Source organism: Nomascus leucogenys, chromosome 9 (assembly GCF_006542625.1).
Source record: "Nomascus leucogenys isolate Asia chromosome 9, Asia_NLE_v1, whole genome shotgun sequence".
In the NCBI taxonomy this organism is placed as follows: domain Eukaryota; kingdom Metazoa; phylum Chordata; class Mammalia; order Primates; family Hylobatidae; genus Nomascus; species Nomascus leucogenys.
Genome location: NC_044389.1, coordinates 12,743,659 through 12,865,554, shown reverse-complemented (window position 1 = coordinate 12,865,554; position 121,896 = coordinate 12,743,659). Strand labels below are relative to the sequence as shown.

Sequence of the window (121,896 nt, the reverse complement as noted above, 5' to 3'; positions counted from 1 at the left end):
GTAGGATAGGTAAACTGAGGCCAGGAGAGGAAAAGCGGCCTGCTTGAGGTCACACAGCCAGTGGTGGCAGAGTAGAGCCTAGAATCCAGCTTCCAGCTCTTCTGACTCTTCTGTCAGTCAAGTGCTCTTTTCACCACACCCTGCTGCCCAGGAGATCTCAGCACCGACCCTCCTACCTCCGTGTCAAGCCAGAGGACTGAGGAGACAGTGTGCTTCCCCCCAAGGCAGCTTTCTGGAATAGACCCTGCCTTGGCCAGTTCTGTTGTCAAATAGGCTGGTCTAATCCCTGAGGCCTGGGAACAGGCAGGAGTGGAAGGATGGAGAAGATAAGGGAAGAAGATTTTGGCTTATTTTGCCCAGAACTGAGAAACAAATTACCTACAGGTATTATGCAAATGCACCCACTACATGTCAGCAACCTGTGGTGAGACGAATTGGAGGTGGGAGTGTATGTGTGTGGGAGGTGGTGGTGGGTGCTCAGGTGCCCTCCAGAGCTGAAGATGCTGTCAATAGTTAGACAGGGTGACCCCACTCACCCATCCCCGTCCGCAAGCTGAGCCCATCTGGGTCTTCACAGTCTCTTCTGACATCTAGATGAGTGACCACTGGGAAGCTGAGTGTAAACTGAGAGAGAAAGCCTTGAGCCAAAAATGGCTTGAGCCAAGGAAAGGGTGGAGAGGCAGGGGATGGTCGCAAAGGCCTGCATGTCTGGGTGGCAGGGGGAGTAGGCAGGATGTCAGGTACTGTTGGGCGTATTGACAAAGTCAGCAGGGGAAGTGAAAGGGGATGAGGAGGAAGGAGAGTTTACACTTCCTAATTTCTCCAACTAGCTTCTAGGGAAGGAATGTAATTTTACTGTCTGAGGCACTGATTCCTTGCTCCCCCTAAAGGCAGAAATGGAAGTTATCTTTACCCACAGAGGGCTTCCCCCTCCTCCTCAGAAGACTCAACTGCCCTTCCTCCCTGCCTCCCAGCTACCCAGGTTCCCCGGTCCCACATCATTCCTCACTGTGATTCAGTGCAGCCCCCAACGGAAGCAATGTGCCCACCCTCTTCTGGGCAGAACCCTTTTCCTTGCATTCTGAGATCCAGTGAGGGGGGCAGTGCCCCCAGAGGCCGGGTTGGGTTGTGGCTGACATTGGGGTCCCCAGCCTGACTCTCTTTGCCCTCCTAGGACCCTTGCCCAATACCCACAAACAAGGATTCCTCAGGTTGGGATCTCTGCGAGGCGTCCATTCATTTCCAGGGTCTGGTCATTAGTTAATATCAGTGGACTGCCTAAACTGAAACTGGCAGAAGGTGGCCAGGGGAGGGGTCTGGACACAGTGGAGAGACTCAGGAGCCTTGGATTCTTATTTTGGTCTTGGTAGGATTTGCCCTGTGACCTTCCGGAAGTCCCTTCCTTCCCTGAGCCTGCTTCTTTATCTATAACATGAGGGGATTAGACTGGATGCCTTATGGCTTAGCGCTGTGCTATGAAGAGGAAGAAGGAGGAAGGAAAAGGAGTGCAGAGCCGGTGACACTGACAGGCGATCCTAGGAAGCTAGGTCACTTCTCTGAGCCTCAGCATCCTCATCTGCAAAATGGAAATTGGTAATGGACTAAAAGGCAATTCCGAAAGATGGATGAGAAAGGAATATAATGACTCAGGGTAGGGCCTACAAAACAATGTGCGATGAGAAGATGCAGGGACTGGTTTCACAGAGAGAGCAGGGTTTTAGGATTGGGGGAGGGTGCCAGGGCTACCAACTGACTGCTTTGGGAGATCCCAGAGGGGGCATTCTGAAGTCCTGCAGAAGAGATGCTGTGCCATGAGGGGTGAGGGGTCGCTGGAGGCCAGACCGGGGCTCCCAGGAGTCCTGCATTGAGAAGGGAGAGAGTGGACACAGGAAGGCTGCGCCTCTGTCCGGTCCTGAGGCTGGGCGCATACACCAGGCCCTTGGAAAAGCTCACATTTTTTCCAGCTTTTCTCACCCAGTATCACTTCCTTTGTTAAGAGGAGGGGGTGGAGGAGGAGACGGAGGATGAGGAGGGAGGGGCTCGCGGGTGCCGCCGCCGCCCCCGCCCCCTCCCGGTGTGCGGAGCTCGATTGTCACTCAGCTCCCGCGCCGGGGGCGACAGAGCCGCCGGCGCCCGAGTCGAGTCCCAGCCAGCTACCATCCCTCTGGAGCTTACCGGCCGGCCTTGGCTTCTCCAGGAATCCCTGGAGCAAGCGGCTGCTGAAGGCGTCGAGGTGTGGGGGCACTTGGACAGAACAGTCAGGCAGCCGGGAGCTCTGCCAGCTTTGGTGACCTTGGGTAAGTCTGAGTCTCGGCTCGCCCCTGGGGCTCCCCAATGGGGGTGCAGAAGAGGGTTGAAAGAAGAGACCGGAATGCCCTCTTGGGGCAGGCCATGGGCAAGGGTCCCCAACAGAGCTGGAGCGAGACCAGGGGACTGCTAAGATCCAGGCACCAGACGGGTCTCAAGTGGGTGGGCGCAGGGCAGGTGCGGGCACGCTGGGGAATAGGGATAAACGCCCCAGCCTTGTCCTGGGCTCCGTCCCCAGACCCACGTCTGCCACCCCAGTCCCAGGTGGGGAAACAGGGGCGCTACCTCTTTAAAAGCGTCCGGGGCTGAGTCTCTGCCGCACCATGTGATTGCTTGAAAGGCCGGGCTGGGAGCGCTGCGGCGGGAGCCGGAGGACTATGAGCTGCCGCGCGGTGTCCAGCCCAGCCCAGCCCCACCGCGCGCGGCCCCGAGCTCTGTTCCCTGGAACTTTGGGCACTGCCTCTGGGACCCCTGCCGGCCAGCAGGCAGGATGGTGAGCTCCCTGCATCCTGTTCTGTGCACAGGGGTGGGCAGAGCCAGTCATGGGAGACCCCTGTGTGTGTGTGTGTGTGTGTGTGTGTGCGCGCGCGCGCGCTCTGGGAGCCGCCTCACACCTGATAAAAAAGCCAGTGGAGGAGTGAGCGCTGCTATTTTAAGTTGCTGAATGGAACCTCTGGGAATGATAAATGGAAGGGACAAAGATTAGGCAGAGAAGGGTCCGGGTGCCCCTCCAGCCTGGGTAGGAGCTGCATGTGCCAAGTGGGACACATCTCCACGGGGTACCTGGAGTTCCAGGGCAGCCTGAACTCCCTGTCTCTCCCAGACGGGTTTCCCCATCCCACGCTTCCCTGACCACACAGGTGCTTGCCTTATTCCCCTTGGTGCCCGTCTGCTGATGTGCCCAGCCTGTGCCCGCCATGCCGCCCTCCATCTCAGCCTTCCAGGCCGCCTACATCGGCATCGAGGTGCTCATCGCCCTGGTCTCTGTGCCCGGGAACGTGCTGGTGATCTGGGCGGTGAAGGTGAACCAGGCGCTGCGGGATGCCACCTTCTGCTTCATCGTGTCGCTGGCGGTGGCTGATGTGGCCGTGGGTGCCCTGGTCATCCCCCTCGCCATCCTCATCAATATTGGGCCACAGACCTACTTCCACACCTGCCTCATGGTTGCCTGTCCGGTCCTCATCCTCACCCAGAGCTCCATCCTGGCCCTGCTGGCAATTGCCGTGGACCGCTACCTCCGGGTCAAGATCCCTCTCCGGTGAGTCCACAGCCGCCGAAGGTACTCACAGCACTGCATGATGGCTGGCTTGAGGGCCATCTAGAAAGGAAAAAAGGTAGCGCATAAGACCCCAAGTAAGCCAGATGTTCTTTGGGCCATTGTGCTCCAGTTCTCACTCTGCCTTCCTGTGCTCCGCTCTGCAGTGCCAGAGAAACAGGAGGGGGATGGGTGGCTGGAGGACTAGACTGTGAATTTACCAGTGCCCATGACCTCAGAGCTGAATCTCTTGCAGCCAGGGAACCTGAGGCTGCCTGTCAGGCCTGGGGTGGAAGTGGGAGATTTGGAGGAGCCACTAAGATGGGGTCACAGTGAGTGCTGGGTAGGAATGAGCTGAGCTCTGCCAGTCCCAGGGAAGAGGAAGAGGCAGAGAAGAGAGTTAGGGTGGGGTGGGAACATACTGAAGGTGGCACAACAGGGGCAGGAGTGCTGCTTCTCCAGCCAGACCCCGGCAGGCTTCCTGAAGGCACGCTTTAGCTCTCTCGTTCACCAGGTATCTCTGTGCTAGCCAGCTGTTCCTTCCAGGGCTTTCCAGCTGAACCCAACAATCTGATTACCTTTGCCTCACTCCCACTTATGGGATCTCTGTTATAGACAGGAGGAAGGAAAAATGCTGGTGCCTACTCCTCATATTCCTGTTCTGTTGCAAAACCACGTCTTTGCTGGTCAAGTAGAGGTACTTGTGCTGCTCCCAGGCAGCACTGGGATGGGTGGCCTGCTGGTGCTGTCCTCAGTGTGGGTGTCCAGCCCATGTTGGAGCTCCCTGCCAGGCCACAATCTCATCACCAGGCAGTGCCTTGGGCCACCAAGTGCCAGCGGGTGCCTGGGCATACTGCCAGGGACTGGCCCTGCTGGGACACTCTTGTGAGGCATGCTTGCCCCCTCTTTGAATTCTTGCCCCCAGTAGATTCCTTTTCTCCTGGGGAGCTCTGGCCATCTCCAGCACCTGCCATCCCCGGCATAGCTTCTCTGGGATGTAGGGCCTCTGACCTCACTTGGCCCCTTGCCCGGGCAGGCCTAGGGACCCATGTTTCTCCCTTTGTGTTACATTTGTGCACATTTAACTTTTCAAAGCCTTTCTTACATGCATGATTTTTTCCTGTTATCATCATGCCACTGTAAGGGAGGTGGAGCAGGAGCTTTTAAAGTAGAAACTAAGACTCAGAGGGTCTCCTTGAAGCTCACTCGGAGAGAAGTGTGATCTAATTATCTGCCTTCCTTCCGGATTCCCCCATGCCCAGTGGCTTGATGCCAGTCTCTCTGCCCTGTCTACCTCCCTCCACCCTCCAGGTTTTCCAGGGAAGGTGGGGTGAAGAAGGGAACACAGCCAGAAGCCCCATAGGCTCATCCACTGAGGGGCCCACATGCTGCCATTAGTCCCAGGTTGCTGCTGGGCTGCACATATAAAGCTGGTCTCAGTGCATTAGAAGAGCGGGGCCTCTGAGCCTGGCCATTATAACGAAGTGTTGCCACATTTGGAAACTCATGCAGATGTTCAGCTGTAGGAAGGCTGCTGGAGAAATTCTGTCTGCTGAGTGAGTGTTAAGGTGAGCCAAAGGTCCCGTCTTGCTGTGACAGAATGCACCCTACTTGCCCTGTGGGACTGGGATGGCTGCACTGGTGGGAACAGCAGGCTTATTCCTTCAGGAGGCAGCTGCTGTGGCTTTGGAGCTGGGGTCCTGGGGAGCTGTCCTTTGAGGGTGGAGGCAGGGGCCTGCACAGAGGCTGCCATGGGCCCGAGTTCAAATCCTTGCTGGGAATTTCTAGCTGTGCAAAAGTCACTTATTTAACCGCTTTAAGCTTCAATGTCCTTATGTATAAAAGGGAACATTAATAATATAGTGCCTACTCCCTAGGGTTATTGGAATAATTTAATGAACTCATATATGCAAAGCACTTGTATTAATATTATGCCTCATATATGCAAGCCATAGGGAGGTCTTATTTGTAGTTTTATTGTCACTATTAACATATGGCTCAAGTGTGGCTGGATAGGCAAGCCCTACTCCCGCCACTCACGCTCTTAGGTGTCATTCGGTGTCAACACATACACACGAAGAAACACACACACAAACACATACACAACACGTCTCCAAGGAGGTGTCTAAGTACTGTTAAGTTATATCTATACATGTTTCTACTCCTCTGGTGGAGTGTTGGTGCCTCAAGGCAGCAACCACATCTTATCTGTTTCTGCAAATTCTTCAGAATGCCCAGCTCAGTGTCTGGCACATCACAGACCCTCAGTAAACATTGATTGAATTGGCCAGGTTTCCGGAGCACACACAGTTGAGCCTCAAGCAGATCTTCTAGAAGTCTAACCTCTCACTTTCTTGCTATGGGCTAGACCTGTCCCCACTTCTGATTCAGGGCCATGACCATAGATGCCCCCACCGGCTCAGCATGGCTCCTTGACAGCCACACACCAGCAGTGCCCGGGAGTGTCCTGCCCCATGAAGAGGAGCCTTTCTCCTGAGTTAGGGAAAGGCTGCTGGGGCCTCGCTTCTCAAGCAGGGATCGTGGCTGAGGTGTTGGGCCATTCTGGGGTCCTGCGTGCCACTGCCCAGGTCCCCTCCAGGAGGAACAGCATGCTCTGCTCCCCTCTACGTGGCTGGAGACAGCAGGCTGCTGGGTCTATGAAACTCCTCTTGGCCAGAGGTCCCCAGGCACCAGGCTTGCTGCCCTGACATGCCAGTCAAAGGTAGATGTGGCCCTGGGCACAAAGAGTTGTACTGACCGAGCACTGGTGAGGCGTGTCTGGGGCACCTGGATACAGGTGTCTGCTGGCTATCACCAAGTGGGGCATGGTTTGGTCAGTCAACCACAAATTTTATTTCTTTCTACTTGGCAGAAAACCAAGAGAGAAAAGAGATTCACACCATATAATATGATCCAGTTACAAACTTTTTTCTTTTTAAGATCAAATTGTTGATTCATCAGTAACCTGTGGTCATTTGCATATAATTTGCATGCTATTTGCATGGCACCTCCACATGCTTGGTAATTGAAACACTATTCCCCTCAGCATCTGGTTCTAGGGAATCTCTATCATTTGTCCCCTACTCCCTCACCCAGAGCTTTCTTGGTGGCACTCTGTGGCAAGTTGGTGCCTACTCCTGAGGGCCAGTTGCAGGGAACGGTGTCGACAGAGGGCTCCCTGACCAAACCTCTCTGTGGGAAGGAGACCCTAGCAAGGGGGCTGTCCATGGCCAGCTGGGTTGGAGTAGAGTGAGGGGTGATGGGTGTTTGCGAGTCAGGCAGACCTGAGTTTGAACCTTGCTCTGTTACTAATTAGCTATGCAGCCTTTGATAAGTTATTCATCCTCTCTGAGCCTTTCCCTTTCACCATCTGTTAAATGAAGGGGTTGGAGGCGGGGCATGGTGGCTCATGCCTGTAATCCCAGCACTTTGGGAGGCCGAGATGGGTGGATCCCTTGAGACCAGGAGTTCGAGATCAGCCTGGACAACGTGGTGAAACCCCATCACTACTAAAAATACCAAAAACGAATAGCTGGGCGTGGTGGCACACACCTGTAATCCCAGCTACTTGGGAGGCTGAGGCAGGAGAATCGCTTGGACTTGGGAGGCGTATATTGCAGTGAGCCGAGATTGCACCAGTACACTCCAGCCTGGGCAACAGAGCAAGATTGTCTCAATATAAGTAAATAAAAAAAAAAATAAATGAAGGGGTTGGATTTGAGGTCTCTGAGGTTCCTTTCAGCTCTAATTCTGTGGTTCTTCCTTATCCTGACTCCTGCCAGTGCTGTGTTGGGATCCCGGGAGGGTTTTGTTGTGTTGTGTGTTTTAGCTCCTAGCGAGTGTATGCTAGGAACAATGCTAGGTTTTTAATATACTTTATCTCATTCAATGTTCATAGCTCACTATTTTATAGACAATTCTTTTTTTTTTTTAGATAATTCTTTTTTTTTTTTTTTTGAGATAGAGTCTTGCTGTGTCGCCCAGGCTGGAGTGCAATGGCACGATCTCAGCTCACTGCAACCTCCACCTCCCAGGTTGAAGCGATTCTCCTGCCTCAGCCTCCTGAGCAGCTAGAATTACAGGTGCATGCCACCACACCCACCTCATTTTTTGTATTTTTAGTAGAGACGGGGTTTCACCATGTTGGCCAGGCTGGTCTCGAATTTCTGACCTCAGGTGAGCCACCCGCCTTGGCTTCCCAAAGTGCTGGGATTACAGGTGTGAGCCACCTCGCCTGGCCTCTCTATAGACAATACTTTAGCTAAATTGAGGGCTGAGGCTTGGGGAGTTTCAGTAACTTGCCCAAACAGCTTGTCAGGGGCAGAAGCAAGATTTGACTCTAGGCCTAACAGATGCCTTTAACCAGTAAGCCCATGTGTATCTTGCGTCAGCCCAAGAAGCTGTAGGATTTTTGGAGGAGTTTCTATGAAGTTGTCAGTAGGGTGATTTTTCTCCTCTGATCTTTGCCAATGGCCTCTGCACTCTGCTCAGTCCCTGTCCAGCATCTTCCCCTCCCTCCACCTTCACTCCAGTGGGCAGTTGAGCCCTTGGCAGTTCTGCCTCTGTCCATAGCTGGAAGCCTGCCCCACTGGGCTGCTGACCCAGGGAAGCAGAGCAAGGAGTGGTGGAGGAGCCCGGTGTGCTGAGCCGGAGTGGGGAAAGAAATCTGGTAAATTAGGCCATGTTCACTTTTAGGCATCAATTTAGCTGTCCCCACCCTGGCTAGCCTGGGCTTTTCTTGACAACCCTGAAATGCCTTGTGTGCCGTCATGCCCCCGCAGGTGACGGTCTGTGGCTTCTGGGTCTCAGAACAGTTGCTCTCAGGTCATGCCTTCTGCTTTCAGAGAGGTAGGCCGTCTTCAAATCCTGTGTCTAAGGATGGATTAGTCATAGGCCTGGAGTGTCTGAGAGGGAAGAGGGGTTGGAGGAAGCCCTGAAGCCCAAACTCTCACACTTGTGGACTGAGGAGGAAACTGAGATTGGAGAAGGAGGAGCTTACGCAAGATTACTTGGCTGGGAGCTCTTTCCTCCTCCCATCTGGATGCTTGCTCCCCCGCCTCTGATGTAAAAAGCTTGAGCAGAAGAGCTCTTTGCAGTCACCCGCCCCTCAAGGAACAGAAAAGGAAAATATGCAGCCTCAGTGGGTGAAGTCAGCAGATCAGTGGCAGGCTTAGAGGGGAATGAGATGGAGGGAAATTGCTTTGTGATTGAGAAGATAATTTCTCTGAATTAGGGATAGCCTTCAGGTGGGTTAGGCCAAGCAGCTTACTGGGCCAAGCGAGAACATGGCCTTTAATTGAAGAGGCATCTGGACTCCTTTCAAGTGTGAAAGCTTCCCCCAGCTGGCATCGGGTGGCTTCCCGGAAGTTTCTGAGTGCTTGAGGAGCAACCTGCCGAGGTGTCAGCTTTGCGTGGAAGCCAGAGAATGGCCAGGATGCCTTTTACCCAGAGGCGGAGCTGTAGGGGCCGCACCCTGACATTTGCCATTTATTTCTGAGCATAAAAGCAATCCATGTTGATTGTGAAAAATGGAAGAAAGAATAAAGATGGTAAAATCGCCAGTAATTCTACCACCTACAGAGAACTACCGTTAACATTTCGGTGTTCCAGAAAATTTTTCCACACATACATATATATAGATATATTATTTTTACATATTGAGAACATCTATATATACATGGTTTTATATCCTATTTTATTCACTTAACATTATAAGCATTTCCCTGTGTCAACTAAAATGATTTTGTAAGGATTTTTATGGTGGTATAATATTGGAGTGTATTATTACTCATCTTTTGGGTCTCAGCTAAAATGCGCTGTCCTTAGGAGGGCCTTCCCTGAGCCCCACCCCACCTGGTAGGCACTCGGGTTGGATCTCCTTCTCCTTCCAAGTCCACCACTCATCACCTGGGTAGCTTTCTAGTTAATGTCGCTCTTTCTGGGCTTGGTAAGTTCCCAAAGGCCAGGACCACATCTGCTTACATACATTTCCCTATGCCTGGCACAGAGCAGGCATGCCGGAAACCTTTTTTGAATAAATGAATATTTGAATATCATATTTTATTTATGCATTCTTATATCACTGGCTACTTCAATTGTTTCTGATTATTTATTGTTACGAAAAATGCTTTACTGTGTAACAAACCTGCACATGTACCCCTTAATCTATTAAAATAAAAGTTGAGGCTGGGCGCGGTGGCTCACGCCTGTAATCCCAACACTTTGGGAGCCTGAGGCAGGCAGATCATTTGAGGTCAGGAGTTCAAGACCATCTTGGCCAATATGGTGAAATCCATCTCTACTAAAAATACAAAAATTAGCTGGGCATGGTGGTGCATGACTGTAATCCCAGCTACTTGAGAGGCGGAGGCAGGAGAATTGCATGAATCCAAGAGGCAGAGGTTGCAGTGAGCTAAGATCATGTCACTGCACTCTAGCCTGGGCAACAGAGTGAGACTCTGTCTCAAAAAAAAAAAATTAAAAAGTTGAAATTATAAAATCAAACAAAAAAACACTTTAATGATTCACATTGTTCACAGGGTCAGAGCCAAGTCAGAACCTGGGCTGTGTCACCCAGTAAATAGCGTAGGTGCTATCTGGAAAGATTGCCTTGTGAGGTTAAATATTTCCCAACTCCCTTTACTCCAACTCTCCCTTCTCCCTCCCCAATTTTACCCACACTGCAAATCCCCAGGGGGCATTTGGCATTCTTTAGCCCACTTCCCCTTCTGGGCTGGGTTGGGCAGGACTCTATGGGCCCCAAGTCTAATCCTTATCGCCTGGTCTCTTTCCTGAAGGCCTCGGCATCCTGAAGGTGAGGAAGCAGTGTCCCTGGGAGAGGACTTGGGGTGAGGCACATCTTGGTTGGCCTCATTCGGCAGGTGGGGACAGACACATAGAGCAGAGAGGAAGGAAGTGGAGAGACACGGCTCCTTGGGCTGCATGAATCACTCCTTTAACCTCAGCCTTCTTAATTCAAGCCCAGAGGGAACTATCAGCTGCTACCGTCCAAAGAAAAGTCTGGCAGGTGGCCATGGGGATAAGGAGAAGAAGGAGAGGCAGGTGGGTTGGTCTTGGCATACACATCCTCTTAGAAATACTGGCTTGAAAGTGGGCAGGGAGATGGGAGCAGCTGGCAAGGGACTTCCCTGACCCCAAGGGAGAGGACATGGGGGTACCTTCTCCTGCCTTGCTCCTTACCCTGGAAGTTTATTCCCCAGCAGAACTGCAGAGAGGTGTGGGGCTGAGGGGCTGGCAACATCCATTTATCTATTTTATAAGTGTGCTTTGAGCACCTGCTATATGTCAGGCACTTGGCCAGGCCTGGGAATACAAAGATGGGCAGGCTGATCTGGTCTCTACCTCTGTCTGACAGCTCAGAGTCTCTGCTGAGATGATGGATTCCCACAGACCAAGGTGGCCAAGGAGAAACTCTCACCCCACCTATAGTGGGAGTGGAGATGGCAGGAGACTGGCAGCTGACGCCTTGCAGAGCTGGGCTGGGCAGCTGGATCCCACTCTACACTCACTCCATGCAGCTCAGGTTGTGTAGGAAAGGCTCTTTGAACTTACCTTCTTGCCTCTTGCTTCGCCTTTGAGAGAGGAGGGCAGCTGACTTGTCCCTACACAGGGCCCTGGTACAGATAGACCTACTCATTCATTAATTCATTCATTTGTTCATTTATTCAACAAATACTTATTGAGTACCTCATATGAGCCAGGGTCTGTTGGGATACTTTCATTAATAAAACAGAGATCCTCATGGAGACTGAATTCTAATGAATTGGAAATCAGATGCTAAATAATAAATGCAATACCTAAATCACGTAGAGTGTTAGAAGGTAGAATGTGCTATTGAAAAAAGAAAAAGAAGGCAGGGTAAATGGGATTGGAAATGCCCCAGCCCAGAATGGGGCTGGGAGAAAGGGTTGCAACTTTAAATAGGGTGGTCCGTGAGGCTTTACTGAGAAGGCGCCATTTGACCAAAACCCTGGAGGTGAGGGAACACGCCATGCAGATAGAGGGAGGGCATGCCATGCAGGGGAAAGAACTAGAACAGAGGCCCTAGCATAGGAATGTACCTGAAGGGTTTAGGGACTAGCAAAGAGGCCTGTGGGGCTGAGATGGAGAGATAAAGGGGGAGAGTGGTCAGAGATAATGGGCCACTGGCCCAGGTACAGCATGGAGGCCACTGGAAAGACAATGGCTTTTACTCTGAGGGAAATGGGGAGCCATTGCAGGATTTAGAGCAGAGATGTGACATGAGCTGACTTAGGCTTTAAAGGATCACTCTCGTTGCTGTGTTGAGAATGTGCTTTAGGGACAAGGGTGCAAACAGGGGAGTAGTTAGGCGCTATTGCAGTGATTCAGGTGAGGGAAGACGGAGGTGGCTCTAATCTGAACAACAGCAGAGGAGGTGGTGAGAAGTGGTTAATTCTGGATATGCATTTAAAATTTTTAACTTTTAATTTACTTTGTATCAAAGTAAAAATTTTATCCAGTAAAGTGCATAAATCTCAAGTATTCAGTTCTATAAAATTTTGCATATGTATATACCTATATACCACTACCCTGATCAATATTTAGGACTTTCAGCATTGTACAAGGCTCCCTCCCAGTCAGTACCCTCCAAAAGGCTACCTCTATTTTGACCTTTATCCTTATAGATTGATTTTGGTTGTTCTTGAACTTTTATAAGTGGAGTAAAGCAGTTTGTACCCTTTTGTATCTGGCTTCTGAAGCTCAAAATTCTTGCCAAGATTCATCCCTGTTACTGAGTAGGATTTTTCCCCTCATTGCTGTTAGAATTCAATTGTATGAATGTACCATGATTTGTTTAAATTCATGACGTATTTTGAAAAATAGAGCCAAAGAATTTGCTTATGGGTTGGATGTGGGAATTTTCCTATAGATTGGATGTGAGAAAGAAGAATCAATATGACCAGACTTTTACTTGTAAGCAACTGGGAGGATGGAGTTGGCATCATCTAAGGTGGGAAAGGCTGCAGGTGGTGGAAGCAAGAAAATGAGTTCAGATTTAGACATGCTGACTTTGGCGTGTCTAACAGATATCTGAGTGGAATGTTGAGCAGGTGGTTGGATATACAAGAATGAGAGGCCTGGGCAGGTGGTTGTAAATGTGAGAGCTATGGCATGTAGATGGGTTTAAATCCATGAGGCTGGATGAGATCCCCAAGAGAGACAGTGCAGATACAGAAGAGAGGAAGACCAAGAACCGAGCATTGAGAAAGTGGGAAAAGAGGAGACACCAGCAAAGGAGACTGAAGGAGAACTCCAGACACAGGAAGAAAACTCAGAGCCAGTGTGGTACCTGGAAGCCAAGTGTAGACAGTCTACCAAGGAGGGTGGACGAATGGGTGAAGTGAGATGAGGTCTGAGAATTACCACTGGATTTTGCAAGGCCATTGGTGACCTTGACAAGGGCAATGTCAAAGGAGTGATGGGGGCAAAGCCTGAATGGAGACAGCTCAAGAGAAAAAGAGGACTGGGATTGAAGGCAGCTGGTATGGAGTACTCTTGAGGAATTTTGTTGCAAAGAGAGCAAAGGAATGGGGCAGTAGCTGTCAGGGGAAGTGGAAACGAGCTGTCTTACTGTGGGAATGAATGAATGAATTAATTAATTAATTTATTTATTTTGAGTCAGAGTCTCACTCTGTTACCCAGGCTGGAGTGTAGTGGCATGACCTCAGCTCACTGCAGCCTCCGCCTCCCGGGTTCAAGTGATTCTCCTGCCTCAGCCTTCCAAGTAGCTGGGATCATAGGTGCATGCCACCATGCCCGGCTAATATTTGTATTTTTAGTAGAGACAGGGTTTCACCAAGTTGGCCAGGCTAGTCTCAAACTCCTGACCTCAAGTGATCTGCCCGCCTCGGCCTCCCAAGCTGCTGGGATTACAGGCGTGAGCCACCATGCCTGGCCCACTGTGTTGTTTTTTAAGATAGAAGGGAGGTTAGTGCATTTGTGTGCTGACAGAAATGATCCAGCAGAGAATAAAACACTAGTGATGAAACAAAGGAGAGAATTTCTAAAGTGATGTCCTGGTTTAGGCTAGTGGAACATACGTGGAGTGACTGGCTTTAGACGGGATCCTGGAGGCTCTTCTGTGGCAACATGCGGCATCTGTGGCCGCAGATGCTGGTAGGTGAAGCTCTCTCCTGATTCTTTCCATTTTCGTAGTGAATTGGGAAGCGAGGTCACCAGCTGAGAGTGAGGATGCAGTAGGAGGTGCTGGAGAGAGCAGCAAGTGTGAAATAACCCTCTAGGAAGTGGGAGAGTGACTAGGCTCAGGAAGTCTAGTATAATTGGGGGCAGCATGAAGGGCCCCCCTTAAGTTCACAGTGATGAATTTGAAGTGCAACTCAGCAGCGTGGTTGTGTGTTTCTTACCAGCCACATTCAGCTGCACGGGCACAGGCATGGAGGAGGCAGAGAGTTTATTCCTTCATTAACTCAGAATGCCAGATTGATGATGAGATTAAGGACCTTGCCACGGGCAAGAAGGGGGCCTGGGTCTCTACGCTTATGGAACTTGGACACTAGCAGGCAGCCAGAGCCTGTGGACATGCCAGCAAGCAGGTGGCTTTGACTGCAATTTGTGAACTCAAAGGGAGCCATGCTGGTATTCTCTGGGGCAGGCCCTTCTTGGTTTCTCCAAAACCCCACGTCGATGTCCAGAGAGACACACAAGGGCTTCAGTAAGGCCTTGGAGGCCTTGTGGTTCATGGTCAAGAGTTTGGATTTTTTTCTAAGTGTGCTGTGAAGCCTCTGAGTGGTTTAAGCAGGGAATCACATAATTCAAATTACATTTTAAAAAGGTCAAAAGTCCTTGAGAAAATATTAGCAAATCAAAGCCGGTGATATAAAAAGGATAATATATCACAACCTGAAAGGGTTTATTCCATCTAGGCAAGGGTGGTTTAACATTTGAAAAAAACCAATCAGTGTAATTCATCACACTAACATAAGAGGGTCACTCTGCCTGCTCTGTGGAGGATGGGTTGGAATGGGGTTACAGAGGACGTAGGGAGCCTAGTTAGGATTGGGGGGCAGCAGGCGGGGCTTGAGGCAGGCAGGGAGTGGAGGAGGCTGTGGAGATGGACAGAACTGGAAAGATTTCAGGCATGTTAGAGTTGGAACCAACTGGAAATGGGTTGAGGTGCGACGTGGGAGAAGGAATCCCATGTAACGATCCAGGCTTATGGCTTAAGCCACTGGGTGGATGGTGATGCTGTTTCTGGGGATGGGGAAGGGTGGGGAGGAAGAAGAAATTTGAGGACGATTCAGATCCTATTAGGTATCCAAATGGAAGCACTGTGATGGCAGGGTCGCTGGTGTCTTCTCTCTCACCACTCCCCACCTCTCCTCCCCCGGTGTGTTCAGGAGGAGGGGCTCTCTCTTACCTCACACAGCCTCATGGAAGGGTCTCTTAAACACCCACCAATCCAGACACTCCCAGGTGACTTCAGCCACTCCAGCTGCTCTCTTTCTACCTTACTTCTCAGGAAGCCATTGCTTTCTCAGGCTGGGACCACAGCAGTAGGAATATGAGGCTTCAGGCTCCCTGAAGCTTCCAGAAGGAGACAGCAGAGTTGGGGGACTCTCTGGCTAGGCTCCTTCAGAATGTGGCACAGTGGCTTCTGGGACATTAAGGCCTCCTTTCCCTACCCCAGGCCTCTGCCCCTCCCCAGTAACCCTTAGGAGAATCCTGGCCTCTGTGTGCCTCCAGGGTCTCATTTCTTATCATTGCTGGAACGCAGCCAGTGGTCTGCATTGTGGATTGTGTTAACTCCTGCACAGTGGTTCCCACTCTGACCCGCAACAATCAGGGTCCTCTCATAGCTGCTGTAGAGCACTGAGTGGCCCCATTTCAGCGAATGCAGCAGAGAACCGGGTCAATCAATAAGCAGGCATCACCAAGTGTCAGCTCTAGCCCAGCCCTGATGGCAGAGCAGGTGGGATGGGGGAGCCCCAGGGCTGGCATGGGGGCATGCTGTGTCTCAGTCATCCTGGCCTGCTCGTGGCAACCCCATCAGCTCCTACATGCAGAAATCATCTCCTTTTTCTTCATGTAGCAGAGAACACTTTGCACTGCAGTTGGCAGGATTGGCGTGGGCAGTGAGAGCCAGACCTCTCAGCTCTCACCATGCACCCTGCTCTCAGAGGCTACCGGTTTCCAGTTCTTGCTTCCCCACCACTGGGAGAGCAGGGGCTGAGACTCCAGCATGGCAAGAGCTGGTTCTCAGCTCCTTTTCTCTATCCCAGCAGAACTGAGGGCTCTGATGCACACCCACACTGCTGGAATGGTACCTCACCAGTGATTCTCTTGGGGGCAGGAGAGGGGATGGTCTGTTTGAAAAAAGCTCCTCTAACCTGGATTTTTTTTTTTTTTTTGGAGATAGAGTCTCGCTTTGTTGCCTAGGCTGGAGTGCAGTGGCATGATCTTGGCTCACTGCAACCTCTGCCTCCCGGGTTCAAGTGATTCTCCTGCCTCAGCCTCCTGAGTAGCTGGGATTACAGGCACCTGTCACCATGCCTATAGGCTCATGCCACCACGCCCAGCTAATTCTTTTCTATTTTTAGTAGAGATGGGGTTTCACCATGTTGACCAGATTGGTCTCAAACTCCTGGCCTCAAGTGATCTGTCTGCCTCAGTCTCCCAAAGTGCTGGGATTACGGGCACGAGCCACCACACCTGGCCTAACCTGGATGTTTTTAATGATCCCCCTTTCCAAGAGACATCTTCCTCCTGCTGCTTTACAGAGACACTCTAATGAACTGAAGGGTAAGAGCAGTCTCCCCAGGCAGTCAGACTGGAGTAAAAATCCTAGTTCAGGCACTTAGAGCTGTGTTGTCTTGGATAAGTTGCTTAACCTTTCTGAGCTGCTTCTATTTCCTCTTCTATAAAGCAAGATTCGTAATACCTCCTTCCTAGGATTGCTGTGAGGCTGGGAGATAGTGTACATTCAAGGGCTGGCACATAGTAGGTACTCAGTAAGTGGGGCTGTTACTGTTGTTAAATAATCCAAAGTTTGTTTTTTATTTACCACTTGATGTTATGTGACCACTGTGATCCCTGTGGGTTCAGGTCAGTGGCAAAATGATTTGCATGCACTATGAGGGCAAGGCATGGTACCATCCAACTCTCCTGCCCATGGTAACCAGCACCTAACATGTGTCTGACTGGCACTTAGTAGGTGGCTTAATCAATGTCTGTAGAGTGAAGAAATGAAGGAATGCTCCAATGGAGGAGGGACACCTTAGTGGGGAAGACTGAGTAGCCAGGTTGGGAAGAAGTCATTTGGATATTTTATATTCACCTATAGAAGACAAAGGCAGGAATGGAGAAGGAAAGGTTATTTAATGAAAACATCCCTAAGAGTTCAGAGGGTGGGGTGCAGAGGGTTGAATGGGGTCACCGGAGCTTGTACAGCAAGTTAGGGTGTGAGTATCCTGGTCTCCTGACTCTCACCTTGGCTCCCTGCTGTCCCCATGCTGCCTGTTTGTATGCGGGGAAGAGTGTTGACGTGACTCTGCTTCCAGGGTGTGAATAATTCCTCCTGATCCCCCCTTCTCCTGGAGGCCTTGTCCTGTGCAGCTCCTGGTGGGGAGCTGGCTCTGAGGGAGCTGAAGTGAGGGCTCCCCTGGGGCCTGGCAGCTCTGTAAATTGACTGTAGGGAGAAAACTGTTCAGTGTGTTTGGGGACTCAGCAGGCTGTGCCCAGCACACACACCTGCCACAATGCCCTGTTCTCTGTAAACACAACACCCCCACCCACCATTGGTCCCCTGGGGCCATAACTGGGAGAGCTGATAGAGTGGCCTGGATGACAATGATGCAAACAACATTCAGAGTGGCTGTGTCAGGTCCCAGGGGCTAATAACAACTTAGAATGAGGGGTGTTGCCTTAGTCCGTTTTCTGTTGCTGTAACAGAATACTGCAGACTGAGTGATTTACAAAGAAATAAAGTTTATTTGGCTCATGGTTCTGGAGGCTGGGAAGTCCAAGAGCATGGTGCTGGGGTCTGGTGAGGGCCTCCTTGCTGCATCACAGTGGAGGACATCACATGGTGAGAGGGCAAGAACATGCCAGCTCAGGTCTCTTGTCCTCTTCTTATAAAGCCACCAATTCCATTGGGGGGACCCCTACCTTGATAACCTTATCTAATCCTAATTACCTCCCAAAGACCCCACCTCCAAATGCCATCAACATAAGAATTTGGGGATTAAGTTTTCAACACATGAAATTTGGGTGACACAGTCAGGTGTGAAGGCGTGAAGCAACCCCCCACACCACCACAGTGGCTTCAGGTTCTTAGTGGGGTGCGTGTATTCACATATGCACACCTGTGTGTGTGTGTGTGTGTAGGGGGTTATAGCTTTTTAATCTTTATTTGTAAGTCAAAAAATAATATTCTTGGCTTCCAGATCTTTCATTCAATTCTGCTTGCTCACTTCCATGCAGCCCCTGCCCCCAGTCCCACATTCTCCATGGTCCAGACAAAAGTCTGAGCCAAACTAATCTGTTTCCTGTTTGTGGCCCACCCATTAATCCTTCTTGATGTAGAACGAAGTTCACATGTTCAAGTCAACAAATGTTTTCTGACGGCATAAGTCTGTCCTCAAGGGCATAGATCCACAGTCAGTGTGGAGACAGACACGTTTCCAACTGCCATGGTGGCAGGAGGCCTAAGCAGGCCTGGCCCACACCCAGGCACACAGGGCAAGGCCACCTCCCCATCCTGGAGGCACAGCCCCATACCTCCTTCCACCCGGACTCAACACTCACTTTCCTTGTCTCCCGGTCAGTCTCTTCTTAACCTGTCTAGGAGTTACGGAGAATGATAAAAGAAAGGGATTTGACATCAAGACCACCTCTTACACACACACACACACACACACACACACCCACACACACCCACAGCTGTTCCCTTCTCTTGTCTAATTTCTACTTAGTCTGTAACACTCAGCTCAGATGACACCTCCGCCAGGAAGCCTTCCTTGTTTTGCCTGCATGTTTTCACAGCTCCCTGTGTTCCCCTTTAACATAACCCTTATCAAATTGCCCTGGCCTGTGAGCAATTTGAAAGTGGGGTCCAAGCCTATTCATCTCTATATCCACAGTGGTGGATAGTTTCTGCCGTTTCAGTGTTAACGAATCACTGAATGAATGGTAATAGTAGTGACACTTGCGTGCTTAGGATTGCTAGGCCCCGTGCTAAATACTTTATGTGGATTATCTTGCTGAAATCCTTGCACAATTTTATGAAGAGTTCCTAATAGTATTTTATATTAATAAATTAAATAATATATCCCCATTTTCCACATGAGGGAGCCGAGGCTCAGAGAAATTAAACTACTAGGTAACAGCCACACAGCTAACTATAACCAGACTTGTTGAATGAATAATTGAATGCATGAATGAAAAGATCTGTACTTGAGCCTTGACTCCAGTGCTTGCTGCTGGGTGACCTTGAACAAATCACTTACCTCTGCGGGTCTCAGTTTATAGGATGGGCGCCATTCCAATCCCCACTGTGGAGTTGTCTGTGAGGCAGTGCTCTTGGAACGGGAGAGAGAATGGCTTCATTGTTTCAGGGGTGAGTTGGCTCTGAGTGTGCCTGCGGAGGGGGTGCCCTGACAGGAAGAGTAGGGCCTAGAGAACGTCCGCTCCCTGTCTGTGCAGACTTCAGCTGTGGGAGAGACACCGATTCACACTCACCTCCTGTGCAGAGGCCCCAGAGGCACCTCATCCTCAAGGGGTTCAAGCCCAGTGCCAGCGTGCAATTCAACCGCTGTGGGTTCCCTCCCCGCCATCCCCAAGGCATGGCTCCCTACCTCATGTGCCCAGGAGTTTGAATTCAGTCCACAGTCAAGGCTTGAAGAAAAAATGTTCAAAGGAGGAGAATCAAGGACAGGAGAGCCCCTCACCCCCCACCAGACTTATAAACCAATGTGTATAAGAGGTGGCCTTGATGTCAGATCCCTTTCTTTTATCATTCTCCACAACTCCAAGGCCTAGACAGGTTAAGAAGAGACTGGCCAGGGGACAAGGAAAGTGAGTGTTGAGTCCAGGTGCAGTGAAGTGATTCCCCAATCTGCCTAGTACAAGGGAGTCTTGGGGCTGGGAAACAGGATGCCTGAACTCTGGGCCTGGGCTGCCATATGCCCACTTGGAGGCCACCTTCCCCTCTGACCTGCACCCTCATTAGTAAATGGGAATGGCAGCCCAGCCTGACTTGTCAGGGTTGCTGAGGCAGGTCCGGCCGCCTGTAAGGATCCGGTGAGTGGTGTGTGCAGGGGCTGACAGAAGGGAAGAGGCGCTGAGAGGCACAGAATCCTGAATGCAGCCTGGAGGGACACAACACAGCTTGGGCTTTGGAGTCCGGCTGGCCGAGCCAGTCTTCCAGTCCCGGCTCTGCCACCTGCTTGCTGTGTGCCCGTGGCTGTCCTCTCTGAGCCTTGGCTTCTACATCGGTGAAGTGGAACTAATATTATATGCCTCACAGGATTGTGGAGAGAACCACTGTGTAACCACCATCTCTCTCCAGTTTCAGGGGCTCATTCCTCTTTTCCTGCTGTTTGGTGGGAAGGAGGAGGATGGATGGATAGTGGCGGGTGTGTCTGTCTGTCTCTGTTGCAGTTGGGGTGGACAGTGTGGCCTGAGGAGTTCCTTTACCAGCCTGCCAAGGCCTGAAGTTGGCAAGCCCGGCCTTGGGGAAGTGGCTGTGGCAGGGCTGGGAGGCGTATAAAGCCCTGCACTCAGGTCAGAGTGTGTTCTGCCACTGCTCTGGGTATGGTGCCCGGGCCATCTGCCTCTGAAATGTCAGATGGGCACCTCCCTTCCTCCCTCCAGCTCCTCTGGGAGCCCAGGGGGCTGCCTGGCACTAGAAGTTCTCAAGGAAGGAAGACTTGCAGTCTGGTGGGGGAGGGGTGCCTACATGTTGGGCACCTCCTCAACGTCAGGGGTGGCACTGCGTGACTTCTTTGGTAGCAGATTTAATTTTATTTAGTCTTGCAAGGCTGGTATCCACATCACTTTACTTCCCTTCAGACTGTCTTCAGGGAGTTTCTAGGCTGAGGGCAAGACAGAATATCAGATCTTGGCCAGGCATGGTGGCTCATGCCTGTAATCCCAATACTTTCGGAGGCCAAGGTGGGAGGATCACCTGAACCCAGGAGTTTGAGACCACCTGGGCAACATAGGGAGTCCCTGTCTCTAAAAATAATTTTAAAAATTAGCCAGATGTGGTGGCGTGATCCTGTGGTCCCAGCTACTTGAGAAAGTGAGGCAGGAGGATCGCCTGAGCCTGGGAGGTTGAGGCTACAGTGGGCCATGAGTGCCACTGCGTTCCAGGCTGGGTGACAGAGTGAGAGCCTGTCTCCAAAAAAAAAAAAGAGAGAGAGTACAAGATCTTGCAGATAACAGAGAAATCAGCACTGGCCAAGCTAAGAGGGCTGAGATTTCTGAGATGGAGAGTGCTGTGGGCACGAGCCAGGCCTGGTCTGGCCTGCTGCCTGGGTTTCTGTCGGTCCTGCCGGCTTTCTCTCGGCCCGAGTCTGCTGCCTCAATCACATGTGCAGGCGAGCTACCTCAGGAGGTGTTGCTAGCATCATGGCAGCAGAAGTAATCCCACATGGTCCACAGAGGCGAGAACGGTGGAGATGGGCTGGAGAAGTAGCCCAGTAGGCCCCAGGAGTGAGGCATGATGAAGGGCCCAGGGAGACCCTCTCTGCCACCATTCCACAGGTAGAGTGCTTCACGCAAAGAACACCGGGCCCAGAGGCAGAGGAGACTGGGTTCAGTCTCAGCTTAAACACTAACCATCCAAGTTGTAGCTGTAGGCAGGCACTGAACCTTCCTGGGCCTCGATTTTCCCACCTGTAAAGTGGCAACCACAGAACCTGCTCTTCTTCGCTCATAAGCTGGGGTATGCATTGGGTAGGATCATTGGTTTGGAAGTGCTCTGCCAGGGGTGTTGTGATGGATCGCTATCATTTTGCTGAGGCAGGGAGCCTCTTTCCCCTCTCTTCTCCCATCCTGGTTCCTGGCCTTTTCTTTCCTCGTATCAGGGGAGGTGGCTATCCATTAAGAGAAACTGGTCACACTGGTGAATCTGTGATGGACTCTGCAGGGATTTGCGTTCCTATTTCCTTCATGATCCAAAACAATGCCTTTCTTTTTGTGGGCTTCCTCAATCACCCTCTTCCCCAAACAAGGTTGGAGAGAGCTCCTTTTGTGCCCGATATTGGGCTGAGTGCCACTGGGCCTTGCTACTCAAAGCGTGGTCAGGGACCAGCAGCCTTGGCATCTCCTGGGAGCTTGTTAGAAATGCAGAGTCTCAGTCCCCAGCCCAGATTGTCTGACTCATCATCTGCATTTTAAAAGGACCCCAGACGATTGAAATGCACATTACAGTTTGAGAAGCTCAGACAGTGAAGGATACTGGGGAATATAAAACCACAGTCCCTGTCCTCAATTTCTTCACTGCCTCATGGGAATGGCAGTGCATGAAATACAAAACATTGATTTTAAAATCTACTCTTATAGTAACTTTGAAAGCTGGATTTGCTCACTCCACAATGTATAAATGTTTTGAAACATTACGTTGTACCCCATAAATATATACAATTAATGTTTTTCAGTAAAAAGAAATAAAATTCCATGAAATAAGCAAACAAAAGTCATGGTGGCTCATGCCTATAATCCCAGCACTTTGGGAGGCCGAGGCAGGCGGATCATTTGAGGTCGGGAGTCTGAGACCAGCCTGGCCAACATGACGAAACCCCGTCTCTACTAAAAATACAAAAATTAGCCAGGCATGGTGGTGGGCACCTGTAGTCCCAGCTACTCGGGAGGCTGAGGCAGGAGAATCACTTGAACTGGGGTGGCAGAGGTTGCTGTGAGCCGAGATCCCGCACCACTGCACTCAAGCCTGGGCGACAATGAGACCCTGTCTCAAAAAACAAACAACACAAATACATGCTTTGGAGGCAGCTGGCCTAGGTTGCAATGACGATTCTGGCCATTAGCTGTATGACCTTGGGCAAGTCGCCCAGTCTCACCTGTGGAGATGGATCCCTTCCTCCTAGGACGAAGAGCAGAGGAGGGCTGTATGTGAAAGCTCAATGCTAAATGGTAGCTCCAACATCACAGGTGGAGCAGACATTGGCTCCATCTTACGGATGAGGAGCCTAAGGTTCTGAGAGGTGATGTGATTCGCTGACAGCAGGTCTGAGTCTGATTCCAATCCAGGTCCTCTAATGCTGTCACAGTGTTTTGCCTGTCACAGCGTTTCATCACCCTGAGCCTTGGCCCCCCTAGCCAGCCAGTGTGCTCTGTTGGAGACAGTGGGCACCAGCTGAGGAGGCTGGGAGGGGAGAGAGCAGTGTGGGTGGTCAGGCCTTTGTGGAATTGGAAGTTGGAGGCCCTGGGGTTGGACCTTCCAAATGTCCCAGACTGTCAGTGTTTCTATCAACTGGGTGAAGGAAGCCACTCTATGCCTGTTCCCCCACGTGCCCTCTGTGCCACTGCTCATGTGTCCGCCCCTCTCCTGGCTGCAGTGCATGTCCTACCCGATTCTTGCCTGGTGGAGTTCCCCAAGGCCCATTACTGCTGGCTCTCTTCTTTTTTTTTTTTTTTTTTTTTTTTTTTTAGACCAAGTTTTTGCTCTGTTGCCCCAGCTGGAGTGCAATGGTACGATTTCGGCTCACTGCAACCTCTGCCACCCGGATTCAAGCGATTCTCCTGCCTCAGCCTCCTGAGTAGCTGGGACTACAGGTGCATGCCACCAAGCCTGGCTAATATTTGTATTTTTAGTAGAGACAGGGTTTCACCATGTTACCCAGGCTGGTCGCGAACTCTTGACCTCAGGTGATCCACCCTCAGCCTCCCAAAGTGCTGAGATTACAGGCGTGAGCTACTGCACCCGGCCTGCATTTTCTTTTTCTGGCTCTGAGCACAGCACCTGGAAGTTTCCATGAATGGTGAATGGAAAAAAAAGTCTTTGATTTGATAAGCTTCTTCCTCCCCCACACACATCATGAGTTTCCCCCATCCAGGGTTGTGGCAGATCAGAGTGATTTATAGGACTTTGCAGAAGTGGAAGAAATGGCGGAAATTGAGTTTATTGATCAAACCTCAGAGAAGCTGCCTGGCAGGCTCCTGGCCTGGGATACTGCCAGCAGCTAACATGCTGCTCCGTTTTACCCGTGCAAATGACAGGGGCACAGACCAGCTCCCAGAGGAGGAGGAGGACAGGCTGTTCCCCACCTCCACCCAGGCTGGGAATTGAGGAGACGGGCTGGTCTTGCAGTGGGAGGAAGTGTGTTAGACTCCTGCGAGAACCATCTAATTAAGTGGCTTGAGATATCGGGGCTGAGTGGTTGAGGCGGGACCTTCGAGTGGAGACCCTGAGCATTCTGTAGAAGGCCCCTCAGGGGGAGCAGAGCTCTGCTGCCTGCCAGGAGGGATGTTGTTGTTGAGATGAGCAAGAAGGCTCAGAATGGCTTCTTCTTACCAATTTCTCCTACTTTCTTCACATTTAAGGTGATTATTGCAATAGTTGGCTTAATCTCTACCATGTTTGTAACTGTTTTCTAGTCATTATATTTGTTTTCTTTTTTTTTGCTTCTCTTTTTCTGCCTCTCTGGTTTTAATCGAGCATTTTATATGATTTCATTTCCTTCCCCAAATATTATTGAGTGCTTACTGTGTGCCAGGTACTGTGGTAGGTGCTAGGAAGATGACTTTGAACCAGACTTGGTCTCCGCCCTTCAGGTACTTGCAGTTATGTGCTCTGGGAGAAAAATAAAGAATTTTTCTGATTGTCCCACATGGGGAAGGGAAGGGAGCCAGCCCCCAGATGGTCTAGGAGACCTCACATTCCCACTTCCTGCTGCATGTTGTTCTGGGGAGGGGGATCTCTGGCTCACCTGCACCCACTGGGTGAGCTTGGGTGCCCCCCACCTCCCACTGCATCTGTGTGTCTGGGCCCCTCCTCCACAAAGCCATCCCTGGAGTTGGGGCAGAAGGCCCTGAGCACATGCAGTGGGGCGGGAGGGCTGCAGCTGACGCTAAACTCTTCCATGTGCTCTGCCCTGGCCTGGGTGGCTGCTGGCTGGGGAGGACTGGTTCCTGGATTGGGCCTGGCCTATGGCTTCTGTAGGGACTGTGTACACTGTGGGCTTGGTGAGTGCTTATGTGGAGGGACACAGGGCAAAGAGAGCATCAGGAGATACCATGGAGGGTCAGTGGAAAACTGCTGGGTCCTGGGGTCCTTCCTGCTATTATTTGGGCTCTACACCCCTTTGCCTGGTTGCAAGGTGGGGAGAAAGGCCAGGATCGGGGAGAATATGACTGTACTTCTTCCAGGTCCCAAGAGTGGTGTCTCCTTGAGTTCTGATGCAGCAGGAAGAACTGAAGTTAGACTCTGGGAAGGACTTTCTAATGTGGAAGCACAAGCTATGGAATGCGGAGCTGAGTGTGGGGGTGGACTCTTTCTTTGGAAAGATTTCCGAGGTGGTGAGCTCTTCCTGTCCTCTCTGTCCTCCCCCTACCTGCTGTCTGTTGAATCTTTTCCAGAGCAGGGGGCTAGGTGCTGTGAGCTTTAGGGGTCCCTGACAGCCCAAGCTTAGTGAGAGCAGCCGCCTCCTCAGAGCACAGCATCCCAATCTCCCCGGCTCAAGAGGCACCTCCTCTTGTCACTCCAGGCTGTCAGCAGGCATCCAACCTGCTTTCCAGATCCCAACCCCAGCTGGTAACTTTGGGCTGATCTTGAGTCTGCACGGGATCTCTCCAGTGGGGGTCGGATTTACAGTCCCTTGGTGGAGACAGGCCTTCAGGCAGATGCCCTGTACCCTGCAAGGGTTCAGGGTTCCAGGCAAGCCAAGAGATACTCTGAAGGGAGGTGGGAGGAAAGGCGTGGGCTCCCACTGAGTCTACCTCCCATATCTCCAGTATCCTCCCTCGCCACTTCCACAGTGGAGCTTTAATGGGGTTGTCCAGGGAGCATGACTTCTCCAGGACCCTGTGCAGGGTTTAGTGCTGGGCTGAGCAGGTTCCCAAACGCCCACCCCAGACTCAGACACTTTCATCAGATAGATCAGGGAACACAGACCCGTTCTGTATGAAGGTTGAATTAGGTGGGAGAGCTGGCTGTGAAATAGATATGGAAACCATGTGACTGGCCTTCCAAAGTGAAACAGAAGTAACTTTTTGTTTGTCTATGTCCTTGCAACCTGTTTTGTATCTCTTCAAGGGCCGATTGTGTATTCCAGTAGAATCAGGGGTGTGCTCCTGGTGGAGATAGCAATGGGCACCTGGTGCTGCTGTTCATTGAGTGCCCAGATAAGTTACTGTGCCAGCCTCATCCTCACAGGGGGCCTGCCAAGCCAGCCTTCTCCTCCCATTGTGCCCAGGACAAAATCAAGGCTCAAGGAATTGTTACTTGCTCAAGGCCACAAGCTGTTAACAGTGGAGTCACAGTTTAAACTCGGATCTTACCCCACAGCACACTTCATTCATTCATTAATTCATTCATTACACTCAATAAATATTTATTTCTCTTTACATTCCATCTTGCCCCCCATCTTCCTCTCCATGGGGCACAGAGCTAGAGCATGGAATCCTTTCAGGAGGGACTCCCTTCCGGGGAGGTGTGGGTGCCCCTCACCACTGCCCCAGGGCTCCTCCTCCCCACAAGGAGTTTGGTGCTCAGTGCCCCTCCCTCCCTTCTGCTAGCACTGAGCTCAGCTCTCTGTAGAAGATGATTTGACACATTCCAGAAGTAGGGAACCGTGACCTGCTAGAGCCCAGAAAAGATCTCATTCAATCCCTCATCATCCAGACAAGGACACAGAGGCCCCAAAAGGGAAAGAGTCTCCCTGAAGGCCAGCTCACTCCTGGCACAGCCTGGGCCAGAACGGGGGTCTCCCAATTCCCACCACAATGAGGTATTCCAAGGGAGGACTGCCCTCCTTTGGGGGTCCAGCATGGGCCCCCTCTGCTCTCCTGAGCCTGCAGAATTCTGTTGTTTCCTGGCTCCCTCCTGCCTGGGCCCTCCCCATGTGCCAGCTGGGCTGGAGGATTCTCTGCTGCTCTCCTAAGAGGCCACAGTCTGCAAAGACCAGAGAGGCCTACGGGAAGCCGCATAAAGCCATCAGCTCCCTTTCCACTACGGCGGACCTTTCCACTTCACTGGAAAAGGAATTTTGCCCCTTTTAGCACCCTGGCCATCCCAGTGAGGCCTTCCTGCAGCAGCTACTCACAGGTCATTAAGTCTGAATGCAGATGGGATGGTTTTTTCCTGTCCCATGGGATGAGTCAGAAACAGTCACCCATAGCAGGTGGGGCCAATTGGCCTTGGTCCTTTTGCCATCCCAGTCTTCCTTGGAGAGATGGAGGAATAAAATCTCTGTGCAGAAAGAGCTGAGAATGCCAAGGTTTGGGTCCAGTTTTCCTGTGTTTACCGTCCAGATCAGATACCCTCCTCCTCGAGGACCACTGCCTCACGAGGATGTCGGGGCTGCGCTTGACTTTGGGAGGGGAGGAGGTGGCTGCATTGTGAAATCGCCCAGGGCATTGTCTCAAAGTGTGATACCTTGGCCTCCTGGCTGTGGAAAAACATTGCATAGGATATGCCCTGGACTGGGAGAAAAGGATGAGGATCAGAGGCAAATATACTTTGAAAACATGCCTCCTCCAAATCTGAAAGCTCCCACTTTGCACCCTACCCTCTGAAGCCCCCTCTGGATCAGAACCACTGAGCAAATCCAAACTTCTGTTTGTTGGGATGAGAACGCCCACCCAGAGACAGAGAGAAAAGAGCTCTCTGCAGGCACACAGGTCTGCGGGGAGCTTGTGCTGTCAGTCATCCACGAAACCTTTGAGTGGGGGCGCTGGCAGGGAACTCTGCCCTGTGCTTTGCAGCACGTGCCGCTCTCATCAGACTGGGGATACCTTTGCTCAGGTGCTGGGCCTCTCCTATGGACTGAGAGTTCCTTCATGGTAGGAGCTATGTTTATTCTGCTCATGTCCAGCGCTCAGAAAGGGGCCCTGAATCCGAAGGACAGACGGTGAGGGAGGTTGCTCAGAATAGAGGGTGTTACTGAGTCACACACAGGAACCTCATTATTTTCCCCACCAGGCTGTGGAGTTATTTGTCCTCAGCAAGTGACCAGGAGTGATTTCCAAGGCCCATTACACTAATGACCTAATCAATTTATCCAGCTCTTTTCTTTCATGACAGAGTGTCTGCCCTCCTCCCTGTAGCCCTGCAGACTGGCCCTGGGGTGTCAGCCTGAGTCTCCTTTTGGGGATTGGTGGGCACTGATGTTCTAGATGGTGAGTGATGCCACAGAGCCCCTCACAGCGGGATTCAAGGTAGGATTCTTAGGCCCGACATCCGGCCCCCTCCCCAGGGCCCCTGAAGCAGACTCCCCTGGGCAATGTTGCTGTTAAATATTTGGCCCCTGGAGTGTGCCCAGCACCTTTGATTATATCTGGTTTCCTGTTCTCCTTGGGGAGGAAGAATTTCTCTGCAGGAAGTAGTTTAATAGTCTGAAAGCCTTACTTGCCTGCTCTTGAGATCCAAGTTTCCAGTTACAAGTGGCTGAGATCCTTGATAAGAGAGGAGGTGGGAAGGAGGGGACCAGAGCTATGAACTGTCACTCCCTCCAAACCAAGAGCGAGGGAAGGGAAGAGGGAGGATTCAGTCCCTGACTATCCAAACCGCAGGACAGCGGAAAGACGTGGACCTCTGCCACCACCCAGGCCTCCACCTCCCTGCGCCCATGTCCAGTGCTTCCATGAGGAGCAGGTGATGAGAAACAGGGACGGCCAGGCCTGAGGACCCTGCTCTGGTCTCAGCAGTTGACAGGATACTGTGTCATTCTGCCCTCAGGCAAGCCATGCTTAGCATTTTCCAAACCCACATGTGGGTTCTCTTGGCTCTGAGTGAAGGCGTTCGTAAGAGTTGGGTGGCTCACTCGTAACTATACCTCTGGCAGGGGGTTCTTAGGGATGACTGTGCTCAGTTCTTCCTGATGCAGCTTTACTCTTGAACCATCTGAGTCTAACCAGGAACATAGAAATCATTTTAGGTGTTTACAGCCGAGGGCCTTATACCAGAAATTGGTGATGAAGCAGCCGAGACACAAACAGGGAGAGTGAAGTAACCCAGAGATGAGTAACAACAGGAAGCTACCCCGAGGCAGAAGGACAAAGTGAGGAGGCGGTGATCCCAGAGCCCAGGGGCTGCAGTTGGCTGGTAGAAGCTGCACCCGTGGTGGGCTTGTCTGGTGTGTGTTGGAGCCATGGAGGAGTCATAACCACTGCCTAGTGCATGGCTGGGACAGGGAGGTAGACAGCTCCCCGCCACCGCCCCATCCCCATTGCTCCAGCACTGCAGTATTTCCCACGGACCCGGATAGCCCCAGAGCTTGGGAAATGCAGCCTGCCGGGGTCAGCCCCATGGTGATACAAAGCAGGGCAGGGCCAGGAGAGAAAGCCAAGGACAGACAGCTTCAGATCCAGCGCAATCCAGTCTCATCCCTGCAGTGGTGGCTGGCTTCTTTGCACCTTTCTCAGTTTGGCTCTTCTGCATTCACCAGAGAGAATTCTGTAGGACCTCTATGCCCACCCTCTTCTTCCTTCTTTATTCTCTGTCAGATGTGTCTTTGCTGATTGGTCCCATGGTGTGTTCACCATCTGATGGCATCTGAGCTCTTCCTATTCTTTTTTATTATTATTATTATTTTGAGATGGAGTCTCGCTCTGTCACTCAGGCTGGAGTGCAGTGGCACGGCTCACTGCAACCTCTGCCTCCCAGGTTCAAGCGATTCTCCTGCCTCAGCCTCCTGAGTAGCTGGGACTATAGGTACCCGCCATCACACCCAGCCAGTTTTTGTATTTTTAGTAGAGATGGGGTTTCACCATGTTGGCCAGGGTGGTCTCGAAGTCCTGACCTCAAGTGATCCGCCCGCCTTGGTCTTCCAAAGTGCTGGGATTACAGGCATGAGCCACCACGCCCAGACAGCTCTTCCTATTCTAAAGTGGCTTATCGTTTATGTTCTCTGAGTCAGCCTAACAATCAGTCCCCAATGGCATCCAGAAGGAGTGCCCTCTGAGGGTGTAGACAAGGAGAGGCCACCCCTCTGTGCACAGGTGGGCCTCCAACTAGAAGTGATCTCATCCCTGAAAAGGACAATTCATGAGGCAAAGGACCAATGAGGAGCTTGGGCATTCTCATGACGACTGCTGGGAATTAGCATGAGATGAAGACTTGCTTTTCTGGAATGCAGACTAAGAGACTCTGGGGTGGTGAGTTCTGGCCAGGGAAGCCTCTGCTAGTCTCACAGTGCCAGCCTCATCCTCACAGGGGGCCTGCCAATTGCAGGGCAATGCTGGGACTCCAAGCCATTATGGACATGTTGGTGGCTGGCTGGTGGCCTGGTGGCAGTTTCTCATACATTTCATAAGAGGCCCTTGTCATAGCGGCCTTATGTCGCAGGACCTAGGTAGGGGGCCAGGAGTTGTCTGATTCAGCAGTGGATCCCTTACAGCTCCCAGCACAGCAGGGAATGGACCAGGGAATGATTTTCCTCATCCAGGGCATTATAATTGCCTTCAGGGCTAGGGTCATGCCTTTCTAATCTGACTGTCTCTAATTGAGCACCTACCATTTAATCCTTATCTCTTGTTCCCGGAGATGTACTCACATGGCAGGTCCTCAAGCAATCATTTCTGAATAAGTGGATGTATGGTTTCACTAATCCATTTTTACATGTATTTATTCATTCATTCAACAAATAGTTATTGAGCACTGATATAGGTACTGGGGATGCAGTGGTAAACATGCCAAAGGTTCTGTCCTAATGGGGCTTACATTCTACTGGAGTACTGGAGAGAAACTGATAATAAATGCATAGATAGGGAGATAGATAGATAGATAGATAGATAGATGGGGGAAGAGAGGGTGTGAGAGAGAGGGAGGAGGGACAGGGTCAGGAAGTGCTATCAGAAAAATTAAATATGGCAAGAGGAGACAGTGATAGAGACTATTTTTCAGGAGAGTCAGGAATCTTCCCTTAGGACCTGCCATCTGAGTGGAGACCTGAATGAATGGAGAATGAGCCTTCCCAAACATTTCAGGAAATGAACAGGAAGTGCAAAGGCCCTGAGGTGGGAGAGTGCCCCAGGTATGTAAACAAAGGAGTGTCCACTAGCATGGTGAGAGTAGAGTGGAGTTCAGGGAGAGTGAAGTGGAGTTCAAGGTAAGGGGATGGGCCCTTCAGGGAGAGAAGGGTCAGGGAGACTGGGGGAATGACAGCACCCTCTGCTCAGCGGTCAGGATAAAAACCAGAGTCATCTTGTTGACTCTTTCTCTCACCTGGACATCTGTCTTACTTCATTTTCTGCTGCTATAATAGAATAGCACAGACTAGGTAATTCATAATGAACAGAAATTTATTTGGCTCACAGTTCTGGAGTCTGGGAAGTCTAAGATTAGAGGGCCATGTCTGATAAGGACCTTGTTGCTGCCTCATACCATGTGGAAGGCATCACACAGGCAGGAGCTGAACTCATCCTGCAGAAGGACCCCACTTCTGTGATAACAAACCTAATCCTGCAGTAGTGGCATTAATCTATTCATATGGGCAGAGCCTCATGACCTAATTACCTCTTAAAGGTCCCACCTCTCTACACTGCTGCAATGGGGATTGTTTCCAATATATGAGCTTTGAGGGACACATTCAAACCATGGCATTCTGCCCTGGCCTTCAAAATTCATGTCCTTCTTGCATGCAAAATACATTTATTCCATCCCAGTAGCCCCCAAAGTCTTAACTAGTTCTAGCATCAACTCAAAAGTCCTAAGTCCAGGGTCTCATCTAAATCAGATATGGGTGAGGCTCAAGGCAGGATTCATCCTAAGGCAAATTTCCTTCCAGTTGTGAGCCTATGAAATCAAAACAAGTTACTTGCTCCCAAAATACAGTGGTGGGACAGGAATAGGATAGGTATCCCCATTCCAAAGGGGAGAAATAGGCAAGAAGAAAGCAGCAACAGGATCCAAGTAAGTCCAAACCCCAACAAGCCAGACAACATTAAATCTTAAGAGTCTAGAATAGCCTTTTACTCCACGTACCACCTCCTGGACATATTGGCTCTACTGGGCTCAGCCCATGAAGCAGCTCTCATGGATTGGAGTCTCATGCCTGCAGCTCTCCCATACTGGACTTGCATGCTGGTGGTCCTACAGTGCTGGGGTCTGGGCAGTGGCCTTACTCCCATGGCTCCAGGAGGCATTGCCCTGGTGAGGGATCTCTGTGATGGCTCTGTCCCTGTGACAAGTTTCTGCCTGGGCTTCCAGGCTGTCCATGATATCCTTTGAAATCTAATTGGAGGCTGGTGTGACCCCACGGCTTCCACACTCTGTGCACCTGCAGAATCAGCACCATGTGGACACTGCCAAGACCTACCTACCACTTGTGCTCTCCGGAGCAGCAGCATGAGCTACATCTGGGCCTGCTTGAGCCATGGCTGGGGCTGCCAAGGGCACTGTGGGGGAGCAGAGGCCTGAGGTGGCCCTGGGCAGCAAATACTGAGGTCCCGCCTGGTGTCTCTGGAAACCTTGCTCTAAAGGTCCTCACCTGCCTTGAAGATCTCTGAAATGCCTGTGTGGTCATTCTCCCATCATCTTGATGAACAGAACGTGGCTTCCTTCTATCCATATTATTCTCTTTAGCAAATGGTGTTTTGGCCACATCCTTAGTATTCTCTCTTGAACACACTTTTTAATTCTTTACATGGCCAGGCTGAGAGTTTTCCAAATCTTTCCATTCTGCTTCTCTTTCAATGATAAGTTTCATCTTTAAATCATCTCTATCTTCCTTCACTTTGCTATAAACGGCAAAAAGAAACCGTGTAGCACCTTGAATGTTTTGTTGCTTGGATATTTCTTCTGCTAGATATCCCAGTTAGTTGCTCCAAAGTTCTGCCTTCCACAAAGTCCTGGGACACAGACACAATTCCACCAAGCTCTTTACAACTACATAACAAGGATGACCTTTACTCCAGTTTTCAATATCTTGTTTCTCGTTTCCATCTGAGACCTCATCCAAATTTCTTTACTGTCCAAATTTTCTGCTAGCATCCTGATCACGACCATTCAAATCATCCCTTAAAAGATTCAGTTGCTCCCTACAGCTCTTGTCTTCTGAGCTTTCACCAGAATTATCCTTAATGCTCCATTTATGGCAGTCTGGGCATTTTTTAGCCTGTTCCTCCAAACTCTTCCAGCCTATACCTGTTGCCCAGTTCTAAAGCTGCTTCCACATTTTCAGGTATCTGTTATAGCAACAACCCCACTTCTGGTACCAATCTTCTGTCTTAGTCCATTTTGTGCTTCTATAACAGAATACCTGAAACTGGGTAATTTATAAAGAAAAGAAGTTTACTCAGCTCACATTTCTGGAAGCTGAGAAGTCGAAGATTGAGGGTCTGCGTCTGACAAGGGCATTTTTTCTGGCTCATCCTATGGCTGAAGGGTGGAAGGACAAAGAGCACACTCTCAAGAGAGAGAAACGAAGGTGGCCAAACTCATCTTTTATAAAGACTCCACTCCTGTGATAATGAACCCACTTCTGCAATAATGGCATTAATCCATTCAAGAGGGCAGAGCTCCCAGGGTCTAATCACCTCTTAAAGGTCCCACCTTTCAACATTGTTGCATTGGGGATTAAGTTTCCAACACATGAACTTTGGGGGACACATGCAAACCATAGCAACATCCAAACTCAGCAGCAGGTCCTGTTGGCCCTGTTCCTAAATACATCTCAAAGCCATATGCTTCTCCTCAGTTCCCATGCCGCCAGCTACAGCATCCCACCCTCATCTGCCTGGATGGCTAAAATAGCCTCCTGCTGGTTTTCTTGCTTTCCATCATTCCCTGCTGCGACACATTCTGCACACAGCAGCCCGAGTTATCTTTTAAAAACAGCAATTCGATTTTATTATTCCTTTGCTTAAAATGACTTCCCCTTGTACTTAGTATAAACCCCAGAACACTTGCTGCAGCCCTCTCAGCCCTAGGTCTCTTCTCTGACTGAGCTGGCCTCTCTTGGGCCTTCACCCCTGAGGCTCCTTCACACTAGCCCTCTCTTGCCACTCTGGCCTCAGCACCTCTCCCCGATGGTGCCTTCTGCCTAGAAGGCTCTGTCCCAGATCTTTCCGTGGCTGGCTCGTTGGTGGTCCTTTGGCTCTCGGCTCATTGTCTCATCCTCAGAGAGTCTGCCCTGCCCACTCACTCGCTCCTGGGGTATCCTGCTTATTTCGCTTGGTAGGTCTTTTCACTCTCTAAAATGATCTGGTTTATTTGTTTGCGTATCTCTTGCCTGTTTCTCTGTCTGCAGAATGATACTTTCATGAGTCTGTTCTCTTCTATATTCCTGAACCCTAACACCTAGAACCTGGCACCTGATTGGTGCTCACTGAATACTCCTTTAATAAATGAAAGAATGAGTCTCAACCGCCTGATTGCCCCCAGCAGGAACAAGACAGCAACTAAATACCTAGGCAGCACATGCATGTGAACAGGTCATTCTGATGGCTCAGAAAGAGGTCAGATTTTGCAGGAGGAGTGAGGCTCCCAGGCAAGGCACAATGGCATCCTCACAACTACTTAGTCCAGGGAGATTTGCCTGGAGCAGGAGAGGTTTGCCTTCTGGGCCCTAGCCATGGCTCCTTTCTTCTGCTCCAAGCTTCCACCCCCCAATCCTCACGTGTCCTCCATCTCCCAGAGTGGCAGAGCTGGATCCAATATGGGCTCTGCACTTGGACATACTGGAGTCTTAGAAATTCTTTTCCTGCTTTTTCCTGGCAGAGTGGCCTTGGACATGTTTTCTAATCTCTCCAAGTCTCAGTTACTGCAATTAGGAATTGATAATAATGACACAGGTTGAGTATCCCTTATCCAAAATGTGTGGGACCAGAAGAGTTTCCAGTTTTGGATTTTTTTCAGATTTTGGAATATTTGCATTATACTTGCTGGTTGAGCATCCCTAATCTGGAAATCTGAAATGCTCAAATGAACATTTTCTTTGAGCGTCTTGTTGGCATTCAAGTAGTGTTGAATTTTGGAGCATTTGGGCTTTTGGATTTTCACATTAGGGATGCTCAGCCTGTAGTATCTAAGTGATAGGGTTGCGCTGAAGTATCAATAAAACCATGTTTATAAAGTCAGTGCCCAGGGCTGGGCGCAGTGGCGCACGCCTGTAATCCCAGCACTTTGGAAGGCCAAAGCAGGAGGATCACTTGAGCCCTGGAGTTTGAGATCAGCCTGGTCAACATAGTGAGACCCCCATCTCTACAAAAACACTTAAAAATAGCTGGGCATGGTGGCACACACTTGTCACAGCTACTCAGGAGGCTGAGGTGGAAGGATCTCTTGAGCCCAGGAGTTCGAGGTTACAGTTAACTGTGATTGCGCCACTGCACTCCAGCCTAGGAGACAGAGTGAGAGCCTATCTCTTAAATAAATAAATAGTCAGTGCCCAGCACATAGAAATCAATGTTAGCGCTTACCCCCATTTTTATTGTTGTTATTATTGATCAGGTAACTATTGTTTTCGAGCTCCTTCCTCACTTAGCCTCCAGAATCTCCCACCCCTCCTATGGCAGCCCTGCCAGGGTGTCCTGGGAAGAACCAATGGCTTTCTCTGCCCTGCCCTATTTGGACGCAGGATTTGTAGACTTCATTCCCTCATATCCACCTCTAAACCACATTGACACTCTTGCAGCAGCTATGATATGAAATCCTTTTCTGTTCAGCCACCAGCTCTTGCCAACATTGAGAGGCTCAATGGGAACCCTCTGCCATTTCTCTCCTCAAGCGATCCCTTTCCCTCTCAGGTTTCTGTAGCCCATTGCTCCGGGGACTCAGTCTTTTCATGTTATCATCATCAGTGAGAAGTTCCGACTAATGAACTAATTCATACTATGGAGTTCATGTTATTTCAGCTTTTAAAAATAACACACAGGTGGGCGTGGTGGCTCATACCTGTAATTCCAGAACTTCAGGAGGTCGAGGTGGGAGAATTGCTTGAGCGCAGGTGCTCAAGATCAGCCTGGGCAACATAGGGGGGGCCCCGTCTCAATAAACTAAATAAATAAATAGCACACAGAGAAGGCAACTCTTAACCCAAAGGAACGTCTCATTCCTTGTGGGATTTTATGCACTTTGAAGGAGATTCTGGAGGTGGGGCTCTCCCTGGTTCCCTCAGGGCTTTTTTTTTTTTTTGAGACAGATTTTCGCTCTTGTTGCCCAGGCTGGAGTGCAATGGCACGATCTTGGCTCACCACAACCTCCGCCTCCTGGGTTCAAGCGATTCTCCTACCTCAGCCTCCCAAGTACCTGGGATTACAAGCATGCGCCACCACACCTGACTAATTTTGTATTTTTTTTTTAGTAGAGATGGGGTTTCACCATGTTGACCAGGCTGGTGTTGAACTCCCAACCTCAGGTGATCCACCTGCATCAGCCTGCCAAAGTTCTGGGATTACAAGTGTGAGCCACCGTGCCTGGCTCCCTCAGGGCTATCTTTAAGGTACTGTCTGCCCTGCTGGCCTGTGGACAGGGCCCCACTTGGTGTTTTCCTGTCTCTGTTCTGTTGCTCTCCCATTCGTGCCTGCCTGAGCTGCACACTCCTGAGAGCAGCATTTCCCTGCTTAGCTCCCAGCACAGCCCTCGGGGATGCTGTGGACTTGGGAGGGGCATTCCCAAGAGTCAGAGGCACCTTCCACACACCCCCACCCCATGCGTGCCCCAGGACTTGCAGCTCTGCTTCCTTTCCCACGTGTAAGGAGAGGTGAGCTTCTTCCCTGGCCCTGGGAGGCAGCCCTTCCTGTGAGAGCCTGCCCCACCTCAGCCAAGGTCTTGGGTCCAGCCCTTTCCCACCAGGGAGAAAATAGCAAGAAAAACAGATGAGAGCTGATACCCTAAGCTGCAGGGTCTGCTGGGACTGGGTCCTGGAGGAGCCCCAGGAAAGCTTTAACCCCGGGGGCTCTGGGCAGTCAGAAGGGTGAGGGGTGAGGAGAGAAGAGGGGAGGGAGCCACCTCTGTATCTAGAAGTCTCCTCTCTCTCTCCTGTCTAGGGCTATCACTGTCTACTTCTCCTCTCTCCATAGGTCATCACTGCCCTGATGTCAGTCCCAGGCTAGATCCCCCAATCCATAGGCTGGATGGCAGCACCAGAGGTCACCTAGCCCACCCCACTGACTCTGGGTGGTGCCTTCCTTGGGCAGGGTCTTGAAGTTCTCCCTTTTAAATCTCTTAGGCAAGGGATATTTTCAACCTGCCAATCATCTGCATCTTAACAGCCCCCAGTTAGCCTGGCACCCTGAAGGAGAGCTGGGCTTGGAGTCAGGAGACCCAGGCCAGTGGAGCTTCTAATCAGTGAAATGGGGATTCCCTTATCTGCTGAGCTCACCACAGCAGCAGTTATGAGGATTACCTGAGACAGGACTGAGAAAGGGATTTATAAATGACAAATGTGGTATAAATGGCAGATGTGATGGGTGGTGGGGGTAGGCAGGACACCTGGCCCCATCCTGTCTGCAGCAGCAGCTCTCTTTCCCTGCTGAGGTTCACCTGGGGATCTGGCCCCACTGTCCGCTGTGTAGCTGCTGAGACAGCATCCCTCAGCCTTCAGAATGACCGACGTTCCTTTGGTCTTCACTGTAGACTCATGCCCAGAACTTTCCACCATATCTGAGAGGACACCATATCTGTGGGGAACGCTTTGAGATGGTCAGGAACAAGATGTGAGCAAGATGTTTAAATAGCCCTTAGGCTGTGTTTGCTGAGCATCCGGAGATACTGGAATTTTCCAGGTGGCCATTTGTCTGGGAGCTTGGAGGGGTAAGAAGAGCTCAGGCAAAGGAATACTGGTCAGGTGTTTACAAAGTACTTGCACACGTAGTATCTCATTTGATCCTCTCCCGCTGAAGTAGGTCTCTTTTACAGAGGAGACATTGATCTAGCAAGTTGCAGACTGGTGGCCCAAGTTTGGGTCTTCTGACTCCCAGTGTCTGCACCAGGCCTGGCCATTCTGCTGAGGGTACAGAGGAGGGAATGGGCTTCAATTACAGCAAGAGAGTGAGGATTGTATCTAAGAAAACTTCAGAGGCACAAGTGAACTGGTTACCTTTCAAGGCCTCTTGGTGGTGGTGGTTTGGGGCACAAGAATCCTATGATCACAGAGTAGGAGAGGGGAACTGCTCCAAAGGTGTTGGAGTCATCTTGTCCTCAATTTCTTCACTGGGACAATGAAGGGATAGAAAATGAGGTTCCAAAGGTCTCTTCTAGTCCTTATCTTCTAGATGGGGTGGAGAGGGGCATCTGGTTCCTCCCACTCTGCAAATTGTCTCCCTTCCTACCCCTATAGCCTTCACAGAGCAGGTGGGCTTTGATGGATGGTAAAGGATCTAGGAGAAGCGTTGTCCGGGGCGAGACAGACTTTAAGCATCATCGCCATGCAGGAGAAAGCCGCAGATTCTGCATCCCTGGGGCAGAAGGAAACAGTCGGCAGCCTCTCCCTTCACACTCCTGGGTCTCAGGAGCTGTTTACGTGCTCAGGAGGGCACTCCATCCATTTCAGAAGCCGCATTGGAAAATAACAACTGGGCAAGCTGCTGCTGCTCAGCTGCCTCCTTAGCACAGAGCTGGGTGAGACCCAGCCCTTGGCAGTGTCTCCAAGGCCAGTGTGTGGGCAGAAGCCATGATGGCTGCTGGCTAGATTGGTTTAAAGGGAAGTAGGAACCCCTGAGATATGAAAACGCCCAACCCTTGTGGCTCATGAGCAGCCTCATCATCTATATGTTTCTATCTTCTTTGTGGGTCATGACATGAAAAAAGTTAGAAAGCTCTGGCCCTTGACTCAACCTATTTCCTTTAAAGGACATACCATGTCCTTTAAAGTTGTCTTGTTTATTTCCTTGCTTTTGTGTTATCTGTCTCTTTGCCCAAAATGTGAGATATGTAGAAGCAGGGATCTTTTATCTTATTCTCAGCACAGAGAGCAATGCCTAGCACAGAAAGCACTCGACAAATGCTTGCTGAATGAATGCATCCATGTATGTGTGCGTAAATGCATGAAGGAATGACTGAAGGTATCTAGCATGTAGTAGATGCTCAGTGAATATCAGTTTTCTTTCCTGAGCATCATTCCCAGTTAGCTTGGGAGTGCAGAGCTGGTTCTTGAGATCAAGCCCTTAGGAGGTAAGTGCTGCATAGTGATTGGAAGGGGAAACAGGAGGTTAATATGGAGGTGGGAGATGGGGCATGGCAGGGGAGTATGGGACAAGGCCAAGGGAAGGGGGGTTGTGTGAAAGATTTTTTTAAATGACAGTTGTCTCTGCTGGCCCAAGAGAAGGGATGGTTTGTTAATCACCTGTGTGTTTCGGTCAGTGTAGACGTGTTTTAGGAAGCACAAGACAGTGCTGCCACCTTCCATGTGGCCTTGGGCAGATCCTGTGACTACTTTGAACCTCAGTTTCCTCATCTGCCGATTGTACAGTCCTCATTCTGCTGGTGACTTCCTACGCGACAAAGGCTGTCATGAAGCAATGATGAGATAACCCGTGGGGGCATGCTGAGCACATGGGAGCAATTTTTACTGTGGTCATTTCCTTGAACTTCCCAAAGGAGCTCCTTTGTGATTTTCTATTATTATTTTTGTCATTAATCGGGATTTCCTCTCTGCAGGAGAATAAGCCAATGCATGGCAAGCACTAATTCTTAGATCCTGAAGACTTGGCCTCGAGCAAAAGACACGCACCTCCCCACTCACCGGGCCCTGGATGGGGAGGGTGCTCCTCTTAGAGGCCCCTGGAGGCCAGGCGTGCCTCAGAGGGGCCTTTCGAGGCAGCTGGGAGGCAGATCCTCACACTCTGCCCTCCTCTCCCCCAGGTACAAGATGGTGGTGACCCCCCGGAGGGCGGCGGTGGCCATTGCCGGCTGCTGGATCCTCTCCTTCGTGGTGGGACTGACCCCTATGTTTGGCTGGAACAATCTGAGTGTGGTGGAGCGGGCCTGGGCAGCCAATGGCAGCATGGGGGAGCCTGTGATCGAGTGCGAGTTCGAGAAGGTCATCAGCATGGAGTACATGGTGTACTTCAACTTCTTCGTGTGGGTGCTGCCCCCGCTGCTCCTCATGGTCCTCATCTACCTGGAGGTCTTCTATCTAATCCGCAAGCAGCTCAACAAGAAGGTGTCGGCCTCCTCCGGCGACCCACAGAAGTACTATGGGAAGGAGCTGAAGATCGCCAAGTCACTGGCCCTCATCCTCTTCCTGTTTGCCCTCAGCTGGCTGCCTTTGCACATCCTCAACTGCATCACCCTCTTCTGCCCGTCCTGCCACAAGCCCAGCATCCTTACCTACATTGCCATCTTCCTCACGCACGGCAACTCGGCCATGAACCCCATTGTCTACGCTTTCCGCATCCAGAAGTTCCGCGTCACCTTCCTTAAGATTTGGAATGATCATTTCCGCTGCCAGCCTGCACCCCCCATTGACGAGGATCTCCCAGAAGAGAGGCCTGATGACTAGACCCCACCCTCTGCTCCCACCAGCCCATATCCAGTGGGGTCTCAGTCCAGTCCTCACCTGCCCGCTGTCCCAGGGGTCTCCCTGAGCCTGCCCCAGCTGGGCTGTGGGCCGGGGGCATGGGGGAGGCTCTGAAGAGATACCCACAGTGTGTGGTCCCTCCACTAGGAGTTAACTACCCTACACCTCTGGGCCCTGCAGGAGGCTTGGGAGGGCAGGATCCTACGGAGGGACCAGGTGTCTAGAGGCAAGAGTGTCCTGAGCCCCCACCTGCCTGGCCGTCCCACGAGCAGTCCAGCGCTTCAGGGCTGGGCAGGTCCTGGGGAGGCCGAGACTGCAGAGGAGCCACCTGGGCTGGGAGAAGGTGCTTGGGCTTCTGCAGTGAGGCAGGGGAGTCTGCTTGTCTTAGATGTTGGTGGTGCAGCCCCAGGATCAAGCTTAAGGAGAGGAGAGCATCCTGTCTGAGACCAATGGAAGGAGAGAGATTGAGGATGCACTGACCTGTTCTGTAGGAGAGACTGGCCAGAGGCAGCTAAGGGGCAGGAATCAAGGAGCCTCCATTCCCACCTCTGAGGACTCTGGGCCACAGGCCATACCAGGTGCTAGGGTGCCTGCTCTCCTTGCCCTGGGCCAGCCCAGGATTGTAAGTGGGAGAGGCAGAAAGGGTAGGTTCAGAAATCATTTCTGATATTTGCTGGAGTGCTGGCTCCACGCCCTGGGGAGTGAGCTTGGTGCAGTAGGTGCTGGCCTCAAACAGCCATGAGGTGGCAGCTCTGAGCCCTCCTTCTTGCCCTGAGCTTTCTGGGGAGGAGCCTGGAGTGTAATTACCTGTCATCTGGGCCACTAACTCCACTGGCCGGCCTGATGTCAGGCCTGGACTGTCCTAGGTGATCCCATCTCTGCTGCTTCTGGGCCTGATGGAGAGGAGAACCCTAGACATGCCAACTCTTGGGAGCAATTCTCCCTGCCTGGGAACGGGGTGGACCAGGGAAAGTGTCTGTAAGGACTCAGTGTTGACTGTGGGCCCCCCTAGGGTGGGTTTAGCAGGCTGCAGCAGGCAGAGGAGAGTACCCCCCTGAGAGCGTGTGGGGAAAGGCCTTGCTGTCATGTGAATCCCTCAATACCCCTAGTATTTGGCTGGGTTTTCAGGGGCTTCGGAAGCTCTGTTGCAGGTGTCGGGGGGTCTAGGACTTTAGGGATCTGGGGAAGGACCAACCCATGCCCTGCCAAGCCTGGAGCCCCTGTGTTGGGGGGCAAGGCGGGGGAGCCTGGAGCCCCTGTGTCGGGGGGAGAGGGAGGGGGGGTGGCCGTCGAGTTGACCTTCTGAACATGAGTGTCAACTCCGGGACTTGCTTCCAAGCCCTTCCCTCTGTAGGAAATTGGGTGTGCCCTGGCTCCCAAGGGAGGCCCATGTGACTAATAAAAAACTGTGAACCCTGTGGAGAGCACATTGCTGGGCGCCCATCCCCACCACCGTTGAGGGCAACAAGACAGCTTCAGCAGAGAGGAAGCAATGACGGGGGCCGGGAGGAGCTGCAAGAGGGGGCATGTGGAGGCGTTCGAGCAAGGAGGGTTCCAGAGAGGGTGTGTCTGTTTCCATAGTTATGCACTTGGGCTAGCAAACCCTGATCAGGAAGGGAGATCCAGAAAACTCACAGGCTCAGAACACCCCCCACACCCCCCCGCCCCGCCCCAGCCATGACATCCTGAGACCTCTCCCACTGGCATCTTCCTCATGGTGACATATCTGGAGACCCCCTCACGGTGAAACATTCAGGCACCCCCCACTCCTTGTGACACAGCGCCTCCCACTAGATGATGTCGCTCACTGGCACAGAGGCCCCGCACTGTAACACCACGCATCTTTATTTGAGTGCTTCACACCCAGTGTGCAACTCCGCAAGGCACTCCAATCTCTGCGCCTTCCAGCACCCCTTGAGCCCAGTTAGTCTGGCCTGGGGCCTACCAGGCCCATTCCTGAGTTCTGGACACCAGCCTCTGGGGGAGGGAGGCCAGCAGGTACCAGGGGCGGTTCCATCAGCCGTCGCTATGGAAGGGGGGGTCTTGGGCATCACTGGAGTTTGACTGTGGGCCTGGTGGACCTGGCCTCTCAGGCCTGCAGCACCTGGAGGAGGACATGCTTCCTGAGCCCCTGGTGTAAGCAGAGCTCGGCTGCAGGCCAGAGAGCTGCAGAGCGGGGAGGGGGAGCAGCACCGTCTTCCTCACCAGACCTCCCTCCCTCAGGCGCAATGCCCAGGTCTGAGCTCTGCCCACTACAGTTCTAGATACTTCCGTACTAATGCAGAGCCTCAGAACCACCAGGGGAAGGAAGGCAGGGAAAGGTTGTTATCCCCAGTTTTCGGATGAGAGAATGGATCCAAAGAGAACACCCTTGCTGAAGGTCACTCAGAGCTGGGAGTAGACTCTGGTCGTGTCGCAGTCCACGGAATCACCCCCCTTCCAGGTGACACTGTCATCGCCTGGCCCTGCAATGTCACTGTGAGTCTCTGGACATGCGTGCTAGTTGCCTGTGTCCACAGGTTTGTACCTAGGGCTGACCACCATCTTCCCTTCTCACCCGAACCCCCTGCTCCCGGCCTCCTCTCCACTTCTGTGCTGCCTGCAGAGGTAACAACGGGGGTGGGTCAGGCCATTTACCTGGCTCCTCATCACAGCCTCCTCCCATGGCTCTTCAGTGTGTGGCTGAGGCTGGAAGAGATGCTGCAGTTAGAGCTTGGGGGAAGTGGCGGGGAACTGGCAAGGTTCACGGTTACATACCCTCTTCTAACCTGTCCACCCTCCCGCTTGGAAAGTAATCAGCACAGCCTGGCCCCAGTCTTACTACCCCTTCTCTTCTGCCTTGATTTTAAGCTCTCTGATGCCTCTAGTCCAGCTCCAGAGAGGTGCTTACTCCTGTTCTCCCATCCTCAAACTCTCACCTTTGACCTCCAGCCGGCAGTCCACAGATGCCTCCCCCAGCACATTGATGGCCTTGCAGGTGTAGACCCCAGAATCAAAGGGGCTGGGTTTCCGGATCTCTAGGGTGCAGACGCCTTGCTCAGAGAGGGCGCGGTATTTGGGGTTGCCCTGGATCTCCATCTTGTTTTTCATCCAGATGATCTTGGGCTGGGAGGCATGGTCAGAAGAGAGCTGGGGAGGTGTGGACTGGGGTGGGGCCCTCAACGGCTATCCCCAGGCTTAGGTGTGGACGCCCGGAGGATTCCTCAGCCCTGCTGTCCCCACCCCCCCCCACCAGCCCAGGGCACAACAGGGCCTGGCCCCTCACCTTGGGTGAAGCTCGGACACTGCAGGACAGCTGGGTGCTGTAGCCAGGGGTGGAGGTGTGGTCAGCCAGTGGCTGGGTGAATGAGGGGGCTTCTGAGAAGTCTCGCTCAATAAACCCTTTAGGTTTGGCAGCAATATCTGGGTTCAGGGGAGAAAGTCGGGTGAATCTGAGCTTACAGGAGTGAAGGAGACCTGTTAGGACTGACTATGATCCAGGATCTATGGATAGCAAGTCACGGCTTATTTGCGGGAACTTGGACAATCTCAAAGAGGCAGAGAAAGCTGAGACTGTAGCTGGGTGGATCAGGGTGATGAGTAGAGACAAAAGGTGGAAAAACCAGAGATGAGAGCGTCTTGGCAGAAGGTGGATGCTAGCGACTCAGAGATGCCACGTTTCCTTTGTGTTTGTCGTTGGAGACTTGACTGGCTTTCCTTTTTTAAACAAAAATTTCTTCCTAATTCTGTGCAGTTCAGGCTAGTGTTAAAAAAAGTTTGCCTTCTGGAACCCACACAGACTGTGGGTCGGAGAGGGCCTTGGGGCACACAAGGGACAGGGAAAAGGGCCCGGGGTTTAACATTTGACGCAAGAGGGTCAGGTGCCTGTGTGGAGACAGTAAATACTCGTATCTCTCTCGTCCATCTATGTGGTATGTATTAGGGTTGGGAGGCTTGTTTTAGCAAACTCACCCTTTTTAGCACACTACCCAACCATGCACAGGTCACCCTTTAGATTCCCTTCGGACACTCACTGCCTGAGACTCGGCGGCTGCTGTGATGCTGGCAGCCACACACCTCTTTGGAATAAGCACACAGCCTCCAAAGGGGCATCTTTCATTTGTGTGGATGTGCTCTGATGTGTTTGTTAAAATCAGCCAATCACATTCACTACTTTACAGCCACTCCATGTGTGTGTATGCATAGCTGTGGAGTGAGGGGACAGCAAGTGTTCCAGGGGCAGACGCCCAGGAGAAGCCCAGAGAGAGGGGTGCAGAGACGCCGAGGAAGAGGCAGGGACAGGGAGAGAGTTAGCACAGCCAGCTCCGTGCCCAAACCCACCTGCCTTCTGGATGTGGGCGAGCTCCTTGGTGACAGTGGCCGAGGCGCTGAGTCCACACAGGTTTTCTGAGAAGACCCGGAAGGAGTACGAGTTGCCGATGATGAGGTCAGAGATGGTGCAGGTGGTTGGGTGGTAGCGCTCCAGCACTGTGAACCATTGCTGCAGGGTCCCGGGTGTCACCCTCGTTTCTCACCCCTGTCCTCACCCTCCCTGCTTACCCTGGAGCCCTCTCCTCACAGGAACTCATTCCATGCCCCCAACCCTGGGATGCTGAACCATCCAGCTTTGGGCCTCAGGGACATTGAATTGGAAGAAGGGGCCCCTGGGTCACTCAGGTGACCTCTGTAGGGTCCTCAGAGAATCCGAGAGCCTTCGTGCGCAAAGTGTGGCCCATGGAAGTGCAACTTCAGCATCACCTGGAAACGTCTTAGAAATGCAGGCCCTCAGCCCCCACCCTGGACCTACTGAATCAGACTCTGCCTCTTAGCAAGCTCCCCAGGTGACTCATGTGGACATTAAGATTTGAGAAGCGTGGCTCCAGAACTTGAAAGGCTTCAGACAGCCCGGGCCAGCCCTCTTCACAGTCTTCAGGAGGCATCTGAGGTCCAGAGAGGAAGAGTCTTGCTAAGGGCCTCCGGGAGTCAGGTTAGCAGTGGGCAGACCAGAACTGGATCCCTAGACTCGGTCCCTAGACTCAGTGAGGTGGGCCTTCCCCACCACCTTGACCACTTCGTACCCTGACCCCACTTTGCCTCAGCCAGCCTCACCCCTGTCTTTTTGTCTGCCTTCTGCACCGTGTAGCCCAGGAGCTCTGTGTTGCCTGTGTCCTGGGGTGGCGTCCACTGAAGAGCAGCATTGCAGCCCCAGACGTCCAGGAGCCGGATGCTGCTGGGGGGTCCAGGTTTCTCTGTAGGCCCAGAGTGCGAGGGGAAGTGAGCGTGATGGCCAGGCTGGCCACAGAGCCCCCACACCCAAAATTTGGCTCCTGCCACACTCCCTTGGCCTGTTCCCATCAGCCGTCAGCTCTGGGATAGGAGGTCGGGGGCTCCAGGTCCCCCGTGAGGCAGCACTGTTCCCCTGGCTCCATACCAATCACCAGGATGTCAATGACTGCCTTGGCCTCCAGGTCTTCCACGCGCACGGTGAGCTCATAGTGGCCAGAGTCGGAGCGCTGGGCCGAGCGAATGAAGAGGATGGAGTCCTGGTCCCCGGTGCGCACGCTCACCCGCTGGCTGTCCAGGGCATGGCCGTTGTGGGTCCATGTGGCCTGAGGCTTAGGCTTCCCCTGGCAGGGAGGAGCCCCCAGGGTGAGTGTAGGGAGGTGCCAGAGTCCCCACACCCCCTTAACTCCAGGAGTCTCTGGACCTGTTCTCGGGGAAGCCTGTCCCATTGGCCCTTCTCAGGAGGGGCAGCAGAGGCTGGAGCCACAGGTGCTGCCCAGAGCCACATCCTCCAGGTGTCCAGCCCACTCTGGGGGCCCACCTGCCCATCCCCAGGCTGAGAATCACCAATGAGTCATGTGCATGATCGCCGGAGGACAAGGCCGTCTCGCTGGGTCTCAGCTGGACCCTTGGAGATCCTGCCATCTCCAAGGCTCCCCTTAAATGGGGGCCCAGGTTCCCACCCAGGCTCTTACCCTTGGTGGGGGGAATACCCACCTGGAAGGGGATTTGCAGGTTGACTGTCTCTCCCACCTGGCGGATGTAGGTCTGACGGAGGTGGCGGGGGACACGGATCTTGGGGGCCTCTGGATCAAAGCAAGAGCCTGGGCTTAGCAGTGCAGTGGGGTGGCTGATTGGGGTTTCTGAGGTGGGGCAGGGGACAGCTGGTCAGGGATGCTGGCTGGGAGAAGTGTCCTGGGTGTGCCTGGCTGCCGTGGGGTCCCTCCTTGCAGGAAGGGTGAAGCTCTCACTCCTGAGGCCTAGGGGCCCAAATCCCTTAAGGGAGCAGGAGGTTTCAGGAGGTCAGTGCCTTCATGGTGTGAACTGGTAAGCATCCTGGGCACTCCCTTGGCGCCTCTACTCTGCCAGGATGGGATTTGCCCTGCATCCCAGGCATTCCCAAGCACCAGATGGGCCCCAGCTGACTCTCTGTCTCCCCCTGCTGGGGAGCAGGTGCTGCACCTGTCAGGCTGCACTTCTAGGAAGGGGAGGCCACTGCCGTCTTCCTGCTCTAATATCCCCGACACTCCACAAGCCCAGGACTTTCAGAGAAGCCCTTATGAAACCCTGTTTGTCCATTCCTCTGTCTCCAGGCCCTATTGAGAGGTTTAGGATCTTTCCCTTCCTAAGTGAAGCCAGGGCAGGTATCCCCCCTTCTTCCTCTGTCCCCCTCCCATAATCTGTTAGTCTCAGAGCTGGGAAGTCCTTCCTGAAGGCCTATTTCAGCCACCTGCTATGCTAAGGAATGACCTTCTGACCCTCATCTGGTCAGGGGAAACCACTGAAGCCCCTGGGCATTCTAAGGGAAGCTGCAGTGGCCACCACCCCTGTCCCCCGGGGTGGGTGCTGGGGCCATGACTGAGGCTCCTCAGCAGCAAACAGGTGGCAGCAGTTGGTTGGTGGCACGCAAGGCAGAGGAGGATGAGACAGTGAGAAGGAACACGGTGTCTCTGAGGATTAGCTGAGTGGGCACTTGGCTCTGGGAGCTCAGGCATGGAATGCTCTAGGGACAGCTGCAGGGGGTCAAGAATGCTTGGCAGCTCCAGGTGGCCAAGGAGAGACAGCTGAGCAGCCAAGGATCCTGGACAGGGCCCCCACTCTGCCCTGTGACAAGCCTGGCTGTTCCCCACTTGTTCACAGCCTCCTCTCCCTCTTCTCTCCAGGAAATCCCCTTCTCTCCTGCCAGAGGAATTTGAATGGAGAAGTGGGTGCTGAGTCTGGCTGGGTCCATCAATGCTGGGCCTCAGGGGCCTCTCAGAGTCTGAGCTCCCTGGTTCCCTGGGGAAGGCCCAGCACCCTCCCAACCAAGAGGCCTTCCTGGCACCTCCAGGACTAGAGTTGACACGGCCATACTGCAGCTGCCTGGTGGGGCCACATCTCACCTAGAGCCAAAGGCTGGGAATTAGGGTTGGGAGGCTTGGGTTTTGGGTGCCACCAGAGAAGATGCTCTGCAGTGCAGTGGGGCATGAGTGGTCCTGTGTAGGCATCAGACTCTGGGACTGCCAATAAAAGGCTGGGTGACCTCAAGGGATGCCCTGGGCTCCTTGGGATCTCCCTGGGCCTCGATAGTCTATGAATCTAAGCTCCCCAACCCCATGGTTCCCATGTCTCTCAGGCCTCAGAGCTGAGCATTTCCTTTTGAATCCAGACTTGACCCCTGCTGTGGATCCCCTCTCCTTCTGGAGGCCTTGTCTAGAGCTACCAGAAGCCGTCCATTCCCTAGTGGAGGAGCAAGAAGGAAGGTGGAGAAGGCCTCAGGCCACCTGCCTGCCTGTGTCTCTCCTCACCCTGGGGGACTGTGCTGTCCCCGGAGACCTCAGATCAGACCAAATGACTCACTGTCATTAACAGACTGAAACCCGATCAGCTCTGGGAGGGGAGCGAGGGGAGGATTGAGGCTAATGCACCTTGCAAATAGAAATATTAGCAATGGGGATGGCAGCTGGCCTTCGGGGCCCCAGTGAGGTATGCCCTCTGCAATGGAGAAGTCTTCATGGGCCATTTGCAGACGCTCTTTTTCTTTCCACTAGGGCCATGGTGGAACAAGGGGCAAGCAGGGCCTTCTCTCTGTTTCAAGACCTTTGAGAGAATCTGGAACCCAGGCCACAGGCAATGGGCAGAAAATGAGCGTTTATGGCCACTGGAGAGATTGAGATTAGAGGGAGAAAGAACAGATGCACTCTTAGCATTGAGCAGGTGACCCAGGGAACTTGACCTTTTGTTTCTGAGCCCCTTTCTCAAGGCATGGGGGCTGGACCACTCAGGGAAATGGCTTCTTAGACCTCCAGAGGCCCCTTGCTGCTGAGGAACCTGGAACTTTCTTAAGGCAAGATGGTGATAGCGTGTGGCTTGTGCATGTGCGTGTGGGACGGGGGAAATGACTGCCTGGTTCCCTCTACCTGCTGGCCTCAGTTTCTCCATTAGATAAGGTGTTTGGGAAGGGCTGGGGAGCTGAAGGCCAGGATGGGCTTTACCGATGTTCTCTCGGATGTGGATGGGCTGGTCCAGCATGGCCGGCGGGCCAGCCCCTGCGGAACTCACTGCAGACACGCGCAGGAGGAACTTGTCTCCCAGAGCCAGGTTCCGCACTGTCTGCTGGATCACCATCATGGGCCGGGCACTCACAGGCACCCACTCTGATGCTGAGGGGATGGAGAGAGTGTGAGGTCTTGGCAGTGTGGCCACAGGCGCCCCTCTCCATGGGGCTTCTTTTCCTGCTGGTGATCTGGGGAAATCAGCCTCCCTCTCTGGGCCTCATTTTCCCCTTGTTTGCCTTCCCTGACTTCTTGTCAAATGGCATCAAAGACACCTGATGTTAGAGCCCTGAAACTGTGGTCAGAGATGAGGTTGTTGAAGCCCAGAGAGGGTTGGACACATTTGCAAAGTCACACAGCAAGGTAGGGGCAGAGGCAGAGGCCAGGCTGGACTTGGGCCATGGAGGGGGACAGTGGCAGCAGGGATGTGGCTATGTGGCTCCCACACCCCCGCCCCATTACCGCTTTCTCCTCACTGTCTCTTACGCTAACATTCCCCTCTCCAGCTCCTGCCTCTCCACTTCCTACACTTCGGAGTCCTCTGAGACTTAGCGCTTCCTTACCTTCTCGCCAAAAGAGAACCCAGTGTCCCCTTACCCTTCCCTTACTCAGAGGCTCCTTGGAGCTGAGGACAAGGGAGCCCCTCAACCCACCCACCTGCCCTTTCTTGCTCTCCTGCTGGTGGAGCAAGAAAGGGCAGGTGGGTGGGTTGAAGAGCCCACTGCTCGCATCCCCTCCTTCTGTATCTCTCCCAGACTGACCAACCACAGGGCCTGCACACTTGTCCCTGCGGCACTCCATGACAATCTCCCCTGGGTGTATGCAAGACTTAGCCCAGCACTCACCTCCCTCTCTGCAGAGCTCCAGCACATAGCCCTGGAGGCCCAGCCTCCCCAGCCTCTCTGGGGGCTCCCAGCTCACAGTCACGGAGCTGTTGCTCACATCCTCCAGGGTCAGCAGCAGTGGGGCACTGGGGACATCTGGGGAGATGAAGAGGTTCATGGCCAAGAGCTCCCCTCCACCCCCGACATGCCTGCCTCCCTCCTCCCCCTGCCCCACCTTCAGTCACCTTCACTTGGGGGTGCAGGCTTAGTGGCTGTGGAGGCTGCAGGGGACTGTGGGGCAGGGGCCTGCGGCTTGGGCACCTGCTCTTCCCCGGTGGACTCTGATACTGCCACTTCTCCGGGAGGCTGTGCGGTGGGCACCTTGGCAGATTCAGATGTGGTCTCCTCTGGACTGCAGGCAGGGCCCTCGGAGGTGTTTTCTTCCATCATTGCTGGACTGGCTGGGTTGCCAGGCTGGAGTGTGCAGGGGTCAGCCATTGGGGGGCCTGGGCCTCTAGGGTGCCTGGGACACCTAGGTCCAGGCTTATATAGTCCTGGGCTGCCCCACCCCCAGCAAACGATTCCCAGCTGTGGGGTCAGGTCAAGCAGGAGGACTGGAGGGTGGAGAGGAGCCCAGACCAGGAATAGCTCTGGGGGAGGAACCACAAGGGCCCCTTGAGGAGTCACTCCCTCATCCATCACCCCGAGTGGCCTTCAACAGCCAGGGTGCTGGTGCCCAGCTGGGGGAGGGCGCAGATGGGTGAGATGGGACATTTAGCAGGCCGCGTGCCAGGTGTCACGGCAATGGGAGGAAGAACTTCTATCTGGAGAATGAGCCCAGCTCAGGCTCTGTGTGTCCGGCGTCTACAGGGCCACTTGTGCCCAGAGCTTCTCAGACTGGGTTCTGGGGCCCTGACAGTTTGGGACAGTCTTCCTTGTGAGCGTTCTCAGCTTTGCCTTTGGGGTCCACGTTCCCTGGGCTCCCACAGTTCCCAGGGACTCTCGCCTGTGCTGTATGAGGCTGAGGGCCCTACAGAGGGAGGGAATTGGGATGCTGAGGGTGGAGCTGCTCAGAGGATGGTCCTCCAGCATTGGAACCCCAGGAAGGGGCACTAAGTCTCCTGGCTCCTGTCTCAGTTGGGCAGCTGGTAAGGAGCTGGTCTCCTGTGATGCCTGCTGTGGGCCTCAGTTTTCCACCTATTATAGAGAACCCCTCACCCTTCGGGGTGGGGTGCAGTCGTAGGCAGATCTGGAAGGTGCCCTAGTGGAGGAGAGCACTCTGAAGCTTCTAGACTCTTCCAAGCAGGCTGTGGGCATGGGCTTTCTCAGGGTGCCAAAGGAGGCAGATATGGCCAGATTTCTAGTTATTGATTCATTTGTTCAATAAAATGTTAAGACTGGGAATCACTGGAAAGCCAGAAAATGCCATGTGTCAAGAAGGAGGGAGAGCATTAAGAACTTTTATTGCTGGTATTGGAGCAGTCACTCTGGAAAATGTGAGAGTTTTACTAGTGCCTAGTAAAATGGATGAGGTGCCTACTCCATGACCCAGCCGTGCCGCTCATGTAACACCCACACATGCCCCAGGAGACATGAAGAAGAAAGTTCATGGTAATGTTACTTGTAATTGTTGAAATGTGGGGGAAAACAGCTGTCCCTCAACAGTGGGATGGATAAATAACTGTGCAGTGTTTATGCAACTGTAAAGCAAAATATGGGGTAAAATGAGCAACTTCAGCTACTCACAGACCCAGTGATGAGCAGAAGAGCGAGGCACACAGAAATGGTGCGTCTCATCTGTCTCATCTACATTAAATCCAAATGCAGTCAACACCAGGCTCTCTTCTTCAAGGTGCATCTGTAGGTGGTAAGGCCAGAAAGGAAGATGAGGCCAGTATAAAAGTTAGGATGGTGATTGCCTCTGGGTGGAGGATCAGGGATATATGTGATCATGATGGCCGCAGGGGTGCTAATGAGGTGTCCTTTCCTGACCTGGGTGGTGGTTACACAGGTTCTTACTACATAGTTATTCTTCAAATTAAACAAATACATTTATGCACTCTTTAGCATGAAAGATGTGCTCACGATTAAAAAATAAGTAAACGTGATTTATTCAGGGCCCTCAGCAGCATGCATGCTCCTCCCTTTCCTGGGAACTGGGGACACCAGGGTGTGGCTGCCTCTCAACCCTGCTGTCCCTGCTGGGGAGTGGCAGTGCAGGGCCTGGGAGCCTCTGGATCTGGCCCTCCCTGGATGCCCTTGCCCTCTGCTAGGTGACTCCACGTCTTGCCAGGCAGGGAGCGGGTCCTGGAGACCCGATCTCCATCCTTGGCCTGTGACTCTGCAGCTATAAGCGAATGTGACTAACCCCACAGGACACTGAGTCAGCCCTGGAGAGCCTGTCCCAGGCTGGGGGAAGGGTGGCCCCAGGAGGGGGCAGTTGGCTGCCCATGAGGGCTTGCAGCCCTGGGGTTTCCAAGATCCCTGTGTGGTGGTGTGGGCAGTGGCAGGGATTAGGGAATACTTGGCCCCACCAGCCAGAGGTGAAATGCCAGGTACCCCTTCCCCACACCCCACCCCACGCCTTGCCGAGTCCTTGCTTTCTTCGCCTTCAGCAGGGCTGTGACCTTGGGATCAGTAGCATCTGCCCAGCTCCAGCTGGTTCAGATTTCAGATATTTCCTCCTTCCCTCCACTTCAAACCAGAGTCACAAACCATCAGGCCAATTTGTGATTATCCTAAGTCACAGATAATCCAAACATCAGAGAATCCACAAATCAATTCTCTTTAGTTTTGGGGTGTGTATCTGGAGTCTTTTTGGATAAAGGCATTCCTGGGGCCCTGGGAATTCAACAGAAGCCCGATGAGAGCATCTCCACCTCATAAAGGCTGAAAATCTGTCTATTGTTCTGAGTCACCCCATCACATCCTCCCGACCTCCTATCTCAGGCCAGCTTGAGCAGAGGTACTTTGATCTCTGAATAGTTGGAGGGATGAGTGTCAGGGGAGGGGTGAGCAGAACAAAGGGCTAAGCCCAGCACTAGGACTGTTGACAGATTTCAGCCCAGCCATGGAATGGGTTGCTTCCAAGGTAATCAGCTGCCCCTCACTGGGAGGCTGGAGGGCCATCTCTCAAGCACTCTGCAGGGACTCCAGTCCCAAGAGGCAGGAAGGGTGCATGAGATGACATCTGTATTTCCTGCTGGCCCTGAGGGTCCAGGGTTCAGGGCTTTCTAACCTGGTCCTGTGATGATCTCCCACCACCATCCCGTGGATCAGAAGAGATGGACTGTTGGGATGAAAAGCCTTCTTTCCCAGGGCCTGCTAGCCTTCAGGAAACAGAAAACGTTTCTTTCAACAGGGAATTTAATTTAGAAATCTGGATGGCAATGACTTTAATATTTGGAAGGCCATCAGCCATGCTTGGGTTAAGTCCAAGGCAGGTGAATCTGAGGACGCTGGCCTCCCACTGGGGCTCTCTGCGGCTAGGCAGAGGACATGGTGGCCTCATCTCTGCAAGCTCAGGGGTCCCAAGCCCCAGAGGAAGGAATCCAGACGAGATGGGGGAGGTGAGTCCAATGGGTCTAGTGGGCGCTCAAAGATAGACCAAAGCAAAGCGCCAATACACTGTTAAGCTCTTGTACTTTATTGAGCAGCTGTGGAATTAGGAAGGGGAAGTAGGATAGGGGACACGATTACGTTCCTAAGTGAAGGTTTCAAGCTGGGCTTTGCAGAGGGTATAATTAGTATGGTCACTGTGTCTTGTAGGATGTTTGGCTACTTGGTGATAGAGCTTGCCAAAATGGTGTCCTTTGATAAGGAGGGCTGGGGGGCAGGGAGTTGAAGAAATTCCCTTGCCAGGCTTGGGGGTCTGTAAACATTTCCATTAATCAACAAGTGTGTACTAGTCCCGAGTCTTACATTGTGATGCCTCACTATCCCCACAGCCGCATCCCTACCTCCCTGCCCACCAGGGCTGAGCTCAAATCTGTGTGTTGTGGCCCTCTGCATAGGCTCCAAGGGAGGGAGACTGAGGCTCAGCCTGGGACTCAGCAGGGCAGGTGATCAGGCTCCTGGCCAGCTGGAGCCAGAGGGGGACGGGGCATCCTTGGCCCCCGTGCTGTATGCAGAAGAACAGAGGGCTAAGTTGCAGCGAGTGCATCCTTGATGGCATTGATGAGAGGGAAGCGCAGATCCTGGCCGCAGAAGGAGCCCTGGAAGTCATCCAGATCCAGGGCCCATACCATGGCGCCCGCCAGCTGCCTGTCCTTCAGGTACTGCACCTGGCAGGGGAGGCCCAGAGGAGCAGGGCTGGGTTCCCTGATCCAGAGTGTGTACAGGGCACAGGTGCTCTGTGAGCCCAGCCCAGCCCTCAGTGCAAGGGACAGGAATCTGGCTGCTGGGAGCGGGGCCTCCTTCTTTCTGTTTGTCCTGAGGCGTGGCCTTGGGGAAACCTACCTTGCTTTTGATGCTTTCCTGGTCGTCGTATCCTACCCACTGGTTGCCCTTGGTGGCATAGGGGACCTGCTGGCCGAGGATTCTATGGACTGTGGCTCCGCGCAGGAAGTCACAGATCTGAGCAGATAACAGGGGAAAGGTAGTGTGGGGAGTCGTGCCGAGACCTTGCAGGTCACCAGGAGACGCCACTCTCCAAATCTCTTTTAGCTCCTGCTCCATCCCGCAGCCTCACTCTCTCCAGGGTCTGCAGGCTGCATGCGTCACACAAGTTTATATAAAACAGATGCAAATGTCCCAGAGATGGTGGCTGCCTTGGCTCTGCTTAGCTTCTTCCATTTAAACAGAGATGTGAGGCCTGCTGGTTGACACTGAGGACAGGCCCAAGGCCACACAGAGTAGCGGAGGCTAGAATGAGACAAAAAATCTGCCTCTTGACCTCTGCTCTTTCCTGGGCTGGAAGGAAGACCTCATAGCCAGAGGGATATCCCAGGGGCCTAGTGGTGCAGGCCCATGTGCCCGTACCTGCTGGAGACTTTCAGCAACAAATGTCCTAACCTCTCCCTTCCACTTCCTCAGGCATGTTGGGGCAACCAGACATTTTCTTTATTCCCAAAGGAGAAAAAGCAAGAACGTGGTGGGGAATCACCTTCCCCAGGGCTGCTGGTGGTGTGGGGGAATCCTACCTTCTCCCCTAACTCCATTACCTCATAGTAGGCAAGGGTCCCTGCCTCCTTGGTGAACCGGCCTGGAATTCCTGGTCCTGAGATTGGGGCTCCAACACCAGCCTCAGAAGAAGCCAGAGTGAAGCTCTTCCCGAAGGTGGGGATGCCCATCACCAGCTTACTGGCAGGAGCCCCCAGCCTCAACATGTACCCCACAGCATAGTCCTGGGTGGGGCAGGGTGGGAACAACGTGAGCAGTTAGTGCGCAGGTGCGGAAGGTTGAGCAATTAATACTGCCACCTTGGCAGGGGTTATAGGGATATGGTACACTGGGGATTCCCCAGTCCCTCCGGGAACTGATCATGTCACTTTAAAGTGAATTTTACAGTTTCATTCTTGAAAAAAAATCCTTTGAGGCATAGGAAGGGACCATTACTATTTGACAGATGCAGAAATCAGGTGGTTGGCTCTGGGGGCACAATGACTCCTACCTCCTCGGCTCCCAGCCTCTCTCCATTCGACCCCCTGCCCTCACTCTATTTACCCTGCAGACCACCTTCCCAGAGCAATGGAGCACACCCAGACTTTGGGCCTCAGTTTCCTTATCTGTGGAATGGGCCTCATAACCCCTCTCTTGCAGGACTGTACTGAGGACTAGAGGGGTTGGTGTGTAAGCACTGGCAGATGGCAGGTCTTGCGGCCCCTTCTTGGCCCCTCCCTCCCTACTTCTGGGAACTCACAGTGTTGCTGAATCTGTCAGGACTTGCATCCTCCTGGCCTCGGAACAGGGGACTGTGATGGCCTGTGGTCCCACGCCAGGCACCATGAAAATCGTAGGTCATGATGCTAATGAAATCCAGGTGTCTGAGGAGGAAGGGGATGGAGGGTGAGGCAGGAAATTATTAATAGAAAAGCTTTAGGCCGGGTGCGGTGGCTCACACCTGGAATCCCAGCATTTTGGGAGGCCGAGGCGGGTGGATCATGAGGTCAGGAGTTCAAGACCAGCCTGGCCAAGATGGTGAAACCCCGTCGCTACTAAAACTACAAAAATTAGCCAGGTGCGGTGGCAGGCACCTGTAGTCCCAGCTACTCGGGAGGCTGAGGCAGGAGAATCGCTTGAACCCGGGTGGCAGAGGTTGTGCCACTGCACTCCAGCCTGGGCAACAGGGTGAGATTTTGTTTCAAAAAAAAAAAAAAGAGAAAAGCTTTTGGGCTCCCATTTAAGGCCCCAGCAGGATGTGAACGAGGGAAGCAGACAGCAGCCGGACAGGTTGCTAGCCTGAACCCCAGCAGTCCCCAGTGACCTCGGTCCCCATTGCTGGCACACCTCCCTGTGCCACTCCAGGGCATGGGCTCAGGGTCCCACAAGGGTACTTCAGTCAAGAATGGGTCCTCTGTTATGCCCAGCACACGTTTGGGAGCTGGCCTCCATCCCACCTTACCCCCACCACTCCTGCCACGCTTGTCTTAGTGAAAGCAGATTAAAAGTAGCATCAACAGACAGCCTGGTGGGGAAAGAACAGGGCCAAAGGATGACCTGAACCTAAGATGACTGGGGTAGGAGGAGGTTTTGCACACCCGCACCGGTGAGCCCACTGGGGGTGGAGTGCATGAATACGGATATGTGGGGCAAATGGTTGACAGCCACCTGTTTCCCACCCTCTAAAGAATCCATTTAATTAAGCACTGAGTTTACACCTCCCTGGGATCCTAAAGAAAGCTCTGAAGTCATTTTGAAGAGTCTTTGTTCCTTACTCCCGGGTTTCCCGAGACCCACGGCTCTGCTCTCAGGAGAGATGAGGCTGCTTGGCTGTTCCTTGTTCCTCACAGGCATGAGGGGTGGGGTGAGGATGAGGCATGGGGCCAACAGGAAAGGGGGAGGCCTGTGTGTGTGAGAGAGCCTTGAGGATTCCCCAGCACTCTAGAAAGAGGCTGCTGTGCGGCCTCTCCAGCGCCCAGCCCTCTGCTGAGCCTGGCGTGGAGAAAATACTCTGCAATGGCTGGAGGGTTTGATTAGTTTTTCCACTTCCCTTTCCAAAATACTTTCATAGCAGCTCTCTCAACTGCTCAGCACAACAGCCCAAGCAAAAAAGGAAAGGCAAGGATTGTTATGCCTCATTTGACAGATGGGGAAACTGAGGCACAGGGCAGGGAAGTGACTTGCTCAAGGTCACACATCAAGGCTTTGGAAGAACAGGGACTGGAAGCCCAGTGTCCTCAGTCTACATGGAGTGCTAGGGCTGGGGGTGGCGGGGAAGCAGGAGCGTTGGCAGAGGTTCTGGGGAGGCTGCCTGGGGCAGGAGACTCACTGGGATATCTTGGCAATGTCATAGCTGCTGTCAATGGTGACCTTCCCCGCAGACACTGCTGCGCTGAGCAGGAGCTGCTTTTTCCCTGGCTGGGCTTCCTTTGCAAATTCGGCCTTCATTTCCTAGATGGGAGACAGGGAGGTGAGAGAAAGGGTCCCAAGTGGCATGAGAGGTAGACTCGTCGAGGGGTGCCTAGGTCTCTGCGCATCCCATTTGCTGTGCTCCCCAGCCTGCCTGGGGCCTAGTGGAAGTGATAAAGTGGCTCATCAGTGGTCCCATCCTCAGGTCACCCATCCTTTTCCTAAAAAATTGACTAATCTTGTCCCCAAACCCATGCACACCCATCAGCACTCAATTACTCCCTGTCCTGGAGGGAGCATCGGAACAGTGGGTGACCCCTATTGGCCTGCAGATGACTTTGGGAGACATTTGCCTTTCAGTCTGTGCTTTGTTCTAGCTGGTACATGAAATCCCAAAGTTAAAGTGATTTCTGTTGGTATTGTGAACAATTTGTTTAGACTCTCCTTCTGCCCCTGGTAACTGCAGATGCTTAGGCTGCCCCCAGGCAGAGCTGAGAGCTGCTGGACACAGTGCATGCTGGGTATGGTTGGCATCAGTATGGGCTCGAAGGGTGGACAATGGGCATTGCACTAAGTGGGTAGTGATGAGTGGGTGCTCCGCTCAGTCACAACCTTCCACCTCTTAGAACCCCACTCCCACCTCCCACCATGGTCACAAGAAGCCTTCCTTTCTATGTGAGATCTTCAGGGCACAGGGTCCCAGGACACTGCCCCGAGGCTGAAGTCTCTCTTCAGCCTCAGGAGGACAGCAGCTGATGCCGCCTTCTAGCCCACCCCATTCCCTCATGCCTGCCCACCTCCCTTCCTGTCCCTGACCTGACCAGCACCTTGATCAGGGTGGTAAAATGTTGCTTGTCTCTCCGTCCAGGGTAAAGCCAGGCAAGGTCCAGCCCATCAAAGCCATGGGTGCGCAGAAATGGCGGTACTGATTTGATGAAAGTGCGGCGACTCTGGGTGTTGGAGGCTATCTTGGAAAATCTAGGACCAAAATCAGCCCCGTAGCATGCTCAGCACTGATATGCTAGGTGCCTTGGTCTTCTGGTGGGGTTTCCAGGACCTGCAGAGCTGGGATCCTGAGGCCACACAGCTCGGGGAGGGCATGATTGGGACAGGGGTCACCTCCAGGCATGCATGTGCTTTAGAGCCACGCATTCCAGGTTTCCAAGTCTGGCTCTATCACTTACTAGTCAGCCACTGTGAAAGGTTATAACCTGAGTCTCAGTTTCATCATCTGTAAAATGGGGACAATTATAACAGCTCACCTTGCTGTTGTGAGGACAACATGGGATCATGGGGAGACAGGGTGCTGGACACACAGAGAGAACCCAGCACATGGGTGCCAAAGATGGCCATACCCACCCCCATTTCAAGCCCTGCTCCAACCCCACCTAATCTGAAGACTACTCCCAGGGTCTCCCCACTCCTCAATTTCCTCATTGGTTTCCATCTCTCTCTTTCCAGCCTTAATGGCAGTAGCCCTAGAAGTCCCATATTTTCCGGCCTGTGAGGTAGTAAGTAGAGCATCGGCAGGGAATTGGGAGATCCACTGTTAACCTGCTGTGTGACTCTTGGCAAGTCCCGCTCCCTCTCTGGGCTCTGCTTTCTTTGCTGCACATCAGGCAGGCCCCTGATAACCAGGTAGGACTTGTACCTAACCAGTCTGGAGCCCCTGGAACATCCATACAGTGGGTGGGGGAGACCCAAGCTCCTCATTCCTATGCCATCATCCTCTGCTGTCCTGCCCCTGGGGAGAGGCTCCTACCTTTGAGAGCCAAAGTTCCATCCTCCGACAGACAGGAGAGTCTTCAGGTTGGGGTTCCTGTGGAGCACAGGAGGTGGGGAGGGCAGGAGTGGAATGATATTGTCACGACCCTGGGTGGCCCTATGTCTGAGAGGCCATAGTAGGTTTCCTGCTTTGGGTGAGAGGCTGGGTTAGGTCGCTGATGTCCTCCCATAGGACATCATGGGAATCCCATAGAGATTCATAGTGGTGGATCTCTGAGGGGTCACAGGCTTCATGGGAGTTACTCTGAGGTCTGCTGCCCATTTTTGTTTTTCCCAGTGGAAAAGACAGAGTATGGCAAAGTAGAGTCATTCTCATTTTCCATGCTCCCTGGAAAGCACATTAAGGGGAGGAGAGGGCTTCCCTCTCCCAAAGGGGCTCAGCTGCGCTTCCATCTACAGTCTGTCATCACCCCAAATATTGCCCAGCACCTACGGTCATCCCCTCCACCCATTTAAGCCAAGCCCCTCTAATTCTCCAACCATAGGTGAGTAGGGTGGGGCCTCGCCCATCCTCCTGGGTGGAGTTGCCCTGCCCTGGGACCAGCCCAGCTGGTCCCTCCTCTCCTGGCCAGCCGTGGCCCAACCTGTTGTTGAGTGTGTTGAGCATGCCGTAGAGTGTCACATCATTCCACTCCCAGGTGTCGATGTGATCGTTGCTTATATTGGCAAAGCTGTAGATGATGTGGGTACAGAGGAAGCGGTCAATGGCATCTGGGAAGCAGCTCCCATCGCCTTCCCGGTACTGGGACCAGCTGGTGTAGTAGCAGACCAGTTTGTATGCAGAGCCTGAAGGAGAAGTCTTGGGTGGGGCCTGGGCCAGGATTCGGCAAGAGACCTCAGGCTGAACCCAGAGCTGAGCACCAATAGAGTGTGGGGGTGGGTAGGGAGAAGTGGGGTGCAGATTGTGAGCAAAGTCAGAATTCTTAAATGAAAGGAGCTGGTTCAGGTCCCCCTCCCTCTGGGGAGTTCCCTGACTGGTGAAAATGAGGCCTATTCTGAAAATGCTTAGAAAAGATCAAATGCAGGGGATGAATACGATACAGGCACTGTGTGGGGGAAGGGTAGCAGCTGGTGAATAAGGGTGAAATGGGACTTGGTGCCAGCACAGCAGGCTTCCTGGAAGCAGTGGCTTTGTGGGAGGGGAAGGCCCAAGATAGCCTGTGTCACAGATGGCCCTGGCTTTCAGGCTGGCACCTTTAGTGACCTGCAGTGAGGTCCTTCATCCATGAGGGACTCTGGCTCACCCTTCTCTGCCTCCTGGTGAGAGTGCCTCTAACTTGTAACCCACCCAGAATGGCAGTCCTGTGCTCCCTCGGCATGTCCCCCAAGCTGGGGCACAATATCACAACGGACCAGGAAGTCCTTCCTCGCCTCTAATTCTGTTTCTCCTTCTGCAAACAATGTGGGCATCGCGCATCCAAGCAGCTACTGGGCAACTGTACTAGCGGCTCCCAGGGGCTGTCAGTCAAAGCCTTCACTGAACCAGGACCTTTTAAAGTTTCTTATTTTGAGAATTTTCACATATACCAAAGAGTACAGTAAAATAAACATCCATATACTCCTCATTCTGGTTTAGCAAACGTGAATACTTCGAAGCCATTGGAAGCACAGAAGAAACTGGCAAAGTGTTCCCCTGGAGCTAAGACCTCCTCCACACCTGCCCTGTGCCCTCACCACGCCTCTGGACTTAAAGTGGCGGTGGAGGGATTACTCACAGCACTGCAGCAGCACCAGGACCACAAAGCCTGAAGAGAAATCCAGGATCAGACCCCTGCAAGTGCATCCTGCCCTTCTACCCTGCTCCCTCCCCCAAGCAACTGAGACCCCTCCCTCCCTCCCTGCCTCCTGGTTGCAGCCTCAGTCCCTCCCCTGGCTCTGCTTCCCCTCCCCCTCTCCCCACTCCCTTAGTCCCTCACCCAGCAGGCAGATGGCTCTGCGGGCTGTCTGGGCCTGAAAACCCACAACTCTGATGGATTGACCTTGGCTAGCCCAGATACCTGTTTGAGCCGCCTTCACACCCATTCTGGCTGCAGCAGAGCAGGGCAGGGTGTGGCCTCTTCCCTTGCCCACGGCTCCTGGTGCCAGCTACCTAGACAGGGCCTCTTCCCCAGGCCCTGTACTTCCTTTATATACCTGTCCCACTCCACTCCCCCGCGCGGCAAACCAGCCCTTTTATGGGAACTGAGCTATGTGTCAATGAAGGAATGACGAGGCTGGCAAGTGGAGGCGGGGGAGTACTATGGATTACCAGAGGAGGGTTGAGAAACCGCAGAGTTTTGAAAACTTGGGTCAGGTCTTCATGAGGCACCTGCCAGCAGAAGAGCCACGAGGGTGATGATGGGGGGCTTCCGGAGATGTGACTCAGCCGCATTTCCCAGCCTTCCTCCCACTCCTGCACCCCACCACTGGCCTTTCTTGCCAGGAATTTCCTGGCTTTTCTGGCAGCCTCTACCTTTGCATCTTCAGCATTCACTCCAGGCCCCTGGCCAGGTGGAAACTGGGCACAATTTAGTTACGTAAGCCACAGTGCCCTAAACAAGGCTGTTGTTTTCTTCCCAGGCTCAGCATTGCCCTGCTTGACCTACCCTCCTACCCTGCCCCTCACACTTTCTGTCTTCAGGCTGGGTAAGGGCCAGAGAGCCTTGGGAGGAAGGAAAGCAAAGAGCCTGAAACTGAGCGCTCCCTTTTGGGCCCATGTCTGCTTTTTTTTTTTTTTTTTTTTCAATTTACATGCTGATTATTTAGAGGGAAAGATGGGGAAATTCCCAAGAATGCTTTAAGCCCTGGTGCTGTTTTGCTTCTGTTTTGAAATTCCCATAAAGAGAGAGGATCTTTTGCAAGCTCGGTGCTGCAGTGAGGCACCACGGAGAACATACAGGCCCTGCGGGGCGGCTGCACTGAGCATCTCACATCAGTCAGCTCCCCTGCTCTCTCAGTGAGGCTTTGGAACCCAAGCCTGATGATACAGCCCCTCTCTAAATCCTTCAGTGATCTCTCATCACTCCTAGGACAAGAACAAAACTTCTTAACGAGGCTCTCTGCTTGATTACGTCCCTGTTTGTGGATACTTTTTTTTTTTTTGGCCAAATATCCAGGACAACTCCATTCTTTGCAGGCTTAACATTAATTAATAGGCAGTGAGTGAAAAGTTCAGACCTCCAAGAGCCAGAATGGGTCCGAGGGCTTCTCAAGAAAGTACCTTTATTTTTCACTAACGTTAGGTAATACTCAAATTTTTCCAGGCTGGTTTTGCAGCTCTCTCTTGGTGAGGTCTCTCTCCTCTCTCCCTCTTCTCTCCCTCTCTCCCTTTCTCTTCCTTTAAAACTCAGCCAGTGCCTTCCCTTCATTGTAAGAGGGGTGGACAAAAAGTGGCTTGTCCAGAATCATGCTCGGTGAATACTAAAGGGGCATCAGTTTTCCTTTTTAAGATGACTGCCTCCATTTGTACCCAAGATGATTGACAGCAATGACAGTCAATGATAGCTTCTTCTTGTTCATTTGGGGCACTGAGAGGAGGACTTGTAATTTCTAATAGTGATATTATGAAGTGGCATGCAGATGCAAAGTTTTTCATCACAGAGCACAGGATGTTAAGAAAACACCTCCTATTTTCATTGGCTCCCTTTGTTAAAAATTATTTCATAGACTTAGATTGGCCCAAGCCTTGTTGTCCTATGCTCCCTCAAGCTCAGTTTATTAATTCCACATGTTCTGCCTCAAGGCAGCTTTGTAACAACAAATGGCCAAGATATCCCCTGGGCCTGTGTTAGCAGGATTGGCCAAGGGTCTCATAGGCTCACCACCTCCCAGCCTTATCTCAGGCCATGACCCCCACACTCCCTATATTCCACTCATGCTTGTATGTCTTCTTTTAAATCCTTATATTTGCTCTACTGACTCCCACCACAGGGCCTTTATATATGACATCCACTTGCCTGTAAATAACGATGAAAGATCTGAGATTTTATGCTACTTGCAAATTAATGAGATAGCTACAGTTTCGTGGATGTTGGTAGAAGACACGAGACTCCTAGGTCAGAGACAAAGGACTTTATTATCCATGGCACAGCAAGGAGCATGAACTTCATGTTTGGGTCAGTTCCCCTTAGCCCCCAAGTCTCACAAGAGCAGTGTTGGAGGAGCCCAGGTAGATGCCGTGAATTCAATGAGTTACATCACAGCAGAGGAATCCCTAGTTTAAGGAATCCAAATCTTTCATGATGAGCAGTAAGCCTTCTCACCTTGGCCAGCCCAAGATAAGGGAGACATTATCTTTATTACTGGACAGTAAACAAATCTGCATTTTGGTCTGGAGGCGGACACTATTTCTGTCTTCCAAGGCTGTTTGCTGTACAAACATCACTAAAAAGATTGCCTAGAACAAAGAAACCAGTGCCTCTGCCCATAAGCTGTGCAGGAAATGCAGGCAACCAATGGAGAACTGTGGATGGAGAACTGCGGATGGAGAATTGCGGCCTAACACTGCTCTTCTTTGACTGCTTTATTCTTCCTCATCCTTCAGATTGCAGCTCAGCAGTCACCTTGTCTGCAGAAAAGGCAGTCTCCAGGTGACAGAAAACCCACTATAGGGCTGTCAGAGCACTTTATACCTCTCTCCTTAACACCTGACTCAGTTGTAATTTTATATGTTGTGTGTGGGAGTGGATGTTTTATTGTTTGCCTCCCTCACTAGACTATAAACTCAGTAAAGGCAAGGGCTGGGTCATTTTGTCCACCTTTGTATCTATCCCCAGTGCTTGAGACATAGTAGATGCTCAGTAAAGTACTTGTTGAATAAATGAACAAATGAGCTCAAAATGGTGCATAACTTCACACTCTTATATGTTGAGTTTAAACCTTGATGTTCTCAAAATTTCATCTCATTCAATCGTTTTTGTTACCCTGTGATGAACTGACTCAGGAGGTGCCATAAAACCACAAAACAAGCTTCCTGACTTAATTTCCCTAATCAAACATTTCTAGGCCCCACAGTACATTGATAGTGTTCAACCAATGCTTATTAAGCAAGTGTACTAGACTAGTTGCCTTCCACTGAGGTAGACAGTAGAGACAGAAAGGTGAATGGGAACAGAGAGGCAGTCCCTGTCCTCATGAAGCATACGGTCTGGCAAAGAAGATGGACATTAAACAAAGAAAAACAAGTAATATATTACAAAGGAAGGGCAAGTGTTAGCCTGCCCCCTGCCCACCGTTCCCTACACACAAAAATTTGTGCAAAAACCTGGGGCAGGAAGAGGCTGTTATGTTCAGGAACTAGAAGAATTCAAGAGTGGTTGAGGCATGGAATTAGCAGGAGGGAGATCGAGGGAGGCACAAGATGAGGCTGGATCAGGAGCCAGAGGGTGGACATTACCACCATTCAGAAAACAAGTTCCTGGGAGCTTGGGCTGGCCCCTTGGGCACAGTGGTTTTGAGGATTCCTTCATTTTGCGTGGCGTGTCAGAGCAAACAGAGGTGGTGTTGATGCCCCACCAAATACTTGAGGAGAATTCTCTCTTTTACAAGTAGTCTCTTCCTCCAGAGGGTGGACTTCTGCCAGGCAGGAATTCAAATCATCTCCAAATCCTCAGCTCGGTGGTGGTGCTGGCAGACAGTAGAAGCTATCGAAGACTCAGAGGCAGAAACACTTAGAGAAGAAAACAGTTGCTTGTGAAAAGCGGAAGCGAGTCAGATTTCAGAATGACTGGCTCGTCAAATACAAAACGCAACAAGTATTTGAAGGGGGAAAAAATGACCCAAGGTTATCACGTTTGGTGGAGATCAGCATCATTTTTACAACACGTCTTCACTTATCAGCATAGCAAAAATCAGGGATGAAATTGCTTTTTTCGGGGAATTATTTTTTTCTTTTTGAGACAGAGTCTCACTCTGTCACCCAGGTTGGAGTGCCGTGGCGTGATCTGGGCTCACTGCAGCTTCGACCTTCTGGACTCAAGCCATCCTCCTGCCTCAGCCTCCCAAAGTGCTGGGATCAATGGCGTGTGCAACCATACCCAGCTGGGAATACAAATTTATGGGAAATAGCCAAGGCTTATTATTTTGGTGTCTTAAACCAGTCAGGATAATCTATTATTTTTAGCTTATCTCCAGATGCAAATTATTCCCATCCCCACCCTGCAGTGGTACTTGGTCATGAATGAAGCCAGCAGAGTGAAGAGTTGGGCTTTGCGTCTACGGATTTTCCTTCCTTGTGGGCAAGTCCTTGCCATTGAGGCATGGGTTTAACCGTATATGTTGCTTAATAACTTCCTGATGCAGCATTGTCAAATTGATATTTTGTTTTATTTGACCAAAATTTATTTATATTGACATAACAGGAGATGTTGATGAATAAATAAATACTTTCTTTTTGTTTGGCTAGCAAAACCAGAGCCACATTATATTAATGCTTTACAGTGAGCTTCTGTCTGGAGGCTTTGTAAAGCCCCTAGGGCTGGGAAGAAATTATTTTATGTGTGAAGTATTATATCAGCACCATTTTCTCTAAGATTCCATGTGTAAATATTCCCAGATTGCCAGGAAATGTAGGTTTTATTTATTTATTTATTTTACTACCTCTAAGGCTGGAATTTCATCAGTTCCAAAGCCATACCAGAGTTTTCTAGAGGACTTCATAGGTGTCATTTCCACATGTAAAATGTAGTCTTTATTCCTTAATAGTGGCTTATCATATAACAAAAATTCTTTGCTTGGCCAAATTTCAGTCGGGCTTCTGAATCTTCTCCTAGGCCCATCTGTGCACTTCCTTGTAAAATCCAGTTTTAGCAAAGAGCCCTGCTAAGTCAATTTAGCAAGAACCCCGTACTCTCGACATCTGAATACCCTTGACATCTGACCAGGTTTCTTGTCCTTCATCATGCCCCAGGGGATGTCTGACCACCCTGGCCTGTCTGCAGCAAGAATCCTGTTAGGTCCGTTTAGCCAGAATCCCCCTTACTCCTGTTTCCTCTTAGTAACTTCTGTCCACTGACCCCCCGGTCCTTAGCTACTGGTTTCCATTTGCCCCTGCTGTATTCAGAGTTGAGCCCAATCTCTCCCCACAACTGCAAGATCCCACTGCCCTGGTTCCTGTACCTATCATGAAGATCTTGGATAAAGACGTCCTTACATACTTCAACAAGTGGCATTGGATAATTTTTTTCTTTAACACATACCTAATTAAATGGAATTTTGGCATGATCAGTATCCAATTATTTTCTGGTAAGAAAAAGGACAGATTCTCATTGGATCTATATAAATAACATGATCATAAACATTCATTCTATCTAGAAGTGAATAAGCTATATTAATTTATTTGGTTCCAATTTTCCCCCCTCAAATTTATAACATAGGATATTTGATCATAAAAAGTAAAGGAACTTGTAAAAGCACTGATAACAGGAAAAAACATAAACTGTGCTTGTTCTGTCCTCTCACTCAACACAACAAACACCATCAACACAGGAGACTTCTGCCACCAAATGTGTGGGTCTCTCCCCATCACCAAGCAAGCATTTGCAATGGATACCAGCTGGGTGTCCTCCAGTTCAATTCTGATGCTCTCGGCCTGCAAAGAGCATCAGATCCCAGAGGTTGAGGGCTCAGTCCTACAAGACTGCCGCCCCTTCAGGCACCAACCACAAGTCTGGGCCTCTGGAACTTTTGACCGATCACCTTCAAGTTGGGGTTCCCACATTCACCTCTTTAGGTTTAATTTGTTAGAGTGGTTCACAGAACTCAGGGAAACACATTTATCGGTGCATTATAAAAGATATTACAAAGTATGAAGATGCTGACATACACAGGGCGAGGTATGGGGAAGGGGCTTGGAGCGTTCATGCCCTCCCTGGGGGTGCCGCTCTCCAGGAACCTCCACATGCTCAGCTACCTGGAAGTGCTCTGTACCCAGTCATCGTGGGTCTTTATGGAGACTTCATTGGGTAGTCATGATTGACAACCATGTAGAAATGTGATTGGACAAGAAGGATGTGGTCTAATACTAATAGATGCAATAGGGAAACCCAGCAAGGGCTGTCTGTTCAGCTTCTTATTGGCCTCTACGCGGCATTCCTTCCTCCCCGGAACTGGGCAGACTCTCTTTTGAAACAGGGGTCTTAGGACCTACAGTCTGACAAGGTAGGTCGGGGGGTTTCTTTATGATCAGAAAAGGAGAAAGGTTAGAGTATATTTTTATTGTCTAAGGCCTGCTTCTGAGGCCCAAGACACCCCAACATTAAACGCAAGATTGTAACAAGAGCTGCGGGAGTTATGAATACTCTTCTGTAGACAAGTCCAATCAATACAGGTCATTATAATCTGATTAGGCTGTACAGTGAACTTCTGTCCGGAGGCTTTGTAAAGCCCTTAGGGCTAGGAAGAAATTGCTTTTATGTGTGAAGTATTATATCAGTGCTATTTTCTTTAAGATTGCCGCATTTGTTAATATTCCTAGCCTGCCAGAAAATGCAGATTTTTTTTCTTCTTTTAAAATTGTCCTGATGATATATTAGTTTATAATCTATATTAAGATTTCCCATGGGATTTTTTTCCTTTTGAAATTTGAAAGTTCAATTGGGACGAAGTGACATTTAAAGAGTGCTCCCATGTGCTGTATGTATAAAAACCAACACTGGATTTGAAGACATAGGTTGGAAAAAAAAAGGTTAGCTATCTCATTAATAATTTGTAGATTGATTACATGTTGAAATGTTAATATTGTGGGTATATTGGGTCAAATAAAATATATTATTAAAATCTTTTAAAAGAGTGCCTTACTCCAGTTTGTGTAGGTATAATATGTTAAATTGAGAATGAGAGAGTAAGCAGATTTTTTTCTGATCTTAATTAAAATAAAATATCGATCATAATGAAACCAATTCTTATTCCACTTAGTTCTAGGTAATTCATTTTTGTTTTGTTGGTCTTGGGTTAGGTAGACCAAACCTTCTTCTATAAAATTGTATGCTTTCTGATCAGCTGCTCTCACTCTGTATGCAACTACTCAACATGGCCCTTGTAGCAGGAAAGCAGCCGTGAGAATACTGACCTAAGGAGCATGACTGTGTTCCAATGAAACTTTATTTAAGGCCGGGCGTGGTGGCTCAAGCCTGTAATTCCAGCACTTTGGGAGGCCGAGACGGGCGGATCACGAGGTCAGGAGATAGAGACCATCCTGGCTAACACGGTGAAACCCCGTCTCTACTAAAAATACAAAAAATTAGCCGGGAGTGGTGGTGGGCGCCTGTAGTCCCAGCTACTCGCGAGGCTGAGGCAGGAGAATGGTGTGAACCCGGGGGGCGGAGCTTGCAGTGAGCCGAGATTGCGCCACTGCACTCCAGCCTGGGCGACAGAGCGAGACTCCGTCTCAAAGACAAAAAACAAACAAACAAAAAAACAACTTTATTAAAAAAAAAAAGTGACAGCCAGTTTTCTGACCCCTATTCTAGAGTCTAGACCAAAACCACTCTAGGGAATCTGAGTCAGTCCCTTGGTTCAGTCTAACAGGTCCAATGCCAGCTTATAGACGGAAGCCCATATCCATGGGTGTTTATGTCCTGTGATATCAATAGTCCTGATCTTTAGCTTGTAGCAGGAACCTTTAATATATGGAAGGAAAACGGAAACATCACCCATGTGTAATAAAATTAAATGGTTCTGGTTAATCAGCTAGAATGGAGGAGAATGGAGTCTTTTATTAAGGTATAATGTGCAATCCATTTGTATGAGAGTGGGACATTAACAAATCTCCAGGGCCTTAATTTTATCTTTATGGGTAAGAATGTCACCAATTGACAAGGATATTTAAACCTAGAGACAACATTTGAAATAAATGACATATGATAAGACACATAATTAAGTCCCATTAGGTCTTTTAAGAAGAAGCATCATTGTTGAAAATCTGAGTAATTTGGAGATCTCCTTCTGAATTTAGCAGCGCAATCTCTCTCTTTTTATGTCCATATCCTTGCAATAATGCTCCCTTTTTAACCCTATATAAAAATTTCTGAAGACATTATTTTTAAATCATTTAATTGATTTATTATTATTATTATTATTATTATTATTATTATTATTTTGAGACAGAGTCTTGCTCTGTCACCCAGCCTGGAATTCAGTGGTGTGATCTCGCCTTACTGCAGCCTCCACCTCCCAGGCTCAAGCAATTCTTGTGCCTCAGCTTCTTGAACAGCCAGGATTATAGGTGTGCACCACCACACCTGGCTATTTTTTTTTTTTTTTTGTATTTTTATTAGAGACAGGGTTTTGCCATGTTGGTCAGGCTGGTCTTGAACTCCTCCTGGCCTCAAGTGCTCAACTCACGTCAGCCTCCCAAAGTGCTGGGCTTACAGGAGTGAGTCACCATGCCTGGCCTAATTAATTTTTGAGACAGAGTCTCATTCTGATGGTTGGCTAGAGTGCAGTGACACGATCACCGTTCACAGCACCCTCAACCTCCCAGGCTCAAGCAATCCTCCCAACTCAGCCTCCTGACTGGCTGGGATTACAGATGCACCTGGATAATTTTTAAAACATTTTTTTGTAGAGAGGGGATCTCACTATGTTACCCAGACTAGTCTTGAACTCCTGAGCTCAAGCAATCCTCCTGCCTCAGCCTCCTAAAGTGCTGGGATTACAGGCGTGAGCCACTGCACCCAGCATCATTTAATTATTTAGAGAAATTAATGAAAGCTGATTTTCCTTTTATCTTAGCTATAGGAATTTTACCTTTGTAACCATCAATAGCTATTTGGACCATAATAACTTTAAAAGCCAGAACTTAGGGATGAGGAAGGAAGCTCTGAGCTCGGAATGAAAAGAACCTACTGACGCCAACATGAAACACATACCACAGAGAATTCCAACAGTCACAGAGATTTCAAACAACTTCTTCAACCCTGTATTTTCAAACTCCAAGAAATCTCAGAATCCTTGGACAAACACATTCACCCAGAAAATACTACCAGGGGAGTCAGATTCCAGAAACCCCATCTGCTGCACCTGACAGAAATCATGGCATGGTCAGGCCATAGCATCAAACCCAGATTCCACTCCTGCTGCTACCAATGCGGGCACAATTGGCCATGCACCATCAGAACCAGAACCAGAAACAGACTTGGCAAGAATCAATTTAGCTCTATCGTTGCACAGGAGACATTTCAGAGGAGCCAGAGGAGGGTAGGCTGCAGATCAGAGCCAAGGGGTAAGGTGCACTGTGAGCTCTACCTGTCTACCTGCTCCCTTGGTAGGAGCCAGGCAGCCAATAGCTTTGTAGAAACTCCAGGAATAAGCTGTCAAAGGAGGACCAGAGACTAATACATTTAGGAAAGAGAAGAAAACAATAAACACTTCAAATCAACTCTTCTAGCTGTTTGGAAATATACAATAAATTATTGTTAGCTACAAAAAAACAAGAGAGAAGAAAACAAACTTTCACTCGCAAAGACGGGAAGGGAGTCAGCTTTCAAACAAAACTGGCTCACCAAATACAAAGCACAAATGTTTAAAGGAAAAAGTCCCAAATGGCCTAGATGACCGTGTTTACATTGGCACCATTTCTTTACGGTGGAAAACAGCAACTTTCTCACATGGTCGTCAGAGTCACAACCTATCCTCAGACTTCAGCAGAGCAAAACTCAGGGATCAAATGGTTTTTGTTAGAGAGGCCAAGTTTCTGGGAAATAGTCAAGCCTTCTTTTGGGGACCAGAACCAGTCAGGGCGACCCTCTTGGTTTTTTTTTTCCTACCGTGGTATGTGAAGTGCTTAGTCATGTTGGAAACAGGGCAGAGTGTCAGCAATGCTCAACACACATTTGTTAAGCTAAACTGAACTGAAGTTGACAGTCCCTCACGGGGCCATGAAAACCTGGTCTCTCTGGAGAAGCCACATGAAGATAATAGACAAGTGATTGTTCAAGGGTCCCCTTAGCCAGCCTGAAATCAGTTTCCTGGTTAGCAGACAGAGTGGAACGTGGCGCTGTGCACCATTTCTGCCTGGATGTGGGACAGCTGTGCTCAGGCGGCCTCTCCTGTAAGGGAGCAGTGGCTCCGAGGGTCTGTGCTTTCTGGCACACAGCACCCATGGGCAGGGGACTGGGAGTGAAAGCGGGGTAAGGAACCACTCTAGAAGTCGGGGCCGGCAGTCTTCACCCCTCTGAAGGCACCTGGAGCAGCCATGTGAGTATTTATTTTCCGGATCCTGGTTTTGGCCCATCTTGTTAAAGAAGTGATGGCCACTCAAGCTGACCTGGGTGTCCCCCATCCCAGGGATTGACTGGCTTGCTCCCAACTTCACAGAGTACCCCCCATTCTGGTGCCCACTCCTCACTTCAGTGATTCCTCTTTCTATTCCAGACTCATCTTCTGGAACCTTCCCTCTTTCACAGGCTCACATCTAATTGCTCTATCCTCTGACTGTGTACTTACAACCATAGGTTCTGTGAGTTTGGGGAACACCTGTGTCTATGGTGGTGTTTTAGTGCCCGTGTGTCTCATCTTACCTCTCAGACTGGAAGCTCCCTGAAGGCAGGACTATCTCTTTTCCATCTGCCACACACTTTAGGTTCTCCCTGAAGGTAGGGGCTCTCGCCTCCTTTTCTTTTCAGATCTGGTGCCTCCTGAGGGCAGGAGTTGTGTCTCTTTCTGCTGGACTTTCCCATAGCCATGTTTGGGTAAGGGCCTGACTCTCTCAACAGATCTCTTCCACCCAAGGACCCAGGTCTCTAACACATCTCTCTGGATGGTGATTGTGATTTCAAACCACTGTTTTGAGGGATGCTTTGCACTTATCCATAGGGCATGCAAAAGGTGTTCCTACTGATGTCTTGTTGACAATCTTAAACTCCAATCCACTGGATGATCCTCCTTCTCCTCTCCATTCAGTATCCAGAAGTAAGTGGAGATTAATGACACACACACACACACACACACACACACACACACACACACACACTCCTTCTCCATACATTCTAAATCTCATCTACAAATGTACACCTCTAACCTCTCTAAATAGCCCTGTTCACCATAAACAACCATCCTCTCCTTAGAGTTGCTTTTGATGCCAGGAGAAAAGAAACACTGGCAATGTACAAAGCCAGAGCCTAGGTGACCCCAACCCCACGCGGTGCTGTGGTAAAATCAGAAAAAGTCCCCAACCCCCATTCAGCTCTGCCACTTGCTGACCTTTTTAGCATGACTCAGCCCCTTGAGCCTCAGCTCCTCACAGGATTGTGGTAAGAATTCAATGAGGTATGCATGTGAGGGTCTGGCATGGAGCAGATGCTCTGAGGAGGCCGGTTCCCCTTCTCCAACCCCACCTTCATTTCTGGCTCTCCCATGAGATTTCCACCCTCTGCAGTTGAGATGTTTCTGTGGCTCCCCCACTAAACGCTGAATTTGGAAAACACATACAGCAGAGCTACGTGGATCCCTTTGGCCAGAATGGAGATGGGTCAGATAGCAGTTATAACTCCCTTTAAGAGCCTTCAACATTAAAACAGGCAACTAGCCTGGGCATGGTGGCTCACACCTGTAATCCCAGCACTTTGGGAGGCCAAGGCAGGCGGATCACCTGAGGTCAGGAGTTCAAGACCAGCCTAGCCAACATGGTGAATCCCCGATTCTACTAAAAAGGCTCCGGTGTGGTGGCACACACCTGTAATCCCAGCTATTTGGGAGGCTGAGGCAGAAGAATCCCTTGAACCCAGGAGGCAGAGGTTGCAGTGAGCTGAGATCTTGCCATTGCACTCTAGCCTGGGTGCAAAAAAAAAAAAAAAAAAAAAAGGCAAAACCAACCAACCAAACAAAGAAAATAGGCAAATAAAGGTATCTACAGACTCTCCATCCTTAGGAATACTTAGGGGACCAGGCCTCATCCTTAGGGGACCAGGCCCTTTGGCCTGCGATGAGATGAGAAAGTCCTTCCTGAAGCCTGGAGATGGATGCGATTTGAGAACAGCTTATGTGGTAAGGAGGCTGTGGTAGAGAGAATAATGGCTCCCCAAAGATGTCCATGTCTTAGACCCCAGAACCTGGGAACATGTAACTGCACATGGCAAAAGAGACTTTGAAGATGTATCTAAGTTAAGAGTCTTAGGTGGGGAGGTTATTTTGGATTATCTGGGTGGGCCCAATGTAATCACAAAGGTCCTTATGAGCTGACGATGGAGGGTCAGACACAGAAAAGGGGATGTGGCAAGGGCAGCAGAGGTAGGAGTGATGTGCTCTGAAGATGGAGGAAGGAGCCACAAGCCAAGGGATGCGGGCAGCTTCTAGAAGGTTAGAAAGGCAGGGAAATGGATTCTGCTCTGGAGACTCCAGAAAGAACACAGCCCTGTGGACATCTTGATTTTAGCCTCATCAAACTTATTTTAGGCTTGTAACCTCAAAACAACTGTAAGATATTAAATATGTGCTGTTTTAAGCCATTATAATTTGTGGTAATTACAGCAGCCACAGAAAACTAATACAGAGATTGTTTTCTCCATTGACAATGAGGAAGCAGAGAGCAGGTGACCTTTCCAAGTCACTTGGCTGCTAAATACAGAGCCTGTTCTGGAGCCAAGTCTCTAGGCTTCCTTTGACCAGGCATGGCCCAAGGCAAACCTGAGTGCAGGGAGTGTGAGGACATGCCTGAAAGTGACCTTTCTCCTGCTAGGCAAGGGCCTGGAGGAGGTGAAATCTGCGTGGTCTGCAATGCCCCTGACATTTGAAAGAAAGTGCCAGCTCCCTCAATAAAAACATGCTTGAGGCAGACCTACCCAGGTTGGTACTGGATGAAGACCTCCCTGGTGGGGAGAAAGAAGCAGCTGGATTGCATGATCGCTACCCTGTCCCTCGGATTCACCAAGATGCACCTTTCCCTTGAGAGGTTGTAGCCAAGGTGGTCTCAGGGGCACTGGTCACCCCTTAACACTCTGGCCCAGGAGGTGGCATGGTCCTCCCCCTGAAAAGCAGAGCCTGAGCCAAGGCATTCAGATAAGACTCAGGGGAGGCTTGAGGGTGAGGCAGGGGAAGTGCACGCTTCGAGGTGGTTCCCGGACAGTCAGACGTTCAAGCTATGCTCGACTCTTGATTCCATACGGAGGGCGCCATCTGTTCAGGGACCCCTGTTGAAAGATGCACCCCTGCTCCCAAGTCGGGGCCCTCTTCCATCTCCCTAAGGCTTGTTTTCTGAGCTCTGGTTTCCAATAAAGATACAACCTTTCCCCAGGGATTGGAGCTGGGCACCTCCTCTTTATGGAGACAGAGCTCTCTATCTACGGACATGACCTGACTCATCATTCAGGCCACAGCTGAACCAAGAGAATATAACAGTCCCCCAACATCCACATCACTTCCACACTTCCACTGTTTGGGTAAAGCATTACATTACTCTCTGGAGCCCAGAGTCCTTTGGCTGAAAGACTAATTCACTCCATTATTCATCCTGAGGGGCAAGGGAGACTTAATATGGGTGCCAAGTGCTCAACACATGCTATTCCAGTCACAACCCCCCCTGCCAAATCCTGGAATGGAGCTGTTGGCCTTATCCCTCTCAGTAGGTGAGCAAACAGAAGCTGAGAAAGGATCAGTGCTTTGCCCAAAGTCGTGCAGATTTTATGTGGTTGAGCAAGACTTGAACCGAATTCAGCTCTTTCAACATTGAGTGCGGGGGTTGTTTAAGTAAGGCTGCCCTCATGGGATAAAAGGAGAGTGGGAGGAAAAAGAGAGAGGGCCAATATTGTAGGAAAATTCATGATACACAGTGGGACAACAGGACAGAACAGTTGAAATTGGGACTGTCCTAGATGGCTGGTATAGATCTTGCCAAGAAAGGAAGTCAGAAGCTAACTATAGACTGAGGACCACGGGTGTAAGAACACGGTCAGTCCCTGGATTCTGCCACTTCTCCCTGTTGGTAATTTTCCATTGTCCCCACTGCTCCCCTGCAATGACTAGCATGTAAACCCTGAAACTGAAAGGGACAGCTAGGAAGCGGATAGCCAGTCTTTGTCCAGTTCTGCAGCTATTTTAGGGGGAGAAAGAAACTCAACAATATGGTGTTTATGAGGGAAGTTTTGAGAAAACTTAAAAATAAGGGGAAAGGAGAGTGAATCCTTGGTGGCTTAGAAGGAGAAACTAAATTGCTCACAGGAGTCTGCCTGGGACTAACGGCAGCATCTCTTCATTCTTTCAGGAAAGAGTTACTGAGCCTCTATTTGGTGCCAAGTCCTGGGCTAGGGTGGGGAGAGTGAGGAGAGGAACCTTCTCTAGTTAGGATAGTCAGGGAGGCTTCTCCGAGGAGGTGATCTTAACCAGAAATCTGAGGGATGAGAGGGAGTCATCTACCTCAAGAAGAGAGAAAATGATTCAGGCAGAGAACACCATATGCAAAGTCCTGGAGGTGAGAAAGAGCTTAGTGTGTTAAAAAAAAAAAAAAAAAAAAAAAAAAAAAAAGAGAAAAGCACAAGCAAGCTGACCAGCTGGCTAGAGTAGATTGGGGATGTGGGGGAGAGACAAGAGGCCCAGGAGAGAGAGGCAGGTCTGTGTCCTGGGGCCTGTGGAAACCACAGAGGGGTTTTGTCCTCTGTGCAATGGGACACCACTGGATGTTTAAGCAGGCAGTCCAGGATAGAGTTTATGTTTTGGAAAGTCACTCTAGTGGCTCTGTAGAGAATAGATTTGGGGTGTGGCAAGAGTGGAAGAGGCATGAACATAAGCAGCTGTTAAAGAGGTCCAGGCAAGAGATGCGATGGCCTGCCCTGGGCTGGGGGTGTGGAGGTATAAAGAAGGGTGGACTATAGACATTCCTTTGAGGGAACATCCATACACCTACTGATGAGCTGGATGTAAAAGGATGAGGCAATAGAGGGACCGGGAACCACCCAGGGGGTCCTACCTTTAGCAAGGTGGACAAGGTTGTGCTAATTGTTTAATGTGAGGAATTTGTGGGGTGGGGACAAGTTTTAGAGTAGGGAGTCTGTCTCAGCCATATTAAAGAACTGTTTATGCCTTATCTGGGTAGAGAGAGCAAGCCGGCTGGTGGATACATGCATCTGGAGCTCAGAGGAGAGGTCTAGGCTGCGGATAGAGTCATTGGTGTCAAGATGCTATTTAAAGCCATGGGAACGGATGAGTTCACGTAGAGCAAGAAGGGCAGAAGCCCATGCCCGAGCCCTGAGGCATCCTGACATTTAGAGATCAGGTGGTGGAAAAGACCCAGAAGGTACAACAGCAACTACATAATTCCGCCCGACATCCACAGGCCCTGCAGGTTCAGCCCCACTCTGCCAGGTGCTAGGGCCAGCAGAGGAGGGGGACAGGGCCCTTGCCCTCAAGGGGCCCAGAGTCTATGTAGGAGGCAGTTGTTTGAGCCAATACTTACAATATAATATGGTAAAGATGGGCCCAGGATAAGGAACTAGAAGAAATGACTGTGGTCCCAGGTCCTAGAAGCTAGGGCTATGACTGAGTCTGGGAGGGGCCATGGGCCTCAGAAAGATGGAAAGAAAAGATGCAGAGGGCTGGGTGTGGTGGCTCACGCCTGTAATCCCGGCACTTTGGGAGGCCAAGGCAGGCGGATCACGAGGTCAAGAGATCAAGACAATCCTGGCCAACAAGGTGAAACCCCGTCTCTATTAAAAATTCAAAAATTAGCTGGGCATGGTGGTGGGTGCCTGTAATCCCAGCTACTCAGGAGGCTGAGGCAGGAGAATCGCTTGAACCCAGGAGGCAGAGGTTGCAGTGAGCCGAGACTGCGCCACTGCACTGCAGCCTGGGTGACAGAGCGAGATTCTGTCGAAAAATAAAAAAGAAAAGAGGCAGAGGCTGGGAACTATTCCAGGTCTAGCATCCTTCCCTGAGACCTCCAAGTCCCCTTGAAGCTTGTTGCACCTCCTTCCCTTCCGCTCGCCGCCAGCCTCCCACCCCACCTCCTAGTCCGCCTCCAGTTTCTCCACCCCTCCCATCTTCTTCCAGCAGAGCCCCTACCGCTCATGAGTAACAACAGGGAGCCCTGCTCTTTCCTCATTCCCATTCCTACCCCAGGCCTCCAGGTCTCCACCCCTTCCCTCACAGGCCAGCCTCCTCAGGAGAAGTGTTTTCTACAACCAGGATGAACTTGTCAGGAAAATGACCACAGCCTGAAGTCTTGCCCTCCATCAGGGAGGGATGCTGTCTCAAAAACAGTTGCTTCATTTCCTGCTGTTGAGAAATCATGCCTGTTGACCAGCTTACATTTCACATTACTAAGAAAGGAGAGAAATCTGCCCCGCTGAACTTCTCAGACAGAAACTTGGTTAACCCCCTGGATCTGTTGATGAGGGTCCTGCACGAACCCCTTTCCCTCCCGTCAGCTGCAAGTGCAGCGGCTGGGCTGCTGGTTTACTTTGCTGCCTGGGTCATGGTGCCCACGCAGTTCGCTCTCTCCCATGGCTATGTGCGGTTCACAAACCTGGACAGTTTGGCCTCAGCCTCTCTCCATCCTTATCCCCTCCTTCCTCCCTGGTCTTCGCATGTCTGGTCGAGTCTGGACACACCCTGGCCCTCAATCTGAGGTCATGGCCCTGAGTCTCATGGCTCACTGCCTGAGACTACAATGAGGTCTGAACCCTCATTCAAAGCTCAAGCTCAGTTCTGTTGTTTCTTTACGTTAGAGTCCCCACAGATCATCCAACCAGAGGAAATTTCCTCCGAACATATTTAATTTGTTCTTTTTTAATTGTTTATGACTCATTTAATCTTGAATTATAATACTTTGTGGGCATGCCTTATCCCCTCTCTTCTAGACTCTATAAACTTCAGAAGCTCAGGCCTTGAATCTGGAGTCAAATCTCATTTATCTTCATCCACAGTCTCAGCCAAGAGAGCTTGGACATGCTTGTGGAATGGATGAGTTTTGATTAGAGTTGTAGAAGGAGAACTTGAGCTGATTGATATGGGAAATGCAACCTAGGGATTGATTTGTTGGTTCTGTACAAAAATGCACCACTAACAGCTAACAGCAGAGTCTATAAAGGGGATAGAGAGCAGTTCATTTATTCACTCGTTCATTCAACAAACACATATTAAGCATCTACTATTTGCCAGAAGTAGTATTAGATTCTGGAGATATAGTAACAAACAAGGCTGATAAAGTCCTGGTCACATGGAGTTTCTCTTCTAGCCCAGAAAGATGGATAGTTAACAGCAAACAAACAAACAAACAAAAAACAAAACAAAACAAAAAACACCACGCAGCAGTAAGTGCCATGATAATAAACAATTTGGAGTGATGTAAGAGAGTGACAGGGAGGTGGTTGAAAGGACTCTCTGAAGAAGTGATGCTTAAGGGGAGACCTGAAGGGTAAGCCACGCAGCTATGGGAAGATCTGGGCATGGAAGTCCAGGAAGCGAGAATAGATCAGACCAAGCTTTGAGGTCAGGGCAGGTGGGGAATAGAGATGGGACGAGTTTAATGGGTTCAGAAAACAGAAGGAAGGAAAGAGTAGCTGGATCATTTGTTTATTGCCTCATGGTGATCAAGGGGGCAATGAACAAAGATAATCAACAGTTCAATAGGAAGATAATGGCAAGGTAGACAATATAAATGGTATAGTGTCAACAGCAGAAGCTTTGATCTGCGGATGAATTGCAGTCCTGGCCAATTGTTATGGTGTGTGAGCTTGGGCAACTTTTCTAGGTCTTATTTTTCTCAAGCCTACTTTTTAGAGTTCTTGCAAAGATGAAATGGTCTAATAGAAATGAGCATCTACCAAGTGACTTTGTGTGAATGGTAGACTACAATCCAGGTAATAATCTGAAAACCAGCCTTACAAGATCAGGGTTGACCAGAAGCACGGAGCAGAAAGTAATGACCCAGCAGCTGGGCCTACCGAGTCCTCCTTGCTGCTGCTAACCTCATCGCCCTCTTTCCCTCTCCTTTCCACTGGCCTGCCCTTTCTCTGCTCTTCACGTTTTCCTTATTTTTTTTTTTTTAGTCTTTCTCCTTTTCCTACCACAATTTCTCACTCTTTCTTTCCTCTACATTCTTTTAAGTCACATCATCTCAACTGCCTTAAATTTGGAAAACATATTTTAACATATTGGTCATGTTTATTTTGCATGGTTTTGTCTTCCTTTAAAAATCAGGTGTTCGGAATGTTTTATACATCTTTCAAACAGCAGCAGCCACATCAAACTTCAGTAATTTTATACAGTGATGTGGCCCTTGTATGATTATGATTTTCCACTGAGGCCACTGTCCCTTAATAGAAAATGGCTCCCACCACTGGATTAAGGGATTAGAAAGAGATTGTCTCAAGGCATTTAGGGTCTGGTGTGCCGGCAGATCTCTCCACTGGCAGGGAGGGGAGGTCTGGATGTGTTCAAAGGTCAGTGGCCTCTGAGTCACTGCAGGGATGCTCTGGAGCACAGCCTGGGCATCTGGCTCCACCGCCGGCTGGCTGCAGCTCAGTGGCTGCTGCAGATGTGGAACCCGAAAGGTGGAAGGGCAGGGAAGGCCTGTGGGGTCAGCTAGTGCAGACTGAGACCCTGAGGAATCTGTAAGGACAGGCTCTGGTGTGAAGTGCAGTGTAAGACACCCTCCTTCCCATTGTTGCAGTCCCCTGTGCTTGCCCAAGAAAGGACAAGTTTCCTCTGCAAGCACGCGTGTTGCACAAGGGTGGGGTGTGTGTGTGTGTGTGCTCACGCACACGCACACACGTGTATCAGGAGGAGGAAGCCATAGAGCAAGTCCCTCACATTTAGCTCAGGATGATATTGCAAGGAGCCTCCTGGTTGGGGGCTCAGGGTGAAGAAGTGATGCTTGATGCCAAGTGGGGACTCTGACCCTCCCTTGCTTTCCTTATTTTCTGAGAAGAGGTACCCAGTGGCTGGCGGTGGCCAGCTGTGGCCAGTAGGTCATCTAGTCCAACCTGCCCACTGTACAATGGGACACGGAGGACTTGGGATGAGAAGTGACTTGCCTAGGGGGTAAAGACCTCGTGATCTTCCTTCCATAACGAATCACCTTTGCGTCCAGGTGATGGCAGTAGGAAGATGGTGGGGTAACATTCCTTCTGTACTCTGACTTTGGGGGTCCCAGATGTTGAGCATGAAGCCCTGCCCTGGCTCATGTTATGGAGCCAAGTCCCTTCATACTCCAGGGTTGAGTGAAGTAACTCTGGGTTGTGCAGCAGAAGGCAGCCCAGGACTTAACCGTGGGCACAGATAAGCCACATGTGGCACACAGAGAGCTAACTTTAAACATGGAGAGGGTGGAGATTTCCACCTCTAAGGAGGCCCAAGTAAGGTCATACGAACTAAGGCTACAGCTCGGCCATCTTACACTAGATGCCAGGAAGGAGCTTAGGGAAACAAGGGCACGAGCTGGTGGTCTGGGCTGGTTTCGGTGGCCTGGGTCCCCCGTGTCCCTGCCACTCTTCTTTGGACGAAGGTCAAAGACAAGCAGTGGTAATGGCAGTAGTCGTGGACACTGGGTCCTTGTCCCTTCCCTCTAGATGCCCCCCTTCTCAGGTGACCCCTTTACTGTCCCCCATTGGAGTGTGATCTCCAAGGGTGGAGCGGCTGAGTGGGTGGGGGAACTGGGAGGTGCCCTCACCTAAGCCTGGGCTTCTGCTTGCCGGGCCTCATCAGTTTATTATTGGCCCGGGTGACAGCTGGGAATGGCAAGGACACCCTGGAGGAGGGAGTGGGTGGGGCTGGGGCCATCCTAAGCCCCCAAGATCCCACATGCCTGTGGTGGGGGCCAAGGAATGACAGGAATGTCTGCATGCTCTCCCTTCCTCACTCCCACCCTGAGCAAAATGAGGTGAGGCCCAAGACAAATGTCAATGTGGGCCTTTGGAAGGGTTGTTTCTTTCTTTGAGATATATTTGAAATACATTTGTTGCCCTAATGCCTGAATTAATTAAGAGGGATCTGGCTACTTTCTCTTGGCACCAAGCTCTGAACAAGGGGAAATGGGCTTTACTAACAGGAAGAGACTGAATGAGCATAAAGAGCGCTTGTTAGTAGTTAATCTACCCTAGACCAGGTGGTGGCATCTGGGGAGGAGGCCTAGGAAAAGCACGGTGTGGAGGAGGGGGTTGCTGGGAGACCCTGCAGCTGCACCCAGCTCCACCAATCTTTCAGACGCACCCCTGTCTACTGCTTTGCCACCTTTTCCATTCTGCATCTCCGATGGAGCTGCTCTCTTAGACAGGATCCCCTTCAGTTCCCCCCAAACTCAGCGACAGCAGGCCCTCGAGTCAAGGGACATGCATTTCCCATGTGAGAGCCTTATACTGTAGGAAAAGTGGCATCTTCAATGGCATTTACAATTGATAAAAGAAAAACTTCAGCTGGGCGCAGTGGTTCATGCCTGTAATCCCAGCACTTTGAGAGGCCAAGGAAGGTGGATCACCTGAAGTCAGGAGTTCAAGACCGGCCTGGCTAACATGGTGAAACCCCATCTCTACCAAAAAGACAAAAATTAGCCAGGTGTGGTGGCGCGCACTTGTAATCCCAGCTACTCGGGAGGCTGAGGCAGGAGAATCACTTGAACTTGGGAGGCGGAGGTTGCAGTGAGCTGAGATCATGCCACTGCACTCCGGCCTGGGAGAGAGAGTGAGACTTTGTCTCAAACAAAACAAACAAACAAACAAACAAACAAAAAACAAACTATAGCCGAAGGAGTTTAAGGAGTTTAATTGAGCAATGAACGATTCACAAATTGGGCAACCCCTAGAATCACAGCAGATTCAGAGTCTCCAGGGGTGCCTTGTGGTCAGAACAAATTTACAGACAAAAAAGATAAAGTGAAGTATAGGAATTGGAAAGGAAGCACAGAAACCACGAGATTGTTTACAACTTGGCGTTTGCCTTATTTGAACGCAGTTTGAACATTCAGCAGCATATGAGTAATTGAAGTATGGCTGCTGGGATTGGCCAACACTCAGCTATTGTTACAGGTGCACACTACTAAGTTAGGTTTTCAATTTTGTCTGACTATTAAGCTAGATTACAGTTCACCCACAAGGACCCAAATATGGAAGTATGGAGCCCTTCTCAGGCTGTAGTTAGTTGGCTTTAACACAATGTAGGGAAAAGCTGTACCTGTGGGAGTGGACATGGAGCCGGGGGAGAAGAAGGAAGGAGGGAGGAATGGAGGGAGCAGGTTTATTGAGCCTGGATCCTCTGGAGATCCGTGGGGGAATCTGTGGATTCCTTCAGTGAGAGAAGTGAGGGCAGTGCCTCAAGATGAACAACCTCCCCAGAAGGTTCTTAATTATTCGTGGCACTTTCAACAATCTGGTCTCACTCAGCGACTTCTGGGAAAACCACAGGTTTATGGCATCTGATCTATCCCTCTCCAGGGACACTTAAGAGGGACAGATGGGAGGGAGAGAGCACTAGCAACTACCTTGATTTTATGTCAAGTAAGGGCTCTTGCACAGGAAACAGAGATGCTGAGTTCTGAGTAAGACAAGAGCAAGCTCTAATGCCACTTCCTACCACCCTCAGTACCATTTGGGGAGAAAGAGGAGGATCTTGGCCTAAGAAGGGACAGAGAGTTTCAGCTTTCTACCTACTAGAGGGAAAATAGAAAATGCAATAGTCCTGTAGCCAACAAAGACACTAAATCAGTGGTTAAAAATTATCCTTAAGAAAAGCATTGAGCTGATGGCTTTACTGGTGACTGCTACCAAATGTTCAAGGAGCAGATAAGTCCTTGTAACACATCTATCAAAAAATAGAATGAGGGGACCTTCCCAGCTTGATATGCCAGAACCTTGATACCCTAGATCAGTTTATTATTGGCCTGGACAACAGCTGGGGATGGCGAGGACTTCCTAGAGTATAAGAAAGAAAACATGCAGGTCCATCTTACTCACTAATATATGTGTGAAAATGTGAAAAAAATAAGCCAATCCAGCTAAGTACAAAAAAAATTAATATAGCATGACCAAGCTGGCTTAATCTTAGAAATGTAAGATGAATTTAACAGGGGAAAATGAATATGATTTATTTTATTACCAGAATAAAAGCAAAAATTTATAAATGGAAAACCATATGACAAAACTCATATCCATTCTTATAAAAACTCTTGGCAAATTAGGAGTAGAAAGACTTCTTTAGTCTTGTTAAAGGCATCTATGCAAAACCTACAATAAATGGCATATTTAACATTGAAATATTGAAAGCATCCTCTTTCAGGCCAAGAACAAGACAAAAATATCCATAATTACTGGTTATACTCACCAGTGTACTGGATGTCTTAGAGCAGTTTGCAAGACAAATAAACAAAAGGTATATGGTTTAGAATGGAAGAAACAAAACTTATTTCTGCATATGATATGACATGACTATCTACATAGAATGCTGGGCAGAATTTGCAGAATAATCATCAAACTTAATCAGAGAGTTGGAAAAGTTGCTGGATACAGCATCAACATACAAAAGTGGCATTACCATACACCAACAACAGTTAGTTCGAAAATTTAATTTTTACCATGGATTTATAACTGTAATAAAAAATTTAAAATACCTAGGAATAAATCTAATAAAAGATGTATGAGACCTTTAAGAAAAAATTTATAAAATTTTATTAAAATATTTTTAAGAAGACAACTCGGGCCAAGCACAGCGGCTCACACTTGTAATCCCAGCACTTTGGGAAGCTGAGGTGGGAGGATCGCCTGATGCCAGGAGTTTGAGACCAGCCTGGGCAACATAGGGAGACCCTGCCTCTATTATAAATAGAAAAGATTAAAAAAAGAGGTAGAAGACAACTAAACAGATATACCATGTTTTTAGATAAGGAGACTTAATATCATACAGATGCCAATTCTTCTCAATCTATAGATTCAATGCAATTATAATCAAAACCTGGACAGAATTTTTAATGGAATTTGGCAATGTAATTCTAACATGTACATGGAAAAGTAAGCGCTAAGAACATCTAAGACATTTCTGAAACAAAGAACACAGTATAAAGATTTGCTCTAATAAATACCAGGATTTATTATAAGGCTTTAGTAATTAAGGTAGTGAGTTATTGGGGCAGCAAAAGAAAAATACACCAATGCAACAGAAAGATTCCCATGTGTGTACAGAAACATAATTTGTTTCAGGGATGGTATTGTAGGTTAGTATGAAAGGGATAGATTATTCAATAAATAGTGCTGGAATAACTGGTTATCCATATAGAAAAAAATAAAATTAGATACAAACTTACTGCATATTTAAATGGCAATTTCAGTATGACTAAAGGCGTAAGTGGGAAAAAAGCTACAAAACTTTTAGAAGATAATATAGGAAAATAGCTCTTGACTTCAGACTAGAGAAAAATTTCTCAAGATGCAGAAAGTAAAAACCATAAAGAATAAAACTGGTAAATCTGACTACATTAAAAGACACTAAGGAGAATGAAAAGCCAAGCCTCAACCCAGAAGATTTAGCCAAACATGCAACTATGAATGGATTTGTGTTCAGAGCATGGAAAGAACACCTACATTTCAGTAAGAAAGATACAAACAACCCAACAGAAAAATGACAAGAGACACATAGGACTATTCACAAAAAGACAAACACATATTGCTTATAGGTATAGGAAAATATGCTGAAACTAATGAGTAATTAGGACAATGCAAGTTTAAACTCTAACGGGATACCATTTTACACTTCTCAAACTGGTATAAAGTATGATATGGTAATGGTGAGGATGGGATACAAGAGAATTCTGCTGACGGGAGGGAAAAGTTGCACAGCCACTTTGGGAAAATACCGTTGCCTGCACCTGGTAAAATTGAACAAGCACATAATTCACATCCCATTAATTCTACTCCTAGGCATATTCTACACATATGCACTAGGAGACATGCTCAAGAGTGTTTATAGCAATATTGTCCACATTGGCCACAATCTAGAAACAACCCAAACGCCTGTTGACAGTGAAATATATAAGTCGTGGCATACTCTTATGATGGAATACTATACAGTAGTGAAAATGAGTTACAGTCATGGGGAGCATTGGGCCACAGAAGATACCATACATTATGATTCCATTTATGTAAGTTTCAAAACCAGGACAAACTAAACAATTTTATTTAAAAATGCACACCTAGCTGGAAAAACTACAAGAAAAACAAGAAAAGGAATAACAAAAATCCAGTTAGAGGGCTATGGGGATTAGGGAGGGACACATCAGTCACTGTTCATCAGATGCTGATAATGTTGTTTCCTTATCTGGGTGACGGATTCGTAAGAGTTCCTGAACATATATGTTTTGAACACTCTTTGGTATAATGTGATATATTTTACAATGGAGATAAAATTAAAATGATGCAGAGTTTCAGCTCTCACTGCTCCAGGTAGGGTGTGATGGAGAGTTTGGTCCCCGATCTGACCAGCCAAGAGGGGAGTCAAATTTGCCTGGGGTTCCAGCAGGTGTATCAGATGTAACAATGAATGCTATGAGAGAGAAGAATACAGGGGCCTCTTCTTTACGGGCGAAGAGTGGTCATCACTGTTAAGGAAGGTGGCCAGACATTAGTGGGTTAAGCCACCAAAAAGTAAATAGCCCCAAATTCCTTTCAAACTGTATTGCTCAATGCTAAGCACACTGTAACAGTTCAAGCAGCATTTGTGCCTGCCTTCAAAGGCCATGCAAGCTTACACGACCTAGTTTATAATTAAAGTGTGTGGGGCCGACAGGGCAGTCTGGTGGGCACAGAAAGTCTTGTCATAAAAAGTGGTATTTGCTTTGCAGTAGATGCTCAAAATTCATATGTCAGATTGTCTTGGGCAATGAGAGCAAGAAGTTCACCCTAGGTGGAGGCAATAAGAATGGCTTGTATGCAGAGAATTTTTAAAAAACAAGAATAAAGCCAGGCTTGGCCTGTTTTTTATTATCCCCTTGAGCCTGCAGCTCCAAATAGCATCAGTAATGAAGTACCTGTACCTTCTCTCTGGGTTGATTTTTTTTTTTTTTCTTTTGAGATGGAGTTTCACTCTATCACTCAGGCTGGAGTGTGCAGTGGTGCAGTCTCGGCTGACTGCAACCTCCGCCTCCCGGGTTCAAGCGATTCTCCTGCCTCAACTTCCTGAGTAGCTGGGATTACAGGTGCCTGCCACCATGCCCAGCTAATTTTTGTATTTTTAGTAGAGACAAGGTTTCACCATGTCGGTAAGGCTGATCTTGAACTCCTGACCTCATGATCTGCCCGCCTCAGCCTCCCAAAGTGCTGGGATTACAGGCGTGAGCCACTGCACCAGCTGGGTTGATCTTTTGACCCTTGGTGCTAAGCTGATCCTGGAGATCCCCCACCAACAGTCCCACCAACTGGAAACACCATGAGGGCAGGGTTCATTTCTGCATTTCCCTTAGGCCCTAGCACAGCTCCTGCCACATGGCAAGTGCTCAAGCAATGCTTATTGTTTTAAGCATTATTAAGATTTCATACTTAGGTAAACCATAAAATCAGGTATTATAGAGGACAAGAGCTGAGGCATGAAGGAGGGTGCACCAGGGAGAGCAACCAAAGACATAGGTGGGCCTGGGTCAGGCCCTGACTCCACTGCTGGCTTGACTTGGCCACCGTGGTTTCTGCACCTGTGATCCCACGGGATTGACAGCAGAGATAAATGGACCTGAACATTAGTGTATGGCTGGACACAGAGGAAGTGCCCAACACTCATGACCTCTGAGGTCTAGACACCAATAGCAGGGTGAGGAGATAAAAGAAATGCATATGATTTTAACTTGGGGGAGGAAAAGCCAGCAGTGTTCTAGAAAGCAAACTCGGGCTCTGGGTCTCATCTAGACTGGCATCTAAATTGAAGTTTTAGGCCAGGCGTGGTGGCTCACGCCTGTAATCCCAGCACTTTGGGAGGCTGAGGTGGACAGATCATTTGAGGTCAGGAGTTCGAGACCAGCCTGGCCAAAATAGTGAAACCCCGTCTCTACTAAAAATACTAAAAAATTTAGCTGGGTGTGGTGACATGCGTCTTTAATCCCAGCTACTTGGGAGGCTGAGGGACGAGAATCACTTGAACCCAGGAGACGGAGGCTGCAGTGAGCTGAGATTGCACCACTGCACTCCAGCCTGGGAGACAGAGTGAGACTCTGTTTTAATAATTAATTAATTGCAGCTTTGCCACATACTGCTTGTGTAACCCAAGGGAAACAGAAAATGATACGTCCTTTGCAGGGGTACAGTGAGGATTAAACGACACAGATTAATTCACTTACTATTCATTCAGTAACTATTTATTGGATGTCTAATACATGCTTAATATGGTCTCTGGTCATGCAACAAATGTTAATTCCCCTGTCCCTTTGAAGGACAGGACTAATGGCTGGACACTAATGTTAAAAGAGTCAGTGGTATTCAATAGAAGGGCTTGGGAGAGTAGTGCTCTTGTCATGAAATAGCACTTCAGTCTGGAAATCCTCTAAGTGATTTCTGCACCCGAGGGTAAAAGAATAAAAAAAGTCAGAAATTATATGATCCAGCATTTACTGAGCCTCAGACATGTGTCATGGTTGGAGAGGATCACTTAAGACATTGTACTTGACCTTAGGAGCTAGGAACATAGGGGAGGAGTCTAACATCCACACAGATCACGGCGGCAGCATATGTCAGTGTGGTGGCCCAGTGTTCTAGGGTGGCAGGGAGGCAGTCACTGATGTCCAGGGTGCCCGAGGATGTTTCCTGCAGCAGTAACCCAGGAGCTGACTGCCTCAGGGTGACTGGCAGTGGCCTGGTGGGGAAAGGAGGGATGGCACAGGCAGATGTGAAGCACAGGTGGAGATGCACTTGAGGAAGGCATGGCCTGTTTGGAGACTCCTGATGGTCCCCTGGGATATAGGTCAACACACTGGATATGGGACACCAAGGGTGGTTTCCTGGAGCAGAGGAGAGGGAGGGTGTTGTACTGGACCATGCATATGGACCATGCACTGGGCATAAGGGCATGACAGAGGCTGGAGCAGTCACCAAAGGTTGACTCTGAAGGTAGAGTCCACAGGCTGGATCAGTGGCCAGGAGCCTTAACCTCAGTCAGTATTACCTAAAAGGCCACCAGGCAGGTGGGGATTGAGGTGACAGTTGACATAAGGGATAGGGGAGCAGTCATTGCTCTGGAGGACTTGTCCATGGGGCCATGATCACCGCCATCAGACTAAGGGCCTACACGAGGCACCTGTGCCAGGGGAGAAATGGGGCCAAGGCAGGGCCTCTTGGGGACATTTAGAAGAAGGGACCAAGGCAGGACCCTGTCCTATAAGCTGGGTTAACAAAGGCAGCCAGGGAGGAATTGCACCCAGGTTTACCCCTGAGGACTGTGGATCTCAAAAGTGTATAGGCAAATCTTCTTTAGACTTGGGATTTCATCTCAAATGTGGCCTCCACTGAGCCTTCTCGGACCACACTGTGCACAGCAGTCCCCTCACCCCCATCCTTCACTCTCTAGCTGTATCTTGTTTCCTTTTCAGCACTCATTATTGCCTGGAATGGTCTTATGTGCACATTTGTTCATTGTCTGCCTCCCCCAACAGAATGTTAGCCTCAGGAAAGGAAAGCCCTGGCTCTTGTCCCTGCTGTGTCCAGCTGGACACCAGGCCTAGCATAGACACTTGGTATGTGCTGAGAAACTCAGCAGCAGCAGGAAGACTCCAGCCACATGGGGCTTCAAGGCCAAGGTGGAGTCAAAAGAGACAATCTGGCTGGGAACAGTGGCTTACCCCTGTAATCCCAGCACTTTGGGAGGCCAAGGCAGGAGGATCACTTGAGCCCAGGAGTTGGAGACCAGCTTGGGTAACATGACAAAACCCTGTCTCTACACAAAATACAAAATTTAGCAGGGCATGGTGGTGTGTGCCTGTAGTCTCAGCTACCTGGGAGGCTGAGGTGGGAGGATCACCTGAGCCCAGGAGGTCAAAGCTGCAGTGAGCTGTGATTGTGCCTCTGCACTCCAGCCTGGCTGACGGAGAGAGACCTTGTCTCAAGCAAACAAACAACAGCAACCCCGTCTCTACTAAAAATACAAAAATTAGCCTGGTGTGGTGGCAGGTGCCTGTAGTCCCAGCTCCTTGGGAGGCTGAAGCAGGAGAATCGCTTGAACCCAGGAGGTGGAGGTTGTAGTAAGCTGAGATCGCGCCACTGTACTCCAACCTGGGCAACAGAGCGAGACTCTGTCTCAAAAAAACAAAACAAAACAAAAAAACCAAAACCCAAAAAACAAAAACAAAACAAACAAACAAAAAACAAAACAAAACGAAAACAAACAAAAAGAGTCAATCTGAACACAAATGGCTTTTAGAGAACTCTCATTGTTCCTGTCCTGGACAGGATTCATTCAGAAAATGGCATGGGCCTGAGCTAGCCGGGTGACAGAGGGCTGTGGGGGTCCCACATGCGGAGCTGGCATGAAGGTTGAGGTTAATGCTGACATCAGGGGTACCCAGCAACTGAACTGGGGTGGGAACGGCAGGAGATGTGACCGGAGAAGACACGAGGGCCTGATAAAGGGTCTCAACCCTGTGCTGATGGGTGGGGACTTTCTCCTTTGGGCAGGGGAAGCCTGTCACTGTCACTTCCCTTGCTTAGTTTTTAAGCAAGGGAACTGACAGCCTTAGATCTCTATTTTAGAAAGATTAAACTGGTTGCGATGTGGTGGCTGACTGGAAGAGGGGGTGGGCAGGAAGCAGGGAGGCCAGATAGAAGGTGGGTCCAGGTATGAGGTGATGCTGGTTCTAGCTGAGGGAGTGGCCATGAGTTTGCAGAGGAGCAGGGTGGATGTGAAGACCAGAGAGAGGCTGTAGCTAATGCTTTCCTGAGGGTAAGACTAGTGCAGGTGTAAGACTGCGTACTCAGGGAGGACTTTGGTTATTTGGATGCTTGTAGGAGGGCGCATTCTGCTAGAAGGAGACTACAGTATTTGCTAAATCCTTGACATACCCAGCTCACAGAAGATGAAGAAAGGGCTGAGAAGGGAAGAGGGAGGGAGGGAATAAGCACTGATCATAGGGCAGGCGTGCACAACTTCACTGACTCCTCACATTTCTCCCATTCTACAGCAGAGGACTGAGGCTCTGCTTCTTTGCCTGAAGTCACACAGCTGGAGTGCAGCAGGCCAGAAGTCACCCCTGCACCTGGACTCCACTCCTAACAGCTCACTGGGATGTGGTTGGCGTATCCCTCAATTGAGACCTCAGGGGGCACAGCATGTGCTCAAGCAGCTTGTGCTCTGGACAGAGGAGAGCAGATTTCAGAATGCCCATGGACAGGCAGGCTGCCAGAGTGACAGGGACACTGTTCCTGTGCTCTGGTGCTGGGTGTACTCACGTGGGGGGCGAAGCCACCTCCACCTCATCTCACCTGTCCCAATCCCCAGCTGCCTTCCCAAGTCCCACCCAGAAACCAGCTTGGAGTGAATAACAGGCTGGACCATTAGGCTTTGTGCAGATTTTCTTCAAACAGAATGACCAAGGTGCAGCCCAAAGCAGCCAGGACTGTCGGGATGACTTTATTTAACCAGGACACCGTGTGCATGCCCTCTGGCCCGTTCCAGGCCTTGGTTCTGGACTCAGAATTGGTTAGAATTAGTCTTCAGTTTAAATGCTGTAAAGTGAGAATAATCGTTGTTCCTTCTTCATTTGGTGAACGGGGCCAGTAGGTGAGATAGGGCCTGCCAAGGGCCCAAACAGGGTTTATCTCGAAGAGCACTGAATACCAGGGGTCTGAATTCTTAGTGTAATGCTGAGTGGCTGCTCACGGAGCACTTAAATCAGGGAAAAGTTCTTCTCTGCTGCCATCTAGTGGCATTTTGGGAATAACACGTGCGTGAAGGTCCGCAGAAGCTCCTGTTTCCAGGCTTCTGGGCCAATAACCAAAGAACGTGTTGCACTTGGGGCCGTGCCCTGGCTGCCATCACCTGTGTACTGGAAACTGCCCACTGGCATATGGACTCATGAGGCAAGACCTGCCACAGGGCCTGGCACATCCTGCACGGACCACCTTCCCACCTGGCTCTGATCTGCGGATGTTTTGGAGTCAACAGTGTGCTTAGAGAGCCTCTTAAGTCACCACATCTTTGGGGAGAGGGGCACAAACCAAAGATTTATTTTGCAAGTGAAAGGGGCAGCCCAGGAGACCCAGAAAAAAGGAGGCAAGGCTGAGAGCAGAAAGCCTGCATAAAGGAAGACCACAGAGAGGCCTGCAGGAGCCAGATGGCAGCCCCCAGGGAAAACCCAGGAGGCAGGCTGTAGAGTGATCCTGGGCCCAGCCTCAAAGCTGGGACTGGAGGGGCCTTAGGGACTCAATTCCAGGTGCAGCATTTGCAGGAGCTGCTGAACACCAGGCCGGTCGGGCAGCTCTGCTGGAACAGCCGCCCCCCTGCACAGCTGTAGAAGCTGGACCGTTCCCGAGGATTGGGATAGAGCCCATCAGCTTTGCCCTGGCAGAACGTGTCTTGTCCAGGGCTGGGGCCATGCTCAGGTTCAGAGGGCTGACCTGGTGTTGGAACTTCAAGCTCTGGGGTGCCTGAAGGCACGTATGGAAGACCTGGGAAGACAGTGAAGATTCAACCAAGGCTCCCCCCAAGAGATCCCAAACCCACAGGCAGAGCACACAGGCAGCAACCATTGGCTGGCAGCAGCCCAGCACCACATGCCCTACAGACTGAGTATAGCCAGATACCCCAGGCAGAGAACAGCCAGACAACAGCCATACCTATAGCTGAAGCACAGTGCCACAGACAACACCTGGCTACACATGTGACAGGCAGTTAAGGCTTTACCCATCTGCAAGCACAACCATATACTGCTGAGGGCAGGTGGGGGTGCCATGGTGCAGGCTAAGGGGAGGCTTTCTCCCAGATAAGAGAGGAACAAGGTGCTGCTCCCAGTCTGGGGGCCCTCTGGAGGGAAGCCACGGTTACAACAACCCTGGGCAGGCATTGCTACAACGAGGAAGAGAAAGAGCGCAAAAAGGAAAATTGTTTTGACAGTTTCCTTAGCTCCCGTGGGTGCATGAAGCTTGGGAAATTACAGTATTGGGGCAAAGTCATTTCCTCAGAAGGACCCAGGACCTACAGTTCATTGGATGCATGGAGCTGTGTTCGTACCCCACCTCTAAATTCTGCCACTGGCCCCGGGCCCCTTACTTACTCAGTTCCCGCTGCAGTGTCTGGATGAGGGGGTATCGGCCCTGGTTGCAGGAGAAGCTGGCAAAGTCGTCTAAGTCCAGTGCCCAGACCATGGCCCCGCCCAGTCCCTTCTGCTTCAGATAGCTGACCTGTGCAGGGAGGGGATGCAGTGGAGGAGCCTGGGGAAGCCCGGCCCGGCCAGCACCACAGCCTGGCTACCTCATCTGGACAGGGTCCTTTTTTCTCCAGCAGCCTCAGGCCTGTGAGTGGCTGTATAGGTTCTGGAGACAGCCCTGGGCTGGGAGCCTGGATGCTGAGTCCTCATGCTGCTGGGACATCAGTTATTTTGCAGTCTCCTTGTCTTAACATAAGCATGACCTGGGGTGGGGTGGGTGCAGCCGGGAGGAATAGTGTCAGATATGTGCACCTCCCTAAGTGGGAACCCTTCACAGCTTGGTCATGTGTGGGCTGAGCTGCTTTATCTAAGGGTATTGTATGCTGGTCAAGGTAAGTCCAGTTACCACAGGGAACAACTCAGATTTCCAAAAGATCTCAATCAAGGCTTGCTTCTCTGTCTTCATGTCTTTGTCTTCCCTGAGAGCCATCTTCCCTCCACCAGATTCCTGAGGCTTCCTGAGGGTATGACTGTGTGTTCCCTCAGAGTGGGATTCTCTGTTCTCTAACCCTGCCAGGGGGCCATGGTGCTTGATCCCTTGCTGGCCCCAGCCTCCCTTTCACCTAACTCCCTTCCTCTACCTGCCCTGCTTGGGGGTCCAGCTATGTGGGCCTACACTTTGTTCTGAGTCCAGCCTCTACTTTCTCCACACCTGTGTCTTTGCTTGTACAGTTGCCTGCTCCCTCACCCCTAAGAATGGCCACTTTCTATGCTTTAGGACTTATCTGAAATACCCTTCCACCATGACCCCTTCTCCCATCTCCCCAGCCAGGATCGTGCCCCCCTGCAATTCTCCACCTCTAGAACCTGCCGCTGTCAGCCACACAAGATAGTTGATGTGGGATGTACAGATAAACTAGTGAAGCATCCGTCTTCAGGAGCTAACAGTTTCACAGGGGAAAGTGGCATGAAACCAGGTAAATGCACTAACTCTTCAGGCCACCAATGTTGGGCAGGAGAAGGGGGTCCTATAAGTAAAGCAAAAGGTCTGTAATTTGGACATGCACCAGGTATTGCCAATGGGCTGAATAAAGCTATATGTCTCACCATGTGTATTTCTCCTCTTCATATGTCTGTAGAATTTGTATGGTATTTAATAAAATAGAAATACTTTCCAGAGTGCTACTAAATGTAGAGCAATGTTTTGTCATTTTGTCTTTTCTGAGTCAATAGGTAGTAAAGGTACAAAATACTATCACGTGGAGATTTATGAAATGTTAGGACATTTAAAGGAGACTCACCCTTGAGGTCCTGAACTGTCCTCATTCCATGTCATTGACAGGACTTGTTCACTAGGACCACCCCTCTGCCAGCAGAGCTGGGCCTCACCTTGGTTTTGAAGCTCTCCACATCATCAAAGCCCACCCACTGGTTGTCCCGGAAGATGTAGGGCACCTCCTGGTCCTTGATTCTCTGTTTGGTGGCCCCCTTCCAGGAGCAGACCTGTGGGAGCAGAAGGCAGCACTGGGGAGGAGGAGGGAGGCTCTTGCAGGCACCTTCCCTTCCTCACCAGGAGGAGCCTAGAGATTGGAAAATTCCTGTCTGAGGAAGCCTGGAGAATCAGGAGGTTCTTTGCAGTGACCTAGAATGCTGGACTCAGCTTGAGGCACCTTGGCTTAAGGGTAAATTCAAGATGGCATAGATGGGATGGGATTTACCTGGCCAGAATTCTCTGCACCTGGCATCCTTATTCAGAAACGGTGGGAGAAGGAAAACTCTGCTCTCTCAGGCACCCCCTGACCCCTACAATACCCAGGGTGGTTATGGGTTTTCCTACCTCATAGTAGGCCAGCATGCCTCCTTCCTTGGTGAAGGGGCCGGGAGTGCCAGACCCTGTGGCTGGGGCCCCCACTCTGGTGTCTGATGAGGAGGCCAGGGTGAAGGAGCGTCCGTAGGTAGGCATGCCAAGAATCAGCTTGCTGGCAGGGGTCCCCTTCTGCAGCCACAGTTGCACAGCAGCATCCTGGTGGCGAAAGAGGACAGGGTTAATTTTCTCAGCCCTCAGCCTGGTTCTGATTATCTAAGTCTGGCGGATCCAGAGGCAGAGCTAGGAGGGCAGGAGCTCCTCAGCTGGAGCTCCGCGGGCCTTCGTTAGGATTCCAGCCCCACCTTCTTTAGAGCCTGCCTTAGACCTGTGACCCCAGTGAAGAAGCTGCATGGCATGATAACCAGAGAGCATGGGCTTCGGACGCAGACAACCATTCACTGAACGAATGTGTACTGATGGCCCACTGTGTGCCAGGCGTTGTCCATGGTGCTTCAGACACATCAGTGAGCAAGGCAGACACAGATCCCTGCCTTACCCAGCAGCTTATTTAACCTCACTGAGCCTTGGTGTTCTGTCTGTAACATGGAAATAAGGAAAATATCCATCTCTTAGGGCATTGTGAGAATTAAAGGTTATAATGCATGTAAAAGGTCAGCACAACGCAATAAAGGGTCGCTATGGTCATCATCGTTATCATGATTGTTGTCTTAGTTTTACCCTGAGTACAAAAGCAGGGAATTGGGCCTGCTTTATTTATCTCTATATCCCCAGTGCCTAGAATGACACCTGATGCTCAGATAGAACAAAGGCTTCCTCACCCACCTCTGAATAAGGCCTTCCCCCGATTATGTATTACTTGATGTAACACCCCCAGGCCTGTGAGGGGAGAAGGTTCCCAATACAAATACGATAAATTAATGAATAATGAAGCCTCATTCCTTAAGCCAAGAGTATGGTTCACTTTCCCCCAGAAGCTGCCCTAGTTTTGTCAGGTCTAGTTACTCTGAGCCCACTTAGCACTTAGGTAAAGAACAACTTTCACTACATTTATTTAAATATATTTCTTTTTGTCCATCTATACAACTTATCTTTGATCAGACTGGTGCTTTCTGAAGGCAGAAGTCAAGGCTTCTCTTGATCTGTTATAGCACTTTTGTGCAAGTTGGGAAAAGTCACCCCTCTGGCTAGAAGCAATCCCCGGGCACACTGTGTGGTGAGTAGAAGGCCTCTTTGTAGGAATAGGATGGCCTCCATTCCTTGGTAGATTCAAGGTACATGGTGTGGAAAGCAGGGTGCTGGAGGGACTCCAACCCCACTCACCTCTCAGCTAAATTTCTTTCTGTGTCTCCCCACTGGTGCAGGGATACAGCTTCCTCCAAAACTCACACAGTCTTCCAGACGGGGATGGAGAGGCCAGGCTCAGTGTGAAATGTGGGTGCCTGGCTCACTGGCTCAAAGAGGTGCTCTTTATTCATGAAAGAGCCAGAAAATCAAAGATGTCCCACTCCATCTGACATACAGAGATGTGGGCTTTCCAGAAGTAAAAAGCATTTTAATTTAGGGCTTTTTCTTTGTTGTTTGGTTTTGCTTGTTTTAAGAAAGAAAAATAATATAGTTATTATAAGCCCTCTCTGCAGGGTTTTATAAACCCTCTCTATATTTTAAGATATAGAGAGGGCTTATAAAAAGGATCTAGGCTGGGCATGTTGGCTTGTGCCTATAATTCCAACACTTTGGGAGGCTGAGCCAGGAGGATTGCTTGAGGGCAGGAGTTTGAGACCATCCTGGGCAATATAGCAAGACTCCATCTCTACAAACTTAAAAAAAATTAGCTGGTCATAGTGATCCCAGTTACTCAGGAGGCTGGGGCAGGAGGATCGCTTAAGTCCAGGAGGATGAAGCTGCAGTGAGCTATGATCACGCCACTGCATACCCCTCTTGGTGACAGAGCAAGACTCTGTCTCTTAAGAATAAATAAATAAAATTAAAAAAATTAAAAGTGTCTTGACTGCTCAATGAGGAAAAGTTAGGAAACCCCAACCTACCCTAGTCTAAAAACCAAGCCTGCCCTTTGCAGGTGCTGGGGGTACTTCCACCCTGAGTGACATCCGTGGAGATGTTATCAACTTGGGAAAGCTCCTACCCCTGAAAGCACCTTCCAGAAGGTCAACCAGTGTGACCATGGAGCACGAGTCTGCCCACTCTCTTGAAAGAAATGGAGTGGGGGCGTGTGAGGGAAGCAGCAGGCCTGCTGGCTGGAGACTCAAGCTCAAAGTGGGCTTCCCCACTGGTCACTTGTTTGTCATCAAATTGATTTGCTGTGTCTACCATTAGCCAAGATGCTCCACAGAAGTGAGGTTTCCTCTCAGCAGGGGTGTAGACCAGGAAAATAGAACAAAACGAGCAAGCAAAGAAACAAAAAAGTTTCTGGTTTCTCAGTGCCCTGTGTTTTTTTTCCCATGAGGGCCTCGGGGTTCAAAAGAAGCCACTAAACAGGGCCTGTTGGACAGGGGAGTCCTGCCTCAGCCCTCCGGCCACACGTACCACATTGAGGCTGGCTGCTGCACCACTCTCCTCTTGCCTCTTGTAGAGGGGGCTGTTATGTCCCGTGACCTTCTCCCAAGAGCCATGGAAGTCGTAGGCCATAAGGCTGACAAAATCCAGGTTCCTGCAGGAGGCATGGAAGAGGAGGTGAGGAACAAGGGATTGGGGGTGGGGGTAGCCCTTCTTTCTCACTCCTACCCCCTCAGTGCATGGCCCAGGGAGGAACCACTGGGGTCAGAGGCAAAGGTGGCAGGCTCACCTGGCTCTGCAGAAGGTGACGCAGACAGCAGTCCCAGCCAGTCCCCTTATGGAGGCCATTCTCATTCTCATTCAAACTTGTCACCCTCACCCCACTGTCCCCTCAGCACCCCCAGACCCTCCCTCTTCCACTCAAGAAACCTCCTGCTACATTGCTATCCCGGAGGGAACTCTAGCTCAGGGTTTCTCCCACTTCAGTGTGCACACGGATCGCCTGGGAATCTCATTAAAATGAAGGTTCTTCTTCAGAAGGCCTGGGCTGGGGCCTGAGAGTCCATAATTCTAATGAGCACCTGGTTTTAATGAGGGCTGCGAGTCCACATGCTGTACTTTGAGGAGCAAGGACCCAGAAAACCCATTTTCTTGAAGACAATGGCTTCACTACCCTCTCAGAGGAATTTTCACCTTAAGAATGAGTTCCCAAGGAAGAGGGCAGAGATCCAAAATGAAGGATCTGGAACAGGGCAGCAGCGGACACTAAGCAAAGCCTTTCTGGATGTGTCTTGGTTTTACCCTGAGTACAAAAGCAGGGAATTGTCTGCTTTTGTTTTGGTGTAAGGATGGGACTTTCCAAATGCCTTGTAGCTGAACACCTGCTCTACCCATGGGAAAGCTCAGTCTGCCCTTGGCCTCTCTTCCCTCAGAGAGCACAGCTCCAAGCCATCTGCCTGAGACTCACTGGGTGATTTTGTCCACTTCGTATCCAGCATCCACATAGGTCCGCCCAGCTGGAACCGCTGCACTCAGAAGAAGGCGTTCCTTCCCTGAGGTCTGGGCTTCCTGCTGGAAGGCATTGGCCAAGTCCTGTGGGAGTGGAGCTCAGAGTCAACACAGGGGCGCGCACCAGGCAGGCAGCCCCTGTGAGCCCCAGGTAGATGTTCACTCGTAGAAGTCTGAGAGCTGGCCACAGGGCTGATCTGTGCCACGCAGATACGTGAAGCAGCTGGCTCTGGGGGCAGAGCAGCCCCCACATGTGCTGTGGGGGCTTCAGCTCTGGGTCCCTGCACAGACTGGTGATCCCCGCCCCGCCCAGCCATACCTGTACCAGGGCTGTGAAGCGCTCCTTGTCTACGGCAGGGCTCCCCCGGCTTCCTGGGTACTCCCAGTCAAGGTCAAGGCCGTCAAAGCTGTATTTCCGCAGAAACCTGATGGCTGAGTTGACAAAGGTCTGACGGTTGTTGGCCGTGGCTACCATATCTGTGAACCTGTGAGGTGATGAAGGGGAGTAAGGGCCAGCCTTGGACCAGACAGCAGGCCACTCTTACTCAGAAGCAGGCGAGAAAACACTCAGGACAGTGCGTCTCTGTGTCTGGGCTGGGAGGGGCACTGGGAGGGTTGCTTCAGAGGCTGCAGGGATATTTGCTGGTGAGTTATGGTCCGGGTTGAGGAAAGGGGACCATCCAGAGCGCTTTCTACCCCCAAACATCGACATCACCAGGGGCACATGGACACCCTAGGAGCCTTTCCCAAAATTCCCTCCAGAGGCTTCCTCCAAGCCCCTGAATTGTCCCACCCCATATCAGAACTAGTTGACACCCTCAGAATGGAGGTTTAAAAAGAAAAGGAATTAGTTTCTCTAATTCCTCTTGTGAGGTTTTTCTTTAAGTAGGATTTTTCTCTAATTAGAATTTCTCTAATTCCTTTACTAAGGTTAGTAAAGACCTGGGGAGCCCACTGTTTTAGTTTCCTGGCAGGTTAACCTGGTCATCTTTCTTCTAACTCACACCTGTAGAGTGCTTTGTGTTTTTATTACTATTACTAGTCCAGAGTTCGTCAAAATCCCCAAGCTGCCCCAAGAACCACCTCTCCACATCTTCCTTCCTTAGTGGGAAGTCCCTGAACTTCTTGGGGGTCTCAAGTTCTTTACAGATTGATCCTGTTTTATTTTTATTAATTTAGTCTGAGGACACCAAGCTAAAAACTCCTGCATTTCAATAAACAATCTGTATATAAGCATTATTTTGGAAGATGAGTAATCACTTTCGTCAGATTCCCAAAAGGGTTCATGATCCAAAAAAGTTTTAGAAAGACTGTTTAGAGCTTTGGGAGCCCTATATTCTGGATTTTCTAGAAAACACCAAGTTTCAAATACTCCATTCCATTATCTCCATAAATCATTAAAAAAATGTCCCCCAAATGCCAATACTTTGGCATCCAGGCTCAATCTCACAGATTACGTTTTACACTCGGAAGTGGAATAAACATTCTTTCTGGGACAAGATACCCAATTTCTGAACTCAGAAAACACAGACACTGCATGTTGTCAGGATTAGATGGGACCCTCCCTCTTCTCATTTCATGGGAGACGAGACTGAGGCCCGGAGAGGTCTGAGCCCTCTGCTGTGTTTAGACCTATGCTTCTGGCAAGACCGGAGCTGAAACAGCCTGGAGCGAAGCTCACTGTGCTGCCCTCATGCTGGGGTGCAAGAACCCAGAAGGAAATTCAGCCCTCAGAGTTCAACTCCTCTCCCCTTTCCCCTGACCACACCTCAGCCTGGCCTGATTCCCTGACCAGGGCTCCCTCTGGCCAGTGCACCAGGTTCCCATCCAGGAGCTTTACCACACAGGTGACCGAAGTCAACTAACTTCTGAGTGCCGAAATTCCAGCCTCCGATGGCTAACAGGGTCTTCAGCTTGGGATTCCTGGGAAAGACAGGAGACACAGCAGGATTTACTCTGCCAGCTCCCAGGGCTCCCTGGCAGGGATGTTACAGTGGGGAGGAGCAATAAGGGTGGGGATGTGTCAAAGTGTCTATGTGCAGAGACTGTATTAAGCATTCTGGGGACAGTGTAGATTGGAAAAGGGAAGTCACATTCCTGACTCGCAGAACCACCTGTCTAACTGGGGAGACACCACTGTGTGGGCTCAGGAAGCAAGGATTGGGGCAGATTCTCAAGAGGCTTTGTGAAGGCGCCCAGAACACTGGAGCTGAAGGGTGGATCAATTTCATAATGAGGAAGGGGCTTCATGGGAGACAGAAAGAGTCTCACAATCCTGATCCCACTTACACCTAAACTGGAAGGGCCCTTTAGGATCCCCTAAGCAAACCCTACCTCTTTCATTAAGCACAGGAGAGCCCAGAGAGGTGATACAACTTGCCCAAAGCCACACAGTGGGTCTGTGGCAGGGTCTTAGTGCTGGAGAGGTGTCTGGCTCTGGGAAGAGGTTATCTGTCCCCCCACCACATCCCGCCCACCCTGCTCCTCTGCTTTGGCTCACATCTTCTTCAGGCCATTGAACTCCTGGTACAGAGTCTCGTCATTCCACTCAATGGTGCTCAGCTGGTGGTTGGTCATGCCAGCGAAGGCGTAGATGAGGTGGGTGCAAAGGCTGGGGTCCACGTCCTTGGGCAGGAAGCGAGCCTCCCCCTGTCTGTACTGGGCCCAGTTGGTGAAGTAGCAGACCAGTTTTGCAGCACAGCCTGGCCCGTTGGAGTAAAGAAAAGAGATAGTTGTCAGCAGGGCCTTCTGGGGACTGGTCACCCTCCATCTGGGGCAGGCAATGTCCTTGGTCCTCCCCTTTCTACACCTGGAGTCAGTGGAGGGACCCGACAGGCAGAAATGGCATTTGCTTTTGTGTGGGTGGAGCCTGGCAGTTGGGAAAGCATTTTCAGAGGCCAGACATGGGATCCTCAGAACATGAGTGGGCAGGACCATCATCTTCCAAGCCTTGTTTTCCTGGGAAGCAAGTTGAGTCTCACGAGCTTGGGGTCTGTCCTCAACAGCACGGCTGCTAAGAGGGCAGAGCAGCAGTGCTGCGATCCAAGTCTCTTGACTCCTTGACATCCTTGAAAGTTGCTAGTCTCAGAGTCCGAGCTCCCAGGATCAGGGTCTGGCAGGCAGGTCTCCCTACCGCCAGTTAGGGTCTCCCCTCCAGGCCCCGAAACCTGACAGAAGGTAGCCCCAGGCAGCCCCAACATGAGGCCTAGAGGGAATTAGACATGGCATGCTCATCTGCAGAAGGCAGGCAGGCAGAACTTTCAAAAACGGTTTGGAATACCTCAGAATACTTCATTAAAATGCAAACAGATAAGTAGCAGAGAGGAGGCCCCAGTTACAGGCCTGGGTTTATGTTTCTTTAGTCTTGCATTAAAGCCATTTGCATTTGCTTGTTATCCCTCATAGATAATCTATGTTTATCAATATCACTGCTGAGATTCTAATAAAAGCTAATTTTATCTAGGAGAAGGCATCTTGTCTCTAAGTACTCCACACACTGTAGGGTAATTGTCTCTAGAGTACCCTATAGTGTGTGAAAAGACTTTGCAAGGGGTGGGATGGTCACTTCCCAGTGAGGGCTCAGTGGTGATGACCCCCACTGAGGTCAGCCCTGTGCATGGTTGACCAGGACACCAGGAAGCAAGAATGCTAGTCTTCATTCCAGCATCTGCCAAAAATAGACTTTAGGTCCATCTCATCTTCAATCCCGGCCCCATCTGACAATGACTGTGTGGTCTATTGGGTCTCTTCCAGTCTCTCAATCTATGATGGTGTGGTTTGTATGAGCCAACATTTTACGCCAAGATCTTGATGGAGCAGTGAGTTCGGACTGGAGCGTGTCTGTGGCTGGTGTCTAGAACCTGGGACTTCCCTTTGCCCCAGCAGGGTCTCTCTGTACCCCCTCCAATGTCCACATGGACAGGGATTGGGCGAAGAACAGGAGGGGTGCAAAGTGTCTATAGGAGAGTTTTGGGAAGAGACTGCTCAGGCAGGCCTCAACTAGAACCCAAGAGCATGGAGGGCTGACCCTGGGCATACACGTGGCCCCAGAGTGGTCACTGTCTCTAACCAGAGGTCACCTAGGAGCTTGCTCGTGGGGTGTAGCCTGCAAGGATACAGGAGAATTGGTGAACTCCCCAAAGCAAAAGAGAGGAAGGAGGGGATGAACCCAGAAAACTCATCCCCCAGGCCATGTAGGAAGGAGCCAGGAAGCTCTTTTTCTATCATGTCATGCTGTCTCATATCAAATATTGTTATGAATTTCTGTACTATAGAGAAAATAAAGTGCAGTGGTTAACAGCAGGGACTCTGGCATGTCAGTGTCTGGGTCGAAATCCCAACTTTGCAACTTACTTGCTGTGTGACTCAGCTTCCTCCTGTGTGAAAGGGGGAGGCCATTGGACCTTCCACAGTGTGTGTCACAGGCCCCCGTGTGGGCTAAAGTTAATACATGTAAAACACTTAGAGGAACGCTGCAGGGAAGAAGTTCTGTTCTAGGTGCTTCGCGTATATTAACCCTTAGTCCACACAAAGTCCTACTATTATTACTATACTGCAGAAAGCCCAGAAATAGCCTGGACTAAAGCTTTTTGAGAAATCTCCCACCTCTCATCTTCCTCATGTTTGCTGTTTCTGTGTCCCTGGCTGTTCCCTCCTATGAGGCTGAGAGGGAAATGTACCTCCAATGCCACAGCCCAGCGTGAGAGGCACAGTCACAAGACAAGGTCTGAGAGGCCAGCATTCTCAGGCCGGCCACTGATGCCCAGGGAATGCGGTGGGACAAGAGGGGGACCAGGAGTCTGAGTTGCTGAAGATCCCCCAAGGTCTCTTTTCCATTTGACACACCAAGGAGCTCCCTCCTGCCTCTCTCAAGCTCCACATCTGATCAATTCAACAGATGAAAAGCAAGTGTGTTGTCCTCACAGAGCTAAGGGGCTGGGGATGCTGAGCCAGATGAGACTTAGGGTCCTTATCTGCAGCAACTTGGAGTCTGGTGTGGAGAGACATCTAAGCCAATAATGAGAGGCAGTGCGAAATGTACTGTAAAACACACAGGTGCTGCAAGAGCACAGAGCGCAGAGGAGGGAGCCAGCAACCCCAGGAAGGGAAAGCCCTGAAAGAGGCTGATGCGCAAGCTGGCCCCACAGATGTGCAGGAGCTCAGCTAGTGGATAAGGAGGCAAAAGCCTTCCTGGGAGGGCTGGTAGTGGATGGGGACATTTGCAGGGGTCTGAGCTTTGGAAGAGAGTCCCCACTGAAATCTGGAGCTCTTGAGGAGGTCTGGCAGGGAAGGTGTTTTGGGACATTAAGCAGAGCCCAGGGAAGGGGCTGAGGCAGTCAAGAGCTAACTCCAAAAAAGAGGCCACTTACCCCATGGGATCATCAGCAGGACCATGAAACCTGGAGCAACACAAGAGAGAAGGCCAGGGTTATGCTGCCATTCTCACCTTCCCAGGCCCCACAGCTTACGGAAGCACAGGAGGTGGTCAGGGAGGGCTGATTTCATACAAATGAAGCTTTCTCCTTTCAGAAGGGACCCAGGAGGGCACTGTGCCCATCCCTTCATGCAGGCCAGACCATGGGAGTCTCTTCCTGGCCTGGGTTGGTCCTAGAAGCTGATGGAAAGTTTCGTGGGCTGAGGCTGCCCCCTCTCTATACCTCAGTAAAGGGCAGCGTGGATTCAGGAAGATTGTGGAAAAGCTGCTGACTTGTGAGTTATTCAGAGAGATAGCTTCTCTTTCAGAACAAGAAACAAGCCTGTTCTCGGGCTAGAAAGAATCAATCTGGAAGGGCTGCATGGGGAGAGTTCATCTCCTGGGGAGGGCCTGTGCCTCTGCTCCCATTGCTTATGGCTTCCTGTTGCCTTTCTGCTACCTGGCTCTGGCGGGCATCCACAGCCTTGGAGACCTAGGGCCTGACGGGACTCCTTCGAAGAGATCTCTTTCACCTGGTGACCTTGGACTTCTCTGTCAACCTAATAGAACCTCCACGAAAATTTGCAAGGATGCCCAGGATCTTGGCCCCAGGCTGCCCTCTTGCAGGACAGACAATATGAGGTTGGAGAAGAGGCTCTTGGCAGTGGGCGCTTCTTGGATAAGGCCAACAGGAGGGACCTAAGAACACGGGAAAGACACAAAGACCCAGTGCAGGGGCCTCATTGACTCTGGGCTTTCAGGACAGAAAGAGGAAAGTCAAGTCATCTTCAGCCTGTTGAGAAAAGCCTTCCCTTGCAACACGAAGTCTCTTGGGCTGAAAGAGCCTAAGGGGGAGCCCACAGGAAAGGTAATCAAGGGACTGCGAGCCAGGAGGCATGGAGAGGGATAAAATGACCCTCTGAAGTTCTCTGGAGTCCTCCTGTTTCCTCGCAAAGGGTAGCAAGGGGTCCCTGGACATCCACATCCCCACCTCCCCACAGCTCCCGAGACCCAGCCCACTATCCGACAGCTCACCTGCCCAGGCCACAGGCCGCACCATAATGCAGCTCAGCAGCAGGCTGCAGCCCATACAAACCAGCTTTCCAGGTCCTGCTCTGCTTTTATCTGGCCACCCTGTCCCACCCCAGCCAGGAGTGTTGCAATCAGGGGCACTAGGGGGAGGGGGGGTGGGAGCAGGGTGGGGAGGGGTAAGATGTCAAGTAGCATGAATTGGGCAAACTTGACACAATGGCCTTTAGCAATTCTTGCTTTTCTGGAACAATCAGAGGGTGACTCTTAGTGTTGCCAAACAGAGGAAAGCGGGAAGTGGCCCTGAACCTTCTGATGGATGAGCATGACCCTGACTTTCTTTGTGTAGGTGGTGAGGACCATAAGCAGCCCCAGACTTAATAGGGCTTTGGAGGAAGAGAAATGACTCACAAGTCAGGCAGCTGGGTTCCAGACCAGGTCTCTTGCTTCTCCACTGCCCTCTCTCAAACTGTTTCTCCATCTAGAAGATAATGGGGTTGCAAATATAATTTATTTTTCATGATAGTAATATTTTCATATCCATTGATGGAGAAAAATAGATAATGATAAATGTGACTATAAGTTTGGTAATAGCTTGAAATGCCTATGTTTCTTATGAAGGATAATAATGGTGGACATTTGGGCCAGGCATGGTGGCTTACACCTGTAATCCCAGCACTTTGGGAGACCGAGGCAGGTGGATCACCTGAGATCAGGAGTTCGAGACCAGCCTGACCAACATGGAGAAACCCCATCTTTACTAAAAATACAAAATTAGCCTGGCGTGGTGGCACATGCCTGTAATCCCAGTTACTAGGGAGGCTGAGGCAGGAGAATCACTTGAACCCGGGAGGCGGAGGTTGTGGTGAGCTGAGACCGCGCCACTGCACTCCAGCCTGGGCAACAAGAGTGAAACTCCATAAAAAAAAAAAAAAAAAAAAAATGGTGGACATTTGTATTGGTTTCCCAGAGCTACTGTAACAAATGGCCGCCAAACAGGTGGTTTGAAACAACAGAAGTTTATTCTTTCACAATTCTGGAGGTCAGAAGCCTGGAAACAAGGTGTTGGCAGGGCCATGCTTCCTCCGAAGGCTCCAGGGGTGAATACTTCCCAGCAGCTTCCAGCCTCTGATGGCCCCTGGCATTCCTGGGCATGCAACGGCATCACTCCAGTCTCTACCTGCCTCCATTTTTACATGCCCTTCCTCGCTGTGTCTCTGTATGTCCCCTCCTTTCTGTCTCTGAGAAGGACATTCTAATCCAAGATGATCTCATCTTGAGATCTTTACCTTCATTACATTTGCAAAGACCCCTATTCCAAATACAGTCACGTTCTGAGATTCCAGGTGAAGTTATCCTTTGCCGGGGGTGGGGGAGGTCACCATTCAATTCACCACAGGACCCAAGTGGGTACATATTACTGTAATGTCTGCAGACAATGCCTGGTGCATGCATGAACTCCAGGGTCCCTGAGAAAGCTCTGCAGTTTCTAGGGGATCCAGTCTTTGGCCCGTGGGCTTAACATGAATGGCCTGGATGGCCATGTGGGAATATTGGGTGCGGCAGTCTCTGGAGTTAGGCTCCTGGGTTTGAATTCCTCCTTTGCCATTTACTATCTGTGTAAACTCAAGTGAGTTCCTTAATTTCCCTGAACTCCAGTTTCTTCATCTGTAAAGGCGAATCCTCAGAGGACTGTTGGGAACGCATTCCATGGTGGCTGCTATTATTCCTGGTTCTGCCAAGTGCTGCCACTTCTGTCTGGTCTAGGGATGTCAGAGGGCTCTAGTGACCTCTTTGAGGCCCCTGAGAGGGTTGGACCTCAGCACTCAGATGGACCAGCCCTGAGTCCTCCCTTTCCCTGCTGCAGTCATGGCTTCTGTTTCTGCTGTGTTCAGCCCTTTCTCTTGGGGATCCTGCAAAAGAGCCTGTTCAGGGTCACCTGAGATGTGCAGAGGTGCCTCAGCTCCTTGGTGGTGGGGGAGTGAGAGTGGGATGCAGGAGTGAGGACTGGGAGGCCCTGAGCCTCGGGGAGGAGAGACTTCTCTGGAGAGTTAGGGGCCTCCTTATCTCGCCCCCACCTCCGTATACACAACTGACCTGTCTGCTTCATGCATTTCTCGCTATGCCTCATGTCCCAGGAGGACCTGCACTGCAGTGCGCAGGTTCTGAGTTTCTCCAAACACTGCCCCATCCCCTATCGTCCTTAGGTTTTCTAGAAAAATAGATAAAAAATAATAACAGAGTTTGGTAATATGGCTGGATTTAAGGTGAATGTACAAAAATGAATAGCTTTTCTCTGTATTAGCAATAACCAATTAGAAATAGAAGTGAAGGAAATGTCTGACTCACAGAAGTGTCAAAATCTATAAAATATTTATAAATAAATTTAATAACAATAATAAGTTTAATAGTAGAATCTATAAAACTTGCCCACAGGATATAAATCTGCAATAGGATCTGAACATGTTCTTGCACGGGAAAACAATATCATAACAAATTTCAATTTTTATCAACTAAAAATAAAAAACCAGTAATGATGGTGACACACTATACAAAACTTATTATAATTCCACTGGGATTAAAATAGCATGGAATTGCCACCAGGACAGACAAACAGAGGTAGGTCTGAGCATATATGGAGAGGGCGTGTGCAACGAAAGTAGCAGTTCGAATGAATAAGAAAAAGATGTTTTATAAATGCCAAAGACTTAATTGTCTACCAATCTGGAAAGAATCAAAGTTGGGCCCCTCACACCATATACAGCAGAAATGACATGTGGCGAATGAAGGGGGGCACAGGGAGCAAAGGAGCTCAAGGAGAAACACCAGCCAGGACGGGGTGGGAAAGCCAGCGGATTGATGCTTGAACAGAGCTTTGAGAACAAGTACGTTGCCAGACAAAGAGAGACAGGGAAGGAAGTTATAACAAACACACCAGATGTTCACTGATGGAGCCTCTCCGTGAGGAAACTGCCCATGATACATGCAGGGACAGTCGGACATCATTAAAAGCTCTGTGTCCTGTCGGTTGAGAACCACTGGTTGAGGTAGGCAGGTGGGGGTGGTCTTGCTGAGGGGCTCTGGGTAAAAGGGCACTGGACAAGGCTGGAGGGAGAGGAGAGAGGTACAATGCCTTGCCAGCCTGGATTTATTTTACAGTATGCCTCAGTCTAGGTAGGGAACATCCTGGGCCCACCTGATGGCCAGACCTGAATTGCAAGATTTCAAGGAATAAGTCTCTGCCTGGAGCCTGAGACCTGGGAGCAGAAGGCAGGCCCATGTCCACCAAAGCTGGGGAGGAGCCTTCCCCAGGGACCGACCCAGAGTGCCCACCTAAGTAGGCAGGTCCCAGCCACCAGTACAGATTGCCCATGTGTAGAACTGAGAAGTCTCTGATGCCTTTAGCAAACTTCATCTAACAGCCCACCATGCCTTTGCTCCTGAATCGTGTCACTCCTGGGGCTTCCCTCCCTGGACCTCAAGTCCTACAGAGATCACTCTGAGTTAAGCCTTGCCTCTTCTGCAGTCAATGTACTCCATACTACCTTCTGCTATCTTGGAACAACTCCTTCCATCCAGAATAGGAAAGAACCCTGGCTTGGAGACAGACAGAACTGGGTGTATCTCAATGGATATCCCCAATAAATTACTTTCATAGATTTTATACTCTCCTTTCCAGCCCCATCGGCTTCTCCCACCCCTTTCTCAGCCACTGCCGAAGCCCAAACCAAGTAAAATCAGTGTGGTTGATATACAATGAGGCTTCAAAGCAAGTCCCCGTCCCACCCTACTGCAGAGCAGATGCCTGCATAGAAATTCTAAAGCTTCTGTTGATTTGCATCCTACCTGTCTGGCTGAGCTGGGGCTAGTCACAGCCTCTCCAAGCCTCAGTTTTCTCATCTGTAAAATGGGGATAATACTACCTATCTTATTTGGTAATGATGTGGATCGAACAGATAATATGTGAGAGGGCTTTGCAGGTGGGAGGATGCCAGCCAGATCTCATGGGACTGCATCTTGATGGTTGGTATCACACCATTCTCTCTTGCTTCATGCGAGCACCTCATCTCTGTAGCTGGACTGTCCACAGCCAGCCAGAGTGGGGCCTCTCTCCACACCTCTCTATGTGTCCCTCAGTGCAAAGCATACAGGGGGCCTTCAATTAATGTTTGTTAACTGTTCCTTCCCACATCCCACCCTGTTCTTCCCCTTAGAAGTGAAAGACATCACCACCTATCTCGGTCCCCAAGTCACCCAGGAAGTGTCCTTGATCCTTCCCTTTCCTCACCCTCAATGATCAGGACCTATTAGACATCCTGCCTCCTGCTCCATCTCCTCCACCTCCTAACCACCATCAACTCCCACCCTGTCCCCAGAAGAGCCTCCTACCTGCCTTCCTTCCCAATTCTCTTGCCTCTGCAATCCATTCTCCATATAACAGCCAGAGTGCAATTTGAGAAACTTAAATCAGATCCTGTCACTTTCCTGCTAAGACCTTGCAATGGTTCCCACTTAGAATAAAATATCAACTCCTTAACTCTACCTCTAGAACACTCTAAGTCTGTTCTTTCATTAGGACAATGTTCTTTCAAAGGACACCTTCTTGGCAGGGAAGATAATTTATCACTGGACATAACTAAATTAAAAAAAAATTTTTTGAAGCCTCTCAGGCTCACTTATCCATTGTGCCTGGAGCTGAGGCGTTAGATCAGGTGGCAGAAAATTTTTATGGACTAAACCCCACGACTTTGATTAAGTCTATTGGAGGCCCCACTGTAGTAAATTTTGGAATTATGTTTCTCTGTTTAATTGGCTTGTCTTTAGTGTGCCGGACCAGTCAAAGAATCCTGCATCAAAATCGATAGAATGAAAAAGCCTTCATCGCCATGGCACATTTATATAAAAAGAAAGGGAGAGATGTTGTGGGAAGTCAGGGACCCTGAATGGAGGGACCAGCTGAAGCCATGGCAGAAGAACATAAATTGTGAAGATTTCATAGACATTTATCACTTCCCCAATCAATATTCTTGTAATTTCCTATGCCTGTCTTTACTTTAATCTCTTAATCCCATCATCTTCGTAAGCTGAGGATGTATGTCGCCTCAGGACCCTGTGATGATTGTGTTAACTGCACAAATTTTTTAAACAATATGAAATCTGGGCACCTTGAATAAAGAACAGGATAACAGCTATGTTCAGGGAACAAGGGAGATAACCATTATGTCTGGCTGCCTGACAGCCAGGCGGGACGGAGCCATATTTCTCTTCTTTCTAAAGCAAATAGGAGAATTATCGCTGAATTCTTTTTCTCAGCAAGGAACATCCCTGAGAAAGAGAATGTGTTCCTAGAGGAAGGACTCTAAAATGGCGGCTCCGGGGACGTCTGTCTTTTATGGTTGTTGATAAGGGATGAAATAAGCCCCAGTCTCCCGTAGCGCTCTCAGGCTTATTAGGATGAGGAAATTCCCGCTTAATAAATTTTGGTCAGACCAGTTGTCTGCTCTCAAACCCTGTCTCCTGATAAGATGTTATCAATGACAATGCGTGCCCCAAACTTCATCAGCAATTTTAATTTCACCCTGGTCCTGTGATCTCGCCCTGCCTCCATTTGCCTTGTAATATTTTATTACCTTGTGAAGCATGTGATCTTTGTGACCCATACCCTATTCGTACACTCCCTCCCCTTTTGAAAATCACTAATAAAAACTTGCTGGTTTTGCAGCTTGTGGGGCATCACAGAACCTGCCAACATGTGATGTCTCTCCCGGACACCCAGCTTTAAAATTTCTCTCTTTTGTACTTTGTCCCTTTATTTCTCAGACCAGCCGACACTTAGGGAAAATAGAAAAGGACCCCCGTTGAATTATCGGGGGCGGGTTCCCCCAATACCCTTGCGCCTGCCATTGCCTCTGCCCACAATGTTCTTCTCTGTGATCTTCACACAGCTGACTCTTTCTCCTCATTCATGCTTTTCCTGACCACTCATAGAAAGTAGTGCCCTCCCCTCAAGTCACTCTCTGTTCTCTCCTGATGATTTATTTTCTCCTAAGTACTTTCATAAGCTGAATTCATTCATTCATTCATTTGTATGTAGTGTCTGTTTCCTACCACTAGAATGTAAGCTTCATGAGAGGAAGGACTTTTCTTGTTTAGTCCTCTGTCTAGTACTAGAATATTTCCCAGCACATAGTAGGTGCTTAATCCATATCTATTGAATTAATTAATTAATTAATGTGACCTGTCTGCATGATCTGGCCCACTATGATATTGTGATATAAGAAATGTATATTTGGTCTTTGTCCCCAATTTCTGGCACAGGGCTCCTAAAACCCTTAAAATTTCCTGAGAAATAGGGGTTCTAGGTGCATCTCTTGTTCTAATGTTTAGCCTTTGACCCTAGTTTTGACACAGAACTCCTAAGCCTTTGGAACTTCCTGGGTACTAGAAGCATCTTTTGTTCCAAAGAGGTGCCTCTTTTTGGGCAGCTGGAGTGGGGTTGGTCACCAGAAAGACCAAGCCATGATGAGAAGTTTGGAACCTTCAGTTCCACTCCCCATCTTCTGGGAAGGGGAGTGGGGCTGAAGACCAGGTTAATAATTAATCATGCTTATGTGGGGAAGCCTGCATAAAAATCCATTAACTAGGCTGGGTGCAGTGGCTTATGCCTGTAATCCCAGCACTTTGGGATGCCGAAGCAGGAGCATTGCTTGAGCTCAGGAGTTTGAGACCAGCCTGAACAACCTTGACCTCCTGAACAACTAGGTCTCAACCTAGTGAGACCCCCTCTCTACAGACAAACAAACAAACAAACAAAATCCACGATCTATGGGGTTTAAAGAGCTTCCAGGCTACTGAACACATGGAAAGAGGAGAGCACCTCCAAGCCACTTCCCATCTTCCTCACACTATGCATCTCTTCCATCTGGCTGCTCTTCTGTATCCTTTGTAATATCCTTTAAATCAATGGGTCAATGTAAGTAAGTGTTTCTGTGAGTTGTGTGAGCTGCTCTAGCAGAGGAAGAGCAGAGGAAGGGCATCATGGGAACCCCAGTTTTTAGCTGCTTGATCAAAGCACAGGTCACCACCTGGGACTTGTGATTGGCATCCGAAGTGGGGGCAGCTTTGTGGGACTGAGCCTTCAGCCTGTAGATCTGACTCTAACTCCAGATGGATAGTGTCAGAATGGAATGAAATTATAGGATACCTTGTTGGTGTCTGCTGGAGAGTTGTTTGGGTGTGGAGAGAAATCCCCACACCTCTGGTCTCAGAAATGAAGTATGGAGAGTGAGTGTGAGAATAGTAGGAGAATATAGTCAGTTTGTGTGTTTTTCCGTTAGGCCACCTGCCTACCTCTCAGCCTTATGCTGGTCACTCCACCCTGAGCACCCCGTTCTATTTCATGAACGTGAGTATGTCAAGCCCTTTCCAATCTCAGGGTCTTGGCACAGCACCCTTTGCCTGGGATGTGCTCCCCTTCTCCTTCTCATCCTCCAGGGCTGGTCTCTGCTGTCACCTCCTCAAGAGGCTTCCCTATATCTGCATATTTCTCCATGGCAGGGCAGTCCTGCTACTCTCCCCTGAAAAGGTGTTTCTTTTTCCTCCCCAGACCTTATCCCAATTTGCAATTATATATTTATTTTGTGAGCTTACATATTTAATGTCTGTAACTCTCTCTAGACTGGAAGCCCCAAGAGCAGGGACTGTGTCTCTTTGTCCACTGCTGTGCACCAACAACCAGGTGCCTGTATAAAGAATTGACCTCAGTAGACATCTGTTGAATGAGTTGATTATTGAATACTATTTCTTCAACATCCCTTGTAACTCAATGTCAAGTGCTTAGTAAGAAGCTGGTTGATGTGAGAAGTGCAAACCACCCCTTAAGACCTCTTAATGTATTAGCAGAAGCTATGCTCCCTACATTGCAGTGGAAGAAAGAGAAGCCAGAGAATTTGCAAGCCTTCCAGAGCTAAAGTGGAGGCTTCCAGGTTCTTCCCTTTCCATTTGGTTATCTTTGCACAGGCCTGGCTCCCAGGCAGAGGTGGAGCTAGTGGCTACAGGCTGGTGTGGGCTTCAGTCATGCTGAAACTCATATCCTGGAGTCAGGGCACTCTCTGGGGACAGACAGCACCTTGAATCCTCTCTGGCCATGTGGGTTCTGGCCTTGCATGTCTAAACGTCAGCCTGTTTCCTGTTTCCAGTGGACCATATCCCAGTGGTAGTTGTTTCTTTCACCATTAACAGGTTTGAGCCTGAAGCAGTTGGCATGTAGTGAGCAGTAGAACTAGAAGGGGAGAGTCAGGCCTAGGTGGTGAACGTGGGCCAGGACTGGAAGTACAACCCATTCAGACCCCCACACCTCCCCCTGACCTGCTGTCTTCAGATACCTGACATTCTGCATGGACTCCTTCCCTCCTCCCCAACTCCTTCTCTCTTTCTCACCCCCTTTCTCTCTGTCCCTCTCTTTTTTCTCTCCTTTCTTTATTTCATAATGTCCCATTGCAGTATTTCTTAAAATAGCATAAACCTAAAACTGCCTTAAGTGTCACCAACTGGAGCCTGAAATTCCATACTTCATTAAAATGAAACAAAAATGTCCTCAATATATTGTTAAAGGAAAAAAGCATGGTGTACCCATTTCATGTGGCAGATTGAGCACAGGTATTTATTTCCACGCTCTTCTGAAATCCCTTGAAATCACAGTTAAAGGGATAAAATGGTATAAATCTACTAGGACAAAGCAAATAGGAGAGGAAACTAAAATATGGGGATGGTCCAGAGGGACTGAAGACTCGGTTATACCTGGCCCAGCAGAGGATGGTGTGGGGGCTGTGGTGGGTGGGGAGGGTGCTACACTGAAGATGAGAAAAAGGACTGAGGAATTAAATGAAAGTCTGTACATGGGATGCCCTGAACTTCCAGCCTTTCCCCCCACTAGGCTCCCAGAGCCCCAGGCAGAGGATTGAAAAATTCCTTTCAAGGAAAGCTGGCCAGCCTAAGAGAAAAGTTACCAAAACTCAGACTACCAAACTCAGATGACATTTGAGGGCCCCCAGCAGACCAGCCAGGTTCTTCTCCATCACCCGAAGGTGGGGACCTTGGATAAGAAGCCCACCAAGCCTCTAGAGCTTCCAGTGGGCTTCTGTTGACTCATATGGAACAAAAAGCCTGGTCACCAGACATTCAAGGAAAGAGTCCCCACATGAAAGACCAAAATAAAAAAAGAAGGAACTCAGAGAAATCAGAACGGGCAGCTCCCAGGGATTCTGACTTTCTAACCTTTCTAACGACTATATTCTTCCCATTAACAACGCATTACTTTTATTCTTAAAAATTGCTTTATGCACACTTTCTAGGTAACAGGTGCTTGCCAGGCACTGGGGACCCTGAGATGAATTCACAATCTCTGTCCCAGTGGGGTTTACAGCCTGCAGGGTTAAGCATTGCTTTTGCCTGGAGTGATTTCTCAAAAGGCAAATCCCCTGAGTGGTGCAACCCTCTGAGTCACTCACACCTCAGCCTCTTTTCACCAGGAGGAAGAATTTTTGGTCTCCACCATGGGCCCTGAAGTTTTTCTTATCTTCCCCCACATTTTTTGAAGCTGAGACTCCTCATCACTCAAGGTTTTAAACATGCTAAGGCAGGGGCCTTGGGCCAGGGCCTGCTGGTCCCTGTGAGGTGGGTTCTACCTGGCCTCTGGGGACCCGGGCAGGGAGGACTGGTCTAAGAAAAGACCCTTGTGGGGGCATCTTGGCCCTAGGTTTTCTCAACCCCCACTCAGGGACTGTGCCCAGGGTTCTATTTCTGGGCTTCCACCCACTCCCTGCCTGCAGACTGAGTGACTCTAAGTAATCTGTTTCTTCTCCCATGGGTTCCCCAAAATCATCATGGGATGTACTATCACAGGGTCTGAACTGGGCTGGGCGGGGCTGGGCCTGACGGGACACGCTACACATTGTGTCCTTGTGTACTTGTGTACTTGTTTACTCTAACATCTAGGTATTTGAGGGTTCTTCTTTTAAAAATTAGCATTGTCAAAGCTTCGTCTGTTTCATTCACCTTTTAAAGGAAAAAGATCATATATTTACTAAAGGATTCTATAACTTTTAATAAACTGGCAGAAATACTTAAATGGTGACAGTGATGAATTGCTTGAGAGTTAACTCCTGGGTGCCTAGTCTAAAAGACAGAGAAACAGTTTTGTGGATTTTACCTCTAGAAGTCCACCAGGTTCTCATGTTGAAGACTGGAAAAAAATATCCTCATGTTATCCGCAAGAAGGAGGGGGAAAGTAATATTTTAAAATATTCCCAGAGCGTCTTGTGTAACAAAGGCTTGCCCTCTAAGGGAAATTACTTTACCAGACCTTTATCTTACCTGGGGAAAAATCCACTAGCCCTCTGTAGCCATCCTGTATCATGTAAGGATAGAAAACACAAAGGTTAAGAAATTATTTTGAAAGTCATGGCCCAGGGACTTAGGTCCAGTAAAATACTGAGATTTAATCACAAGATTATAGAACTCTTGACCGGGTGTGGTGGCTCTCGCCTGTAATCCCAGCACTTTGGGAGGCTGAGGCGGGTGGATCACGAGGTGAGGAGTTCAAGACCAGCCTGGCCAACATGGGGAAAACCCTGTCTCTAATAAAAATACAAAAATTAACTGGGCATGGTGGTGCACGCCTATAATCCCAGCTACTCAGGAGGCTGAGGCAGGAGAATCAATTGAACCCGGGAGGCGGAGGTTGCAGTGAGCAGAGATCACGCTATTGCCCTCCAGCCTGGGCAACAGAGCGAGACTCTGTCTCAAAAAAAAATTATAGAACTCTTGCCCTCTCCAACAACTTACCACTACATCAACAAGACTCCAGCATAATAACTGGATAAAGATTCAGAAAGCTGCAAGACATAGACTTTATTTTTTAAAGAAATACTAAACAATGTAGAACCAGTTTATAGAAAATTAAGTTGGAAGTGTCGTTTCTCAGCCTTATCTTCCTTTACCTCCCTGTATCATCTGCACTATTAGCCACTCTTGTCTCAGCAGAAGGTCTTCCCTTGTCTTTCATGACTTTATATTCTCACCCTGGCTGTTTCTCCTCAGATATCACTTTGGGCTGCCTTTCTTTTTACAGTCTCTTTTTTTTTCTTCAACTTTTATTTTAAGCTCAGGGGTACATTTGCAGGATGTGCAGGTTTGTTACATACTGTAAACATGTGCCATGGTGGTTTGCTGCACAGATAATCCCATCACCTAGGTAATAAGCCCAATATCCATCAGCTATTCTTCCTGATGCTCCTCCTTCTCCCAGCCCTCCACCCCTGGCAGACCCTAGTGTGTGTTGTCCCCCACTCCATGTGTCCATGTGTTCTCATCATTCAGCTCCCACTTATAGGTGAGAACCTGTGGTGTTTGGTTTTCTGTTCCTGTGTTAGTTTGCTGAAAATAATGGCTTCCAACTCCACCCATGTCTCTGCAAAGGACATGATCTCATTCCTTTTTATGGCTGCATAGTATTCCATGGTGTATAGGTACCACATTTTCTTTATCCAGTCTATAATTGACAGACATTTAAGTTGATTCCATGTCTTTGCTATTGTGAATAGTGCTGCAATGAACATGCATATACATGTATCTTTATAATAGAATGATTTATATTATTTTTAGTATATACCCAGTAATGAGATTGCTGAGTCAAATAGTATTTCTGCTTCTAGGTTTTTGAGGAATCGCCATGCTGCCTTCCACAATGATTGAACTAATTTACACTCCCACCAACAGTGTAAAAGCCCTCCTTTTTCTCTGCAACCTTGCCAGCATCAGTTTTTTGACTTTTTAATAATAGCCATCCTGACTGGTGTGAGATAGTATCTCATTGTGGTTTTGATTTGCATTTTTGTAATGATCAGTGATGTTGAACTTTTTTTCATATGTTTGGTTGGCTCCATGTATGTCTTCTTTTGAGAAGTGTCTGCTCATATCCTTTGCCCACTTTTTAATGGGGTTGGTTTTTTTTTCTTGTAAATTTGTGTAAGTTCCTTGTAGACTCTGGCTATTAGACTTTTGTCAGATAGATAGAATGCAAAAATTTTCTCCCATTCTGTAGGTTGTTCACTCTGATGATAATTTCTTTTGCTGTGCAAAAGCTCTTTAGTAAGACATAGACCCTATTTTAAGAAGGAAATTCTAAGGGAAACCCAAAGATAACAGGGAAGGATAAAAAAAAAATTAGCCAATCCAGAAAACTGGAGGAAACAAGAGCCTCTGGCACTTACAGCTCAGGAAACTAGGGAAAGAAGAGCAATATAATCCTAAAGAAAGCAGAAAAAATAAATAAAAATTAGGGCAGAAACCAACACAACTGAAAAGAGGAAATCAATGAAACCCCAAGCTAGTTCTCAGAAAAGATCAATAAAATTGATAAACCTCTAGCCAGGTTAATCAAGAAAACCTAGATTACCGATATCAGAAATGAAAAACAGATAATCACCACAGATTCCATGGAAATTAAAAGAATGATGAAGGAATATTATGAACAACTCTATGCCCATAAATTTGATAATTTAGATTGAGTCAATTCCTTGAATGATACAAACTAAAACTCAAACAAGGGAAAATACATAATCTGAATAGGCCTATGTGTATTAAAGTAATTGAGTCAGTAATTATTAATAATAACGTCCAAAAAAGAAAGCTCTGGGGCTGGATGGGTTCACTGGTGAACTCTAACAAATGTTTAAAGATGAAATTATGCTAATTCTCTATAATCTCTTCCAGAAAATAGAAGCAGGGTAAACACTTCCTAACTTATTCTATGAGATTTGCATCACCCTAATAGCAAAACCAGATAAAGACATTAGAAGAAGTAAAACTATAGGCCAATATTTCTCATGAACATAGACATAAAAATCTCCTAAAAAATTAGCAAAATAGTATAAACCACAACCAAGTGGGACTTATTCTAGGTATGCAAGGCTGGCTCGACATTTGAAAATCAATTAATGTAATCCATCACATCAATAGGCAAAGTAAAGAATAAAAACCATATGATCATATAGACAGATGCAGGAAAAGCATTTGACAAAATCTAATACCCATGCATGACAAAAACTATTAGCAAAGTACAAATGAAGAGGCATTTATTCAACTTCATTTAAAAATCTGCAAAAAACTACAGTTAACATATTTAATTGTGAGAAACTAGACACTTTCTCCCTAACAAAGGGGAACAAATTGGGAACAAGCCAAGCATGTCCTCTCTCACCATTCCTATTCAGCACTGTACTGGAAGCCCTAGCTAATGCAATAAGAAAAGAAAAGGTATAAAAATTGGAGAGAAATAACTAAAACTGTTTTTGTTCAAAGATGACATGATTTTTCTGTGAAAACATTCCACAGAATCAAAAACAACAAAAACAACAAGCTCCTGGAACTAATAAACAATTATAGCAAAGTTGAAGGATACAAATTTAATATACAAAACTCAATTGTTTTTCTGTATACCAGCAATGAACAACTGGAATTTGAAATTAAAAACACAATACCGTTTTACATTAGTATCAGAGAGAGAGAGAGAAGAAGAAGAAGGAAAGGAAGAAGAAGAAGAAAGAAAAAGGATAGGGAGAAGAAGAAGTAGAAGGAGAAGAGGAAGGGGAGGAAGGAGGGAAGAGAAATACTTAAATATAAATCTACTAAAATATGTACTATGTCTATGTGAGGAAAATTGCAAAATTCTGATAAAAATAAATCAAAACAGGTTTAAGCAAATGCAGAGACATTCTATGTTAACGGGTAGGTATAATCAATATTGTTAAGATGCCAATTCTTATCAGTTTGACCTATCAGTTCAACACAGTCCCAACCAAATCCCAGCAAGTTATTTCATGGATATTGACAAACTGATTTCAAAGTTTATATGGAAAGACAAGAGGCCAATATTGAAGAAGAAGAAAATCAGAAGACTGACAATACATGACACTTATTTGGAAGATATAGTAATCAAGACAGGGTGGTATTAATAAAAGAATAGTTGAATAGATTAATGTATCAGAATAGAGAGCCCAGAAATAAACCCATACAAATATAGTCAACTGATCTTTGACAAAGGAGCATAAGCAATTCAATGGAGAAAGGATAGGCTTTCCAACAAATGGTGCCAAAACAATTGGACATTGTGCCAGGCATCCCCATAACTACCCTCAGTTTCAATGATTCACTAGGAGATCTCAAAAAACTCAGAAAAATTGTTATAGTCATGGTTATTACATGACTACAAATTTATTACAGAGAAAGGATACAGATTAACATGGGCAAAGGAGAAAAACACACAGATCAGAGTCCGGAGGAGACCAAGATTACGCTTCCAGTGGTCCTCTCCCAGGGGAGTTGTATGGGCGATATTTATTTCCCCCAGTAATAATATGTGACAACACGTTGGAGGTATTACCAACAAGGGAAGCTCACCTGAGCCTTGGTATCAGTCACATAGGCATGGAATATCCATGTGACTGACCTTAGGTACTCAGTCTCCAGCCCCTACAGAGGTCAAATTGATACAGCATTGCACAAGACTTTCACATAAACCACATTGTTAGCATAAGCTATCTGGCATGGCCCAAGGCCCCACGTATGCAAAGACAGGCAGGATATCCCAATGGTGTAGAGGTTAACTGTCAGAAGCAGGTCAGGAGCCAGTGTCTTCTTTGCAATGTGCAGCCTGCTTAGTTAACCTTTTGCTGCACAGGCATCTAGATGCCAAGAAAAAGAAATCTAGACACAGATCTAGCACGTTTTATAAAAATTAGCTCAATATGAATCATAAATCTAAATGTCAAACACAAAACTATAAAACTTATAGAAGATAAGAGAGGAGAAAATCTAGGTGACCTTGGAGATGAGTTTTTAGGTGCAGCATCTAAAGCACAATACATGGAAGAAAAAAATGGTAAGTTGGAATTTACTAAATTAAAAACTTCTGCTTTGTGAAAGACACTGTTAAGAGAATAAAAAGACAAGCCCCAGATTGGGAAGAAATATTTGTAAAACACACATCTAAAGAAGGATTTATGTTCAAAATATACAAAAAACTCTTAAATGCACAATAAAAAAAAACAATTAAAAATGGGCAAAAGATTTAAACAAACACCTCACCAAAGGAGATATATGGATGACAAGTAAGTATACGAAAATATATTTAACATCTTATTGATAACAGCACAGGCAAGCCCCCAAATTGGGGATTATGTAGGGAGGGTTCTTGGCTTTGCCTAGGAAAGAATTCAAGGGCGAGCCGGTGGTGTTAAACAGCAACTTTTTTTTTTTTTTTTTTTTTGAGATGGAGTCTCACTGTGTCGCCCAGGCTGGAGTGCAGTGGCGAGATCTCGGTTCACTGCAAGCTCCGCCTCCCGGGTTTGAGCCATTCTCCTGCCTCAGCCTCCCAAGTAGCGGAGACTACAGGCGCCCACCACCATGCCCGGCTAATTTTTTGTATTTTTAGTAGAGACAGGGTTTCACTGTGTTAGCCAGGATGGTCTCGATCTCCTGACCTCGTGATCCGCCCACCTCGGCCTCCCAAAGTGCTGGGATTACAAGGGTGAGCCACCGCGCCCGGCTAAACAGCAACTTCTATTGAAGTGGCAGTGTACAGCAGCAGCAGAGGTACTGCTCCTTGCAGACCAGGGATATCCCATAGACAGTGTGCCCAGAATAGCGGCTCAGAGGCAGGGCCGCACTCATATTTATACCCACTTTTAATTATATGCAAATTAAGGGGAGGTTATGCAGAAATTTCTAGAAAAAATGTGGCAACTTCTGGGTTGTCAGGGCCATTGCCATGTCATTAAGGAACTGCAAATTAAAACAATAATGCATACCTATTAGAATGGCTCAAGAAACAAGCAAACTGGACAATACCAAATGCTGACAAGGATGTGGAGCAACAAGAATTCTCATTCATTGCTGGTGAAAATGTAAAATAGTACAGTCACTTTGGAAGACAGTTGGGCAGTTTCTTACAAAGCTAGTGTTAACGTACAATCTAGTAATCATGCTCCTGGGTATTTGCCCAATGGAGTTGAAAACATGTATACACAGAAACCTGCACACTAATGTTTATAGCAGCTTTATTCACAGTTGCCAAAAACTGGAAGCAATCAAGATGTCTTCAACAGATGAATGGATAAACAAACTGTGGTACATTCATACAATGGAATATTATTCAGCAATAAAAAAGAAATGTGCTATCAAGCTACAAAAAGACATGAAGGAAGCTTAAGTATGTATTACTAAGTGAAAGAAGCCAGTTTGAAAAGGCTAAATACTGTATGAACTCAACTCTATTACAATCTGAAAAAGGCAAAACTATAGAGACAGTAAAAAGATCAGTGGCCTGGGTGCAGTGGCTCATGCCTGTAATCCCAGCACTTTGGGAGGCCAAGGCAGGCAGATCGCTTTGAGCTAAAGAGTTCAAGACCAGCCTGGGCAACATGGCAAAACCCCATCTCTACAAAAAATATAAAAAATTAGCCGGGCTTGTAGCCCCAGCTAGCTGGGAGGCTGATGCTAGAGAATCACTTGAGCCCAGGAAGCGGAGCTTGCAGTGAGTTGAGACTGTGTCACTGCACTCCAGCCTGGGCAACAGAGTGAGACTCTGTCTAAAAAAAAAAAAAAAAAAATCAGCAGTTGGCAAGAGGAAGTAGGGAGAGATGAATAGGTGAAGCAGCACAGGGGATTTTTAGGGAGTAAAAACTAAAGAAGGGTACACGACATTAAGCAAAACCCATGGAACTGTATGTCACAGAGTGAGCCCTTAATGTAAACTATGAATTTCAGTTAATAGTAATGTATCAGTATTTGTTTGTGAATTATAACGAATGTATCACACAAATGGGAGATGTGAGAAAACTGGAGTTCACATGGGAGAGAAGGGATTCGGAAACGCTTTTGGACTACTGGCTCCATTTTTAAATCTAAAATTGTTCTAAAAGTAAAGTTGGCTGGGCATGGTGGCTCACGTCTGTAATCCCAGCACCTTGGGAAGCCAAGGCAGGCGGATTATCTGAGGTCAGGAGTTCGAGACCAGCCTGGTAAACATGGTGAAACCCCATCTCTACTAAAAATACAAAAATTAGCCAGGCGTGGTGGTGCTTGCCTGTAGTCCCAGCTACGAGGGAGGCTGAGGAGGGAGGATCACTTCAACCCAGGAGGCAGAGGTTGCAGTGAGCTGAGCTCAAGCCACTGCACTCCAGTCTGTGTGACAGAGCAAGACTCTGTCTCAAAAAGAAAAAATAAAAAGAATAGAATAGAAGTAAATTCTATTAATTAAAAAGAATTATATCTTCCATAACAATAGTTTAAAACCTTAGTTTCTAATCTTCATACTTGTATAGTTTTCCGTTGACCTCCATTACAGTAGTGAACAGAAGTCATCATCCAAGGCATCCTTGCTGTGTTCACAATCCTAAATCTTAAAACTTTCAAAATTTCACCATTGACAATGGTGTTTTGGGATACTCTTTCATATCAAAAATGTTGCCTTATTTTCCTAGTTTGTTAAATTTTTTTAAATGATAGGTAAAGAATTTTATCAAATGTATTTTCTCATCTAATGAGATTATCATACCTTTGGTTAACCTATACTCTTTGTGTGTGTGTGTGTGTGTGTGTGTGTATTTTTTTTTCCTTACCCAATAGTAAGTAAGCAACCAATCCTGTACTCTGCTAATACGGTGAATTCTACAGATTGATTTTCTATTGTTAAGCCAAGGATGTATTACAGCAATACACTAACTTGGTCATGATGTATCCTTTGCATACATATTGCTGGATCTTTTGTTAATATTTTGTTTAGGACATTTGCTTCTATATTCTTCAGTGAGATTAATCTATAATTTCTTTTCTCATAATATCCTTGCCAGATCATGCTAGCGAGTTAACAATAGCCCCATAAAATGAGTTGGGGTGAGTTTTTTTTTTTAGACAGTGTATCACTCTGTCACCCAGGTTGGAGTGCAGCAGTGCGATCTTGGCTCACTGCAACCTCAGCC

At 49.5% G+C, this 121,896-nt stretch overlaps 4 protein-coding genes across 9 annotated transcripts; 1 reads left to right on the top strand and 3 right to left on the bottom strand.

Moving 5' to 3' along the window:
• The first annotated feature begins 2,684 nt into the window (after window positions 1-2,684).
• On the top strand, window positions 2,685-41,624 carry ADORA1 (adenosine A1 receptor). The gene is given in 4 exon segments (XM_030818621.1): window positions 2,685-2,704; window positions 2,706-2,800; window positions 3,244-3,565; window positions 39,549-41,624. Coding segments are annotated over 4 exon segments (1,077 nt in total). The 3' UTR covers window positions 40,189-41,624.
• A 415-nt stretch (window positions 41,625-42,039) lies between these two features.
• On the bottom strand, window positions 42,040-50,061 carry MYBPH (myosin binding protein H). Its single transcript, XM_030818616.1, has 11 exons — window positions 49,792-50,061; window positions 49,568-49,702; window positions 48,663-48,830; window positions 46,186-46,274; window positions 45,617-45,812; window positions 45,295-45,434; window positions 44,527-44,686; window positions 43,472-43,608; window positions 43,125-43,311; window positions 42,844-42,894; window positions 42,040-42,310 (listed from the first exon to the last, which is right to left on the bottom strand). Exons 1-10 carry the CDS (start codon window positions 50,042-50,044, stop codon window positions 42,878-42,880), a joined length of 1,482 nt encoding a protein of 493 aa, XP_030674476.1. The 5' UTR covers window positions 50,045-50,061; the 3' UTR covers window positions 42,040-42,310; window positions 42,844-42,877.
• A 3,110-nt stretch (window positions 50,062-53,171) lies between these two features.
• CHI3L1 (chitinase 3 like 1) lies at window positions 53,172-61,089 on the bottom strand. 4 transcript variants are annotated; one of them, XM_030818617.1, is made up of 10 exons: window positions 60,838-61,089; window positions 60,556-60,585; window positions 59,425-59,626; window positions 58,818-58,874; window positions 57,883-58,033; window positions 56,976-57,097; window positions 55,407-55,530; window positions 54,709-54,891; window positions 54,005-54,121; window positions 53,172-53,829 (listed from the first exon to the last, which is right to left on the bottom strand). In XM_030818617.1, exons 1-10 carry the CDS (start codon window positions 60,860-60,862, stop codon window positions 53,689-53,691), a joined length of 1,152 nt encoding a protein of 383 aa, XP_030674477.1. In that variant the 5' UTR covers window positions 60,863-61,089; the 3' UTR covers window positions 53,172-53,688. The 4 variants fall into 4 exon arrangements, with proteins under 4 accessions (XP_030674477.1, XP_030674480.1, XP_030674478.1 ...); XM_030818620.1 differs by lacking the exon at window positions 54,709-54,891; XM_030818618.1 differs by lacking the exon at window positions 60,556-60,585 and having other exon boundaries at window positions 60,838-60,970.
• A 29,223-nt stretch (window positions 61,090-90,312) lies between these two features.
• CHIT1 (chitinase 1) lies at window positions 90,313-103,976 on the bottom strand. Of its 3 annotated transcripts, XR_001114645.2 has the most exons (12): window positions 103,862-103,976; window positions 102,783-102,812; window positions 99,914-100,115; window positions 99,280-99,336; window positions 97,733-97,898; window positions 97,373-97,497; window positions 96,436-96,559; window positions 93,901-94,086; window positions 93,453-93,566; window positions 91,971-92,097; window positions 91,534-91,604; window positions 90,313-91,365 (listed from the first exon to the last, which is right to left on the bottom strand). XR_001114645.2 is itself a non-coding variant. In XM_003264579.2 (11 exons), the coding sequence occupies exons 1-11, from the start codon at window positions 103,914-103,916 to the stop codon at window positions 91,121-91,123; spliced, it is 1,431 nt and encodes a 476-aa protein (XP_003264627.1). In that variant the 5' UTR covers window positions 103,917-103,976; the 3' UTR covers window positions 90,313-91,120. The 3 variants fall into 3 exon arrangements, 2 of the variants coding, with proteins under 2 accessions (XP_003264627.1, XP_004088975.1); XM_003264579.2 differs by lacking the exon at window positions 91,534-91,604; XM_004088927.2 differs by lacking the exons at window positions 91,534-91,604; window positions 99,280-99,336 and having other exon boundaries at window positions 103,862-103,947.
• Window positions 103,977-121,896: the final 17,920 nt, after the last annotated feature.

Bases quoted from the DNA above. Each gene is read 5' to 3' on its own strand.
- MYBPH (XM_030818616.1), bottom strand. From the start codon at position 50,044: ATGGCTGACCCCTGCACACTCCAGCCTGGCAACCCAGCCAGTCCAGCA. The intron at 49,703-49,791 runs GTGACTGAAGGT...TCATCTCCCCAG, and splicing joins GCCTGCACCCCCAAGTGAAG to ATGTCCCCAGTGCCCCACTG. The intron at 46,275-48,662 runs GTAAAGCCCATC...GCTTTGATCCAG, and splicing joins CCACATCCGAGAGAACATCG to AGGCCCCCAAGATCCGTGTC.
- CHI3L1 (XM_030818617.1), bottom strand. From the start codon at position 60,862: ATGGGTGTGAAGGCGGCTCAAACAG. The intron at 58,875-59,424 runs GTTGGGCCACGG...TGTGCTCCACAG, and splicing joins CTCAACACACTCAACAACAG to GAACCCCAACCTGAAGACTC. The intron at 55,531-56,975 runs GTGAGTCTCCTG...CTTCCTCCTCAG, and splicing joins GACATTGCCAAGATATCCCA to ACACCTGGATTTCATTAGCA.
- CHIT1 (XM_003264579.2), bottom strand. From the start codon at position 103,916: ATGGGCTGCAGCCTGCTGCTGAGCTGCATTATGGTGCGGCCTGTGGCC. The intron at 100,116-102,782 runs GTAAGTGGCCTC...CCAACGGGCCAG, and splicing joins CCTGCTGATGATCCCATGGG to GCTGTGCTGCAAAACTGGTC. The intron at 94,087-96,435 runs GTACGTGTGGCC...TTTCGCCACCAG, and splicing joins CAGCAGCCAGCCTCAATGTG to GATGCTGCTGTGCAACTGTG.